General features: G+C 39.3%; 3 protein-coding genes across 5 annotated transcripts in view; 1 reads left to right on the top strand and 2 right to left on the bottom strand.

Annotated features, from left to right (window-relative positions):
• Positions 1–4471: 4471 nt before the first annotated feature.
• On the top strand, positions 4472–66337 carry LOC121390668 (DNA-directed RNA polymerase, mitochondrial-like). Of its 2 annotated transcripts, none has more exons than XM_041522541.1 (32): positions 4472–4612; positions 10463–10606; positions 12333–13393; positions 16022–16138; positions 18290–18448; positions 19518–19586; positions 20377–20484; positions 22986–23135; positions 24628–24721; positions 28981–29054; positions 30218–30349; positions 31051–31167; positions 32451–32492; positions 33884–33960; positions 35477–35543; positions 37389–37524; positions 41002–41135; positions 43195–43295; positions 43990–44110; positions 45480–45564; positions 46689–46800; positions 50397–50475; positions 51603–51725; positions 52556–52678; positions 53981–54058; positions 56199–56387; positions 58029–58186; positions 59777–59875; positions 60411–60483; positions 61473–61567; positions 62622–62704; positions 65279–66337. In XM_041522541.1, the coding sequence occupies exons 1-32, from the start codon at positions 4531–4533 to the stop codon at positions 65326–65328; spliced, it is 4332 nt and encodes a 1443-aa protein (XP_041378475.1). In that variant the 5' UTR covers positions 4472–4530; the 3' UTR covers positions 65329–66337. The 2 variants fall into 2 exon arrangements, with proteins under 2 accessions (XP_041378475.1, XP_041378476.1); XM_041522542.1 differs by lacking the exon at positions 65279–66337 and adding an exon at positions 64881–64938.
• Positions 66338–69549: 3212 nt separating this feature from the next.
• On the bottom strand, positions 69550–88791 carry LOC121389955 (cytochrome P450 4F2-like). Of its 2 annotated transcripts, XM_041521626.1 has the most exons (12): positions 88393–88791; positions 85560–85796; positions 85031–85178; positions 82908–83086; positions 81618–81742; positions 80493–80555; positions 74952–75075; positions 74362–74491; positions 73178–73301; positions 72549–72827; positions 71746–71811; positions 69550–69924 (listed from the first exon to the last, which is right to left on the bottom strand). In XM_041521626.1, exons 2-12 carry the CDS (start codon positions 85776–85778, stop codon positions 69816–69818), a joined length of 1566 nt encoding a protein of 521 aa, XP_041377560.1. In that variant the 5' UTR covers positions 85779–85796; positions 88393–88791; the 3' UTR covers positions 69550–69815. The 2 variants fall into 2 exon arrangements, with proteins under 2 accessions (XP_041377560.1, XP_041377561.1); XM_041521627.1 differs by lacking the exon at positions 88393–88791 and having other exon boundaries at positions 85560–85889.
• Positions 88792–92498: 3707 nt separating this feature from the next.
• Positions 92499–103090, bottom strand: part of LOC121389954 (cytochrome P450 4B1-like) — a 25695-nt gene continuing 15103 nt past the window's right edge. Inside the window, 6 exon segments of the mRNA XM_041521624.1 lie at positions 92499–93977; positions 95695–95760; positions 98652–98930; positions 100125–100248; positions 100463–100622; positions 102269–102392. Of these exon segments, the coding sequence (XP_041377558.1) occupies positions 93869–93977; positions 95695–95760; positions 98652–98930; positions 100125–100248; positions 100463–100622; positions 102269–102392 (862 nt within the window). The 3' untranslated portion in view covers positions 92499–93868.

The raw sequence follows: 103090 nt of genomic DNA, 5'->3' as shown, positions 1-103090 counted from the left end.
AGACGAGCACTGAGCGACACGTGAGCTGTCACCAGAGGTACGCAATACAGTGTGTGTTGTAGAAATTGTGTATCATTGTATCCCGTACATGTTGTGTTGGCCCGAGTGTTGCTGATGTGCCATTGATAACAGACGAGCACTGAGCGACACGTGAGCTGTCACCAGAGGTACGCAATACAGTGTGTGTTGTAGAAAGTGTGTATCATTGTATCCCGTACATGTTGTGTTGGCCCGAGTGTTGCTGATGTGCCATTGATAACAGACGAGCAGTGAGCGACACTTGAGCTGTCACCAGAGGTACGCAATACAGTGTGTGTTGTAGAAAGTGTGTATCATTGTATCCCGTTCATGTTGTGTTCGCCCGAGTGTTGCTGATGTGCCATTGATAACAGACGAGCACTGAGCGACACGTGAGCTGTCACCAGAGGTACGCAATACAGTGTGTGTTGTAGAAATTGTGTATCATTGTATCCCGTACATGTTGTGTTGGCCCGAGTGTTGCTGATGTGCCATTGATAACAGACGAGCACTGAGCGACACGTGAGCTGTTACCAGAGGTACGCAATACAGTGTGTGTTGTACGAAGTGTAACTGTATCCCATATCCGTGGTGTTAGGTCGGGTGTCCTCTAGCGCTAGCCATAACTTAACGGCGCTAGAGGCCACTCGAGCTGACACTACGGGTACGTAATACAGTGCGTGCTTTATAAAATGTGTACAATTTGACTACTACTAATAAAATTATACCTTCTTTAATGTTTTCCGTATGTTGCATTTCTCGTGTCTTGCACTATAATTCCATTTAAAATATAATTTTTTGAAGTAAATTTCGACGGTTCACCAAAAGTAAATAAGATCGGAATATATATTTAAAAAAATTAAATAACAAAATCCTACCTGATGCCAAGTTTGATAAGAAGAAAACCTATTGTCCAGTTTGACAAATGCAATACAAGTTTAGCGCTACATTTTGAAATTCCGATCCAGACCAGTACTCATTGTTCATGACGTCATATTTATGCAAACGTCGATTCGGTCGTTAGGTCTCTACACAGATGTCATCTGCCTTTGAAACCCATGTTAAATTGCTCAACTTCAAACGAACATTGCCAATAGAACGGGTTCTTGTTGGCAGTAACAACATACACCATTGCGAACATACATTATACAAGCATTTATTTTCAGTCCAAAATTGAGAACATTTCTGTCTCAGTTGTTTGCTTTATGACCGTATCTGGCTGTAGTACCCGTGCTTCGTTAACCGATTCACTCCGGTTGTCTCTTGCGCTATACACCAATGTCCCAAAAGGTCGATGCTTAATATCACAAAATGACATGGGCAAAATACAGCCAGAAGGCGTACCATTAAGCATACATATTGTTTTAATTCTTCACCATTTCCTAGAAGTGAATATGTGAACGATAACATGTGTCACAATTAGGAACTATAATGAACCGTGATCAGTGAACTCTAACCTGGAAGTGATCTGTGTAGAGCGAGAGAGAGAGAGAGAGAGCCGAAAAAAAAAGAAAAAAAAACCCCCTGTTACATTGTGTTTTATCGTCCTACAAGCAGTTTAATTTTAGATTGTTTCACCGGTCAACTTATTATTATTATTATTATTATTATTATTATTAATATTTAAACTTATCTTTATTTTATGGGCTATAGCAAAGAGATCAAGTGAATTGAATTGGCTGTAATTGTCAAGAGCGGACCAATAAAAATGTTTCTGACAATCAAGTAAACTGAAGCGGTATATGAAATTGTTGGGATTTTTTGTGTGTGTGTGTTACTTTACATAGTTACTCGGATAGTTGATACGTTTTGTTTTCCTTCCAAATGTCATAAACTTGTGGCAGACATGTGTAATTTCGCTACGGTGGGTGAAAACCCGAATATGTAAGATAGAACGAATGTTTCTTTCTCTGTAAGGCTACATTTCATGTTTTATATTTATTAAAAATAATGTTTTATCTATTTTATATCTTATGTTCAATGGTTTTACAGAAACAGAAAGAGGAGAGTTCGGAAAGTAAACGACTCGGTCATTAAAATGATTGTGCTCCATTCATCACCTGTTGTCCTATTGATTCAGAATTTTTAAAAAAGAAGACATAATACATATAGGTACAACTTTCAAGGCATGAAGTGCATTGCGCCCGAGCAATTAAGGGGTTTCCTGAGGAATACTAACCCGGGCAATTTTGAAATTTAGATGGCCTGAATTGTGATTTCCTGGCACCCTAATAATATAATTAGTCATTTTAAAACAATAAGTTTTCACTTTTTTGTTCTTTTCTAATATATAATAAATAATGTCCATTGGCTGCCGGATAGATGGGGTCTTATATAATAGGCGTACGGGCTGCCATGTGTGTGTGTGTGTGTGTGTGTGTGTGTGTGTGTGTGTGTGTGTGTCTGGGGCGGATGGGGGGGGTCCAAGGTGTCCGGACCCTCCCCACTCAAATTTGAGAAGTGCCCCTTTTATTTAGGATTTTTAGGTTTTTACAAATTTATTTATTCTGTCAATGTATAGAACACTGTAGAATACGTCTGCCAGCGTCCCTGTTGTAGCACTATTATATTATGGTCCATGTGAACCGTGTGTAATTTTTCAATAGTGCCTTTTCATAATGTTATGGTGCCCTTTTTGTCTTGGACTCCCCCTCATCAGAAAAGCTGGATCCGCCCCAGAAGGTAGACACAACCCGGGGCCGTCAAAAATGAAGATGGGCTGCATGAAGACGATTTCTAATCGTCTGACCCGTAACTTGGACACTAGTAGCCTGATGAAGGTTTGCAACAATTTGATTTGCCGTTTGAACTCGATTTCTTAGAGCCTGGTTACGAATGAATTGATCCTGTACTTCTGTCGTTGCCCCGTGACGACCAGAACGGGGTCAGTCGTCAACATTTTGGGTTTGTTGGTACCTGTTCCATAATCTGCTAATCACTGACTTCGAAACATTGAAGGTGTTGGCCACTTCACGCTGACTTCTGCCCGTTTGTAGCATGCCAATAGCCCGTAGACGCTCATCGCGTTGTATACGCCGCATCGCAAATTCAAACCATAATTTAAATGACTAAAAACAAAACAATAACAATTGTATGATCAACAGAATGAAAAAGATTGACAGAAATAATGTTCCACAGTGATTAATCGACCTTCCTTGAAATGGTCAAAATCGAGAATGACACCCCACGCACGTGTACGGGGCAACTGCGTGAAGCACGTGCAAACTATGCAATGTGTTTCGGTGTGTTGATAAACAGACCCAAACGTTCTTTACTAGGGTGTTAGTGGTCAAAAGGTATGTTCAGTCTAATAGTTGATATTAACAATATTTCAGGTTCCCCTACTTTTTTTATGTGTATGTATGTATGTATGTATGTATGTATGTATGTGTGTGTGTAAGTATGTATGTATAGATGTATGAATATCTATATATATATTGTGTGTATGTCGAGGTTAACTGTTACATACATAGATATTAACGCACTGGCGCAGGGGATAATTAAATCCTTTCTGGCCTCACAAATTGTCCCATGCCATTGCTGGGATTTGAACCTATGGCACCGAGTCGCCCGCAAATTTACATACTAACCACGATGCGTTCTGAGCTATCCAAACATCCATATAAAAGGGATGCTGTTTAATTCAACCACATGCATGGGGCCTACAGTCTACGCGGTCGATCCCGCTTACGTGCATGACACAGTGGGCAGACCTGGCAATGGATAGTATGTATTGATGTATGAATATCTATATATAGTGTATGTATGTCGAGGTTGACTGTTACATACATAGATATTAACGCACTGGCGCAGGGGATAATTAAATCCTTTCTGGCCTCGTAAATTGTCCCATGCTGTTGCTGGGACTCTAACCTATGGCAACGAGTCGCCCGCAAATTTGCCAACCACTATTTTCAACCACTTTCCATGTTGTAATGTTTTGGGGGTTTTAAAGAGAGAGAAAAAAGAGGATTAATTTGTTTTGTAATATACTGGTAGATGTATTTTATTGCTAATGATAAACATTTTAAATAAAACAAACGTGTGTGTGCGTGTATGTGTGTATGATTGTGTGTGTGTGTGTGTGTGTGGGGGGGGGGGGGGGGGTAGAAGAATACAAAACAATATTACCGCACAAAGATATGTAGGCCTACATGAATTTGCTAGTGCTCTAGGCTATCGTGTAGAAATGTTTTGTAGGATTAGGAATACGAGGCATTCGTATATTAATCATGGTTTTTATTGAGAAAATGTGACTGCCTTTTGTTATCAACTTTTTGCTTGATATATTTTGTAATATTTGAAATACTACTGTCAACATTTTAACTGGTAATGCTATTAAGTTCATTAGTGGAGTTGATAATAAATATTAATAAGATGCAATGAATCCTCCCTGTGCAAATGTGACCGGAAGTTTATGCAAAGGTCAACGCATGGCCGTCAGTTAAAATAATGTCGCATGTTTTGCGACTGAAAAAGTGTTTTAACCTGTTATCAAGATTTCGTAGACCAATGACAGTCAGTGCATTTGATGTATGTGATACCAAGGTGCTTTCTTCATGCGCTTGCTGTGACATTTTGCGGTTGGCTGCAGGTAAATTAAATAAAGGGAGTTTGCTGCAATTTTTAAAGCCGCACACCCTAGTTCCATCCAGCGAAAATAAATTATAATTTGGTTAATCTACAAACCTGTAACACACTTAGATCACGTTTTTATCAAATGGAGTGAAAAAGCAGGTTTTGGAAAAATATCCGTCCGGTCCCCCCTCCCCTAACCCCAACCCTAACCCCAACCCTAACCCTAACTAAAAATAATAATGGAGGGGACCGGGCGGATATTATACCCTGAAAATGTTCACGAACTGTGAAGAAAAATCTCACAAATGAACAACAACAAATCGGATGTTCATTGCGCGAACCGTGCACGAGAAAACAAACAGAACCAAAATGATAACGGTCACGTGGTATACCAACGTCTGTGACATTGAAATGGAAATATCCCGTCTAAAAATAGATTAGACCTTGTCTGCTCAACGTTTTTTTCTCAAATGTGCGTCCGTTTTTCAGAAATACGAAAAATGCATTTTGTGGTATTACAAACACCAGGATTACCAAAAAACACTTCAGGTGAATGGAAATGTATATATTCTAAATAATAAACGGTAAGTAAAGTGCAATTTTATTTGTGAAAAAATGGGTTTAATAGCGAAAAACAACGCCGTAATGGTTAACAACTAGCCGTAACTAGGGTGTGTCCCTTTAAGATCATGGATCATTGGATGTTATTGGCTAACCGAGACCGGTCTGACTGTTTACCCCAAGACACCCCAAAACACCACCAAGATACCCCAAGACTCCATAAATATTTCAAAAAGTTAATTAAAATGTAATATTTTATAAAATATTTAGTGGAAAATGAAGTAAAAGAATGAATTTTAAGCCTTAATGACAGCTGATTGCTAAGGGAGATAATCGACTATTTACCCCAAGACACCACCTATTTACCTCAAGACACACACGATACCCCCAAAAACATACACGATAACCCATATACCCCCAGGCATTAAAATTTATATAATGTTTTTATTTATAAAAGAGGTACACATTTTCTTGCTGTTGTTGGTTTATACACACACAGAGATATATATTCTCGGAACCTGCGTGATGTCACACGGCCTAGTTACCGATCATCCGGGTCTTTGGGGGTGAAGCAAAGCCTTAGTGATTACTGTTTTACATAGAATAAAGTTATCATATTAACTTTTTGCATGCCTTGCATGTTGTCATTTATTTTCTGTAGCTAACATTTAGTTGCAGCATGTCTTATGAGTATTATAGCAGCTTGGGTTGTCATATAAGAGAAACAAACAACGGGAATATGAATTAGTACAGTCCATATTTATTACCAACATGTTTCCGTATAGCTTATTTTGTCATGGGAACCTGACTAGAGGCAGGTTGGGCAGAACAATTTTTGTTGATGCAATTTTCAGGTAATATTAATTATAAATTTTAACAACTTTGAAATGATAAGATAATTATTAATATTATAATAATTATGATGTGGGCTACAGAATATATAATTTGTATGTATAATAATAAAATTTATATGCATGATTCAAGATAATTATTTTTATGATTTAACATAATTATTTTATTTCCAAATAGAATGTAATAAAAATTTAAACAATTGAAAAGTTGTTACTTTACAACTTTAAATTACAGTATTATTATTGTCATTCTTATTATATACTAGTAGATGTATTGGCAACAGTGAAAATGTTCCAATGAATACATTCTTTTATTCTTTAAAAAAAAAACCCAGTTTCTTGAAATAATGAAATGATTTGGTTTTACAGATTGTGAAATTATTTCATGATGTTGGCCTTCTTTACTGGTTGAATGCAGGCGAAAAGAAAATACCAATAATAAAATATAGCCAACCTCAGACCTTGTCATCTAAGGGGAGTTATATCTCTCTCTAGCTACCCATCACTCCCCTGAGTTTAGTTCAAGGAGAATAATACATAGCTCCCTTTGGCATGTGAATATTAATATTTTAAATTGCTCCCCCCCCCCATAATCTAAGTTAGGGTAGCAATTAATAACTCCCATACCATTTTCATGTCACAGTCTACAACCTACTAAAACATAGTGTTACCTCATCGAATAAACATATAACTGTTTTAATAATAGGGTTTAACATGGTATATTTATTAATAAAACACAAAAACTTACCTGAGTAAATAATGATTAACACACACAGATATATATAAGGAAAATGTATGAATGAGATGGTTAAATGCCATATTATTCTCCATGTGAAACTGTTTTTAGAAAGGAAAACAATTATCAAAATTCAAATATGGCGATGACCATTCATTTTATTGCAGATAATTGCTGAAGCAGATTGTGTGCACACGCACGCCAACATGCACACAAACACACACATATAATCCGAAGAACTGCAGAATACCATAAAACGACATGTAGATGCAAAAAGGCAAGTCCTTTAACTTGAACAGAAGCAAAATCTACAAATGTGCCACAACCACCAAATTACATTGATTCATAACAGAGTAAATTAAAAAAACCCAGAAACCTATACATGTATGTATGTATATATATATATATATATATGTGTATGTATGTATGTGTGTGTGTGTATAGATATGTGTGTGTGTGTGTATATATATATATATATATATATATATATATATATTATACACATGTATGCGTATGTATGTATGTATCCGAGATACAAGTATACCTTTATTGTTTAATACATTATACATTTGGGCTAATAGGCCAAATGTATTATCTGGAGTGGGGTAGGGGGCAACATATTGAGTAGTAGGGACAATCTTGGTTGGGGGAGAAGCCATATTTATATATAAAGTAGTAGAAAACCTATATTTACATACTGCAGGCCTGCTACAGACACATTTGCACACACACAAAAAAAAAAGTTTAAAAAAACAACTTTTATAATAAATTATTATTATTGTGAGTGTGTGTGTAATTTAACTGCACATACTTTTTATTTTAAAAATAAAAATAAATAAATAGATGTAGTAGCCGAAGATGACAAAATAAATACAAGTATAGAGAATGTCTTGATTGAACTAAAATTAGATTAAATGAAAAATGAAGACCACACAAATTTGATGATAAAAAGAGTATACTCTTTATTCAAGAACTGGATGCATCCGGGTTTTTTCTTCTTTTTTTCATGAAAGTATATGGAATTGTGTATTTTATTTACAGTATAATGTGGAAATGTTATCAATGCACATGCTTTAACCATTTTGGTTGCTATTAACGTCGCTTATTGTTGACAAGCAACAACATTAAACTCAACGTAGTCGCATTCTGTGTGGGGAAGCCATGGCATTGCATCAGGTTTGTCACATTTTGGTGCCTCTACCCAGAAGCGGCATCAGGCCTCTTTTTTGAAAAAAATTTAAAACGATATTTTTTTAACATCAAGTTGTGGTTTATGCAGCCAACTGCACAACATGTTTTAGGCATCTTGGCCGTTAACTGATGTAAATGATAGACTGAAATTGACTAAATTCACTATCAAACCATACGTAACCAAGGAGAAGCTTCACCGCGTCATGTGATAAACAATGGCGGATAGGGCTGAAGTACCCGTATGTTCGGTTTTGAGAATACAGACACACAGGTTGGGGTAAATAGTTAATTATCTCCCTTAGCAATTGGCCGTCATTAAGGCTTAAAATTAATTCTTTTACTTCATTTTTCACTAAATATTTAATAAAATAGTATATTTAATTCATTAAAAAAAATATTTATAGAGTCTTGGGGTATCTTGGTGGTGTCTTGTGGTGTTTTGGGGTAAATAGTCTGACCCAACAGAGACTTTCTAATGATTGTAATTAGATATCAAATATATTTTTCTGCATACAATATTAGTGGCTATATATTACACATGTTTCTTATTGTTCTAATATTTGTACTAGGTTAAATTTCATTTTAAGACAAAATCCAGTTTGGGCTTCTTACAAAATTTAAGACGACCAGAAACACTTTGGATATACAGACACTGATATTCTAAACAAGAAAATATATTTAGTATGTAAGTTTAATCAAAGAAGTATTTTATTAGTCAGAAACATCTTACAATACAGCAAACTCAGGAATGTCCCTTTAACATAAAACCATTTTGAAGGACTATCCTTAACACTGTCATCACAGAAACCCCCCCCCCCCCCCCCCCCAACGAACAGCGCTGATGACCATATAGTTAAGTTATATAATAAAGAATCATTAATACTCCAGGTTTATGTTTGAGGGTACCTGTGATTGTAGCCAGAGTACTCTGACTGTAAGAGAGCTAGACGGATATTTGGACATAAACATGCTCTCATTACAGTCAGAGACCAAGCTATGTATTTTTTTGGCAATTGCCGATAACCAAAAAGTTGTCAAAGATTTCCGATCTAATACCACAACAATCCTATGTTTGACGTCAAATACATTTACATCGACCATTTTCGAGTTACTTGATTAAAAAAAAATCAGATATTAATCACTAATACACACATTACAGAAAGAAACCCGACAGCACCCACATTCAGCTAAGCTTCGGCAAACTCTGGACAGCAGAATTCTAAGTTCGCCGACCTATATCGTGACGTTGCGTTACATGATCGTCCACTCAGCCATATTTTTTTTTTTTTGTGTGTAACGACACCACTAGAGCACACTGATTCATTAATCATCGGCTATTGGATGTCAAATATTTGGTAATTTTATCATAGTGTTAGAGAGAAAATCCGCTACATTTTATCATTAGTAGCAAGTGATCTAGCAAGCACATACCACGACCTTTGATATACCACTGGGCTGTGGACAATCACCAAAGCGACAGAGAGTGGTACACACACACACACACACACACATCACACACACACACATCACACACACACACACATACACACACCATCACACACACACACACACACACACACACACCATCACACACACACCATCACACACACACACACCATCACACACAAACACCATCACACGCACACCACACACACACACATATACACACACCATCACACAGACACCACACACAGACACACACGCACAGACACGCACACACACAACACACACAACACATACACACAACACACACCATACACACACACACAACACACATACAACACACACACACATACAGCACACACAACACACACACACAACACACATACACACACAACACCATCGCACGCACACCACACCATCACACACACACCACACACACCACACAGACAAGACACACATATACACACCACACACACACACCACACAGACACACACACACACACACACACACACACACACACACACACACACCATACACCACATACACACACACACACACACACACACACACACACACACACACACACACACACACAACACACACACATACAACACACACAACACACACACACACACACACACATACAACACACACACACACACACACACACACACACACACACAGAAACAATATTACATTCACATTTTCTCAAGGTCAAAAAAGTATTTCATCTACGAGTCGTATGCCTGCTTGGCATGTGTACCACTCTGGCATATCAAAGGCCGTGGTATGTGTGCTATCCTGTCCGTCGGTGGACCCATTGGGCTATTTCTCATTCCAGCCAGTGCACCACGACTGGTAATCAAAGGCTGTGGTATGTACTACCCTGTCTGTGGGATGGTGCATATAAAAGAACCCTTGCTGCTAATCGAACAGAGTAGCCTATGCAGTGTTTACAGCGATTTTCCTCTCAATATCTGTGCGTCGTTAAATAAAACATTTCTTTCTTTTTGGTATTATTTACGAGTTCGCCTCTATGATGACCATCATGGCTACAACTAATACCTTTCTTTTAATTTTCAGCTGGAAAACAATTGCATGTTGTTGCAAGATCATATTCCAGTGAATCTACGAGTCTAAAACGACAGTTTATTCCCTCTCATAAAAGAAAATGGAAAAAGAAGAAATCGCAAAACACTGAAGAAATAAAATCAACTCTTATTCAAGGTAATTTACTATTGGAGCTGGTTTTGATAATTGAAATGAAACATTACTTAGATTTTATTGTTTAGATTATCTGTTTACATCCAAATTGTTTCTGGTCATCCTGGTGTTTCTAATACCATGAAATGCATTTTTTTCATATTTTCACACACGCACGAATAAGTAATGGTTACGGAGCAGAGCTCTAGTCTATTTTTCAAGGACATTTCCCAGTTTCAGTGTCACACAGACTCATCTTTCACTCTACTGTAACTTTATCAAATGTGTTTTGTAGATGAACCAAAATTACTTTACATTATTGCGGATTGAAACTAGGATCTGTGACTTTATTGACCTATTAACCAACCTCGGTGGCATCGTGGTAGGCCATTGGTCTACAGGCTGGTAGGTACTGGGTTCAGATCCCAGTCGAGGCATGGGATTTTTAATCCAGATACCGACTTCAAACCCTGAGTGAGTGCTCCGCAAGGCTCAATGGGTAGGTGTAAACCACTTGCACCGACCAGTGATCCATAACTGGTTCAACAAAGGCCATGGTTTGTGCTATCCTGTCTGTGGGAAGCGCAAATAAAAGATCCCTTGCTGCTAATCGGAAAGAGTAGCCCATGTAGTGGCGACAGCGGGTTTCCTCTCAAAATCTGTGTGGTCCTTAACCATATGTCTGACGCCATATAACCGTAAATAAAATGTGTTGAGTGCATTGTTAAATAAAACATTTCTTTCTTTCTTTCTTTATTGACCTATTAATTTTGAAACTGTTATGGAACTGATCACCTGAGGGTGGCAGGATCGAGGTATCATAGTTATTAGTTTCCTACCGGTCCAACCGGAGGGGACTATAGATTTCGTCTCTATCCGTCTGTCTGTTGTCTGTCCCACATATAATATTCTGATATATTGAGCTGAAATACCATGTGTAACTTTATAATTTGCTGTTACAGATCAGGTTTGACTTCCATGGTGATTTACCCATTTTTCACAGAGTTATGGCCCTTGAACATAGGAGATATAAAAATTTGTTTTCCATACTTTGTTTTGCAATGCTTCAAAATATTAAGCTGAAATTTTGTATATATAGCTTTATAATGTTCTGTACATTACAGATCTTGAGTTTAACGTTAAGTTCATTGCAATTTACCCATTTTTCACAGAGTTATGGCCCTTGGAACTGAGAAGATAAGAAAATCTGTTGGGTTCCGTAGGGGACATTTATTGCTTTAGAAGTACTCTCAGAATGTCTGTTATTTTACAACATCTGTTAATTTTGCTGCCTTTTGTTCTCTCTCTGTGTTTCTTGGTTTAAATAAGGGGCAGGATCTACTGATTTAAATGTACATGCGCGGTTAGTCTAGGATCGATCCCTGTCGGTGGGCACATTGTGCTGTTTTTCGCTCCAGTCAGTGCACCACGATTTGTATATCAAAGACAGTGGTATGTACTATCCTGTGTGTGGTATGGTGCATATAAAAGATCCCTTGCTGCTAATCAAAAAGAATAGCCCATGAAGTGGCAACAGCGGATTTCCTCTCTCAATATATGTGTCCGACGACATATAAATTGTGTTGAGTGCGTCGTTAAATAAAATATTTCCTTCCCTCTTTCTTCTCAATATCTGTGTGGTCCTTAACCATATGTCTGATGCCATATAACCGAAAATAAAATGTGTTGAGTGCATCGTTAAGTAAAACATTTCCTTCCATTATGATATGATATATGTTTCTCTTTCTAGTCATTGATGCACGAGCTAAACAGCTTGCATGTAAAATTGTAAAAGCTAGCACTGAGGACATTTTGCTTCAGCTGGTTCCATCGAACAGAAATGTCAGCAACAACGCTTTTCTCGTCTTGCCGACGTCGGCTAAACCGTTCCTTGACACCTCATCAAAAAATACTCTTCCAGAAGAGCCACAGGTTTTGGAGGGACAGAGTATACATGATGTGGATCAGGTCCGAACTGCTGACATTTCCTTTCTCCATAAAGATGTTGATGCGCCCGTATTTAACATGGTGGGTCACGATGAAGTGGCCAGCTGGAACAGTCACTTGAACTCCTTTAAGTATCAACTGGAGGTTTTACCGGTGGTGTCAGAAAGCAGAGCTGCTGAGCAGATTGTCGAAGACACTGATGGCAAAGTTTTCGCTTTTGAAGATTATTCGCCATATGCCAAGAAATTTATTTGTCACGAAGATCACTTAACACCGACTAAAAGTCTGGCGAACGTTACTGAAGATGTATCTTCCGTGGAGAAATCATTGTCTTCTGAGGAAGAAGTGCTTCGTGTGATTTTCCGAAAGGATCTTGACCGGACGATTAAAAGTATCAAGACTGATACAAAGAGTACATCTAGTCTGAATGACCAGATATCTGTGAATACAAATATACTAGAGAAGAAACCATCGCTGGTGAAGAGACATACGTTTCATTCAAAGGAACGGCTTAGTGGCTTGGTGAATACTGGAACGGAAGTCTGTGATACTCATCCTGAACTCTCAACAGCTGATGCTTTGATAGACTCTGGTGCTGTAGTAGAAGAGGATATTTCTGTAGGTATTGGGGAAAGTGATGCGGTGTCCACTAAAAGTGTTGTTGAGGCCACTAAAAGTGTGGTTGAGACCAAATCGAGCAAGGCAAAGACGAAAACAAAGGTGAACAAAGTGGCGAAAGTCTCAAAAGATGAAGCTCTGCCAGTTTCTGCTAAGCAGACGTTCAGAGGCAACCCGGAAAAACAAAACCGACTCTTCAATCAGGATCTCCTGAGCTTTGTGGAGGCTTGTTGTTTTTCTAATAAAGTAAGTAAAATCTGTACATAATTTTGTTAAAAAGGGACATACGCTAGTTTCAACCCGTGAAAATTAACACTAAGTTTTGTTAATCTACAAACCTGTAATGCATTTGGATAAAGTTACAATTGAGTGAAACATAAGTCTGTGACTTTGAAATGGTGAAATACCCTCTAAAAATAGACTAAAACTTGACTCCATAACTGTTACTTCTCAGAAGCATGAGCATTTTTAACAATATATGAGAAATGCATTTTGTGATATTAAAACACCAGGATGACCAAAAACACTTCGAATTTACAGAAATTGATAATCTAAACAAATAGATCTAAGTAAAGTATGATTTAAGTTATCAAAAACGGTTATAATAGTAAAAGATATGCGTTAGTGTTTAAAAACTAGGGTATGTCCCTTTAAAAAACCCAAAATAATTAAGACATGCTTTCGGGGATTTCTCCTTGGATGTGTTCTGTGGGTCCAAATATACATGTAGACCACGGAACATTTTGCTTTAAAATTTTGAGTAGGTGATCAGTTGAAAATTGACTAGCAACTACTCCTGTACTATAATTATAGTTTTTTGTATTGTGTAGCAAATTGAGATGCAATACTGAACAAAATGTTCCCTGTAGGCCTCCTACCAAAGACACAAAATAAAGTGGAACTGAACATTCCCAAATAATTAATTTGCTATCCGAAGTATGATTTACTCGTGCTAATTTTTATAATCCCATCAGACATGGAGAAACAATCTGGATAAATACCTGGTATTGTTTCAGTATGAACAGTAAATTAAATGTGTTACTTGTGTGCTACATTTTTTTTTTAATATACATTACAGGGCTAGCTTTGGGTTAGCAGAAAATTTTGACAGATTTTCTACTAAACTTCAAAAATGCCAGAAACCCAGTTATTTATATAATATATATATATAATAAAATATATATAATTTATTTAGTTACATTATTTCGCCAAATTAAAATAAAATTCGCCAGGTCAGGTCAGGTAAAGTTTTTCACGTGCATATTTACCACAAAGGTTTCACGCATGCCTGTCACAGGCTTAATCTCTGACTTTCGCCAGTAACTAAGTCCGGGACAGGAGATGGGGGGGGGGGTGGGGTGTTTAAGTTTGAGGTGGGTGGAATTTGGAATAAAAAATTAGTGGTCGGTCAAAAACCTGAGTCCTACGGAGAATAATCTGCTGTATTAAGACTAAGAAATTAAAACCAAAAATATTTTTGAATGCTCAGCCTAAAAGGTTTTATGGTGATTTGAGCACCAAAGTAAAGTGCGTTGGACTATTTACAAAAAAATAAAGATAAGAATTTTGAGCCACGGCCAAAAAAAATTAAAGTCCAACTAAGCCCCAAAAAGGAGGTTACCTGTCCTAGGTAAGGTTGTTACGTCGGTGAGGCTGGAGTATCCTGGAGGTTCGGCAGCAGATGTTGGCACTTTCGCAGGGTACGAACTACCGGACCGTAGTCTGGGCCGCAGACTGCTTGGATCATCTTGTGTAGATTCCGGTTGTCCAACTTGCTGTGAAGTATGGCTTGTCTGTAGGTCTGCTCCCTCTTGTGCGTGACGACTATGGTGTGGTGAGTGCCGAACACCTTGTACAGTTTGTACTGGCTGCCGTCCTCCAGGGTTCTCCAGTCCGCGTTGAGGTAACTGTCCCTAAGCATCTTCGGGTCGGTTGTGTCCCCCTGCTTGCAGATGTTGTCTCAGTCCATTAACTGCAACGGTCCATTTGGATTCCTCGGGGGGGGGGGACTACCGGCGCTGGTGGCTTGGCCTTGGCTGGCTGGACGGTCGGTGTATAGTCAACCAATGCACCTGAATCGGCGCCCGTGGAGTGGAGGTCGGTGGTACCACCCTCAGGGCCTGGCACATCGCGGTGTCCAGGCTTGAGTATGGCTCATCCGGGGATGCGGGTGCCGATGGCAGTCGCGTCCTCTTCGGTGAAGTCGGTGGGGGTGACGACGCAGAAGGGACCGCCGCTGGCAGTTGAGCCGCCAGCTTTGATCTCCCCCTGAGCCGTCCCTGACACACCTTTCTTCTTCCTCCGTCCTCTCCCACTCCCTCCGTAACACTGTTCCTCTTCTTTGGAGGCGGGTCACCGTATACCAAAGACACTGGTCGCCCATGTCCCGGTATTGGTAACCCGGAACTCCAGTAGAGCCCCAAAGCTGGCTATCAGTCCCCCCAGGTGGGGGGGGGGGGGGCAACTCGAGAGTGCACGTAGACACGACTACTCGCATCGCGAATACAGTTGGGAGTGTAAAATTCGCCAATTGTTTTTGAAATTCACAATTGGTGAGTGCCAGAGCTGGCCCTGCATTGTACACAATATCTAGGGAGTTATTAAACTGTACTGTTAATGTTAGTTCAGCTGGTTGAGTTTTTCCTCATTCCAACCAGTGCACCACAACTGGAGAAAGGCAGTGGTATGTGCTTTCCTGTCTGTGGGATGGTGCATTCCTTGCTGCATTAGAAAAATGTAGCGGGTTTCCTCTGATGACTATGAGTCAGAATTACCAAATGTTCGACATTCAGTAGTCAATGATTAATTAATCAATGTGCTCCAGCGGTGTCATTAAACAAAACAAACAAACTGCTTGTTTACTTTTTTTTCCAGCAAGCTCACGCCCACTCGGTTCTGAAGTTCCATCACCTGAACAAGTCGCCAAGTGCAGAACATATCATCAGAGATATCACCATACACAACACACTGATGCACTCATGGGCCAAAATGGTGAGTTGAATATTGTATAGTATAAAATGACCTGTATTATAAGCAGCCACCTATCTTTAATACGCCACTGTTGATACTCATTTGGTGACTGCTTAACATTCTTACTACTGCAGGCAAGATATCTTGCCCAACGTTATGCCAGTCAACATACCATACACTGTATACAGTGCATTCCCCAATTCATATTTCCCGTCATTTTGCACACGACACTCACTGGAATCGATTTATTAACAGGAAACGGAAGACAACTAGGCTGCCTGTGTCTTTAAATTTGGATTTTCACTGTAAAATGCTTTGGAATTTGGAGTTGAAAAGTGGTTTTCGGCAAGTATTTTCGCATGATAACAATGGTGGCACATCCCTATCATTTTCAAGGATCGATAGCTGATTGTGACAGCTAATTTGATAATAAATTTTATTGTTTTACCAACAACGAAAATCACCAAATATTGAGATATGAATCATAGTGCGTTTAAAAAAAAAAATTCTGGTCAGAAAGCCACTGTCATTGAGAATAATAGACATAAATATTGGACAGCTGGCCACAAATGCCCGTAAATAAACACGATTTTTCTGATTTTTTGCCTAATTTTAATCAACATTAATTGATCTAAAATATTATTAAAATTATAAAAATCCACGAAAATAATACTTACCAATTCAAATATCAACTTTATTTTATATATTTATAAAACATTGAAGTGTATACCTGTATATATGTGAGAAAAATTATAAAATTGTACACATGCACTCAACATTGTTTTTGTCAAAAATTAATCCAGTAGTCTAAATTAATGGTTAACACGGACTTGACTGCCATTCATTTTCATTCATTCATTCATTTATTCATTTATTCATTTTCATTAATTTATTCATTTTCATTCATTTATTCATTTTCATTCATTTATTCATTTATTTGGGCGGAATTTAGCTCAGTCGGTTAAGTGTGCTCGCCTGAGGTGCTGGCGTTGCTGGATCGAACCACCTTGGAGGACCAATTCAGCTGATTTTTTTTTTGGTTTCAACCAGTGCACCACAACAGGACAAAGGCTGTGGTATGTGCTTTCCTGTCTGTGGGGAAGTGCATATAAAAGATCCCTTGCTGCATCCAATAGTCAGTGATTAATTAATTAATGTGCTCCATTGGTGTCATTAAACAAAACCAAACTTCTTATTATTAATTTATTTATTCAGTCTATAGATCAGATAATATTAAAAAAAACCCACCTTATTGATATGTAATTTTATTTTATTTATTCAGTCTATAGATACACATATTAAGATACTAATATTAAAACCCCCCACCTTATTGATATGTAATTTTATTTTATTTATTCAGTCTATAGATACACATATTAAGATACTAATATTAAAACCCCCCACCTTATTGATATGTAATTTTATTTGTTAAAAAGGGTATCAGGGCTTTTAGAATTTTTATGAAATCCACTAGCCATGGAATCAGTGATTTAAAAACTTTTCTTGCCACGATTAAAAATTCACTAGCCCTACTTCTCTTTAAGTTGATAAAATTTGACTAAATAATAGTAATAATCAGATACGTCACTTAAGCTGGGAGATACAGCTTAAAAACACTAACATTGGGGGTTGAGGTGGGGGCAGGATATTCATATTTACAAAATAGACGTAACTGCAACATTTTACCAAAATATTTCACTAGCCGTCGGACATGGCAATAGTAGTTATTTACTAGCCCAACATTGAATATCACTAGCCATGGGAGTGGGGCTACCATAATCTAGAAGCCCTGTCGGGCATGGCAATAGTAGTTATTTACTAGCCCAACATTGAATATCACTAGCCATGGGGGTGGGGCTACCATAATCTAGAAGCCCTGTCGTGCATGGCAATAGTAGTTATTTACTAGCCCAACATTGAATATCACTAGCCATGGGAGTGGGGTGACCGTAATCTAGAAGCCCCGTCGGGCATGGCAATAGTAGTTATTTACTAGCCCAACATTGAATATCATTAGCCATGGGAGTGGGGCTACCATAATCTAGAAGCCCTGGGTATATTACAACAAATTAATGTAAATATAGTTGGAAACATTCTACAGTTATAGCAATAAACTCAGGATATTCCCTTTGTTGCCGAGTAATTCACGGTAAATGCTCTCTACTCTTTCAGGGAAAGTTGCAACATATCAAGGAGTTGTTTTTGATGATGAAGCAGGGTGGTCTGAATCCAAGCCTCCAATCGTACGCTGCGTGTCTCGAGTGTCTGGGTCGACAGAGGAACTTCGACGTGGAGATGTGTCAGAGGGTTATACACGACATAACACGAGACGTACGCTCTTAATACTGTATTTCTTTCTAACTTAACCCGACCTCTAGGGTTCTGCACCTTGTAGGTGTCGGTGAGCCCACTGGGCTATTTCTCGTCACAGCCAGTGCATCACGACTGGTAGATCAAAGGCCGTGGTATGTGCTATCCTGTGTGGGATGGTGCATATAAAAGATCCCTTGCTGCTAATCTGAAAGAGTAGCCCATAAAGTGGCGACAGCGGGTTTCCTCTCTCAATATCTGTGTGGTCCTTAACCATATGTCTGATGCCATATAACCGTAATTAAAATGTGTTGAGCGCGTCGTTAAATAAAACATTTTCTTTCTTTCTTTGTAAGAGGTTGGGTTAAGTATCATAAAAAGAGAAAACTTAACTTGAACTCTTACAAAGGGCACAACCCTAGAGGTTAGGGCCCAATTTCACAAAACATTGTAAGCCTGGTTTCGCACGTAAACGGAAATCTACGACTAAACCACAATTCGTATTTCTATTATAGTTCAACAACTATAGTTTAAAGAACACATATTTCATTTTCTTTTGTCCTTAAAATACTCCAGCTTCCGTAATGATGTAATTTTCTATGTGAAATAGACTCCAAACTCTTGTAAACGCACGATCAGTATAACTGCTAGTAGCAGACATAAACTTAAGATGTTTAGTGAAATGGGCCTCTGGTTAACAAAATAACATTTTCTTATTTTTCGTTTCATACCAATAATTCAGTTACATAATGTATAGTGATAAATGATGTTTGCTCGGGGTTTTTTCCCACAAAGTTATAATATGTGAACACTGATGAATCACCTGTGTAATTTGTGAACACCGGTGAATCACCTGTGTAATTTGTGAACACCGGTGAATCACCTGTGTAATTTGTGAACACCGGTGAATCACCTGTGTAATTTGTGAACACCGGTGAATCACCTGTGTAATTTGTGAATCACCTGTGTAATTTGTGAACACCGGTGAATCACCTGTGTAATTTGTGAACACCGGTGAATCACCTGTGTAATTTGTGAACACCGGTGAATCACCTGTGTTTGAGTTTTAAAGGTGTCGTCTATGTTTCAGGGTTTTGATGTGAAGGACATATTCAATGTGTGTATGTTCAGGCGAGATGAACAGCATTTCATTTTGAAGGTAAGTTTTTTTTTAATAAATTCAGTTTGGTTTGATGTAAGTAAAAAAGTAAAAGTATTTTGGAAATAACAAAAAAAACCTCCCAAAACCCCAATTTTTGTGTGCAATTTAAAAATCAATCTGCTCAGAAATAAATAACTTGTAGTAAATTCCATGGGAATGACTATAGGTTTGACGAGTCTGAGGACTCATTACCCTCAAGGGGCGGGAGGTTGCCCAGTAGTAAAGTGCTTGCTCGAGGAGCGGTCGGTCTGGGATCAATCCCCGTCGGTGGGCCCATTGAGCTATTTCAAGACTGGTATATCAACGGCCATGGTACATGTATGTACTACCCTGTCTGTGGGATGGTGCATATAAAAGAACCCTTGCTGCCAATCGAAGAGAGTAGCCAATGAAGTGGCTACAGCAGTTTTCCTCTCAATATCTGCATGGTCCGTAACCATATGTCTGACACCATATAACCGTAAATAAAAAGTGTTGAGTGTGTTGTCAAATAAAACATTTTTCTTTCTTTCTTTCATTGCCCTTAATTTTGTCTCCTAGCTCAAACAGTGCCGTATGGCTGATAAACCAAAGGCTGAAATAGGTGTTGTGTTAGACTGGAAAGTGCATGTAAAAGATTTATTGCTGCTTTTTTTGGATTTAGATAGGATTTGGTGTTTAAAGGGTCGCATTTTAGAATTGACAAAATTTGGGACATAGAAACACGTGGCTAGTTGTGGCAGTATTCCGGTTATTTCAGCATCAGATTTAGAAAGGTTTTACTGTGTATATGTATATTTGATTTCAGGCCCTCAAGCTCGCCAATCCCAACTTTGTGTATCATCCAATTCCAGACCCAGAACCTTACAAGGGAGATCTGTTGGAGAAGCTAAATTCTAGGCTTTCTCAAGACCAGGTAATGTCTGAGCATTGTGCAAGGGTAAAGTGACAGAGAACATACAGCAAGAAAGTAAGGGAAAAGTTACAAATAATATAAGGTGAGAAGTATGGAAAAATTTACAGATAACGTAAGGTGAGAAGTATGGGAACATTTACAGATAACGTAAGGTGAGAAGTACGGGAACATTTACAGATAACGTAAGGTGAGAAGTACGGGAAAAGTTACAGATAACTTAAGCTGAGAAGTACGGGAAAAGTTACAGATAACGTAAGGTGAGAAGTACGGGAAAAGTTACAGATAACGTAAGGTGAGAAGTACGGGAAAATTTACAGATAACGTAAGGTGAGAAGTACGAGAAAAGTTACAGATAACGTAAGGTGAGAAGTACCGGAAAAGTTACAGATAACGTAAGGTGAGAAGTACGGGAAAATTTACAGATAACGTACGGTGAGAAGTACGGGGAAAATTTACAGATAACGTAAGGTGAGAAGTACGGGGAAAAGTTACAGATAACGTAAGGTAAGAAGTACGGGAACATTTACAGATAACGTAAGGTGAGAAGTACGGGAACATTTGCAGATAACGTAAGGTGAGAAGTATGGGAAAAGTTACAGATAACTTACGGTGAGAAGTACGTGAAAAGTTACAGATAATATTTGGTGAGAAGTATGGGAAAAGTTACAGATAATATAAGGTGAGAAGTACGGGAAAATTTACAGATAATATAAGGTGAGAAGTATAGGAAACGTTACAGATAATATACTCTTCAAAAAAAGAAACGCAAAAGGGTACAAATGGGTTATAACTCCGATTTTATGTTTCCTACCGGTTCATGCTTTGTGAATATAAGGTCATTGCATGTCCCAAACACATTCCCACGGTTACATTCGATAAAACGCAGCTACTGTACAATAAAGTTCCAAAATGTGAATATTCGCAAAAACGCAGCCACGTGCAAACCATGTCACCACTGCACGTGCGTTGTCTGCACGTGCAACATGAACACCGACAGTATAAAAGTGCAGGGTGTTCGCTTGCCTGGCCTCTGTATCTGGCCGACAGTTGACAATCCAGGACATGCCACGTCTCAGTGAACCGCAGAGAAACAATGCCATCGGCCGACTAGACGCAGGCGAATCCAGAACGGCCGTTGCCAGGGCATTCCATGTGTCCCCAAGCACCATCTCCAGACTGTGGGACCGTTACCAGCAACATGGATCAACACGTGACCTCCCTAGATCCGGTCGACCACGGGTCACTACCCCCGGGCAGGACCGCTACATCCGGGTACGCCACCTTCGGGAACGATTGACTACTGCCACCTCCACAGCCGCAGCAATACCAGGTTTGCGCAGGATATCCGACCAGACCGTACGGAACCGCCTACGTGAGGTAGGAATTCGTGCAAAACGTCCAGTTCGAGGTGTCATCTTAACACCACAACACCGTCGACTCCGACTGCAGTGGTGCCAGATTCATCGACAATGGCCTCAACTGCGATGGAGACAGGTGTGGTTCAGTGACGAGTCCCGATTTCTGCTCCGACGTCATGATGGAAGATGTCGCGTGTATAGGCGTCGTGGTGAACGTTATGCGGCAAATTGCGTGCAGGAAGTGGACAGATTCGGCGGGGGTAGTGTCATGGTGTGGGCAGCCATATCACACACTGGCAGAACTGACCTGGTCCACGTGCAGGGCAACCTGAATGCACAGGGCTACATTGACCAGATCCTCCGGCCACACATCGTTCCAGTTATGGCCAACGCCAACGCAGTGTTCCAACATGACAACGCCAGGCCTCACACAGCACATCTCACAACGGCTTTCCTACAGAACAACAACATTAATGTCCTTCCTTGGCCATCGATATCACCGGATTTGAACCCAATTGAGCATCTATGGGACGAGTTGGACCGACGCCTCCGACAGCGACAACCACAGTCCCAGACCCTGCCCGAGCTGGCAGCAGCCTTGCAGGCCGAGTGGGCCACCATCCCCCGGGACATCATCTGTACTCTGGTTGCTTCAATGGGCAGGCGGTGCCAGGCAGTTGTCAACACACGCGGAGGCCACACCCGGTATTGACTCCAGATGACCTTGACCTTGGTGGTGTGTCCTATCACTTACTCACAATGGACTAGAGTGAATTGTGAACAATCCTGCAACATTTGGTAATTATCGGACGAACCATTCAATAATTAAATCAATTCTCCAAATGTTACGACAATGTGGTTTTGCGTTTCTTCTTTTGAAGAGTATATAAGGTGAGAAGTACGGGAAAATTTACAGATAATATAAGGTGAGAAGTACGGGAAAATTTACAGATAATATAAGGTGAGAAGTATCGGAAAAGTTACAGATAATATACGGTAAGAAGTATAGAAAAAGAAACATACTTTTGAATCATTTTATTTATCATGGAAATATGCTACATATCTGAAAATAGTTTTTTCACCTGTCATAAATGTATTTCTCCCAAAAAGTCATCCCTTTTTTTTTTTTACAAAACTTTTAAGGTGATTGAAGGGAACCCATATGCTGGAATCGTGAGCACGTCAGATCTGCAGAAGCGTGCTGAATTGCAGAGACAGATGGAACTGAAAGGTTCTGTCACTGTCGAGTCTATCGTCAAGATGTCCGCGAACTGTCAGAAAACAACGGAATACGTGAGTTCTCACATTTATACATGTACAGGGGTGGCGCAGACCATGGCCATACCACTTTTGTATGTGTGTGTGTGGTATATTTGTTGCATCTGTGAAAATGTCCTTACAAGTAAATTTGAAAGGCGAGTCGGGCAACCACGAGCCGTACGACTATTTTTTTAACACAGTGCCTGATGTACCTCATACTTTTTAAAGTGCTTTTCAGTCTTTGCCAGGAAAAACAAAAAAAGAAGTTTATTTTGTTTAACAACTGTACATGTATATAAATAAAAAGTAGAGCGAGATTAACAAAAGAGTAATTACACAGAGAGTTTGGTAGAATAAACTAATAGAAAAAGAGAGTAATTTCAGACTTTAGAGTTTCTTTTACATTTTAACTGTCCAGAAAAGAAGGTACTGGTTATTTTCATTCTAGTGTATTCCCCTTATGACATGTATTACGTTTCTTACAAAAGAGGTTTTTTATTTCATTATAGTATTGTATATTAACGAAATTGGTACATTCTTTTAGACTGTCCAGATTCTTAAATAAAGAAAATTTTGGTTCTTGAATTCACACTCCAATGGTAGGATGTAGCCCAGTGGAAAAGCACTCGCTTGATGTGCAGTCGGTCTGGGATCGATCCCCTTCAGTGGACCCATTGGGCTATTTCTCGTTACAGTCATTGCACCATGACATGTACATGTATATCAAAGGGGCTGTGGTATGTGCTATCTTGCCTATGGGATGGTGCATATAAAAGATCCCTTGCTACTAATGGAAAAATGTAATGGGTTTCTTCTCTAAGCCTATATGTCAAAATTACCAATGTTCAATAGCCATAGTGATTCAGTGGTGCTGTTGCACAAAACAAACTTAACTTTTTCAATTCTCACTTCCAGCATTTTGAGTAGACGGCAACTGAATTAGGTTAACACATAACACAAAATAAATTAATGTGATTTTGAGATTGTGCCGATTTAGACAGAAACCTAGATGACACAGACTCCAGTTTGGATAATGTTCACAAATCATGTAACGTTCACCCTGATGTCGGGTAGAATCGTTTAGTTTGGAAAAACAACCTACAATATTTAGGACGTGAGTAGAATGAACGAAAAGAAGAACGAAAAGATGTAAAGCATGCTGTTTGATTCTTTTCAGAGGCGTGGGATGTAGACCAGTGGTAAAGGGCTCACTTGATGCGTGGTCGGTTTGGGATCAATCCCCGTCTGTGGTCCCATTGGGCTATTTCTCGTTCCAGCCAGTGCTCCACAACTGGTGTAACAAAGGCTGTGGTATTTGCTATCCTGTCTGTGGGATGGTGCATATAAAAGAGCCCTTGCTGCTAATAGAAAAGAGTAGCCCATGAAGTAGCAATGTTCAGCAGATTTCCTCTCTTATATCTGTATGGTCCATAACCATACGTCTGACGCCATATAACCGTAAATAAAAATTAGTTGAGTGTGTCGTTAAATAAAGCATGTCCGTCCTTCCTTCCTTTGTTTTCAGAGGGACAAGGTGGATAGTGTGAAGGAGGAATGGAAAGCAATGTTGGTCAGGGCGTTTGAGAAGATGGTCCATAACGTGACCAGAAGAAGCAAAGGTAAAACATTTTACAGGGCTTCTAGATTATAGTAGCCCCACTCCCATGGCTAGTGATATTCAATGTTGGGCTAGTAAATAACTACTATTGCCATGGCAGACAGGGCTTCTAGATTATGGTAGCCCCACTCCCATGGCTAGTGATATTCAGTGTTGGGCTAGTAAATAACTACTATTGCCATGCCAGACGGGGCTTCTGGATTATGGTAGCCCCACTCCCATGGCTAGTGATATTCAATTTTGGGCTAGTAAATAACTACTATTGCCATGCCAGACAGGGCTTCTAGATTATGGTAGTCCCACTCCCATGGCTAGTGATATTCAATGTTGGGCTAGTAAATAACTACTATTGCCATGCAGATTATGGTAGTCCCACTCCCATGGCTAGTGATATTTGATGTTGGGCTAGTAAATAACTACTATTGCCATGCCAGACGGCGCTTCTAGATTATGGTAGCCCCACTCCCATGGCTAATGATATTCAATTTTGGGCTAGTAAATAACTACTATTGCCATGCCAGACAGGGCTTCTAGATTATGGTAGTCCCACTCCCATGGCTAGTGATATTTGATGTTGGGCTAGTAAATAACTACTATTGCCATGCCAGACGGCGCTTCTAGATTATGGTAGTCCCACTCCCATGGCTAATGATATTCAATTTTGGGCTAGTAAATAACTACTATTGCCATGCCAGACGGGGCTCCTAGATTATGGTAGTCCCACTCCCATGGCTAGTGATATTCAATGTTGGGCTAGTAAATAACTACTATTGCCATGCCAGACGGCGCTTCTAGATTGTGGTAGCCCTACTCCCATGGCTAGTGATATTCAAAGTTGGGGTAGTTAATAACTACTGTTGCCATACCTAATGGCTAGTGAAAAAAAAGTTGTCAAATGTTGCAGTTAGAAGCAAAGGTAAAATGTTTTACAGGGCTTCTAGATTTGTTGGGTTAGTAAATAACTACTATTGCCATGCCCGACAGGGCTTCTATATTATGGTAGCCCCACTCCCATGGATAGTGATATTCAATGTTGGGCTAGTAAATAACTACTATTGCAATGCCAGACGGGGCTTCTAGATTATGGTAGCCCCACTCCCATGACTAGTGATATTCAATGTTGGGCTAGTAAATAACTACTATTGCCATGGCAGACGGGGCTTCTAGATTATGATAGCCCCACTCCCATGGCTAGTGATATTCAGTGTTTGGCTAGTAAATAACTACTATTGCCATGCCAGACGGGGTGTCTAGATTATGATAGCCCCACTCCCATGGCTAGTGATATTCAGTGTTTGGCTAGTAAATAACTACTATTGCCATGCCAGACGGGGCTTCTAGATTATGGTAGCCCCACTCCCATGGCTAGTGATATTCAATGTTGGGCTAGTAAATAACTACTATTGCCATGCCAGACGGGGCTTCTGGATTATGGTAGCCCCACTCCCATGGCTAGTGATATTCAAAGTTGGGCTAGTAAATAACTACTATTGCCATGCCAGATGGGGCTTCTGGATATGATAGCCCCACTCCCATGGCTAGTGATATTCAGTGTTTGGCTAGTAAATAACTACTATTGCCATACCTGATGGCTAGTGAAAAAAAAGTTGTCAAATGTTGCAGTTACGTCCATTTTGTAAATATGAATATCCTGTCAACACCCCAATGTTAGTGCTTTTAGGTTCTATCTCCCCCTTTAGGTGACATACCTGATTATTACTATTATTTAGTAACATTGTGTTAAGTAAAGTTGAACTAGTAAATTTTTAATTGTGGCTAGTACAGTTTTTAAAGCACTGATCCCTTAACTAGTGGATTAAATTTTTTTTCTAGAAGCCCTGCATTTTGTAGGGACATAACCCAGTTCTAATTACACTGAAATATTTACACCCTGTATCATGCCACCTCATGTCATGAATGTTATCAATGTTCGACAGATGTTTGAAAAAGTCACTATAGCTCTCACAGAAGCTTTGGCTATAAGTGCCCTATGTATTATAGTTATACAGTTGATAATTTCCACTAGCCCAGACCAAAATATCACTAGCCAGGACTGGGGGCTGGTGAATTTTTCGAACCCTGATGTTACGTTTCTGTCTGTCTTTTGTTTCGAACTATTTCTTCACATTTCATATTTAAGAGTTGGATGTACATGTAGGTTAGATGTAGAGCTGTCATCTTAGCTGCATTAGGCCGAAGGATCAATCACTCTCGATAGACTTGTCCAAACTAAAGTCTAGTACTTAAAAACATTGGTATGTACTGGCCTATCCATAGAAAAGGATTGAATCACCTCAGCTGAGCTTTTTCTCATTCCAACCAGTGCACCACAACTAGTATATCAAAGGCTGTGGTATGTGCTATCCTGTCTCTGGGAAAATGCATATAAAAGATCCCTTGATCCATTAGGAAAAATGTAGCAGGTTTCCTCTGATGACTACGAGTCAGAATTACCAAATGTTTGACCTCCAATAGCCAATGATTAATTAATCAATGTGCTCTAGTGGTACTGTTAAACAAAACAAACTTTATCTATAGAAAAATGCATGAAGATGTCATGCTGGTTTTTGGAACAAGACTGGTATACTGTGTGACAGTCACTGTAGTTTAAAATATACTACTCAAAAGAATTTAAGCGTCAAAAATTTATAACCAAATAAGTTTCAGAGTGTATTAGATTGATGATGTAAACTACACCAAAAATTTAATTTATTGTTCCATATTTACAAAAAAACACAAATAAACGTCACTGTATACAAGAAAGTCACATGACATGCTGTCAAAGTTGAAGGTTGTCAAACATGGATTTTACACATTAGAAAATTCGTTTAATAGTGTGTTAATCCACCCCTGGCGCGAATACACTCGACACATCGTTGCCTCATGCTGTTGATCAGACGTCTGAAGAACTCTTGGGGAATGGCCTGCCACTCTGCCATAAGAAGTTGACCCAGATCATGAAGGTTGGCCGGAGGGGCATGGTTATCCGGAACTCTCCTGCCTAATTCGTCCCAGGCGTTCTCTATTGGGGCCAAGTCAGGCGAATATGCTGGCCAATCCATCCTGGCGATACCTTGTTGTCTGAGAAAGTCCGTTACCACCCTGGCGCGGTGGGGTCTGTCATTGTCATCCTGCAGAACTGCCCCGCCGCCAATCTGCTGAAGGCCTGGGAGAACCAACGGCCAGATAATCTCATTCAGATAGCGGATTCGATTCAGATTGCCATCCACCACATAGAGGGGGGTCCTGTGGTGGATAGAGATGCGGCCCCACACCATGACGCTGCCAACACCGAACCGGTGACGTTGTCTAACGTTAACGTCAGCGAAGCGCTCCCCAGGACGTCTGTAGACACGAACCCGACCGTCGTTGAACTGGAGACTAAACCTGGACTCGTCAGTGAATATCACTCGACCCCACTGAACATGTTGCCACCGCAGATGAAGGGTGCACCAGTGACGTCTGGCCGTTCTGTGACGTGGTAGGAGTGGTGGTTGAACAGCCTGGCGACGGCAGCGTAGATTATTGGCTCTCAGACGATTGCGTATGGTTTGTCGACACTCGAGTTCCAGTGGCAGTCCGCATATTGTCACGTAATCGGCGTGCAGTGGTTGTGCGTTGACGTAGAGCCATATTGGTGATGTAGCGGTCCTCTCTATTTGTAGTGCTTCGGGGTCTTCCCGAACGTGGACGATTTCGAACAGAAATCATTGCGTTGCCACAGTCGGCCAACGACACTCTGACTGACACCAAGTCTCAGAGCAACATTTCTTTGCGTATTGCCATCCTGAAGCCAAGCAATAGCCCTTCCTCGATCTTCGATAGTCAGTTGAAGTTGTACCATTGTCGAATTTGGAGTGTGCACCGTACACGAACACAAGCTCCAATTATACGGAAATTCAGCATTGGGAACATGGAATACATGTGCAAAGCGTGCAAATGAAGCGCTTTGTGAAAAAGCAAGTTATGGGCACTTAGCAGACCTTTCGCTTTCGCCCTAATTTACGTGCAAATGTAAGCATGTTTTCGCCATTCATTTATGGGTTGCTTAGACCTACTTTCGTCAAAATGGAACAATACCATGCGTGACATTATGGTCTAGCTAATATAATTGACATTCAGAAAATAATGTCGAAAATATCGTCTGACCCTTAAATTCTTTTGAGTAGTATACATGGACTCTAAAATATTGACAAATATTGTCTTCCTTTTATTTCAGATATTAATTCATTTCTTCACATTCCTTTTTTTTAATTCCAGACTTGCACACTCACACTTTGTATCCATATCTAACATTACTACCACCCTTGGACATGATTGAGTGTATCATGCTGGTAAGTTGTTTTTTCTTCTTTTTTTCTAAGGGATGTTCCAGAATTGACCGTGTGTGTGTGCGCATCTTTTAATCTATCACCAATATGCATAAAATAAGAATTACAGTGCCATGCCCATCTGCTAAATTATATAATTTCATAGTACATGTAATTTCAGGGGTGGGATCAATCTCAATTGGTAATTCACTTGCCATTTTAGTATGTTAGTGATATACACATTTTGCCTTTGATAAATATAACTCTCTCCCTTCTACATTAATTTTGTATTTATGCTGTAGTTAAACCGGCCTCGGTGGTGTCGTGGTTAATCTACATGTGTACATGATAGGTACCGGGTTCGTAGCCCGGTACTGGCTCCATCCCAGAGCAAGTTTTAATGACTCAATGGGTAGGTGTAAGGTCACTACACCCTCTTCTCTCTCACTAACCACTAACCACTAGCAACTAACCCACTGGATAGCTGAGGTGTGTGCCCAGGACATCGTGCTTCAACCAACCTTAATTGGATATAAGCACTAAAATAATTTAAAAGAAAGAAAAGAAAGCTGTAGTTAATTTTGTAATTATTGTATTAATGTTGATCATGATATGCACCCTTGTTTGGCACCCATGATGATTGTTGTTTTCTTGTGTCAGTTATTTCATCCATCTGTCCATTCATCCATCCATCCATTCATCCATCCATCTGAAGTTAAGTCTATTTTGTAAATATGAATATCCTGCCCCCGATGTTGATGTTTTTAAGTTCTATCTCCCTCTTCAGGTGACATATCCGATTATTACTATTATTTAGTAAAATTGTATTAACTTAAAAGTTAAGTAGGTCTAGTGAATTTTTTATTGTGGCTAGTAAATTAAAAGAAATCACTGATCCCATGACTAATGGATTTCATCAAAATTCTAGAAGCCGTGGGTGCATATAAAAGATCCCTTGCTGCTAATCGGAAAGACTAGCCCATGAAGTGGCCACAGCAGGTTTCCTCTCTCCATATCTGTGTGGTCCTTAACCATATGTCTGACGCCATATAACCATAAATAAAATGTGTTAAGTGTGTCATTAAATAAACAATTTCCTTCCTTCCTATCCATCCATTCATCTATCTATTCATTGGCCCACCCATCTATCATTTATCAGTTTATTGATGTTTTACAAATTTCTTCAGGAAATAGAGCAGATATCGCTGGCGTCGGACTCGTTCAGTATCTGTATGGATCAGCTGTGTCGCCGCCTGGGAATGAGAGTCCACAGTAAATACATGATGCAGGACAAGGTTCGCAGCAAATACGCAAAGAAGGTAAAGTGACTTTTATTTTCTGCGGTACTACAGTGATAATGGTTGAATATGAAATTATGGTGCAAAATCCACGGCTCCTAACTGAATTTGTATGTTGTGGTAAACCTGTTACATTGGTCAAATAAAAATAAACACTAAAAATTATTCCTTCAATTTTTATCCAGCAGCAAAACTCTGCTATGGCTAGGGTGGTGTGGCTAAAAACATCTGACAAATTGTCTTGAAAAATGCAATCTACAGTTATTTTCCAACAAAATATTAATCATTACACAATTCTGTTCGCCAGATTAAAATAAAATTTGCCAATTATTCTTAAAATTTGAATTTTGTGAATGGCACAGATAGCCCTGCATTGGTAAAGCTCCTGATCTATGGCAATTTGTATCACAACTACGGCAATTGCTGTTGGTGCTGTCGTTAAATTCAAGCTCTGATGAAGTTATGGTGTGGATTACAATCATTGGACAAATGATGAGTTTCCACTTTGTGTTCAGTACTCTAAAACTGAAATATTGTTGTGGTATGCACTGACATTTTTGTGAAAAAGTACAGGTGAGATGTGAGATATTTGAAAGTAAAATACAAGCTTCTTTTTGGTTTGAAGCTGTCGAGGTGTGCCCCTTTTTGTTGTTGATAAGTCTGATAAATAAGTTAGATTCACCTTGTGTCGTTATATTTACTTTTTACATCTTTATGTACAGATGACGAGGCTGTATGAAAAATTTGTGAGTCACTACAATGATGAAGAGTTTCAGTTTATAAACCACCGCGACTGCTGGCAGCGCTTGATGAAACAAGCACCAGAGGGAGCTTCTCTGGTAGGTGTTACACTTCTGATGATCCATCCAATCCATCCATCCATCCAATACATACATTCATCCAGTACATCCATCCATCTATCCATCCATCCAATACATACATTCATCCAGTACATCCATCCATCCATCCATCTATCCATCCATCCAATACATACATTCATCCAGTACATCCATCCATCCATCCATCTATCCATCCATCCAATACATACATTCATCCAGTACATCCATCCATCCATCCATCCACCCAGACACCGATGTATTTAGCTGAGCCCAAGCTCGTTATTCTGTTCTATTTTAATTATATAATGCTCTAAATTACACCTCAGATGACCTAATTTTCCACACACTCACAAACCCTACACTCATCACGTGCTGTCTTATTTCCGGCAGGCCATATGTATTCTTGAGCCCTGATATATATTACTTAGAGAATAACTAACGAGCTACAAGGAGTTAGGAATTATCTGTCCCTCGTGAATGAATGTTGTAAACCCGAGCCTTTGGCGAGGGTTTTACAACATTCATTCACGAGGGACAGATAATTTGTAACTCCTCGTAGCGAGTTGGTTATTCTCTTTATTACCCATTGTCAATTTTAACTGATTTTTAATGTAAAAATTCCTCTGCAGTCTACAACAAAGCCATCAGCCATTACGTCATAAGTAATTTTACGCGCATTACATGATGTAATGTAAGTGACGTCATAGCATAACGGCGTTCTTTTTACAGCCAAATGTTTACAGTACAAAATAATACAACTGTATTTGCATTTGAAAATAATTATTTTTATGTATTACTAAAGCCGCTGCTTATGAAAATATACCATTTCATGTTTACGAAACAAATGAGTCCATTTGTTTTTGTAAATCTTTGTAGATCGTATAACGTAAGTGTAATCTGACTTATGAATGGAAACATTATATGAATGAAAGTGAAGTTCTGGCCATGGCAAGCAACCAACCAAACGTCGTGATTTTTAAGCCAGCCAATCAGTGGCTGTAGAAGCAATCTGCACACTGTGCAGAGATCGAAAAAAATATTACCCCGTATATTTGAGCCCATATGGGTAATAAATGTAGATAGCAAATAGGCATTGTTTGAAAATGTATTAAGTTGTCATTGCTTGCAGTTTAATGAACTTTTGACTTTTTATGATTTTGTAAGCAATGATTCACCATTATACAGTACATACTGTACCATTGAGTAATGTGCTTATGTTTCATGATTGATTTTCTCATTGCATATGAATATTAAATTATTTCTAAGTAATGTTTTCATTCCAGGATGTAGCTGAAAGGCCTTGGTCTGCTCACATAGTGAAAGTGGTATGTATCACATCACAGTGTGTGTGTGTACATGTCTGTGTGTTTGTGTGCATGTGTGTTTTCTGCAACCATTTTTATATGTATTACGGTATGGCATTGTCCGTACGTCCATCCGTCCATAATTTGTGTTTGATTAATTCATATAATATCATCAGGCTTGACTGCCAGCTTATAAAATCTAATAGCCCTCAGTAAAAATTGGTAGCCCCAGAACTTTATGTTTCTTTAAAAAGAGAGAAGAAAGCAAAATAATTTATTTTATTTAAACATTGGTTTAGGGTGGTGGTTTTTAAAGGGACATTCCTGAGTTTGCTACAATTTTTAAGATGTTATCGACTAACAGAGACTTTTTTAACGATTGTAATTACATATCAAATATATTTTCCTGCATAAAATATTAGTGGCTGTATATTATACGTGTTTCTGATCGTTCTGATATTTGTACTAGTTTAAATTAAATTTTATTTCCTAAAATATATTTTTTTGTACGTACGAAGTTATTTGAAGACAAAATCCAGTTTGGGATTCTTACAAATATTAAGACGACAAGAAACACATTGAATATACAGACACTGATATTCTAAACAACAAAATGTTTTTAATATGTAAGTTTGATCGTAGAAATATTTTATTAGTCCGAAACATCTTACAATGCAGCAAACTCGGTAATGTCCCTTTAAAGTCATGAGCAATATACTGTGAAATCTACACCTATGAAAACTATATTACAGCCCTTAATGACTGGGTTGAGACAACTGGTAGTCCAAGTAAGAGAGTGAGAAATCAGCTACCACTAAGGTCGAGCCCTGTATCATCAAACTTTGCAGGCACATACAACTCGGGATGGAAGTGTGTCACATACCATAACTAGGTCACCACGACCTACATTTCACACATTACTGCACATTAAGGGAAATCCTTGTCCAGGCCATATCTTCTGTTATCAGTTCATATATATGTAGGATCATAAAACCTTGCATGCAAGTAGTTGGTGGTATGTGGTGTACTATAAGTTATAACTAGGTCACTGTGACCTACTTTTGACAAGCATATCATGTACATGTACTTCACCGGTACTCTTGTTAAATAATTTTTGAGAAAATACTGAAAAACGAAACAAAGCAATACAAATTTTATTGTTTAACCATATGAATTTGAAACTAGATATTTAATTAATAGTTTTACATGACTCATTTTTGTTGTTTGAAGTTAGAATACCAAGAAACATAACAAGAAATTTTACAGGCTGGTACATAAGGTATTAATTATAAACCACATTATGTGCATTTAAAACATATCTTCAGTATATATAAACTTGAATGAATACTGTACATAATCTCTGTCGGTTTTTGCCTATTGATTAATTGTATTTATATTTATTTTAATTTCAGCTGGGCAAAAAGTTGTATGATATAATCTTAAACGATGTCAAGATTGACTCCAACATGTTGAAGAAGAAAGAGAAACGGTAAGTAGTATTAAAACTGTTTATTGTCCAACATGTTGAAGAAGAAAGAGAAACGGTAAGTAGTATTAAAACTGTTTATTGTCCAACATGTTGAAGAAGAAAGAGAAACGGTAAGTAGTATTAAAACTGTTCATTGTCCAACATGTTGAAGAAGAAAGAGAAACGGTAAGTAGTATTAAAACTGTTCATTGTCCAACATGTTGAAGAAGAAAGAGAAACGGTAAGTAGTATTAAAACTGTTTATTGTCTCAGGTTTATGTAACAGACCCCACCCCATAAATAAATAAATAGGCGGGACGTAGCCCAGTAGTAAGGCATTCGCTTGATGCGTGGTCGGTCTAGGATTGATCCCCGTCGGTGGGCCCATTGGTCTATTTCTCCTTCTTGATGAAACCACAACTGGTATATCAAAAGACGTGGTATGTGTTATCCTGTTTGTGGGATGGTGCATATAAAAGTTCACTTGCTGCTAATCAAAAAGAGTAGCCCATAAAGTGGTGACAACAGGTTTCCTCTCTCAATATCTGTGTGGTCCTTAACCATATGTCCGACGCCATATAACTAAATAAAATGTGTTGAGTGCGTCGTTAAATAAAACATTTCCTTCCTTCTTCCACCCCATAAAAAATGAAAAAGAAAAAGGTCCAAGTCCAGAACCAAAAATCTCTTGGTTCATATAATGTAATATACATTGATTACTACATGTATGTACAGGCACTAAATAATTTGCTAAAAAGTCAGGGTAAAATATAAACACATTATTCTAATACATTTAACCTAACCTCACACATTTGTGCATTATTCCCACCCCAATCTGGTTTTTCATTATTATTTTATTTTTTACGTTTTATTTATATATATATTTGTTTATAATTTAAGATACATCTCCCATCCCAATCTGTTGACTGGACTGAACATATATCCCAATTTCCCAGCAAATGATTATGAACTGCCATTTACTTTCTTTGTTCTTGTTTACATCCATTATTTCTTTTCTTTCGCCTTTGATGTCTCGGTCTTGACTCTGACACTGGATGATTTAAAGGCACAGAGCCTAGTTTCAGCCCATGAAAATGCACACTAAGTTTAGTTAATCTACAAACCTGTAACACATTTGGATAAAGTGACAATTGAATGAAACATGAGTCTGTCACTGTGAAATGGTGAAATACTCTCTAAAAATAGACTAAAACTCGACTCTATAACTGTTACTTCTCATACGCATGTGCATTTTTAAAAATATGATAAATGTCTTTTGGGATAATAAAATCACCAGTATGACCAAACACACTCTGAATGTGCGGAAATGGATAATCTAAACAATAAAATCTAAGTAGAGTATGATTTCAGTTATCAAAAACTGCTATAATAGTCAAAACTATGCCTTAGTATTTAAAAACTAGGGTATATCCCTTTAACAAGTTGTTTGACTAAAGACTCAGTTACTGAATGTATTTGTTAAACAACTATTACTGTCATTTAAAATTGTCCTAACGAATCTGTCGCTGTGTTGCAGGAGAATGGTACCTGCATTTTACACCATCTATCGCAACTACGGACACCGTGTGTATCAAGAAATCAAGGTAATTATTATTAGATTTATTTGTTTGTTTAAAAATGTTCTGTCCATTTCCTCGTATACATGTACAAACAATGTATGTGTGGAAGTTAGACTGTTTGAAAACCATCATCATCATGAAAATACATACCCCTTCAGTGTTTCTGCCAGAAATAAATGTTTTGGTATGGTGCTATGTAATGGAATTCAACCTCGGTCAACAGTGGGTATGGGGAGCCTCCCCAAGAAAGAAAATGGGTTAAATTTAGGTTTAGTGTTAAACAAATCATACAGTGATGATAAGAGCAATTAATTTTGTCAAAAAGTTAACTGAAAAAAATTAAATCTGCAAAAACATTCGGATATGGCGCCATACCAATTTTACCCTCTGGCAGAAACCCTGCCCTTGAGGACAAAATATGTAATATATCTTAGGAAAATATACACACCAAAATCATATTAATATTGTGACACATGAAATATTTGACACTTTTTTATCGTTAAACATCAATTGATTCAGAGATTGACTCTTTTTATTCATTCATTCTCTTCATTCATTTGTTCATTCATGTAATAAAAAATGTGTTCGTTCATTCTTTCATTCTTTCATTCATTCATTCATTTGTTCTTTCATTCGTCAGTGGGCCAGGGGCGAGACGTAGCCCAGTGGTAACGTGCTCACTTGATGCGCGGTTGGTTTGGGATCGATCTCCGTCGGTGGGCCCATTGGGCTATTTCTCGCTCCAGCCAGTGCACTTGCTGCTAATCGAAAAGAGTAGCCCATGAAATGGTGACAGCGGGTTTCCTCTTTCAATATCTATGTGGTCCTTAACCATATGTTCGACGACATATAACCATAAATAAAATGTGTTGAGTGCGTCGTTAAAGGGACATACCCTAGTTTTTTAACACTAAGGCATATTTTTGACTATTATAGCTGTTTTTGACAACTGAAATCATAATTTACTTAGATTTCTTGTTTAGATTATCCATTTCCGTACATTCAAAGTGTTTTTGGTCATCCTGGTGTTTTTAATATCACAAAATCCATTTCTCATATTTTTAAAAACGCACGTTCGTCTGAGAAGTAACAGTTAGTGAGTCGTGTTTTAGTCTATATTTAGAGGGTATTTCACCATTTCAAAGTCACAGACTCATGTTTCACTCAATTGTAACTTTATCCAAATGCGTTACAGGTTTGTAGATTAACTAAACTTAGTGTTAGTTTTCATGCGTTGAAACTAGGCTCTGTCCCATTAAATAAACCATTTCCTTCCTTCCTTCCTTCCTTCCTTCCTTCCTTCCTTCCTTCCTTCATTCATTCATTCATTCACATTCATTCATTCATTCATTGTATCCATTCATTCTTCACCAGTGACAAATACTTATCAGAAAGAAAGAAAATCTTTGTTTAATTATTTGGTCACTTAACAGGTTGCAACATGTGTTTGTATTTTTTGCCTTTCCTCTAGCTTCTGTTAGAAGAAATCATTCATCTCTTGACAATTTGACATCCATTAGCCGATGATTAAGAAATCAATGTGCTTTAGTGGTGTCGTTAAACAAAACAAACTTTTTACTCTTCTCAGACAGATGTTTGTTATTCTTCACTGACCTCGGTGGCACAGTAGTTAAGCCATCGGACTACATGCTAGTGGGTACAGGGTTCACAGCCCAGCAGCGGCTCCAACCAATGGGTAGATGTAAAGCCACTACACCCTCTTCTCTCTCACTAACCAATAATAACTAACCCACTGTCCTGGACAGACAGCCCAGATAGCTGAGGTGTGTGCCTAGGCCAGCGTGCTTGAACCTTAATTGGATATAAGCACGAACACGAACTTAAAATGAAATGTTATTCTTCTTACAGCCTCATCCAGTGATAGTGAAGTTGTTTCGCATCGCTGACGTCGCCGAGTTGACCTTTGACACGACCGACCTGCCCATGATCGTGCCTCCTGTTCCGTGGATCTCGAAGAACCACGGAGGGTTTCTTCTCGGGTCAGGTACGGTAGCACTAATGTGCCAGTCAAACATGCTTCCATAGGGTTAGGGTTAGGGTTAGGGTTAGGGTTTCTTCTCGGGTCAGGTACGGTAGCACTAATGTGCCAGTCAAACATGCTTCCATAGGGTTAGGGTTAGGGTTAGGGTTTCTTCTCGGGTCAGGTACGGTAGCACTAATGTGCCAGTCAAACATGCTTCCATAGGGTTAGGGTTAGGGTTTGGGTTTCTTCTCGGGTCAGGTACGGTAGCACTAATGTGCCAGTCAAACATGCTTCCATAGGGTTAGGGTTAGGGTTTCTTCTCGGGTCAGGTACGGTAGCACTAATGTGCCAGTCAAACATGCTTCCATAGGGTTAGGGTTAGGGTTAGGGTTTCTTCTCGGGTCAGGTACGGTAGCACTAATGTGCCAGTCAAACATGCTTCCATAGGGTTAGGGTTAGGGTTTCTTCTCGGGTCAGGTACGGTAGCACTAATGTGCCAGTCAAACATGCTTCCATAGGGTTAGGGTTAGGGTTTCTTCTCGGGTCAGGTACGGTAGCACTAACGTGCCAGTCAAACATGCTTCCATAGGGTTAGGGTTAGGGTTAGGGTTTCTTCTCGGGTCAGGTACGGTAGCACTAATGTGCCAGTCAAACATGCTTCCATAGGGTTAGGGTTAGGGTTAGGGTTTCTTCTCGGGTCAGGTACGGTAGCACTAATGTGCCAGTCAAACATGCTTCCATAGGGTTAGGGTTAGGGTTTCTTCTCGGGTCAGGTACGGTAGCACTAATGTGCCAGTCAAACATGCTTCCATAGGGTTAGGGTTAGGGTTTCTTCTCGGGTCAGGTACGGTAGCACTAATGTGCCAGTCAAACATGCTTCCATAGGGTTAGGGTTTCTTCTCGGGTCAGGTACGGTAGCACTAATGTGCCAGTCAAACATGCTTCCATAGGGTTAGGGTTAGGGTTAGGGTTAGGGTTTCTTCTCGGGTCAGGTACGGTAGCACTAATGTGCCAGTCAAACATGCTTCCATAGGGTTAGGGTTAGGGTTTCTTCTCGGGTCAGGTACGGTAGCACTAAGGGTTAGGGTTAGGGTTTCTTCTCGGGTCAGGTACGGTAGCACTAATGTGCCAGTCAAACATGCTTCCATAGGGTTAGGGTTAGGGTTTCTTCTCGGGTCAGGTACGGTAGCACTAATGTGCCAGTCAAACATGCTTCCATAGGGTTAGGGTTAGGGTTAGGGTTTCTTCTCGGGTCAGGTACGGTAGCACTAATGTGCCAGTCAAACATGCTTCCATAGGGTTAGGGTTAGGGTTTCTTCTCGGGTCAGGTACGGTAGCACTAATGTGCCAGTCAAACATGCTTCCATAGGGTTAGGGTTAGGGTTTGGGTTTCTTCTCGGGTCAGGTACGGTAGCACTAATGTGCCAGTCAAACATGCTTCCATAGGGTTAGGGTTAGGGTTAGGGTTTCTTCTCGGGTCAGGTACGGTAGCACTAATGTGCCAGTCAAACATGCTTCCATAGGGTTAGGGTTAGGGTTTCTTCTCGGGTCAGGTACGGTAGCACTAATGTGCCAGTCAAACATGCTTCCATAGGGTTAGGGTTAGGGTTTGGGTTTCTTCTCGGGTCAGGTACGGTAGCACTAATGTGCCAGTCAAACATGCTTCCATAGGGTTAGGGTTAGGGTTTCTTCTCGGGTCAGGTACGGTAGCACTAATGTGCCAGTCAAACATGCTTCCATAGGGTTAGGGTTAGGGTTAGGGTTTCTTCTCGGGTCAGGTACGGTAGCACTAATGTGCCAGTCAAACATGCTTCCATAGGGTTAGGGTTAGGGTTTCTTCTCGGGTCAGGTACGGTAGCACTAATGTGCCAGTCAAACATGCTTCCATAGGGTTAGGGTTAGGGTTAGGGTTTCTTCTCGGGTCAGGTACGGTAGCACTAATGTGCCAGTCAAACATGCTTCCATAGGGTTAGGGTTAGGGTTTGGGTTTCTTCTCGGGTCAGGTACGGTAGCACTAATGTGCCAGTCAAACATGCTTCCATAGGGTTAGGGTTAGGGTTAGGGTTTCTTCTCGGGTCAGGTACGCTAGCAGTAATGACATTAATATAGCTACTTGTGCCAGTCGAACATGCTTCCATAAAGACCTTTCGAAAGTCTGCATTTTCTTAAAGTTTAAATCTTACCTTTTCATATCATCATTGATTAAAGAGACATACCCTAGTTTCAACCCGTGAAAATTAACACTACGTTTACTTAATCTAGAAACCTGTAACACATTTGGGTAAAGTTACAACTGAGTGAAACATGAGTCTGTGACTTTGAAAAGGTGAAATACCCACTAAAAACTGGACTCCATAACTGTTACTTCTCAGACGCACGTGCATTTTTAAAAATATAAGAAATACATTTTGTGATATTAAAAACACCAGGGTGACCAAAAACACTTCGGATGTATGGAAATTGATAATCTAAACAATAAAATCTAAGTACATGTAAAGTATGATTTAAGTGATCAAAAACGGTTAAAAGAATCAAAAATATGCGTTCGTGTTTAAAAACTAGGGTATGTTCCTTTAATGAGACTTGAGAGCCAAAGTTTGTAGTCATTTGACAATGTAACTCTTTCCATCCCATTCTCGAATGAAGCAGGGGATAGGAATTCTCCTCGGATCAGCTGTTTTCCTATCATGGAATATTGCATTTCCTCTCATTTTAATCATCCTTTCCTCCAAAATGTGTCAGATTTTAACCTAGGATTTCAAGAATTTCTGGAACCCCTCTAGATTTCCTCTTTTTTTTACAGTTGATTCTGTGAACACTAGAACACACATGTAGTGGAATAACAATCAAACACGTTCAGTGCATTTAAAACTGATTTTCGTTTTTATTTGTTATCACAATATCGAAATAAAAACAAAAAATGGTCTATAATTTATGAAAAACGTTATTGAAGATGTAACATGCACACGGGTTCGCTTTCTTGCTGTTTGTAATATATTTCTTTTAAAACATATTGGAAATTATTATTTAATGAAATTTAAAAAAATTTCAAAGGATATATTCGCCAACAATAAATGTTGATATGGATTTTGAAGAATATGATTGTTGGGATTACTCTTCATCTAGTGAAAGTGAAAATACACTTACATGTACATGAATGTTGATAACCAAGTTTCAGCATCAAATAAAATATTTATGTCAACAAGAAATAATATCCCCCCATCCCCCTGATGCCCCCAAAAATCTGAAAATCGGGAATTCCGTTTCAGTTGTTGAATTCTGTGATTCCGTCCCATTTGTTTTTGTGTTCCTTAAAATCATTCCCTCTAAGTAACCCATATGGCAGCAGCAGGTTTCCTCTCTTTCTTTTTATCGAGAAAATGTCGGAATGAAATTATAGTCACCAAATAGCCGTAGTTTAAAATGTAGCAATGCGGAGGTGTCGTTACACAAAAATTTCTTTCCTTTCTTGATTAGGGAGACATTTGTTTTTTTCAGCCCAGTTGATTCGTCTTCCACTGCAGGCTCAAAGCCAGACGGACCAGCTGGACAGGACCCCTCCATCTCAGATCTACTCCGTTCTAGATTCACTGAACACTCTCGGAGCATGTGCCTGGGTCATCAATAAACCGGTAAGAGCCCTGGTTTGATGTATGATATATACATGTACATTACTTACACACCCGTTGTACATGTGTTAACAATTTTAAGACATACGACTGGCTGCTCCTAGGTGATGACCAGGTCATCAATATCATACGTCAAATGAAGAAAAAAGAATAAAAAAGAAAACGGAGCGGGACATAGCCCAGTGGTACAGCGCTCACTTGATGTGCGGTCGATGTGAGATCGATCCCCATTGGTGGCCCCATTGCGCTATTTCTTGTTCCAGCCAGTGCACTATAACTGGTATATCAAAGGCCATGATATGTACTACCCTGTCTGTGGGATGGTACATATAAAAGATCCCTTGCTGCTAATCGAAAAGAGTAGCCCATGAAGTGGTGATAGCAGGTGTCCTCTCTCCATATCTGTATGGTCCTTAACCATATGTCTGATGCCATATAACCGTAAATAAAATGTGTTGAGTGCGTTGTTGAATAAAACATTTCTTTCTTTCTTTCCAATGAAAACACAGCACAATCAAAATAGATTACACTATGACGTATAGTTAACCTGACAATCATTTGTCTGTGATGCATAAGTGCAAGGGCTGTAAATAACTTCTAGTCGAAAAAGATGTTAAAATTTGCTTAAAACCTGGTTTTTGAGGATATGTAAGAAATATAATAATACATTCGTGTCCGTTAGATACCACTTATCTCACAACTCGTTGTTTAAAAACGTATCAAAACTCTTTCGCTTGTTAAATACATTTTAAAATAAATGATATCTAATGGTCACTCTTGTATTATTGTCTATGTATCATGGGATTGATTTTCCTCAGTGGACTGCTGTTTGTTATTTGCAAGATGGCAGCTTCAAGATATAATAGTTATTGATTTCATATTTACCCCACCCTACCCCCCCCCACCCCCCACACACACTTAGTGATAGAGTCCTGGTTTGATGTGTGATACATGTATGTCATGTGATAGATTTTCCTTGGTGGACTCACTTTGTTATTCTCAAGATGGCATCTTCAACAGTGATAGATTTTCCTTGGTGGACTCACTTTGTTATTCTCAAGATGGCAGCTTCAACAGTGATAGATTTTCCTCGGTGGACTCACTTTGTTATTCTCAAGATGGCAGCTTCAACAGTGATAGATTTTCCTCGGTGGACTCACTTTGTTATTCTCAAGATGGCAGCTTCAACAGTGATAGATTTTCCTTGGTGGACTCACTTTGTTATTCTCAAGATGGCAGCTTCAACAGTGATAGATTTTCCTTGGTGGACTCACTTTGTTATTCTCAAGATGGCAGCTTCAACAGTGATCGATTTTCCTTGGTGGACTCACTTTGTTATTCTCAAGATGGCAGCTTCAACAGTGATCGATTTTCCTTGGTGGACTCACTTTGTTATTCTCAAGATGGCAGCTTCAACAGTGATCGATTTTCCTTGGTGGACTCACTTTGTTATTCTCAAGATGGCAGCTTCAACAGTGATAGATTTTCCTTGGTGGACTCACTTTGTTATTCTCAAGATGGCAGCTTCAACAGTGATAGATTTTCCTTGGTGGACTCACTTTGTTATTCTCAAGATGGCAGCTTCAACAGTGATCGATTTTCCTTGGTGGACTCACTTTGTTATTCTCAAGATGGCAGCTTCAACAGTGATCGATTTTCCTTGGTGGACTCACTTTGTTATTCTCAAGATGGCAGCTTCAACAGTGATCGATTTTCCTTGGTGGACTCACTTTGTTATTCTCAAGATGGCAGCTTCAACAGTGATAGATTTTCCTTGGTGGACTCACTTTGTTATTCTCAAGATGGCAGCTTCAACAGTGATAGATTTTCCTCGGTGGACTCACTTTGTTATTCTCAAGATGGCAGCTTCAACAGTGATAGATTTACTCACTTTGTTACTCTCAAGATGGCAGCTTCAACAGTGATAGATTTTCCTTGGTGGACTCACTTTGTTATTCTCAAGATGGCAGCTTCAACAGTGATAGATTTTCCTTGGTGGACTCACTTTGTTATTCTCAAGATGGCATCTTCAACAGTGATCGATTTTGTATTTTCTTTTCAGATGTTGGACCTGATCATTGACGTCTTCAATAACAAAGGAATGAAAGAGCTTGATATTCCGCCACCTGTATCAGAGTGCCCTCCCATGCCGAAGATATCTCAGTGAGTTCTGTGAGGATCAAGCAAATCTACAGAAAATAGACATAGCTTTATTGTAATATGGTAGACTAGATAAAAAGGAGCATGTGTAGCAACAGTGGGTTTTTTTGATGGGTTTTTTATTTTTTAAATTTAGTTATGGTTGTGTGGGTTTTTTTGGGAGGGTTAAGTATTTTAAACTGGATGGATTACAAATAGTATGTTAGAGGTGTAATGTTTTCGGTTATCACTGAATAAACGAAGATATGTTTGGGAATATTTGTACCAACATTTAGAGATAAAAATCTCAAAGTTTTTGCAGAATCCCGAATTTTAATACATTCCCAATTCCTTGTTGTTTAATGGATATAGATGTTTCTTAATACTCATTCACTCACTCCCTTACTCACTCACTCGCTCACTCTGATTCACTTATAATGGTGGGAGCAGGTTTCCTCTCTATGAACCAAATGTTAAAATAACATTTGTTTTGTTTAACAACACCACTAGAGCACATTGATTTACTAATCATTGGCTGTTGGAGGTCAAACATTTGGTAGTTTTGACATATAGTCTAAAAAAGGAAACCCACTACATTTTTTTCATTAGTGCACCAGACAGGATAGCACATACCACGACCTTTGATATACAAGTCATGGTGCACTGGCTGGAATGAGAAATAGCCCATCTTTGATAAGAGACATTTTACTGGTTTCAGAAACATGACCACTCAAGAGAAGTCGAAAGTTTTCCGAGAGCGCTTGCGACTGCGACAACAAAAGTCCGAGATGTACAGTCTGTGGTGTCAAGAGCTGTATCGTCTGTCCATCGCAAACAAGGTCAGTATGATGAAAAACCAACCCCAAATTGCAGCCAGAAAACGCTTTGCCAGGGGTCGAATTGTGTTTTTTTACCACTATCCCAAAGGAATAGTGAATTTCAAAAAACACTATTCCATCTAAAAATGTACTATCCCTTCAATTATTAATGTACCACTAGATTTCCTGACTGCTACGTCGCCCTGTACAACATTGCGTAACGAAGAATTGTTTATATATCAGTCTATGCATTACTGCATACTAGCTGGAATTACAAACGAACTCACTCGATCAAAAAGACATTTATTTTGTACCGGTAAGTGCATGAGAAAGGTCTTAGTAGCGTGATGATTTGTTCTGCAGAAAAATGTAGCTGAAGAAAAAGCGTAAGCGGAATAGTCGCAGGCGATTTTCGGTATTCCGTGCTTTATTTTCACTTTTATGACGGAATATTGGAAGAATTGTTTTACTATTCTGTTTCGAAATATACTGTTTGCGGAATAGCGTAAAATTCGACCGCTGTTTGCTAATTTTTGTTAAATATTTTATTTGTTCCTGATATGGCCATTTAGTGTACCATGAAGCACATAAACCAGTCTAGCGGATGTTTTTCTGCCCAGTCCAGGTGTAACTGCTAACAAAAAATACATCAATCAACAACATTAAATATATTTGCATCTTACGATTAAATATATACTGATGTCTCAAAAAAACCTTTACATACATAAAATTTTAATAATTTGATAAATATTATTGCTAATCGAAAAGAATGCATTTAGAAACCACCTTTCAAACACTTTGCATGTATCACAAAATGTATTGTCACATTTAGATGTTGAACATCATGCTACTTTCATATCCCACCATATACCGTTTGTTGGTTTTCTATAATACAATTGTACGGCTTGTAAAGTTTCTTTTGGATGTCATTATAGTTCCATAATTTTATTTATTTAATTATTTTTTGGCCGTTTTGTGTCCTGTAGTTTACAAGTTAATTATAACTTTAGAAAATTTGGAGTTATGTCCCTTGTACTAAAATGCTGATATATTGAAGTAATTTAGACAAATGTAAGCAGTATGTAATACCGGCCTTGGTGGTGTCGTGGATAAGCCATCGGACTACAGGCTGGTAGGTACAGGGTTCACAGCCCAGTATCAGCTCCAACCCAGAGCAAGTTCTTATGGGCTAAATGTGTGCTTGAATCTTAATTGGATATAAGCACAAAACAAAAGTTGAAACTAAATGAAAGTATGTAATATGCTGTGATTAGAACTTGGATCATTTTAGCCATGTATCCTTTATGACCGTCACATTTTGAGATCTTACTTGTTAAACATCCATTCATTCAAATTAAAAAAAAAAAATATCTTTATTTTGTATTTTCAGTTTCGTGATGAAATTTTCTGGTTTCCACACAACCTTGATTTCCGAGGAAGGACGTATCCCTACCCGCCACACTTTAATCATCTTGGTAATGTCATTGTTCAGTTTTAACTCCAGTCATGAAAACCTCTGTAACTAACACATTTTAACAGCGTTGTTACTGTGTTCACAGTGAAATCAGAAGAGAGTGTTCTTTTTTAACATTGAAATAGACAAATATTTTTATTGGCTGATTTTTTAGTATCATCCATATGAAAGCAAGGAAATATTTCATTTATAACGTACTCAACACATTTTATTTACAGTTATATGGTATCAGACATATGGTTAAGGACCACTTCATGGGCTACACTCTTCGATTAGCAGCAAGGGATCTTTTATATGCATCATCCCACAGACATGGTAGTACATATCACGGCCTTTGATATACCAGTTGTGGTGCACTGGCTGGAATGAGAAATAGCCCAATGGATCCACTGATGGGGATCGAACCCAGACCAACTGCACATTGATCGGGCGCTTTACCACTGGGCAACATCCCTCACCTCCATATGAAAGATAATCTGTATAAAGGGAGGCTTCCATACAAGGATTTACATGTATGGTGTTACAGTTTAAACTGAAAATAAAACTAGATGACATTTAAAAAAAACAAAAAAACAAACAAAAAAATTGCTTGACGGACTGATGATTATATTTCATAACTCATCCATCAGACGTTTTACTCACATGGAGCAGGACGTGGCCCAGTGGTAAAACACTAATTTGATGCACGCTCAGTCTTATTTTGATCCCCGTCGGTGAGCCCATTGGGCTATTTCTCATTCCAGTCAGTGGTATATCAAAGGCTGTGGTATACACTATCCTGTCTGTGGGATGGTGCATATAAAAGATCACTCGCTACTAATGGAAAAATGTAGCGGGTTCCCGCTCTAAGAATATATGTCAGAATAACCAAATGTTTGACGTCTAATAACCGATGATTAATATCTTTGCCATATAAACCGTAAATAAAATGTGTTGAGTACGTCGTTAAATAAAACTTTCTTTTCCATGATTAATAAATCAATGTGCTCTAGTGGTGTTGTAAAACAAAACAAACTTTTCTGGGTTTTTTTTTTTTTTTTTACTCCTGTTTGACTAGCAAACTGGTACTTTCTGCAGCTTTCTTTAAAAATATTTCATTTTTTAATATTTTGTTTTGGCATGCAGGTAGCGATGTTGCACGAAGCATTTTAGTGTTCGCAAAGGGAAAGCCACTCGGTGAGAAAGGCCTGGACTGGTTGAAAATACATCTCATTAATTTAACCGGCTTTAAGAAGAGGTAATATTTACAATTTTTTTTATATATTTGTTTAATAATCTGTACATATAAATTGCTGCTACATTGATATTTAAATTACATCTCATTAATCTAACTGGCTTTAAAAAGAGGTAATATTTACATACATTGATGTTTTTTTGTTGTTTTTTTAATAATCTATACATATAAATTGCTGCTATATTGATATTTAAATTACATCTCATTAATCTAACTGGCTTTAAAAAGAGGTAATATTTACAAACATTGTTTTGTTTTTTGTTTTTTTAATAATCTGTACATATAAATTTCTGCTATATTGATATTTAAATTACATCTCATTAATCTAACTAGCTTTAAAAAGAGGGTTTTGGTGTTTTTTTTAATAATCTACAGGGGACAATATTTCAAAATCTTAGCTAACTAGAAGTCAGTTCACATGAGTTTTACTTAGGTACATGTAACCGATTGTTCGGTTATGTGAATATAGTTCTCGTAACCGATGAGTTTGGTCTGCCTAATCCTAAAACACTTGAACTATGATTCTGTGCTACATTGGTGTTTCAAAAGCAAACTGATTTTCACTTTCATTACTGATACAGTCAAACTTCGATCACTCCATCTTCAATCTCTCGAAAACTTCGATCTCTCGATCTGAAGCGACAGTCCCGGCCAAGTTGCTATATAAACTAGTAATAATGACCTTCGAAAAGTCGATAACCTCGATCTCTCGACCTAATTCTTTGGTCCCGCCATAAAGATTTAATAAAGTATGCACCTCTAAAACTCGACGCGTGTAGATTGATCAAACTGTCATTGCCGATAGTATTTTAATATGTATTGTCAATCATGTCAAACAAGCGAAGTGCGGCTGTCTCGGGTGGTCTTGGCTGTCGAGGATTAGGGTGATAATTACATAATAATAGATCGCCGACTAAGCGGAACGAAATGATTCTGTGTTTGGTAGTCGGTGTTTGTCCATGGTGGGGAGCTTCGCTACGTAATACTTAATTACAGACACAGTCTGGTTAACTTCAAAGAGCATTTGTAATAATTGTTAGCCCTGTTTGTTTTTGCTCTCAAAGACGTGAATCATGTCAAACTTTAGCTTTTCTATTTATGTATCAGTTAATGTTTATCAATTACCAGTCATATAGTTATGTTAAAAATTGATACATCACAAATCAAGCAATCTGGGGAAGGACCCGGTAATATGGGGTTTGCCAAATCGGTTTTAAAAAGTTCTGCTTTCTTGTCATCCAAGCAATCTTGCGTAGGGCCCAGAAATGGAGGGTGGGTGGCCAAATTGAGAAAGAAAGTAGAGGTGCCTTGTTTTTAAAAAATATTTTGGTCAATAAATACATATACAAATGTAGCCTATATGCCCAAGCATATATACTCTTCAAAAGAAGAAACGCAAAACCACATTGTCGTAACATTTGGAGAATTGATTTAATTATTGAATGGTGAGTCCGATAATTACCAAATGTTGCAGGATTGTTCACAATTCACTCTAGTCCATTGTGAGTAAGTGATAGGACACACCACCAAGGTCAAGGTCATCTGGAGTCAATACCGGGTGTGGCCTCCACGTGTGTTGACAACTGCCTGGCACCGCCTGCCCATTGAAGCAACCAGAGTACGGATGACGTCCCGGGGGATGGTGGCCCACTCGGCCTGCAAGGCTGCTGCCAGCTCGGGCAGGGTCTGGGGCTGTGGTTGTCGCTGTCGGAGGCGTCGGTCCAACCCGTCCCATAGATGCTCAATTGGGTTCAAATCCGGTGATATCGATGGCCAAGGAAGGACATTAATGTTGTTGTTCTGTAGGAAAGCCGTTGTGAGACGTGCTGTGTGAGGCCTGGCGTTGTCATGTTGGAACACTGCGTTGGCGTTGGCCATAACTGGAACGATGTGTGGCCGGAGGATCTGGTCAATGTAGCCCTGTGCATTCAGGTTGCCCTGCACGTGGACCAGGTCAGTTCTGCCAGTGTGTGAGATGGCTGCCCACACCATGACACTACCCCCGCCGAATCTGTCCACTTCCTGCACGCAGTTTGCCGCATAACATTCACCACGACGCCTATACACGCGACATCTTCCATCATGACGTCGGAGCAGAAATCGGGACTCGTCACTGAACCACACCTGTCTCCATCGCAGTTGAGGCCATTGTCGATGAATCTGGCACCACTGCAGTCGGAGTCGACGGTGTTGTGGTGTTAAGATGACACCTCGAACTGGATGTCTGGCACGAATTCCTACCTCACGTAGGCGGTTCCGTACGGTCTGGATATCCTGCGCAAACCTGGTATTGCTGCGGCTGTGGAGGTGGCAGTAGTCAATCGTTCCCGAAGGTGGCGTACCCGGATGTAGCGGTCCTGCCCGGGGGTAGTGACCCGTGGTCGACCGAATCTAGGGAGGTCACGTGTTGATCCATGTTGCTGGTAACGGTCCCACAGTCTGGAGATAGTGCTTGGGGACACATGGAATGCCCTGGCAACGGCTGTTCTGGATTCGCCTGCGTCTAGTCGGCCGATGGCATTGTTTCTCTGCGGTTCACTGAGACGTGGCATGTCCTGGATTGTCAACTGTCGGCCAGATACAGAGGCCAGGCAAGCGAACACCCTGCACTTTTATACTGTCAGTGTTCATGTTGCACGTGCAGACAACGCACGTGCAGTGGTGACATGGTTTGCACGTGGCTGCGTTTTTGCGAATATTCACATTTTGGAACTTTATTGTACAGTAGCTGCGTTTTATTGAATGTAACCGTGGGAATGTGTTTGGGACATGCAATGACCTTATATTCACAAAGCATGAACCGGTAGGAAACATAAAATCGGAGTTATAACCCATTTGTACCCTTTTGCGTTTCTTTTTTTTGAAGAGTATATTTCAAATTCATCTGGGTGATCCTTTTTGTTGTATTTAGTTACTTTTACAATATACGCAAAATGAATGTATGACAGGCGTCGAAGATACCAACAGCTGGGGTGGGGTGGGATGAGATTGGGTGGCGTGGGGTGAGGTGACTGATATATTAATTCGCCTTTCAACTGGGGATGCATAGTTTTTAGAGTTCAGAGGTAGGCAGCGAAGTGCACGCTTCTTATAATATTAAGCGAAATTTAACCGGCTGGAATGCTGCAACCAGCTGCAATGCAGTTTCAAATTTGAACTCTTATATATTAATTTCGAACACTCTAACTCTCTGAAACTCGAACTATTTCCTCGTCCCCTTCAAGATCGAGTTATCGAAGTTTGACTGTATATGGTACTTTTAATTTTAGAATGTAATTATTCACCACATAACCGATTGGCGGTTCTCATGATTTTAATTTTGCATAACCGACACGTGAACAGAACAACTGTTCTTGTGAAATATTGTGCCCTGAATCTGTACATATAAATTGCTGCTACAATTGATATTTAAATTACATTTGTTTATTATTTATTATTATTGTTGTTGTTGTTTGTATGGGTGAATTTTGTTGATTAGTTGAAATTATAATTTTTTTAAATTATTATTATTGTTGTTGTTGTTGTTATTATTTGTAAGGGTGAATTTTGTTGATTAGCAGATATTAAAAAAAAAAACCATTTGTTTTGTTTTATCTTAGATCATCCAATGCAGACAGACTGAAATACGCCAATGAGATGATGTCAGACATTTTGGATTCAGCTGACAATCCACTGAATGTGAGTTCTTAAACTAATACTACAGTCTAAACAACTTCTGTGGACATCTTTGTTAATTGCCTCCCTTTCATTCAACATGTTTTACTGATGTTACATACGTACCAAGTTTAATAACTATTTTTGTCTTGTCTTGATGTTACAAGATCAGCATCATCAAATTTTGTATTTAGGTCTGTGTTAAATTTGTGTATTTCTAAATATGTATGTTATGTATGTTGTAAATCAATGAAATGTGGTCATAGATGCATTTACATGTAGATATGTGGATGTTTATCTTCGTGCATTTAAAAAAAAAAAAATTAATTTTTAATTATTTATTATTTTAATTGATTTTAAAAATCAGACCTTTCAAATTAAACTATTCATTCTACCCCAACCCCATACCTTTTCTTTAAAACAAAAATTAAATTTAACTATTTCAGGATCATATCACTATTTAAGCCATGCGCAGCGAATACTGTTCCATTGAAAAGAGTGTCCCTATTCTTTGTTTAATTTTGCTGGATTCAGAACTGCATGTACCTGTAGGTTATGTCATGTTGGATTGGGGGGGTGAGGGGTGGGGGGTGTCCAACTCCCAAAATCATGGTGTGAAAACAGGGTTGATTCCTGCATGCCATATTATGTAGTGGCTTGCCCATTTCCCCTGAGGCTTAATGAGAGTTGCTTCCCTTTTTGGACCTCTTAAAGTAAAGAGTGGTAGTATTTCAAATGCCATTTGGCGAACTTGTTATGTTTTTTAAGGTAGAAAGATAAACATTGTTTTCCACGTTTAATTGCTACATAGGCTAATATTTAGTTCTTATTTCACCAATGGCCTCAGATCAGTTTTATTTACTTACACTATTTCACAACTGGTACATCAAAGGCCATGGTATATGCAATCCTGTCTGGGATGGCACATATAAAAGACCCCTTGCTACTAATGGAAAAATGTAGCAGGTAAGGTTTCCTCTCAAAAACTACATGTATACGTCAAAATTACCAAATGTTTGACAAAACAAACTTTGTCTTTTCTTAAAAGACCCCTTGCTACTAATGGAAAATGTAGTGGATTTCTTCTCTAGGAGTATACATCACAATTACCAAATGTTTGACAAAACAAACTTTATCTTTTTTACATGCAGGGTAAAAAATGGTGGCAGTCGTCCGATGAACCGTGGCAGACACTGGCATGCTGTAAGGAGATCGCAAACGCAGTACGCTCCACTGATGTCGAACAATACGTGTCGCACTTTCCAGTACATCAGGTACGTGTGACAGATACAGAGAATACTACACAAGTGGCCATTAGATACCATTTATCTTTTAATGAGTTGTTTCAAAAATGTATCTAATGAGTGAGAGCGAGTTGGATACATTTTTAAACAACAAGTTTTAAGATAATGGACATGAATGTAGTATTCTATTTCTTCCTCAAAAATCAGATTCAAAATAAATTTAAACATCTTTTCAAACTAAAACATATTTATGGGATTCACAGAACAGTTAACTTATGTGTCACACAGTAATCAGTTTAAAGATAACTTACATGAATACAGCAACATTTTGTTGTCAGAATCCTTTTTAGCGATATTTCTAGTCAATTGAAAATTGATTAGCAACTACTATTTAATGTTTTAAAATTGTGTAGCGATCTTTGTAACTTGCATAGCGAATCGCAACGCGATACCGAATTTTTTTTATTGCTTGCATGTCAAGAACAATTAGTTTCAGTTGTGCTTATTTTATTGGATTATATGGCTGTGGTGACTGAATCATCATTGTAGAGCAACCAGTCAAAGTGTCAAAATGTTATCTACAAATATATTGGAGATGATAATGATATACAACGGAACTTTCCTTACATGGGTGTGTAAGAAAAATTAATCTTCCAGTTTCTTCTCATTTTCATACATACCGGTATATTCAATGATCATAGATCATAGAGATCATATATTCAATGAAAGTCCAGGCAGTGTTATCACAGATTATGTGAAAAGCAGTATTACGAGAATTTTTACGAGATAATTAGTATTATCATAATTGTTTATGGCGTAAGCTGTTTATATACCACAGTAATTTTGTTTGTGGTTGTCAGGATGGGTCGTGCAATGGTTTACAGCACTACGCAGCTCTGGGTCGTGACCAGTCCGGAGCCGAATCTGTCAACCTGCATCCGTTCAACAAACCGCAAGATGTGTACAGTGACATTGCAGAACTGGTAGGAAGTTTTAAAGTTACAGACTCTTGTTTTTAAAAACTACTGTAACAGCATATTTTTCACTATTAGAGCTCTGTTTGATAATTGAAATCATGCATTACTTAGATTTTATTGTTTTAATTATCCATTTCCGTGCATACAAAGTATTTTCTGGTCATCCTAGTATGTCTAATACCACGAAATGTATTTTTCATATATTTTTTTTAAATGCACTTACTTCTGAGAAGTAATGGCTATGGAGTTCTACTCTATTTTTAAGGGTATTTCTCCATTTCAAAGTCACAAACTCATGTTTCACTCAATTGTAACTTTATTCAAGTGTGTTACAGGTTTGCAGATTAACCAAACTTAGTGTCCATTTTCACAAATTGAAATTAGGATGGTCTGCAACTTTAAAATTCCTATTTCATAAAGAAAACTGTCAAAGGACTCTGTTGTTTTTTTACCATTCCACCCAGTTCCCTATGTCCATGGTATGTACTGTCCTGTCTATGGGATGTGTACAACCAAGTGTTATATATTAGACACCAAGTACAGGTAGCTGTAGTTTAAAATGTACTGATGTGTCATTAAAGAAACATTCCTTTTGCCTTTTTCGCTTTGCTACAAAAAGATACTCCCTTTAGCCCATTAAAGCTTTGTTTTAGCTCCGACCTCAATGAAACTTGGTTTATAGTTGCACCGAAGATGTTCATCACAATGCAAGTGAAAAATTTACAAAATTAAAAAATTAAAATTTTTAATTTTAATTTATTAAAAAAATAAAATAATAATAATAATTTTTATTATTATTATTATTATTATTATAGATTTTTAATATTATTTTTCATATTTATTGATTCATTCATTTATTGATTCATTTCATTTACTATTATTTTCATATTATTTTTCATGTATTGAGAGCAACAACTATACATGTAGATGCAAGTGTCGGCGACATCTCATTAAGTTTATTGTAGGCATGATATTTAATTCTGTGGAATTGTCATTAATTGTTTAATTGTGTTATTTGAGGTTGAGAAGGCCAGGGTACAGGATGAAGAAGATGGAGTTGAAATTATTAATGTTTTAATTCTGTTATTTGAGGTTGAGAAGGCCAGGGTACAGAATGAAGAAGATGGAGTTGAAATTATTAATGTTTTAATTCTGTTATTTGAGGTTGAGAAGGCCAGGGTACAGAATGAAGAAGATGGAGTTGAAATTATTAATGTTTTAATTCTGTTATTTGAGGTTGAGAAGGCCAGGGTACAGAATGAAGAAGATGGAGTTGAAATTATTAATGTTTTAATTCTGTTATTTGAGGTTGAGAAGGCCAGGGTTCAGGATGAAGAAAATGGAGTTGAAATTGCCACGGTTCTCAAAGGCTTTGTCAGAAGAAAGGTGAGTCAAACAGGCTTCGAAATATTTTAAAATATATTATGGTGGAAACAATAAGGGATCACACGAACACTAATGGCAGAAAGTGATTTGAACCAAAAACCTTTTTCTTAGTTACAGGAAGTTAGCCATGTTACAGAAAGTCAAATCTTACCATACTAACATTCAATCCCACATTCTAATTCAACACATTTGTAAGAACAAATCTGATTGGATCTCTACTAAAAATTTCAGGTGGTAAAATCACCGTTATACTGGTCGCAAATTTTCTGGCAGAAATACATCATAGTTTAAGCAAAGAACAGGGTTGTTTTGTAATGACGTCATTAAGACAATTTCTATAGCCGTCATTAAGTCGTTTAATACTGAGACGTTTTTATGTCAGAAATGAACATATTATTCTTTATTAGTCATTATCTAATCACGAGAACTGATTAAATATGTCAAATTACACATCTTTGTTCGAGCCTCTAACTGTCCGACCACCCATCATCTGTTAATCGGCTGTCTAATGATGTCACCAGCTGGTGATGTTTATAGACTTATTCCTATTTAAAATCAACCAACAAACCGTTTAATTAGAATAGGGATAACCCTACTGTGTTTTACAGTCGCAAATTTACCGTTTTATTGGCTCTGCTATGTCGCCAATAAAATTAAATTTGTGACAGTAAAACCACCGATACACGTCCATAAATCGGAAAACACAGTAGGGTTATCCCCTAATTACGGACATTTTGTTTTACCTTTGTAGTAGACAATAGTATTCCCTTATTTTTTCACTTTCTTTTTCTTGATCAAGGATAAAAATAAACATAATGTTAAACCTAAAATAGCCATAGTTTAGTTTGTGCTGAGGTGTGGTTAAACAAACATTCCTTTCCTTTTTGGTTGATTAAAAATGTGTTTGAGTGTCAATAAACATTCCTCCTTTTCCTATTTTTTTTTTTTCCATGTTCCATCCAATGTCTCATGAAAGGTATATCAAAGTCTGTGGTATGGGCTGTCCTGTCAGAAAAAGTGCTACTAATGGAAGAATTGTTTTATGTGAATACTAAATTCAGAATTACCAAATGTTTGACATCCAATAGTCCGTGATTCATTAACCAATGTGCTCTAGTAGTTTCATTAATAAAACCTTTTTGTCTCTCTATACATTTACATCTTCATAAATCAAGGCTAATATTCGTTCCTCGTATTCAGCCGTGATACATGTAGTCAAGATTACTGATATCCACTAATAGCGCCCTCTATTAGAAGAAAATTTGTAACACTGATTATGTCCCTTACACGATGACATCGCTGACCAATCACAGCATCGGTAACGTGACAATCTTGAAAGCAATATCAAAAATTAACTGCCGAAACCTTATTTTTAACATATCATGACAAACACGACACGTTTCCACGGATGCTGACGCTGCCATCTTTGTTTACAATAACAAGGGAATCTATAAGGAGCGTTGCGATTCGTTACAATCAGATCTCATCGCATCCAATGAAATTTAAGTGGCACGATTTCTTGACGACATATATCAAGGCTGAATACGAGGAACGAATATTAACCTTGATTTATGAAGATGTACATTTAAGGCGGGACATAGCCCAGTGGTAAAGCACTTGCTCGATGGGATTGAACCCCATCGGTGAGCCCAATGGGCTATTTCTCATTCCAGCCAGTACACCACGACTGGCATATCAACGGCTGTGGTATGTACTACCTTGTCTGTGGGATGGTGCATATAAAAGATCCCTTGCTGCTAATCGAAAAAGAATAGCCCATGAAGTGGCGACAGCAAGTTTCCTCCCTCAATATCTGCGTGGTCCTTAACCATATGTTCGACGCCATATAACCGTCAATAAAATGTGTTGAGTGTGTTGTTAAATAAAACATATCCTTCCTTCCTTCCCTCAATATCTGCGTGGTCCTTAACCATATGTCAGACGCCATATAACCGTCAATAAAATGTGTTGAGTGTGTTGTTAAATAAAACATATCCTTCCTTCCTTCCCTTAATATCTGTGTGGTCCTTAACCATATGTCAGACGCCATATAACCGTCAATAAAATGTGTTAAGTGCGACCTTAAATAAACCATTTCCATCTACATTTAATGAGTTACTGCTGTTGCCTCTCCTGACAGGTGATAAAGCAGACAGTGATGACCACTGTGTACGGTGTGACTAAATACGGCGCCAAACTCCAGATCTTACGACAGCTGAAAGACATCCCTGAGTTTCCACAGAAACACGTGTGGGCCGCGAGCGTCTACCTCACCCACCAGACCTTCCAGTGTCTCATGGAGATGTTCTCTGCGACTAAAGAAATTCAGGTAGTCATTGTAATATTAAAATTTTATTTTATTCTGCAACCACCGTTTCTGTTGACAGAATATGATGACGAAAGCAAAGTCATATCCTGCTTCTAGCAGGATATACTGTAACTACATTACAAAATCGCTCATTTGACTTCTAGGTCATCATACGTGGCTGAAATAATAGAAATAATAGCTTTTCCCTCTTAATTTTTATGGTCTGTAAGATAAAGATAATAACTAGTTAATGACGTTGGATATCTGCTTTATCCTGTTCAGGCCGAATGAGAAATTCCACTTGGCTGAACCTCGTGGAATTTCTCATTCTTACCTTCACAGGATAAAGCAGATATCTGACTTCATTAACTACATGTAGTTATTCTCAATTTATACATGTACAGGGTAGCAGGATTTACCGAAAGATTAGTCTTAATGTGGTTGTTGCGTCCCAGGTCAGCTCACTGGCCATGCCAGAGACCGGTCCTGTAACGGAGTTTCATAACGATCATCACATCAGTGGAAACAAACCGATCAACTTTTACAATTTATTACACTTGATCGTCAGAACATCACTACTATTTGACATGTTAAATATAGAGTAAAAGCAGTGTGGCCAGCTTGGTCACAAAAATGACCTGTTCTATACACAAGAGAGAATCTCGCATCAAATTTAGCAGATACAAGGTGTATTGACCTTTAGACTACTGGATTAATTTTTAACAAAAACCACGTTGAGTGGGTTACAAGTTTATGATTTTTACTGATATATTTTCACTTAAATGTTTTATAAATACATGAAATAAAGTTCATATATGAATCGGTAAGTATTATTTTCATGGGTTTTTGTAATTTTTATGATTTTTAGGTCAGTTAATGGTGATTAAAATTTGGCAAAAAAATTCACGTTTATTTACGGACTTTTATGGCCAGCTGTCCAGTATTTATATCCATTATTCCCGATAACAGTGGTTTTCTGACCAGAATTTTTTTTAAACCCGAACTACGATTCATATTGCAATATTTGGTGATTTTCATTGTTGGTAAAAAGATAAAATTTATTACAAATTAGCTGTCACAAATCAGCTATTGATCCCTGAAAATTACTGCGACGTGCTGCCATTGTTGTCAAATGAAAATACTTGCCGAAAACCAAGGTATTTTCAGTTGAAGAAATCAAAATAAAAGCAACCATTTTGAAAAGAAATCTTTTTTTTAAATTATATTTCCGTCTCCGGTGAGTGCCGTGTGCAAAATTGCGGGAAATATGAATTTGGGAATGCACTGTATGCAGTATACAGTATGTCGACTGATGTGACATCAGGCGAGATATCTCGCCTGCAGTAGTCAGAAGGTTAAATTAATCCTGGGTTAGTCTAATATTTTCCTTTTAATATTATTTTGGTACAAATAACAAATAAACTTTTGATTTGATTATGTATGTATACCTTTGATTGTTATAAATCAAGTTTCCACATTATGTCTTCAGTTATTATTTATATTGATTTAATCCTTGGTTTTAATTGTTTCTGTTAACCTCTAGGTAAGTTAACAACGTTTGGACAACCGATCCCAGCTTTTCAAGACCTGGGTTTTCCAGGAATTTTTATCCAGTATCATTTTCTCAGATACATGTATTTCTCGTTTTTGTTCCATTTCAAGGACTGGCTGACGACGTGTGCTCACCTGATATCGACAGTGTGTCACAAGCCGGTGGAGTGGGTTACCCCCCTTGGATTGCCAGTCATCCAGCCGTATCATCGCGCAGTTCATTTCAACAAATACGGAATCCAGCTGTTTGATGCCTGGAGTCAGTTTGAGTACGTAGAACTATTACACATGTGTGTCCAAGATCAACCTTAAATCAGATCATCAGGATATCTCTTTATTTCAATTACTTCCAGCTTCTCTGTTAACCCCATGCATCTATGTTCATTATTACTGTTCGATTAATGTGCTATATACATTTATCCAGCAATCACTATATGTATTGGGGCAGGATATGATGACTAGATAAATTTCTATATTTTTGGTCACTGACCAAAAATATAGGTCACGTGACATGCTCAACTCGATTCGATACTTTACACTATGTTTTTTGAGTTACATACCAAATATATCGTTAGTTTTCAATACAGTATCAATAAATATCCTTTTGTGTCCCAGTAAGGAATCAACATTTATAGATTTATTTATTACTCAAGAGTTTAGAGATGCCTTTTGGAACCGACAAAATGTATAAACTTAGTAAGTAGCGTCTTAAAAAAAAATGATGTCATCTGCCATGTCTGACGTCATACTGCAAATGCTGTGCTAGAATAATGATTCACAATTTGGCATACAAAACTGGAATTTTTATGATTTTTCGACTTGTTAGATTGCAGGATAAATAAAATAACTGGTTACTGCCTTAAGATATAGAATTTATCCTGCTCAGGTCGAATGGCGAATGCAGCTCGGCAGAGCCTCGCAGTATTAGCCATTCTAACCTTTGCAGGATAAATCCTATACATGTATCTTAAGGCAGTAACCAGTTATTCTCTGTGTATATAATCAGTACTATTCACTTATGTACAATGTTTAACCTATTAACTGACTACAGTAGCAATACCAGGGCTCCAACCATGGCACTACTATAATTGTTTTCTGTTGTCAATAAACTTTATAAAAAAAAGAGATAAAAAAGAGAAAATCATCAGGATATTAGTATATTAACACTTACAAATCAGATGACCAAGATATTATTATTAGTATTCAGATATATCATAAATTGTATATGCAGACCTAGGAGAATTGAAAATGTGTGTATAAGCATGAACCATTTATGGATTATTCAATAGCAGATTCTTTTGTATGTGACCAGTTATGACATGTGTATGATGTTTTAAATGTATTATGTAAATAGGGGTTTGCAAATGGGATGTATCCCAGTGGGAAAATGGTTGCTTGATGCGTGATCAATTGGTGGTCCCATTGAGCTATTTTTCTTTCCAGCCAATGCTGCACAATAGGTGTGATAAAGGTCATGGTATGTACTATCCTGTCTGGGCTTATGCATATCAAAGATCCCTTAATGCTAATTAAAAAGAATAACTCATAAGATTAACTGTTATCCTTAACCATTGTCTGAGCCCGTGCTTAAGTCTAGACTTTAATAACGTTGCCATGACGTTAAAGTCTGGACTTTATTAAAGTCTGGACTTTAAGGTTTATAAGCATGGGGCCTGATGTTGTATAACCATTAATAAACAATATGTTGATAAGTGATTAAATAAAACAATAAAAAACATTTCCTTATTGAATGAGTTACACATAATAAGACTATAAATGTTCAGTATAGCATAGACACTTTTGTATAACTTCCCAGTAGCCCGTGTTTTGAAACATAACATTTTGATATATTTCTGTAGGAAACCGAATTCCATGAAGCAGAAGAACGCATTTCCGCCAAACTTCATCCACTCCCTCGACTCAACGCACATGATGCTGACGTCACTCTACTGCTTGCAGTAAGAAACATTCACATAATATTCGTCTGTTTGTGATACCACTATTTTTTTTGGAAGGGTTTTTGGTTCATAAACTGAAAATATCACACATACATGTAATTACATGATCATTTCATGTTGGGGCGGGATTTATCCCTGTCGGTGGGCCCATTGGGCTATTTCTCTTTCCAACCATTTCACCTTGACTGGTATATCAAAAGCTGTGGTATGTGCTATCCTGTGTGGTATGGTGCATATAAAAGATGCCTTGCTGCTAATGGTTTTCTCTCTAAAATGCTTGACATCCAATAGCTAATGAGTAATAAATCAATGTGCTCTAGTGGTGTCATTAAACAAAACAAACTTTTTGACTTTTGACGCGTTACTTTATCAATTTTTATATTCATCTTTTAAAACTTGACTCATATATTTTGTGTGCCTGTGTGAAAATTTAATTAATTTTAACATGTAAATGATGTGATCTGATCAACTGCCGATTATTGTTAAGAAAACATTCCTTTCCTTTATTTTTAGTTTTCCATTGTTTTCATTACAGAGCTGGTATTACATTTGTATCTGTACATGATTGCTACTGGACGCATGGCTGCGACGTTCCTGTGATGAACAGGGTATGTTAATGAATATTCATAAGTTTCTCATTACCAGTCTTAACCTTACTTACTTAATTAATATTATGTAATGTCTGTTTGCTATGTACATGTATTACGTAAGGCAATGAATTTGGGGTCTAAACCCTGACATTACCATAACACATTCCTGAAGCAATAGACTACTTTAACCCTTCCCCCGAGAAAAAATCACAAACTAAACAACCCACCCCAGAAACAACAACAACCCAACAACAAAAATGTATTGAGTAAAAAAAAAAAGAAGAAAAAAGTCTTAGTTTAGGCAGGGATGCAGAAAGTACTCGCCCGCTCGCCAAATGTGAGTAAAAATTCGAAAGGATGAGTTAACAAATGAAACTACCAGCCCGACGGTCTACCTGTCTTTTTTATTTCGTTTGCCACGTGATGTTGATCACTTACCAAGTGTTATTAATAATGTTTTGTCAATACATTTATATATTATCATTTGAAGTGAAGACACTGTATGTTATAATATTGTTAATAATATATTGTTCTATAGACTGGTGGACTAGTAGAAATTCTGGCAGGCTAGTAAATTTTAGTTGATTTTGGTCCGGCGGGCTAGTGAAATATTTTCCATTTCTGCACCCCTGTTTAGGCAATGAAAATGTGAGCTGACCTTTCTCCACTTCAGTCAAAAACTCCCCTGCACCCGCTGTTTCTCAATGTTGTCTAGGAATGAGAGCATCCTTATTAAGTGTTATAAACATTCATTCATTGTTTGTAATACACAAAAAAGTGATTCGTGAGACCAGCTATCAAAACTGCATCATTTTAGTTGTAGGGTAAGAAATATTGCATACCTCATTTGAAATAACTTTCGCTTCATTATCTGTTATTCTCAAACTGCGGCCAACTGTGATTTTTTTCCACTATTTTTTCATAAACAAATGTCTTCAGTACCCTTCTTGATTATCCATTATTTGTCTTAATACATGTAGTTTTATTTTTTATTCCTCTGTCACCAGATCTGTCGTGAGCAGTTTGTTTCTCTTCACAAGCAGCCAATCATTGAAGATCTTTCGGATTTCCTTGTTGAAAAGTTTGCAAATGATGTCCCGAGGTTCGTTATTGTTTGTATTTACTTTCCAGTAGAGCACTCGCCTGACGTGCTACCATTGTAGAATCAAACCCACTTGGTTGACCCATTCTCTGCCCTTTTCCCCTGTCCCAACAACTGCTCCACGACTGTTATATCAGAGGTTGTGGTATATGCTGTCCTGCATACCATTGTAGGATCAAACCCACTTGGTTGACTCATTCTCTGCCCTTTTCTCCCGTCCCAACAACTGCTCCACGACTGTTATATCAGAGGCTGTGGTATATGCTGTCCTGTCTGTGTAAAAATACATAATATATAAAATAATAGAATAGAATAATAGAAAATGTTGCAGATTACCTTTAAGACTACAAGTAACTAGAGGATAATAAACGAGTTACCAGTTATTATCAAATTTATGTCACGAGTGAAACAATTTTCACTTGTCGTGAGCTTTAGTGATAATAACTGGTACCGAGTTTGTTATTCTATTTATTACCTCAGCTATTTTTTTTCTCTCTAAACACCTTTATTTCCACATATATGCACGTACATGCATAGAAATGATGTAAACCACTTTACGCACTGTTCTAAGTATTGCTATGATTTTGTAATTTAATCACGTTCATAAATAATTTTCAGTAACAAAAGTTCTCTTTATTCTACTACAAAATCTATAATGAATTGCATTAAAATTACATTTTTGTTATAAATTTAACACCCAAAACAAGAGAGCCGTAAACGCAAACTCTTTAAGCTACATGACGTCATTTTGTGTCTGTGCCAAATCATGATGACGTCCCAATAGTATTGTTCGTTAGACCAATGCAGAATATTTCTCACTGAGAAAATATGGAAAATATTTTCCGTTATGAGTGACCGCTGGGGTAATAATGACCAAATATTTAACATCCATTAGCCAGTGATAATTAATCAGTTGATAAATAATATTGGTGAAAGTATATGAAATTGCTTAGACGGAAACTTTCTTTTCTTCTAGAAACATCCCAAAAATTAAGAGTGGAATTTACAAATCATTTACAGACATGTAGTTAATTTAATGACCAATTGTGTTTAGTTTCAGCAAAGCGCAAGAGAAGATTGACAAAGAGAAGAGTCAAACTCTTCTCAATTCTGTTCTCAGGAAAGTCCCAGAAAAAGGTATAATTACATACATATATTATTAGTAGTACAGTGAAACCCCTCTAAACCAGACATTCTCGGGACCAAGTAAAATGTCCAGTTTTAAGAGGTATCCGGTTTAAAGAGGTTATTTTCTATACTGATTTTTAAAAAAGGACCGTGGAAAATGTCCAGTTTTGGAGAAATTCCGGTTTTGAGAGGTTTCGCTGTAGTAGTATTTTATGGTGTTTTTTTTTTTACAGACTATTTGAAAGGAAATAATTTTTTTGCATGCTCAAATTGATGATTTCGAGGAAAATTAATTCCTTTTGGCACCGACAGAGAAAACAGAAATCTGGGGTTTCCTCAGAGGCATATGGTGTAGGGGTCCACTACGCCTTAGGTGTGTAAGTAAGCACTTTGGAATTGTGTTAGTGCCTGAAATCAATTGCCTCGACGCTTTAATTGGCTATACATGTATGTGACAATCAACTGTTGGTTGTAACAACTTTTAAAACTGTACAGTACACAGGTATTCACACTTTTAAAACTGTACAGTACACAGTTATTCACACTTCTAACAGGTGAAACATGTCGTGCATACCTAATTAGATGCAGAGTCCTCAGCACCATTTTGTTTTAACAACAGTCAATTACTAATGTTCATAGACTACACAGCTGGCACTTGTGTTTGCATTAAAACTGATAGTAAAAATGTAAGCGCCTTAAAAATATCCTTGGGAAAGTTCTGGAAATACAAACTTTGATAGGATATTCATACATCGGTTATAACACAGTCTGCACAGTACAAGTAAATACATAAGTAAAAAACAGCCACCATATTCAGCAGGTACATGTAGATGAGACTCTCATTGAGAAATCGGTCTACGGGTCAGTGACTTGTGGGTTAGTTTTTCAAGTGTCAGTTCTAGAAAATAGCTTCCTGACCACTGCGTCACGCAAGCTGACACACTGTATATCGCATAAAGTACATTCACTCATTCGTATTTCCCGCTGTTTTGCACACGACGCTGACCAAAATAATAATAGAACAACACTGATGAAGACTAATCTTGATAATGGCCAGTTTAGTTTTTTGTTTTTGTGTGAGAAATACTGATTTTATTTTCACTTTCTCATCAAAACATGCCCCCATTTGAACTTATTGAACTCTTATTAGCCATCAATCAAACATGGAAGTTTGGTTTGCTATATAATGTTTTTAGTTCATGTAAATAAAATAAAACTATTTATTGCCATGAGTGCCAATTACATTTGTATCTGTGGTAAAATTAAAATTCAACCAAATTTGGGACATTTCGGCATAATATGATTATTCATATTTATCACATTGAGTGTTTCCGACTGTTGCATATTTTCGAACTTTCATAAAATATTGGTAAATAATTTCGGAAAGTATCCCTTCACACAATCAAAACTATAACTTTTGTTGCAATTAATAATTTTAACTGAGAATTTGAAGCCTATTTACAGGACAATTTAAGTAAAATTTAATGTAGTTTTATTTTGCTGCATCAGCAACACTTGGCTCCTTGCCAACTGTTCATCAAATTTGTAATTTCACGTGTATTTGACTGAGTCATTGAGAGCCCTGGGTATGCAAGTATCCAGGAACAAAACTTATCCTATAACTTAACCACGATATCCGTGTCATAAACCCATGTGATAATTTAGTGTATTAACTCTGTTAATAATGGTATGCAAATTTGAAATTATATGCAAATTTTCAAGGTCTCTCGGTAATAAGATGTTACTGTGCATGGGTCATTTATTTAACAAGCCATCAAGACCTGTATACCTGAGCGTAACGTGTTCATAAGATTTAGTTAGTGCGTGATACATCATATAACCGATGGAGGCAACTTTAGTACTGTACTTTACTAAATATCGAATGAAAATGATATTTTAGAAATGCTATAGGATAAATAGAATTTGCTACTCGTGACTTTTAAATGCAAAATATCAACCTCATCTAATTAATTGGTATGTATCTTGGCAGAGCCTCGATTAACAGACTCTGTTGATATTTTCCATATTAAAAACACTCGTGACGAATCCTTTATGTACCAATATTTGCCCAATTACTAAGTGATATTGTGCAAAATGTAAATATTGTTGAACTGTGGAAGTAATTGTATGGTGGTGTGTTTAATGTCACCCCTCTTGTATCATCTACAATTTACATTAATTTCAGTGCTGACCAGTTGACCAGACCTTATTTCCAGCAATTGACCGTTAACCCATGAGAATGATAGTAATAGGAAAAATGAGCATTATGTAATCTTTGTCTCGTCTCCAATACACTAAATATAAAATGTTTGATAATAAAATGTGTATAAAAATGATCAAATGTTTGACTGGACATTGATAGCAAATCAATAACAAGTTTGTTAAAACAAAAAAAGGATTTTTTTTTTTTTAACAACACCACTAGAGCACATTGATTAATTAATCATCAGCTATTGGATGTCAAACATTATGGTAAGTTTGACTCATAGTCGTTAGAGGAAACCCGCTACATTTTTGCTAATGCAGCAAGGGATTTAAACAAAACAGAACGTTTAACACTGTTGTTTTTGACTGTTTTTGCAGGAACCTTCAACCTGGAGAATGTGTTAGAGTCTACCTATTTCTTCAGCTAGTGGATCACTGTGGAAGAAAAAAACTAGAACACCGAGTTACTCATGGTTTTGTTTTCTGTGATATTCAACTGTGCTGGAAATGTGTGTGTGCTGAGCTTGTGATATTTTTAATAGTAGCTAAATGACAAGAGAACAGCAGTATGACAAAAGTGCTTTATATATATATATATACAGTATCCCTATTACAAATGTAAAAGTGGTCAAAATTAGCCGAAATTCCTGCCAGACATTCGGTCCGCGGTAAGTTAAGAATTCTATTTGACCAAACATTATAATGTATGAACACAAAATAATTGATTGTCTGATGGGATGGCAGGCTAAAATATCTCCCGGCCCGTGGTTTTGTTGACCTAGCAAAAACCAGTCTGGAAATCAGTATTTCGACCCCTCATACACATATTAGATATATGTATTGGTTGTTCCTTTTGTATGGGAAAACATTTATGTGCACTAAAAAAACTGCAAAATAGTCTGAAACCAACAGCAAAGTTTGAAAATTGATGAAATCTGATAAAAATTATGACACACCATAATTGTGAAAATGATGTCGTGTTTACGAAGAACCAAAAACATTTTTTTTCTTCATTACTGGGGATGGGGCGTAATCCAGTGTTAAATAGCTTGCCTGATGCACAGTCAGTCTAGGATCAAACCTCGTTGGTGGGCCCATTGGACTATTTCTGTCTGGGATGGTGCTTATAAAAGATCCCTTGCTACTAATGGAAAAATGCAGTGGTTTTTTTTTGCTAAGACTGTTAAAATTACCAAATGTTTGACATCCAATAGCCGGTGATTAATGAATCAATGTGCTCTAGTGGTGTCGTTAAACAAAACAAGTTTCTTTCCTTCATTGTCGTTAATCATATACCTGAGACGTGTACAAAAAAGAAGTGTATTATTATTATTTTTTTAATGACACCATTAGAGCACATTGATTTATTAATCATCGGCCATTTTGACTCAGTCATAGAGAGGAAACCCGCTAAAGTTTTGCTAATGCAGCAAGGGATCTTTTATATACATTTTCCCACAGACAGGATAGCACATACCACGGCCATTGATATACCAGTCTTGGTGCACTGGCTGAAATGAGAAATAGCCCAATGGGCCCACTGATGGGGATCGATCCAAAACTAACCACACATCAAACCAGCGCTTTAACACTGGGCTAAGTCTTGCCACTAGACTTATACAATACATGCACAGGAACTTTTTTCCCCTGTCAGTATGTATTAAAAACTGATTTACAGGTGTTCATAGAACACTATGTTGTGATTACCAGAGAACACTGGTTACAAAATATTGGTGATATTTTTAATTCTGGTTACTAGTTTCCAGATGACAGTGATTGCATATGTCCATGAATACTCTGTTTTAGGTTACACATGTTCAAAGAATCATTTGACTGGTTACAAGTTGCCTGTTAACTTGATGACTTGCAACAAGCAACGAGCCTCGGTGGCGCAGTGGTTGAGCCATCGGACTACAGGCTTGTAGGTACAGAGTTCGCAGCCCAGTACTGGCTCCAACCCAGAGCGAAGTTCTTAAGGGCTCAGTGGGTAGGTGTAAGGCTACTACACCCTCTTCTCTCTCAGTAACCAACTAACAACTAACCCACTGTCCTGGACAGACAGCCCAGATAAATGAGGTGTGTGCCCAGGACAGCGTGCTTGAACCTTAATTGGATATAAGCACGAAAATAAGTTGAACTGAAATGCAACAAGCCACCACAATAGGCTATGTTGTGGAGTTTGGTGTGATGTTTTCAAATTACCGCAACAGTTACATGTATTTTGCTTTTGAACCATCAATTTTCTTTGCCACTTTTCTTAATTATTTATTTTTTATTTTTGACAAATTAAAAAGTCCTTTCTTGCCCATTAACCACAAAAAATGTTTTGTAGACTTATTTTTTTCCAACAGCATATTGTTTGCAGTGGCCACTTTCTTCATTGCCAAAATTGGACTTCCACTTATTAGAGAATGTAACTGGTTACAAGTAGACAAGTATCTTGACTGGTTATGGTAGGTCATTAAACTAACTGGTTATAAGTAGAGACAGAATATCTTGACTGGTTATAGTCGGTCATTAAACTAACTGGTTACAAGCTGTCAACACATGTTGCCTAGCTGTATACAGATAATATTACAGAATTTGGGAATGTCAAGACATTATTTGTATGGTTGATATATTCTTAGAAATAAATTTCACAAGATTAGGTATGAAAAAATACATGTAGTTGTTCATATTTATATGACACAAAAATTCAATGTCGAAAAAGTTGACCATGGTATGTGCTGTCCTGTCTGAGAAAGAATATATATAAAAGATCTCATGCTACTAAAAGGAAAATGTAGCAGGTTTCCTCTTAAGACTACATGTCAGAAGTTTGTTTTGTTTAACGACACAACTAGAGCACATTGATTAATTAATCATCGGCTATTGGAGGTCAAACATTTGGTAATTCTGACTCGTGCTCATTAGAGGAAACCTGCTACATTTTTTTTCTAATATACACATGTAGCAAGGGATCTTTTATATGCACTAATATACACATGTAGCAAGGGATCTTTTATATGCACTTCCCCACAGACAGGAAAGCACATACCACAGCCTTTGTCCAGTTGTGGTACACTGGTTGGAATGAGTAAAAAACCCAATCAGTTGAATGGATCCACCGAGGTGGTTTGATCCTGCGCCGCAAGCACCTCAAACGAGCACTCAACTGACTGAGCTAAATCCCGCCCCACTACACGTCAGAATTACTATTTGTTTGTAAACTCGATGTGTTACTACATTATCATATACTTACATGTAAACTCAGTGTTTTACCACATGGGCAATACTCAATGTGTACTACATGGACAGTTTGTGTGTAAAATCTAATGTCTTAAAGGGACAGACCCTAGTTTTTTAAACACTACGGCATATTTTTCACTATTAGAGCCATTTTTGATCACTGAAAATAAAACATTGCTTATATTTTATTGTTTTGATTATCCATTTCCATACATCCGAAGTGTTTCTGGTTATCCTGGTGTTTCTAATACCACAAAATGCATGTTTCATATTTTTAAAAACGCACATGCGTTTGATAAATAAGTTATGGAGTCGAATTTTAGTCTGTGCTTAACAATATTCACAGTTTTAACGTCAGACTCTTGTGTCACACTCTAGTAATGTTATCCAAATGTGTTACAGGTTTGTAACTTGACCATACTTATAGTGTCCCATTTTTACTGGCTGAAGCAGGATATTAAAGTCTCTAGTTTTTAGGAAAGTGTAAAACATTTCCTTTTATTCATTTTTTTGGGTGTTTTTTTTTAACCCATAACAAACAATTAATACTGTTTAATGTTTTGCTTAAATGATCAGTTTTAGCTTGTCCAATGTGTTTCTTATGATTGTGGTGTTTGTAGAACACAAATTAATTTATGTGAAACAAAGTTATAGATCTCGGAAATTATGCTCAGTAGTTTTGACTGATTGAGTGACTGATGTGTTATGTTAAACGGTTTATCCGTGTGTATTAGTGTGTTTACAGATATGGTGAAATACCAATAGTAAAACATCTGTGTTGTGTTCATTTTTAATATGATTATATAGCCATGATTTGGCTGGGGTATAAAACTACACTGTGATAGTTAAAAAGTTTGTTTTGTTTAACCACACCAGCAGCAACAAAAAACATCAGGATATGTCTTATCTGACAGTAGTTGCCAGGTGGTTCTGATTAACCTGATTACATCATGTTATAGTCGCAGGAACAAATTACCTCTCCATGGCCTTGTACATGACATTAACACAATAATGTCATCAACGTTTTGAGTCATTACTCTTGAACACTTGGTACATTAGACCTTAGTTTAGCCAGAAGTTGGTCCCTCATTGCTTCTACACTGGTTTTTACACTACACGCACACTGGAAGCAAGTAGATATTGCGGGTGCTGTTTGAAATCACATGCGCCAAGCAAAGTTTATAGTGGTTTCGGTTATATGCTTCATCATAAAATGTTTAAAGCTAGATTTCCTGAAATGCAATTTCCTGCATTCTACAAGTAAGATGCATTTCTGCATTAAGAAAAATGAAGCGGGTTTCCTCAGATGACTACGAGTCATAATTACCATGTTTGACATCCAATAGCCGATGATTAATTAATCAAGTTGCTCTACTGGTGTCGTTAAATAAAACAAACAAACAAAAAATCTACAAGTAAAATTCACCTCTGCCTTTAGATTTACTACCAATAATATTTTTGATAAAGAAATATTTAGGGGAGGGAGACTGCAGTCCCCCTGCTCTGCCGTGTCTGCACTACACATTAAACCAAATGACCACTTCGGTAACCACTTCGAGAATAGTTCACAAACGTTTAGTGAAAAACGGCTGGTTGAACACGGGCCACATGTAGGCCAGAAGTGTTCTGAGGACATCACAATTATTTCATCATGATCTTTGTACCATGATCTGTATATTGTCGGTGATCAGTGTCTGTGTCTGGGAGTGGCCTTCACCCACAGACCGGTCTGAGCCTTCATGATGCCCATGGCTGATCGTTTAACTTCATGGGTAGGGTCAACTTCCAGATGATATCTAGAAAAGAGAATTCATTTGTTAATTCTGGTAGTGACTACATGTACCCCCAAAATGGCAACCATGGGTAATGTATTGTTAAATATATAACATAAAAAAAGAATCATCTTATATATTTAAGCATAGCCTTACCCCCAGGATTGTTGTTTGGGGGCACCTGTGGTAGTGACCTGATCATTTGGTGAACACCGAGTCAGCAGTACATACAAAATAACTAATGAATACGTCATCCGAAGCTGTTTTCCTGTCTGTGGGATGGTGCATATATAAAAGATCCCTTGCTGCTAATCAAAAAGAGTAGCCCATGAAGTGGCGACAGCAGGTTTCCTCTCTCAATATCTGTGTGGTCCTTAACCATATTTCCTTCCTTCCGAAGCTAGGGGTTTTTGGGGTGTTTTTTTTGGTCTGTTCCAATTTAGTTTGATCTTCAAAAAAATATTAAAATGAGATAGTGTTTTGGAAAAAACAAAAACCAGTCCTGATTCCTGCTCCCCTCTACACCCTCCTGGAAAGATTTAGAAGAGTGGCAAATTGATCACCTTTTAATGAATTTTATTTGAATCTTCATGTTATTGATTGCATACACATTGTACATGTATCACGATTTCCTGAGAGTGATATACAGGTTGTCTTGGTTTTGCTCATGCTGAAAACTATTATATTTGTATGTACAATTTGTTAAAATATTGGTCAAGATATACTGATGGAAAGAAATAATTAAAAGAACTCAGGAATGGCGGAGACTGTACGCATGTAAAATTCTCATCCATATTGTCAGGAAATTAACTGTGTTACTGACATTCACTACGACATACATGTTTGAATGGTGTACTGTCTCGTACTAAAAGGTGTTTTTTTTAGCGACACCATTAGTAAAGTTTGTTTTATTTAATGACGCCACTAGAACACATTGATTTTTTATCTTATCATCGGCTATTGGACGTCAAACATGGTCATTCTGACACTGTTTTTTTTTAGAGGAAACTCGCTGTCGCCACTACATGGGCTACTCTTTCCGATTAGCAGCAAGGGATCGTTTATTTGCACTTACTACAGGCAGGATAGCACAAACCATGGCCTTTGTTGAACCAGTTATGGATCACTAGTCGGTGCAAGTGGTTTACACCTACCCATTGAGCCTTGCGGAGCACTCACTTAGGGTTTGGAGTCTGTATCTGGATTAAAAATTCCATGCCTCGACTGGGATCCAAACCCAGTACCTACCAGCCTGTAGACCGATGGCCTAACCATGACGCCACCGAGGCTGGTCCGACACCATTTAGAGCACATTGGATGTCAAACATTTGATAATTTTGACTTGGTCTTAGAGAGGAAACCCTCTTCATGTTTCCATTAGTAGCAAGGGATATTTTATATGCACCATCTCACAGACAGGATAACACATAACATGGCCTTTGATATATCAGTCGTGGTGCACTGGCTGGAATGAGTAATAGCCCAATGGGCCCACCGACGGGGATCGATCCCAGACCGACCGCGCATCTAGCGAGCGCTTTACCACTGAGCTACATCCCGTCCCTATATTCCACGAAGTAAAAACATATTTTTCAATTGTTTTATCAATTAACCTGTGTATTTTATTAATGCTTTGTAATTCGTGTAGGTTGTGTGTAAATATGTATGATAAAACAACTGAGGAAATATAAATTTCAGTTCAAATTTTGACCGAACTTCAAACAAATATTAACTTACGGTAACCATGCTTAAATTAAATAAAATATGTGAATACATCACAAAATATTTCCAACATACATAATAGGAAAAAACAGAAGAGGATTACAGTCACAAAATAACAGTTACCGTTTCAGAACTCGTGCGACCACCACTTTATCCTCATTCATTGCAAAATGCTGACCAATACAATTCCTGTAAGTAAACACATAATGTGAATCAGGTTTTTAATTCATTTGGTTTCCTACATTCCATCTATTCACCATGCAACAAAGTTTGAAAGCACTATTTTTATGCTGGCAGACAGTGGCCCTTCTATCCATACCGGTATATAACAAAATACAGACATTAATAAACACTGATCTAAATCTTGAATAATTACAATCTCCAGGGCTGCATCTCGCTTAAAATAGTTTTAAAAAAAAATAAAAAATAAAAATAAATAAACAAGCAATACCTGTCCAGTTTTTCATGGTTAGTTGATTAGTGGTTATTGAGAGAAAGGAGGTAGTGGCTTTATACCTACCCATTGAACCCTTAATAACTTGCTCTGGGTTGAAGCCGGTACCGGGCTGCGAACCCTGTACCCACCAGCCTGTAGTCCGGTGGCTTAACCACTGTGCCACCGAGGCTGGTACCTGTCCCCTACCAGGCCCCCAAGTTCAAGGACCATAACTGTCAAACATGGATAAATTCCATACCGGTATTTGACAGAGTTATGACTCCTTAATCAATTCCTGCCAGAAATAATCCAATGGGCAGGGATTTATGGTAGAATGAAAAGTTAATATTTTGGTTTAAATATGGGGCAACATACCACCTCCCCAATCCCCCCTCCCCACCATACCTACGAGCTAAAACTGACACTTTTAAAGGTACACACTTCAGTACATATGTGGTTGACTAAGCACATCTCTGCAACTCCAACTTACCTAGGTCCGGCAACAAATGGCAGAAAGGCATACTGGTCCATCTTGGAAATATTGTCTGGTAAAAACCGGTCCGGGTCAAAGACCTCTGGCTCGGACCAGACATGTGGGTTGTTATGAAGACCATATACGCTGATGATGATGACGGTGCCCACTGGAAACGAAACCCCGTCAAAGACCACCTCTCGGGCCAGTCTGCGAGACAAGAACGGAACTGGGGAGTGGTATCTCAGACTCTCCTTCACACAGAGGGTCAAGTAATTCAGCTCAGACAGGTCCTCCCTGAAGAAAAGACATTTTTTATTTAACGACGCAACTCGACACATTTTATTTACGGTTATATGGCGTCGGACGCTGAAGAGAGAGAAAAACGGTTTGTGTTGAAAAGGAACCAATGAATAGGCTTGTAACACACGCACGCACACGGACACTATCTCCCCCTTGGTGTTAGTTTACAAATATTTTTGTATGTTCTGTGATATATCGAATTCTCTCTCTCTCTCCCTCACAATAAATAATAATGAAATTAACATAAAATCCATTTGAGAAAGACGGAGGCAGAGAGTACACTTTAAACGGTTTATTCTAAATCGTTAAGATGAAGAAGCAGAAAATTGATTGAATATGATTACCAGCGGACTTCCGTATTATCTCCGATAACAGAGTCCAGCTCTTCCTGAATTTGGGTCTGGAATTCCTGGTGTTCCGCCATCGAATACAGCGTCCAGGAAATGGCGCTGGCAGTTGTGTCGTGACCTACAATGTATTGGTTCAAAACGTAACTCGCAAAACAACATTTGTTGAAACATTACGTCATGTTTTAAATTCATTTTTGTGCTTGAGCCTATATCCAATAATAAGTTCAAGTATGTTATCCTGGTCACACAATTCAGCTATAGATCAGGGATGTCGGTGTTTAGAGAAATGTCTGTGTGGTGGTCAGACAGCTCCCTATTGAGCCGTTAAGTCTCATATTCAAGGTCGGACATCCAATAGCCGATGATTATTTAATCAATGTGCTCTAGTGGTGTCCTTAAACAAAACAAACGTTAAACTTTAATTCAAGGTCGGGGCCAATTTCAGCAGACCCGTAGAAACAATCTGGAGTGCAGGGGATAGTAGAGGGGGCAATAATCTTTAAAGGTTGGGGTACATGATCTAATGGCGAATGGGGTGGGGCAGAAGCCACATTTATAACTTTATGGAGTTAGAAAAAATACCCCCGTAGTTGTCGTCGTCAAGAAGAGGGAGGCACACTTCCTGAGCCTGATCAGTATGCGAACCCAGTACTAGGGCCTCCACGAGTCCAATATATTGGACTCGAGTACTCGAGGGTCAAACTCGACCCGGACCCGAGTATCTGATGCTTAGATTGATGATAATGAGATTAAGGAATAAAGTAAAACAGCATTATGCATCTAATTCCAACGCTGAACATGGATATCAAATCATGCTATTGTATTGCATTTAGAAACCGGTTGATATGTTCAGTGTTGTGAAGGGCGGACGGCCAGTTTAAAAAGAGAAACTAGCGCATGATCATAATTATTGTGTAACTTATATGCTGAAATTATTGTCCTACATTGTCCATTGTATTATAGTTGATCATTGTATTCCACCTTGTACGGGTACTCGAGTCCTGTGAACGGACTCAAGTCTTGCTAGACTCGACCCTTGCCCGAGTACTCGCGTACTCGTGGAGACCCTACCCAGTACCTAACAGCCTCAGTTCCGATGACTTTATCACTACAGAACCGCATGGACAATATGTAGGGTCTATGATGTATGTTACTTTACAGGAGCCTGGTTTGTGTACCTTCGAAAAGGAAAGTGTCCACTTCGTTTCTGATTTCCAGTTTGGTCAGTCCAACTCCGTTTTCATCTTTAGCGGTCAGTAGTATGTCGAGAAAATCAAGGTGCTGCTTCTGTGACAATCCACCCGTTTCCTGTCCATTGAATAAAAACAAAAAATATTTAATAATAAAATAAACACGCATTCGTATCTCCTGAGTTCAAAAGTCATTAACTGTCAACAATGGGTAAGTCGCTATTAAAGTCAAATTTCGATCCGTGTCAATACATGATAAAGTTGTACACAAAATGTCAGCTCAGTATCATGAGGAATTGCGGAGGAGGGGGGGGGGGGGGGGGGGGGGGGGGGGGTCATTCCCGAAAACTATATAAGACAGACGGACAGAAGGATCGAGACAGTAGGTGACTAAGAAGAAAGAAAACAATATATAGCCGTTTCTGTCCATGAAATATACGAGAATATTTCTAATATTTTGATGAAACGTTATAGCTAGTGCACTATGCCAAATCACATTCAAATCAGTCCAGTAAAATAATAGAAAGAAATAGTCGGTCAAAGAACGGCAAAGGCAAAACAAACTAATGTAAACATACCAGTGTTTTCCTACGTGTTTCTATGATGTTTTCGGCAATCCCGTGCACATACTTGCAGTTCTGTAAGAATTTCTTCGCGTGAGACGAGCGATAGAAAATGAAGTTTGGATTTAATATAGGGTTCCTGCAAGAAGCAAAGTCGATATTAAAATAACAGTTGAAACTTAAATCACCTAACATAATAAAAGTAGATTATATTTAAGTTAAATGAACCATATTTTGAAGACTAGTACAGCCAAGCATTCTGGGAGTACTGCTAAAGCAATACATGTCCCCTATCGGGCCCAAAACATTTCAAGTTCAAAGGCCATAACTGCTAGATAAAGTGTAAATCGCCATGAAAATCAAACTTGATTTGTAAAAGTACCTGATAAATATATATACAAAATTTCATCTCAATATCTAGAAACATTGCAAAAAAAAAAATTTTTTTACATATCTCCTAAATTCAAGGGCCACATATCTCTATAAAAATAAGTAAATCATGAAAGTCAAACTTGACGATAACAGTACATGATAAAGCTATACACCTAACTTCAGTTCAATATCTTGAGGCATTGGAAAGGGGGGGGGGGGGGGGGGGGGGGTGCGAAAATAAAATTTCGTGATTAATTCCATGATCCGCTATCAGGTGCTCGTACTTCATCGCACCGCCACTCCCCTAGGAGATCCGTAACAGGAAGTTCCATCCCTCGTGCATAATCTAATTAAAATTAGCTCCACTGGTTAATTACTATTACCTGTGGATCTAGCATCACCCCATTGGAGCTCATTCGGGTGAATTACGAAGTATGCCGGAAACTAATTCCAATATAAAAGTTTATATAAAATTCGTTTCAAGACGAAAAAACCCAAACTGTGATGGTATATCCATAAAATCTGTTTATACCAGTATACAATCCAGAGTTTATTACTGCACTTTTCCGAAAGTTTTTTAATGTTGAAATAGACCAACAACTTCGCCTATTGCATAAATAGTATCGCCCGATATTGTTAGAATTTGTATGCTCCCAAATAACGCTATAAAAGGCTAAGTTTAATTGGTCGATATTTAAATTGTTGTTTATAAAGAAAGAAAGAAAGAAATGTTTTATTTAACGACGCACTCAACACATTTTATTTACGGTTATATGGCGTCAGACATATGATTAAGGACCACACAGATTTTGAGAGGAAACCCGCTGTCGCCGTTTCATGGGCTACTCTTTCCGATTAGCAGCAAGGGATCTTTTATTTGCGATACCCACAGGCAGGATAGCACAAACCATGGCCTTTGTTGAACCAGTTATGGATCACTGGTCGGTGCAAGTGTTACACCTACCCATTGAGCCTTGCGGAGCACTCACTCAGGGTTTGGAGTCGGTATCTGGATTAAAAATCCCATGCCTCGACTGGGATCCGAACCCAGTACCTTCGAGCCTCTAGACCGATGGCTTAAGCACGACGCCACCGAGGCCGGTTGTTGTTTATAAATGAAATGTCACCTGGACATGGGAGTCCACGCAATGCTGTTAGATCTACTGGTAGACCAGTAGAGCTAATTTTAATCAGATTGCCTCATGCAACGCCCGTAGGAGGACTGCCACTCCCTAGGAGACTGCCACTCCCCATGGATGTCCGTAACAGGATGTTCCATCCCTCGTGCACCGCACGTTGGAGGACTGCCACTCACCCAGGAGATCCGTAACAGGATCTTCCATCCCTCGTGCACCGCCCGTTGGAGGAATGCCACTCCCCTAGGAGATCCGTAACAGGATGTTCCATCCCTCCTGCACCGCCCGTTGGAGGACTGCCACTCCCCTAGGAGATCCGTAACAGGATGTTCCATCCCTCGTGCACCGCCCGTTAGAGGAATGCCACTCCCCTAGGAGATCCGTAACAGGATGTTCCATCCCTCCTGCACCGCCCGTTGGAGGACTGCCACTCCCCTAGGAGATCCGTAACAGGATGTTTCATCGCTCCTGCACCGCCCGTTGGAGGAATGCCACTCCCCTAGGAGATCCGTAACAGGATGTTCCATCCCTCGTGCACCGCCCGTTGGAGGAATGCCACTCCCCTAGGAGATCCGTAACAGGATCTTCCATCCCTCGTGCACCGCCCGTTGGAGGAATGCCACTCCCCTAGGAGATCCGTAACAGGATGTTTCATCGCTCCTGCACCGCCCGTTGGAGGAATGCCACTCCCCTAGGAGATCCGTAACAGGATGTTCCATCCCTCGTGCACCGCCCGTTGGAGGAATGCCACTCCCCTAGGAGATCCGTAACAGGATGATCCATCCCTCGTGCACCGCCCGTTGGAGGAATGCCACTCTCCTAGGAGATCCGTAACAGGATGATCCATCCCTCGTGCACCGCCCGTTGGAGGAATGCCACTCTCCTAGGAGATCCGTAACAGGATGTTTCATCGCTAGTGCACCGCCCCTTGGAGGAATGCCACTGCCATGACTAGCTTCGAAAACCCAGACTTTCACAGGACAGAAGTAATCGGAATGACTGTCAACACAGTGATAATATCAGGGACAAAATCGACACACCAAAACACATTCCATAGTTTGCACGTGCATCACGCATTTGCCCCGTACACGTGCGTGGGATGTCATTCTCGATTTTGACAATTTCCAGGAAGGTCGATTAATCACTGTGAAACATTATTTCTATCAATCTTTTTCATTCTGTTGATCATAAAGTTATTGTTTTGTTTTTAGTCATTTTTATTGTTTGAATTTGCGATTTACTGATAAAACACGTCAACTTTCAAATTTCACTTCTGACCCCAATCGTCCTTCAAGATCTTTGGTTGTCATAAAACATATTGTAAAACTGAACTACCGGTTGTAATGTTTGCCCAATTAATTCACTATTATCATATAACCATTCCCCACAGCTAATATAACTTAGAATTTTGGCAATTGTAAATTCTTACTAGAGTTCCCCTACTTTTTTTGAAGAGTTTACAATTCACATAACCGAACAATCGGTTACCTAAATAAAACTCACGTGAACCGATTTGTGGTTATAGGGCCACATAGGTGTGCGAGTAGAAACCCGCTGTCGCCACTTCATAGGCTACTCTTTTCAATTAGCAGTAAGGGAGCAGGGGTTGGGGACAGTGGAAATGTCATGGCAGATACCAAATAGTGGTAGTCTTAACACTGGCTAAGCTAGATACGGGCTAAGCTAGATACGGGCTAAGCTAGATACGGGCTAAGCTAGATACGGGCTAAGCTAGATACGGGCAAATCCTGCCCCTCCCAATCACACTTTCTCCCACCACATTTTATATTTTCCTGTCACCCCATAACACGATTCACAGACAGTTTGTTTTGTTTAACGACACCACTAGAGAACATTGATTTATTCATCATCGGCTACTGGATGTCGAACACATGGTCATTTTGACAGTCATAGAGAGGAAACCCGCTATATTTATTTCATTAGTAGCAAGGGATCTTTTATATGCACCATCCCACAGTCAGGATAGCACATACCACGGCGTTTCATATACCAGTCGTGGTGCACTGGCTGAGACGAGAAATAGCTCAGTGGGCCCACCGACGGGGGGTCGATCCTAGACCAACCGCGCATCAAGCGAGCGCTTTACCACTAGGCTACTTCCCGCCCCTCACCGACAATGTTTGATCCCACCCCACCCCTCCAGCCCAACATAAAACCCTAACTAAACCAATGGGTTTCAAAAGTGTGTCGATGTATGTTGGACAAACATTATTTTCCTTTAAAACTAATCTTGTATATTCCGCGTGGGTAGTTTGTATTAAGTTTGGTCACGACCACATGGAGTGAAGTCAGGGTCACAAGCGCGGTCAGAGCATGACATCTTACTCGATTTATTCGTCTAAGCCAGCATGACCACAGACACAATAACATTTACGTACACGAGATCAGTTTACGTACAATATGCAAAGAAGAAGAAGAAATGTTTTATTTAACGACGCACTCAGCACAGTTTATTTACGGTTATATGGCATCAGACATATGGTTAAGGACCACACAAATATTGAGAGGAAACCTTTTGTCGCCACTTCATGGGCTACTCTTATTGATTAGCAGCAAGGGATTTTTTATATGCACCATCCCGCAGACACAATAGCACACACCACGGCGTTTGATATACCAGTCGTGGTACACTGGCTGGAACGAGAAATAGCCCACTAGGCCCACCGAAGGGGATCGATCCCAAACCGACCGCGCATCAAGCGAGCGTTTTACCACTGGACAACGTTCCGTCCCTTTGGTGTTTATAACCCGAGTGATCACCAGTGAGAAATACTGGCCACGGCGGTGTCCTAATTACGCAACGGATGGTAGGTACAGGGTTCGCAACCCGGTACCGACTCCCATTCAGAGCGAGTTTTAACGACTCAATGGGTAGGTGTACGACCACTACAACGACTTCTCGCTCACTAACCACTAAACAACTATCCTGATCAAACAGTCAGCATGGCTGAGGTGTGTGCCCATGGCAGCGTGTTTGAAAAAAACATAGAACTGAGTGAATGAAATTGGGAATTGGGAAATTGTTTAACGTGCACATTCAGAGCAAGCAGTTGTAGCGCACGCCTGTCCTGGGCACAGGCACTGGCCTCAGCCGGTTCCTCCGTCCAGAACAGGAAAGGATTGGGGTGGGTGAAGGAGGGACCGCCTGCACTGGCAGGTGGAGTGAATGAAAAATGAGAAGAGGTCTATATAGACCCTTCCCATAAAAATGGGGGCCATGATCCGTGTCATCATTGTGGAGTAAGGGGGAGAGGCAGGGGGAGAGGCAGGCGGCGGGGAGAACCTCCGAATCAACAACAGCAAGAGAGTTGTAGCTTGTCTTTCAAAGGCAACAATCAAATGACGGAAAATATTCGTGTCTCCATGTTCGTGGTTAAGCTATACTTTCAATAATAGGCCTACGTTTGTGTTCAACGAGGGCAAGCAATACCGAACGAAAATTTGACTGGTTTACATCTTTTCCTATCCTGTCGCATATATTTAACGTCTGGTTAGGTTATTGCAAAGAACCAGTCATGCGAGCGACCACCATCGCTCGACTTTCTGAACATGTTTCAGAATTTCAGCGTTTAAAAATAGTAATAATGAAATAGGTCGTCTAACATATGGCACTTGGATTTGCGAATTAATACCCCCCCCCCCCCCCCCCCCCCACCCACCCCCCCCCCCCCCCCCCCCCCCACCCCCCCCCCACCCCCCCCCCCCCCCACCCCCCCCCCCCCCCCCCCCCCCCCCCCCCCCACCCCACACACACCAAGTTGCTGACATCTTCCGACTCGGGGCAATGAAAATACGTTGGATTTTTAATCGAATACTTAACCCTTACACTACCACTACTAAACTTAGCACTTATTGCTGCTGAAATGGTCTCCTGGGGGCCTGAGTACAAGAAATACCATACCTTTATTACCACCACCCGTTTTGGACACATCCGCTAGGAAATGTCTAAGACAGGCGTGCTTGAACGTTCAGTGGATGTAAGCACGCATGAAATGGTTGACTGATTGACTGACTGACTGAAACTCACAGTATCCTTAAAGTAGATATTGCTAGCATCTCTTTTACTGCTTGAAGATATGGATGTGCGTCACTAAAAAAAAAAATCGTAATAAATAATAATAGTTAATAACAACAGCAGCAGCAACAACAAAAATGTGAGAAGAAGAAGAAAGAATGTACATTAATGTAACCAGATTGTAAACAAATGAAAGAGATTTTTAACTGGCTTTTTTTTTTTGTATTAATTAAAAGGACAGAAATAATTAAATTATAAGCTCCTAACAGAGAGAGAGAGAGAGAGAGAGAGAGAGAGAGAGAGAGAGAGAGAGAGAGAGAGAGAGAGAGAGAGAGAGAGAGAGAGAGAGAGAGAGAGAGAGAGAGAGAGAGAGAGAGAGAGAGAGAGAGAGAGAGAGAGCGAGAGAGAGAGAGACATTCGTGTTCGTTAGATACCATTTATCTCACAACTATATCTAACTGTATGTATCTAACGAGCGAAAGCGAGTTTGATACGTTTTGAAACAGTGGACCCAGTACACAACGACTGGCACATCAAAGGCCGTGGTATGTGTAATCCTTTCTATGGGATGGTGCATATAAAAGATCCCTTGCTGCTAATCGAAAAAAGAAGAAGAAGGAAGTGTTTTATTTAACGACGCACTCAACACATTTTATTTACGGTTATATGGCATCAGACATATGGTTAAGGACCACAAAGATATTGAGAGAGAAAACCCGCTGTGGGCACTTTATGGACTACTCTTTTCGATTAGCAGCAAGGGATCTTTTATATGCACCATCCCACAGACAGGGTAGTACATACCACGGCATTTGATATACCAGTCGTGGTGCACTGGCCGGAACGAGAAATAACCTAATATACCCATGGACGGTTCTGCACATAAAATGGACATTTATCAGAAGCTTTAAAATTTAGGCAAGGTGATCCGTTATCCCCATCAATACAAAAAAACAACAACAACAACAACAACAAAAAACCAGAAAGGAAAACGTGTCTATGTTGGTTTAAAGGTGCATTTTTGGCGTAGCTAGAGAATATCCAATATTACCCTGTCCTAGCTCTTTTCGTACTCCCACCCACCCCAACCCCCACCCAGTTGTTTTAGCCTAGGTAAGATCCTGCGAAACAACTCACCCACAGTTTTGTACGTCGCTGTCGTAGGACATCGCACACCTAAGAATGATGTCCAGGGTACAGTGAGTGATCAGGTTGTAGATGTCGAAACTCTCCCCAGACTCGGCGAATATGTCGATCTTCTCCTTTCAAAGAAACAAAACAAAATTTTGTATGTGTAACAACAGTACCAGAACACACTGGTTAAAGGGACAGATCCTAGTTTCAACCCGTGAAAATTAACACTTAAGTTAATCTACAAACCTGTAACACAGTTGGATAAAGTTACAACTGAGTGAAACCCTAGTTTCAACCCGTGAAAATTAACACTTAAGTTAATCTACAAACCTGTAACACATTTGGATAATGTTACAATTGAGTGAAACATGAGTGTGTCTTTGAAATAGTGAAATACCATCTAAAAATAGACCAAAACTCGACTCCATAACTGTTACTTCTCAGACACACGTGCGTTTTTTTTTTTAATATGAGAAATGTATTTTGTGATATTAAAAATACCAGGATGACCAAAACACTTCGAATGTGCGGAAATGGATAATCTAAACCGTGTAATCTAAGAAAAGTATTATTATCAAAAAACAGCCCTAAAGGTAAAAAATATGGCTTAGTGTTTAAAAACTAGGGTATGTCCCTTTAATTAATCATCGGCTGTTGGATCTAAAACCTTAAATTTCATGACTCTGACATGATTCTGGCTTCAGAGGAAACCAACTTTTCGACAAAGAGGGGGAAAAAACCTAACTGATCCTCCGAGAGGGTTCGATCCTACAACCAAACACCTCAGGCAAGTGTCCTACCGACGTAGCTACATTCTGCCACCTCCCCCCCCCCCTCCTCCACCACATTAAAATATGAAAACGAAGAAGAAAGGTCCGTTTGACAAACATTTTAAACACATTGGGCCTAGTGTTATTAAAGTTAAAAGTTTGTTTTGTTTATGCCACTACTAGTGCACACTGATTTACTATTGGATATAATTTTGATATACAATGATTCGTAGAGAGGAAACCCGTTATATTTTCCATTAGTAGCAAGGGATCTTTTATATGTATTTTCACACAGACAGGACAACACATACCACGGTCTTTGATACACCATAGCGGTGCACTGGCTAGAACGAGAAATAGCCCAATTGGCCCAGCAACGGGGATCGATCCCAGACCGACAACCGACCGCGCATCAAGCGAGTGCCGTACCACTGAGCTACGTACCGCTACTCCCTCAATCTTTAATAACTTACGGCCCATGCAGTCACTAATCTACACGGGAAAGACGATGTTGAAATCTTACCAGCAGTTTGTCGCAGCACTGGTTGTAGATGGCGACGTATGGTTTGAGAATGTCGAAGTGGAAAGCTGGGGTCAGCAGTCTTCTTGACCTGGCCCACCTCGCCCCGTCGGCTATCAACAGCCCCTCCCCCAGCCAGGGCCGGAGATGTTTATATCCACCAGAATGCTTGTTCTTCGGTTCTGAGAAAGATGGTGTATATTATATAGTTAACAAAACAAAGAATTCAAACAAGAATAAGCTTAGGTGGATTTCCCACAGACAGGAAAGCACATACCACGGCCTTTGACCAGTTGTAGTGGACTGGTTGGAACGAGAAAACAAATTGTTGAATGGATCCATCGAGATCGTTCGATCCTGCGACGCAAGCATCTCAGGCGAGAGCTTAAGTTAACTGAGATAAATCCCCACTCCCATTAGTAGAACGGGATCTTTTTAATTATATGCACTATCCCACAGACTGGATAGAACATAGCACGGCCTCTGATATACCAGTCGTGGTGCACTGGCTGGAACGAGAAATAGCCTAACTGTGCCCACCGACGGGGATCGATCCTAGACTGACCGCGCATCAGGCGAGCCCTTTACTACAGGGCCACGTCCAGCCCCTAACCAGCAATGAAGTCTTCTAGACAAAGTTGGCTCGGTGTTCTTTCGTCTGTTTCTTAGATTTCCTGTATGGGTGTTATGACCAGCGTAAAATAATACAACTAGTTGGATATAGTAATGTTAGATTCAGACTGCCAACTCACTGGCACGTAAAACTGTTGCCCGACGGTTGCGTTGTAATTTCCCCAACTGCCAACTTACAAGCGGGTGCGCTCAGATTAACAACTAATCGTAGCCGTAGGAGTTGTATACGATGATAATCGGGTTGTAAGAGCGCTCAGACTAGAAACTAGAGAATCGTAGAAGTCGTGAGAGCAGATAGTTGGCCAGATTTGTCGTGGCAGTTGGTAGTCTAAATCTAGCATAACAATTTTGGTTATTTCCAGTTGCTGAGTGCTTCTGATCTTCATAGTGTTTTGTGATAACCCAAACTTCATTTTATTTCCCAGTGTCATTTTTTGTTAGCAAAAATATATGAAGGTAAAATCCACTTTAGGTCGACTAAAAGCAAATTAATTATTGAAAAATATCCGCCAAATTCAAACTGCAAATCAACAAACTAAGGACATTCCATTTATAAGTTAGATGTAAACCGTGGGTCGGGCATGGTGGCCTTACACTGGACAAAAGTACGACCGCCGATTATATAAGCAGATCTCATTTGTCGAGGCTATTACACGACCGCTGTGTATAAAGCCACTTCTATGCTAAGTGATAAAGATGGCGACTGCCACTGCCGTTGTATTTATGAAACACATCTTCGTATGCAATATTTGGCTTAATGTGTGTACTGTAGGTAACTGGACCTGAGCAAAAAAAGAAAAGAAAAAAGAAAAAGAAAAAGAAAAAAAAGCGCCTTCCGAAGCGCGACAAGTGATAAGGAAGGGAAGGAAGGAATGTTTTTATTTAACGACGGACTCAACACATTTTATTTACGGTTATATGGCGTCAGACATATAATTAAGGACCACACAGATATTGAGAGATGAAATCCGCTGTCGCCACTTCATGGGCTGCTCTTTTCGATTAGCAGCAAGGGATCTTTTATATGCACCATCCCACAGACAGTGTAGTACATACAACAGCCTTTAATATACCAGTCGTGGTGCACTGGATGGAACGAGAAAAAGCCCAATGAGTCCACCGACGGGAATCGATCCCAGACCGACTGCGCATCGAGCGAGCGCTTTACCACTGGGCTATGTCTCGCCCCCCGACAAGTGATAAGTATCAAGAAGGCGGTCAAACCTCATTAGCCAAGATGTTTTGCACGGCCTCCGTGTATATAGATACTTCTATGTTAAGTGTCAAAGATAGCAGTTTCCATTGCTGTTGTATTTATTGAATTCATCTTCGTACGCAATATTTAGCTCCATATGTGTACTATAGTGCACTGGACCTGAGGGCAAAAAGAGACTTGCAAAGTGCGGTATCAATTAAATAAGACTTTATGCAGTGCAAATCAAAAGCGAAGAAGCAGTCGGAACGATCGAAATCTGAACAAAAATAGATCTCACCTAGACTCTTTAGAATGACCTTCATTGTTTCTGGATGATGGACCTTCAGCATGGGGATCATGGGTCCGAACCACATGACGTAGCACTTTGGAAATTGCTTTACCATCCTAATTTCGTAGTCGAGTCGTCCTTCGGGGTCTTTTGGCACCTAAAACGAAATAAGTTACAGAAAAAATGTCACGAAAGAGGAGGAAGAAGAAAAAATATGCAAATCGTGTAAAGTTAAAGATTGTTTGTTTTTAAACATCATCCACTGAGCACATTGATTAATTAATCATAGTCTTAGAGGATACACGCTATATTTTCATAATTAGTAGCAATGGATCTTTTATATGCATTTTAACACAGGCATGACAGCCTTTGAAATACCAGTCGTGGTTCACTGGTTAGGACGGGGGAAAAAAGTAAAAATCGGGGAATGGTTCCACTGATGTGATTCGATCCTACAACACAAGCACCTCAGACGAGCACTCAACCGACTGAGCTAAACCCCACCCCGCATCACACACACAAGATTGTGAATACTTACCCCAACCATAGACCCACTGATCCAGGAGAAGCCTGGTGCCGTGGGACATGCCTCCAGTCTCTTGTAAAGCCGCCTGACCCCCAGCAGCCTCCGCACGACGTCGACAACCACTGCACAGGCCGCTGCGGCGGAGAGAGCCTTCAGCAGTTTGGGGTACAAGTCCGCTTGGTCAGCGAACAGGTTCGAAACCCACTCGCTTCCAGTCTTCACAGCTAACATTTTGTAGGCTCACAATATCTGCAAAACCAGATATATATGCTATTGTTAACAGCAGGTGGCAGGTGGAAGAGGGCTGAGAACAGGAAGTATAGGGCTGAGGACAGGAAGTATAAGGCAAGTAGAGGGCTAAGCACAGGACGTAGAGGGTTGAGGACAGGAAGTATAGGGCTGAGGACAGGAAGTATAGGGCAAGTAGAGGGCTAAGCATAGGACGTAGAGGGCCGAGGACAGGAAGTAGAGGGCTGAGAACAGGAAGTAGAGGGCTGAGGACAGAAAGAGGGCTGAGGACAGGAAGTAGAGAGCTGTGGACAGGAAGTAGAGGGTTGTGGACAGGAAGTAGAGGGCTGTGGACAGGAAGTAGAGGGCTGTTGACAGAAAGTAGAGGGCTGAGGACAGAAAGAGGGCTGAGGACAGGAAGTAGAGAGCTGTGGACAGGAAGTAGAGGGTTGTGGACAGGAAGTAGAGAGCTGAGGACAGGAAGTAGAGGGTTGTGGACAGGAAGTAGAGAGCTGAGGACAGGAAGTAGAGGGCTGAGGACAGGAAGTAGAGGGCTGAGGACAGGAAGTAGAGGGCTGTGGACAGGAAGTAGAGGGCTGTGGACAGAAAGTAGAGGGCTGAGGACAGGAAGTAGAGGGCTGTGGACAGAAAGTAGAGGGCTGAGGACAGGAAGTAGAGGGCTGTGGACAGGAAGTAGAGGGCTGTGGACAGAAAGTAGAGGGCTGAGGACAGGAAGTAGAGGGCTGTGGACAGGAAGTAGAGGGCTGTGGACAGAAAGTAGAGGGCTGAGGACAGGAAGTAGAGGGCTGAGGACAGGAAGTAGAGGGCTGTGGACAGGAAGTAGAGGGCTGTGGACAGAAAGTAGAGGGCTGAGGACAGGAAGTAGAGGGTTGTGGACAGGAAGTAGAGGGCTGAGGACAGGAAGTAGAGGGCTGAGGACAGGAAGCAGAGGGCTGTGGACAGAAAGTAGAGGGTTGTGGACAGGAAGCAGAGGGCTGAGGACAGGAAGTAGAGGGTTGTGGACAGGAAGTAGAGGGCTGTGGACAGAAAGTAGAGGGCTGAGGACCCAGTACCTACCAGCCTGTAGACCGATGGCCTAACCACGACGCCACCGAGGCCGGTACGCGTGTTCAGAGTCTGCAGTGGGTGAACACAACATGTTTGATGGTGGTTCAGTACATGTGAGTGGCGGAATAACAGCAATTAGACATACTCGCCACTATGCTGTGGACGGACAGTTAACTGCTGAACGCTATAGAGATGAGATATTGGCCCCAATCGTCATTCCTTTCATGCGAGGTGTTCCCGAATATTGGGATGTTAATTCTTCCAAGATAACAATGCAGGACCACATACATGTAGAGGGCACTTTGTCAATGCGTTTAGGACAACAGGACAGCGAAGGAATCAACTAGCCTGCCTCTTCACCAGGATCTGAACCCTAATGAACACGTGTGGTACAAGCTAAGCCAAGGAGTGCATACGACACACCCAGTCCCTCGGGATCTTCCAACCCTCCGCAAAGTGTTAATTTTGGAGTGACAACCCATACCTCAGGCATTTTTAATAAATACTGTTAGGAGCATGATGTCCCGCTGTCATTCTGTGCTAAACTATGATGCCACACTAGGGCCAGTGCTTATAAACCATTTATAATGAATGAAAGAATGAATGAATGAATGAATGAATGAATGAATGAATGAATAAATGAATGAATGTTTAACGACATCCCATCATATAAATACACATCGACTATTGGATGTCACTTGGTAAGAATATGAAAATATTACTTATATAATTATGTAAAACCAGTGTTAAAGAGTCCAGATTCAATCTCTAATGACGTCACACACATATAATTTGTATGGCGCATAATATGGGTGCTTGATTATATCATTTAATTTCAACTTCATTTTCGTGCTTATGTCCAATTAAAGTTCAAGTACGCTTTCCTGGCCACACATCTCAGCTAACTGGGCTGTCAGTCTAGGACAGTGGGTTAGTTGTTAGTGAGAGAGAAGAGGGTGTAGTGGTCGTACACCTACCCATTAAGTCGTTAAAACTCGCTATGGGTGGGAGCAGGTACCAGAATGCGAATTCAGTGCCTACCAGCCTGTAGTCCGATGGCTCGTCACAGCCAGTGCACCACGACTGGTAAATCAAAGGCCGTGGTATGTGCTATCCTGTCTGTGGGATGGTGCATATAAAAGATCCCTTGCTGCTAATCGGAAAGAGTAGCCCATAAAGTGGCGACAGCGGGAACAAAAAAGAAAAAAGAAAAAAAGAAGAAGAAAGTTTAGCGAGCGAACGCAATCACTTACCCTCCTGAAAATGTTCCAGTTACAAAGAAACCATTTCATCACGCAACGCTGTCTATATTTTCACGCAAAGCTGTTTATTTCACGCAAAACACTAACGCAGAGGTAGGACTTTCCTTTGGCACTGTCACGTATAAAGAATATTATAAATACAATACTATACTAATACTATAAGTTAGGGTTAGGGTTAAGGTTAAGGTTAGTGACAGTGTCAAAGGAAAGTCCTTCTGACGCAGAAAGATACATAATTTGAAGCTGGAGTTAGTGACTCTGAACTTAGATCAATCCTTAAATCTTACCTGCAAAACGCGAGTTTCACACGAGTTGTTTTCAGCAGTAACGAACAGAACATACCACCGAACAATAAGACACTCAGGACGGCGTACTACAAAAGAGTGCACGGATTCGACACGGGTCAAAATTATGCAACGCAGGTTTACGCTCCGCTCGAGGTCAAACAACAGGTGGGCTCAGTCAGGGTTGGAAAGACTACGCTAAGAAAATGTTTCGATTATGACACCCGAACATTTTAAAGTGTGGTTATTTAGGTTTCAGGGAATGAGCTGACATACGCGTACGGGCTCCTATTTTTTTTTAGAAGGGGCGATATGTAGCCCAGTGGTAAAGCGCTTGCTTAATGCGCAGTCGGTTTGGGATTAATCCCTGTCAGTGGTGGGCCCATCGGGCTATTTCTCGCTCCAGCCAGTGCACCACGACTGGTACATCAAAGGATGTGATATGTGTTATCCTGTCTATGGGATGGTGCATATAATGAGATCCCTTGCTGCTAATCGAAAACAGTAGCCCATGAAGTGGCGACAGCGGGTTTCCTTCCTCAATATCTGTGTGGCCTTAACCTAAGTTCTACGCAATATAGCCGAAAATGAAATTTTACGGGTGGTCGGCCTCTACGGGGACGGTCCCTGACCTGGTTGTTTTGTTGATATCGTTGCCATAAGTGTCATATGGTGTTTCTGTGGATGTTGAACTGACGTGCGACGTCACGCTGCGAGGTCCCAGATTCAAGCATTCCTATGATTCGCCATCTGTCATTTTCACCGAGGCGTAGCATGACGAAATTGCATCAAACTAATGGTGTTTTTCTGAATTCTGAAGGCTGCACAGAGTGGCAATGATTTGCAACTGAATGTCTGGCCTTTTATGGTGAACACTGAACAGCATTTCTCCCGATTATTCCATGTTTCTTGCACAAAGCATGCAATCGCTGCAACATCTGCTTGGTTGCATTTCTTTGAGCTGTTTGGTGCACATTTCCTCTGGTTTACATCCATAAATCCGTTCACAAATTATTACTCCATGTCACAATAACTTTTGCCTTTGAGTATACAATCGTGTCCGTTAGATACCATTTATCTCACACACACATTATACACACTCACTCTCTCACTCTCTCTCTCTCTCTCTCTCTCTCTCTCTCTCTCTCTCTCTCTCTCTCTCTCTCTCTCTCTCTCTCTCTACCGGACTCGGTGGCGTCGTGGTTAGGCCATCGATCTACAGGCTGGTAGGTACTGGGTTCGAATCCCAGTCGAGGCATGGGATTTTTAATCCAGATACCGACTCCAAACCCTGAGCGAGTGCTCCGCAAGGCTCAATGGGTACGTGTAAACCACATGCACCGACCAGTGATCCATAACTGTTTCAACAAAGGCCATGGTTTGTGCTATCCTGCCTATGGGAAGTGCAAATAAAAGATCCCTTACTGCCTGTCATAAATAGAGTAGCCTATGTGGCGACAGCGGGTTTCCTCTAAAAAAACCCAGTGTCAGAATGACCATATGTGTGACGTCCAATAGTCGATGATAAGATAAAAAATCAATGTGCTCTAGTGGCGTCGTTAAATAAAACAAACTTTACTCTCTCTCTCTCTCTCTCTCTCTCTCTCTCTCTCTCTCTCTCTCTCTCTCTCTCTCTCTCTCTCTCTCTCACTCACCACACTCACACACACACAAAACCAAAAAACCCAAAAAAAAACCCACACACGCTGGCAGACTAGTAGACATTCTGGCGAGTTGGTAGATTTTAGTTGGTTCTGGTCCTTTACTTGATACCACATAAAAACTGGTTTCAAATAGTCACATAATATTTTGACTGGTAACAGTCGGTCATTAAACTTAACTGATTACAAGCTGTCAAACATGTCTAGCTGTATACAGATAAGATTTCAATAGTAGGTTGTTGTCGAGACATTATTGGTACAGTTGATATATTCTTAGAAATAAATAAAAGCAAGAACCGTAATTAGAGTTATATTATATGGCTTTGCATCATTCATACTGTATACAGGGGGCGGGAGTTAGCGTAGTCGGTTGGGTGTTTGCTCAAGGTGCTTGTGTCGCAGGATCGAACCACCTCTGTGATTCCATTCATCCGATTGTTGTTTTTTTGTTCCAACCAGATGCACTACAACTGGTGTTATGGCCGTGTTATGTGCTTTCCTGTCTTTGGGAAAGTGCATATAAAACGCTTGGAATACAGGATATTAAAGTTGCCAACTAGTGTAAAACATTTCCTTTTTTTACAGGTTTATTTTACCCACAAATTAAACAAAATCTAAATAATATTTTGCTTAAATGATTAGTTTTAGCGTGTCCAATGTGTTATGTGCTTTCCTGTCTTTGGGAAAGTGCACATAAAAGATCCCTTGCTGCATTAGAAAAAAAATGTAACAAAACAAACTTTAACTTTTATTGCATACATGCATATGCCCCCCTTCTCATAAAACAAAGCAAAGAAAAGCAACACGAAATAGTGGAAAGCCGAGAACTAAAAGGGAGGACATAACCAGTTGTTGTCGGTCTTCAATGTGTACCCCACCCTCCTAAACAAACAACAACATTATGCAATGTATAACTGACGTGATGTATATTTTAAATTGCAATTGCAATTTCCATTTTTTTCAGTTAATGTCATGATATATTATTGATACTGTTTAAGCTGACAAAGTTGGCTGTGGAATAGCCTCAGATTACAGTTATCTTCCCATTTAGTTGTCCGGAAATTAGTCCGCACAAGTAGTCTGCTGTTTGACTGTGATTATTTCATGGCAGACAGCTATGAAGTAGAAACTATTTGACTGAAGTTGACAGGGTAAAGCATGTAGTTTGTAAACATGTGTAACTTGTTGGCATTGAAGACTTGTTTGTGGTAATTCCAGGCCCATGTAAAAGTAGTGCTTTTTGTGTAAAATGGGTGTACTCCGGCCAGGTTTAGTGGGTGTGTTTGTTTAAACCAATATCCTGGGAGAAAGAGCTGGACAACAGGGGTTGTCCTTTTCACGGTATGTTTCCCTCAGGCAGGCACAGGTACATAATAAATCCACGGGCCTGCTGATATTAATAAAAATGTTATATCCACTAAGGCTATGTAGAAACATATAGCGTAATTAATTCTTGTCTGTGGTATGTTCCTGTCCTGTCTGTGAGCAAGTTGTATGGAAGATCCCTTGCTATTAACGGGGAGGAAAATGTAGCAGGATTTGTCTGAACACTAAATGTAAGAATAACAGAGTTTTAATATGTGAACTATTTGTGTAGACTCAATGTTTTCCCCTGTGAACCGATTTGTGTGTAAACACAATGTTTTACGACATTGTTTTAAAAGGAATGCTTGGAAAGAAAGAAAGAATGAAATGTTTTATTTAACGACGCACTCAACACATTTTATTTACGGTTATATGGCGTCAGACATATGGTTAAGGACCACACAGATTCTAAGAGGAAACCCGCTGTCGCCACTACATTGGCTACTCTTCCGATTAGCAGCAAGGGATCTTTTATTTGCGCTTCCCACAGGCAGGATAGCACAAACCATGACCTTTGTTGAACCAGTTATGGATCACTGGTCGGTGCAAGTGGTTTACACCTACCCATTGAGCCTTGCGGAGCACTCACTCAGGGTTTGGAGTCGGTATCTGGATTAAAAATCCCATGCCTCGACTGGGATCCGAACCCAGTACCTACCAGCCTGTAGACTGATGGCCTGCGACGACGCCACAGAGGCCGGTAGGACTGCTTGGAAGACAGGGTATTACAGTTGCCAACTAATGGAAAACATTTTCTTTTATTACACGTTCTTTTTTTAACCCATAACTTAAACAAAAACTAAATAATGTTTTGTTTAAATTATCAGTTTTATCGTGTCCAATGTGTTTCTGCTGACTGTGGTGTTTGTAGAATATCAAAATTAATGTATGCAAAACAAAAGTATGTACCTCGTAAATAAAGATCAGTAGCTTTGACTGACCGATCGACTGACCGACTGATTGACTGATGTGTATGTTAAAACAGTTTATACTTGTGTATTATATGTGTTTACAGATATGGTAAATAGGGTCTCCACGAGTACCCGTGCAAGGAAGATCACTCTCATTTATTATATATACTTATTTTTATATCGTTTTGCCATATACCTACCGCCAGTTATTATAGGGCTATAAGACCTGCAGGAAAAACAAAAGTCCAATATTATGTGGAATGCAATAAAATGGCACGATTTGGCATCATGTTCAGCTCTGGAAAAAAGATACATAATGTTATTATACTTTATTCCTTAGTACCATCATCAGCTAGTTTAAGTGTCGTGTTTGTGTTGTGTTCATTTTTAACATGATCTTCGACTTTAATATGGCTGAGGGTACAACTCTGTGATAAAGCACTTGTCTGGGATGCGATATCTTGCAGTATCGATCGCCCTCAGAGCTCTATGGATTTGGGGTTTCCTGTTCTGTCTCAACCAATAACCCACGACTGGTACATCAAGGGATGGAATGAGAAATAGCCCATGGTGCTAGCAAACATGGATTCATCCTAGACCGTCCGCGTATAGGAAGCGCAAATAAAATATCCCTTGCTGCCAATCGGAAGAGTAGCCCATGTAGTGGCGACAGCGGGTTTCCTCTCAAAATCTGTGTGGTCCTGAACCATATGTCTGACGCCACATAACCGTAAATAAAATGTGTTGAGTGCGTCGTTAAATAAAACACTTCTTTCTTTCCGTCCGCGTATCAGGCGAATGCTTTACCACTGGGCTATGTCTCGCTCCAATCTTGTCCGTGAGGGGAAAATGCTTAGTACTCGCAGATTTAGTTAACTGGTACCATCGTCTTCTATCATACAGCATTCATCTGACTTTAGGCACAAAACACCAGTCTAATAAATGATCTCCTGACCATACCTCAAGCCTAAGTTCAGTCAGCCGTTTGTCGCCAACGCTTTCTACACTCATTTCCATACTGCACAATAAAGCAAATTACCACTTCGGGAATCAGTCAGAATAATTCATAAACGTTCAGCGAAAAACGGCTGGTTGAACGCACAAGTGCATGTAGGCCAGACGTGTTCTGAAGTCACCACAATTATCTCATCATGATCTCTGTACAATAATCTGTATATTGTCGGTGATCATCAGTGGGGGGGGGGGGGGGGGGGGGGGGCTATGGCACAGTTGGCGTAGGCAGGATTTTGTATTGGGGAGGGGCACCTGTGTAGTGGTATATGACACAGGAACCTTTTTAATGTTATTAATAAGTGAAAAGGTAAAAATTTCCCGGGATTGGGTTGGGGGCATGGCGCCCTGCCCTCCCACCCCCTGGCTACGCCACTGCAATGACATCAGGCAGAATGCCAATGGAACTTTGGGGGAGGTTTGGAAAGGATCGTAAAAAAAATCAAAATGAATATATAATAAAATTATAACTGTCGCAAAAATGTAGGAGGGGGGCCCCGGGCCCCTGCCCCCCTCTAGATCCGCCTCCGATCAGTGTCTGTGTCTGGGAGTGGCCTTCACCCACAGACCGGTCTGAGCCTTCATGATACCCATGGGTGCTCGTTTAACTTCATGGGTAGGGTCAACTTCCATGTGGTATCTAGAAAAGAAAAACACATTAATGCTGGTAGTGACTGCAGGAACCTGTAAGTGGCCAGCATGGGGGTAATGCTCTGGTTACATATATGATAAGACTATTTTTGAGTCCTTTATTATACATGTTATTTCTCGTTCCAGCCAGTGCACCACAACTGGTATATCGAAGACCGTGGTATGTGCTATCCTATCTGTGGGATGGTGCATATAAAATATCACTTGCTGCATTAGCAAAAATGTAGCGGGTTTCCTCTCTATGACTGTCAAAATGACAATATATTTGACATTCAATAACCGATGATTAATAAATCAATGTGCTTTAGTGGTGTCGTTAAACAAAACAAACTAACTTTATTATACATGTAAACATGGCATTACCCCCCACCCCTATCCCCCACTCCAAGGTTTGGCCATACATACCGTAAAATAACTACATTATACCCGTATCAATTTTTTTGGTCTATTTTTATTATTTTATTTTATTTTAATTTTTTTTTTTTTTTTTAATTTGACATTTACAAAATAAACAAACATAAAACCGTAAATTATTTTGGTAACGAGCATTCTGAGAGTACTGCAAAAGCAATTAATGTTCGCTACCGGGCCCAACACATTTTCATGCTCGTAATAAATGGGTAAATTGCCATAGAAGTCAAACTTGATCTGTACAGAACATGACAAAGCTATACCCAAAAGTGTAGCTCAATAACTTAACGCATTGCGAAAAAATAATAATTGGAAAACACATTTCGTATCTTCTAAGCTCAAGGGCCATAACTCTATCAAACATGGGTAAATCGCCACAAAAGTCAATAAATAACATGTAACAGAACACAATAAAGCTACATACACAATTTCACCTCCATATATTAAGGCAATGTGAAAAATAAAACCATCAGAAAAAGTTAAGTTTATTTTGTTTAATGACACCACTAGAGCACATTGGTTTATTAATCATCGGCTACTGGATGTCAAACATTTGGTCATTTTGACATATAGTCTCAGAGAGGAAACCCGCTACATTTTTTCATTAGTAGCAAGGGATCTTTTATATGGACCATCCCACAGACAGGACAGCACATACCACAACCTTTAATATACCAATCGTGGTGCATTGACCGGAACAAGAAATAGCCCAATGGGCCGACCGACAGGGATTGATCCCCAATCGACCGTGCATCAAGCGAGCACTCTACCACTGGGCTACGTTCAGCTCCCATATCAGAAAAAAACGATATGTGGGTCGCACAGCCAGACAAGACAGATATGTAACGTATAGTCCAACCCCCCGGTTGGGCCGGTAAGGGACTAATACTAAATAGTCTTTATTAAATATTTAAGTACAGAATTATTCACCAGGGTTGCGGTTGGGTTTACCTGCGGTGTTGAAATGATCATTTGAGAACTTTGACTTGGCCATCTATACCCCATGCCAGCCGCCAACTAAATTTGTTTTTGGTCAGTTTGAAAAATCACAAAAATAAACCCAAAACCAGCAAAAAAATAATAAATTGAAACTAACACAAGCCACCCACCCCCCCAAACCTAAACAAACAACCGATCTATTGTTAATGTGCAATTTGTAAAAGTATTGGTCAACATATTATTCTGATACACACAGTAACCCATCTTAACCATGCTTAAACAAAATCAAATTATATGTAAGAATCACAAAATATTCCCAGAAACCCCCCCAGTGAATATAATAAAATAACAGTTACCGTTTCAGAACTCTTGCTACAACCACTTTATCCTCATTCATTGCAAAATGCTGGCCAATACAATTCCTGCAAATAAACACGGAATGTCATTGATGTTTTTTAAAAAAAAAAATCATAAAAAAAATCAAAAATCATTTAGTGTCCTAAATTCTATACTCACCATGTAACAAAGTTTTAAACCACTATTTTGTTATCTGGCAATCTAATGCCAGCAGTCAATGTCCCTTCCTATCCATACTTTCTAAATAGTGTAAATTTTAAGTTGATCTAAATCTATGACACATGTTTTTCCGACTACCAACTATCATGACAAAGTTGGCCAACTCGACGGTCGCGTTTTCCCCAACTTACGACGGGTGCACTGAAATTAACAACTAATCGGTCGTAGGAGTTGTATATGACGAGAATCGAGTTGTAAGAACGCTCAGACTAGCAACTGGACAGTCGGAGAAGTCGGAGATCGACGAGTTGGCCAACTCTGCTGTGACAGTTGGTAGTCTGAACTTAGCACAGCGAGTAACATCACCACGGCCGTGTAACATCAGCATTACAAGGACATTAGCCTTTTAAAGTTATTGTCGTGAAAACAGTGATTATTTGGTAATCTAACGCCAGCAGGTAATATCCCTTCTATACAGTATAAATTTTAAGTTGATGTAAAATCTAAATTGTATGTTTTTGGGGGTGTTTTCCCTAACAAGCCAAAATATAGCTCGAGTGTCCTCTAGCCATGCCTGTTTATATGCTGGCACTAGCAGCTAGAGGACACACTCTCTCTCTCTCTCTCTCTCTCTCTCTCTCTCTCTCTCTCTCTCTCTCTCTCTCTCTCTCTCTCTCACACACACACACAAACACACACGCGAAATACTGATTTTTTTTTGTGAACTTGTATCCAAATCTCAGTTATCTAATTATAGACTTCAGAGCTGTATCTAGGAGGGGGTGGGGGGGGAAAAGAACCCGCCCACAAATAGATAAGCATTTTGAGAGTACTCCAAAGCAATATATGATACAAATATTATGGGTAGGAAATCTTAAGACACAGATGAATTATATTTGTAGAATGCACGAAATTGCATTTCAGGACATCTAGTTTTCCAAAATTTTAATGGGTGAGCATACCCCCGAACCCCCTTGAAACTTTGCTTTACGCCCTCGATCTCAATCAGCCCCTCCAATCTCAACCAGCCCCCTCAGTGTGTACTTGCTTCCGCCATGCCTGAGACTCTTGTCAAACATGGATAAATTTGACAAGAGTTATGGTCCTTGAATAAGTTCCCATGAAAGTCAAATTGTGGGATAAAAAACACACGGAAAACCCCCAAACAACAAAACATTTAGCTCAACAGAATTATTTTTAAAAATAGCAATAAACATACAAATGGCACATGGTTTTGTTAATTAGCTTTGTGGTGAATTGGTAATAAATAACATATATTAACCAAATTCAACTTTATATTGCATTTCGCGATTTGGCAAACAACAGCATAAACCCTGGACCTTACTGAAAATGCCTTCTTCAGTTAAACAGAATAGGATGCTTTTTTTACCACCCCCATCTCCCCGAAAAACATCCCAATAAACAAACTGAACTAAACTGTCCCCTCTCAACATCTGTACCTGGCCAGAAATAACGAAGAAAGTGGGTTGGGCAGCCAGAAGAAACATAATTATGGCAATCAATGTACATGAATATATAGGGTTCAACTCCAGCTAGACATAAAGCAGACCTGTAAGAATGGTACGGTATGATAAAGGAGGGGACAGAGGTGAGGAGAGGGTACAAGAATATGTTTTGGCTTATATATAATTATGATAAAATAGAATAGAATAGAATAGAATAGAATAGAATAGATATTTAACAACACCCCAGAACGAAAAATACATCGGCTATTGGGTGTCAAACTATGGTAAATGCAAAATGTAAGTGATGATCAACATCAAAATTATGATAGAATGAAAAAGGTTAATGTTTTAGGTATACGTGTAGCGGAAATATGCTACCCTACCATTCCTACAATGCCAGAAATAAAGTATATTTTCACGGCACTATCCAGAGTTTGCTGTCATTGTAAGACGCTTTCTACAAATACATTGTTTAATGACTAAACGTATATACTAAATATATTGTAATGATCAGAATATCAGTGTCTATATACTAGATATAGATATTGCTATAATTTAGTATATCCAAAAGAAAAATATATACAATTAGGAAACAAAACGAAGTCTGACCGAGTACAAACACATTTAAAGGGACATTCCTGAGTTTGCTGCAATTTTAAAGATGTTATCGACTAACGGAGACTTTTTGATGACTGTAATTACATATCAAATATATTTTTCTGCATACAATATTAGTGGCTGTATATTAAACGTGTTTCTGGTCGTTCTAATATTTGTACCAGGTTAAATTTCATTTTATTTCCTAAAAACTATTTTTTCGTACGTACGAAATTATTTGAAGACAAAATCCTGTTTGGGCTTCTTACAAATATTAAGACGACCAGAAACACATTGAATATACAGACACTGATATTCTGAACAAGAAAATATATTTAATAGGTAAGTTTAATCGTAGAAATGTGTTATTAGTCGGAAACATCTTACAAAGCAGCAAACTCGGGAATGTCCCTTTAATATACCTCCACTGATGTTTAGGCATAGGCCTAAATGTTTTTTTTTAATATTTTTTTTTATGTCATTGAAACGTCTATTGTAGTTGACAACATCTTAGCAATGGCAACAAACTCATGACAGTCCATTTAAACTACAGTTATACATTCCAATACTTTTGTGGTTGGCTATGAACAATCTGGGACCTAATTCACTAACCTCTCGCAACTTTGCGATCTCGCACTGCAATGCTAAAAGACTTACAAAGAGGATGCTGTGTTGTCTATCAGAGCCTAAGAAACCTTTGTGAATTAGGCCCCTAGCCTTCGATTATATCTTACCTTGGGCCAGCAACAAATGGCAGAAAGGCATACTGGTCCATCTTGGAAATATTGTCTGGTAAAAACCGGTCCGGGTCAAAGACCTCTGGCTCGGACCAGACATGTGGGTTGTTATGAAGACCATATACGCTGATGATGATGACGGTGCCCACTGGAAACGAAACCCCGTCAAAGACCATCTCTTGAGCCAGTCTGCGAGACACAAACGGAACTGGGGAGTGGTATCTCAGACTCTCCTTCACACAGCGGGTCAGGTAATTCAGCTCAGAGAGGTCCTCCCTGAAGAAAACAAATGGTGTCAACAGGGAAGGGAGCTGGTGAATTAGCGTGTAACTCTTTCTGTGTATAATACATAATACTATAATTAACATAAAATCATTTGAGAGAGAGAGAGAGAGAGAGAGAGAGAGAGAGAGAGAGAGAGAGAGAGAGAGAGAGAGAGAGAGAGAGAGAGAGAGAGAGAGACACACACACACACACACACACACACACAGAGAGAGAGATAGAGAAAAAGAGAGTGTGTGTGAGAGAGAGAGAGAGATGGAGAGGGGAGAGAGAGAGAGAGAGAGAGAGAGAGAGAGAGAGAGAGGGAGATGAGAGAGAGAGGGTAGAGATGGAGAGAGGGGAAGCAAGCGGGAGAGGAGAGAAAGCAAGCGGGAGAGAGATAGAGAGAGACACAGAGGACAGAGGAGGAGAGAAAGGAGAGGACAGGAGAGAGAGAGAGGGAGAAGAAAGAAAGAAAGAGAGTGACAGAGAGAGAGAGAGAGAGAGAGAGAGAGAGGAGAGAGAGAGAGAGAGAGAGAGAGAGAGAGAGAGAGAGAGAGAGACACACACACACACACACACACACACAGAGAGAGATAGAGAAACAGAGAGTGTGTGAGAGAGAGAGAGAGAGAGAGAGAGAGAGAGAGAGAGAGAGAGAGAGAGAGAGAGAGAGAGAGAGAGAGAGAGTTAGAGATGGAGAGAAAGCAAGCGGGAGAGGGAGAGAAAGCAAGCGGGAGAGAGATAGAGAGAGACACAGAGACAGAGAGAGAGACAGACACAGAGACAGAGAGAGAAAAAGAAAGAAAGAGAGTGACAGAGAGAGAGAGAGAGAGAGAGAGAGAGAGAGAGAGAGAGAGAGAGATGTGTTGTGTTTGTTTTCCTAAACACTTATCGTATCACTAAAAGACTATTCATTACGCTTTATGTTCCTAATGCAACTGTGTTATTATTTTAACCATCATGAGGCTGATACAACGCATGATGTGTCGAACCGAATTAACCACCTAAAGTAGATTTTGTCTTATTTACTTAGACGTAATAAGCAATAATAATTGAACACCAACCCATTTTAACTAATACCAATCACTTAAAATATAAAAAGATAAGAAAACACAAATCAGTGTAAATATAATACTTTAAGGTATTATGTCGATGGTTTGTTCTAAATTGTTAACAAGAAGAATCAAATACACTGAAACTGTTTACCAGCGGACTACCGGGTTATCTCCGATAACAGAGTCCAGCTCTTCCTGAATTTGGGTCTGAAATTCCTGGTGTTCCGCCATCGAATACAGCGTCCACGAAATGGCGCTGGCAGTAGTGTCGTGACCTACAATGTATTGGTTCCAAACTGAATTCATTAAGCAACATGACATTGTATTGTAACATTACGTCCTATTTCAACTTAATTTTCGTGCTAAGGCCTACATCCAATTAAAGTTCAAGTATGGTAGACTGGCCGCACAACTCACCTACACCCCCATATCCACAACCACCCATACATATACCCACACCCACCGATACCCACCGCCTAGTTTGTGTACCTTCGAAAAGGAAAGTATCCACTTCGTTTCTGATTTCTAGTTTGGTGAGTCCTACTCCGTTTTCATCTTTAGCAATCCACCCGTTTTTGCCTGTCAGCAATCAAAACCGTATATCGAGAAAATCAAGGTGCTGCTGCTTCTGTGACAATCCACCCGTTTCCTGTCCATTGAATCAAAACCGAAAAATAAATTACTACTATTATTACTACTACTACTACTACTACTACTACTACTACTACTACTACTACTACTACTACTGCTGCTACTGCTGCTGCTGCTGCTGGTACTGCTGCTGCTGGTACTACTATACTACTACTACTACTAACTACTACTGCTTACTGCTGCTGCTGCTGCTGCTGCTGCTGCTGCTGCTGCTGCTGCTGCTGCTGCTGCTACTGCTGCTGCTGCTGCTGCTGCTGCTGCTGCTGCTGCTGCTGCTCCTACTACTACTACTACTACTACTACTACTACTACTACTACTACTACTACTACTACTACTACTACTACTACTACTACTACTACTACTACTACTCTACTACTACTACTACTACTACTACTACAATTAACAAGCATTCTGAGAATAGTACTAAAGCAACACATGTCCCCTACCGAGCCCAACTATTTTTTGTATCTCCTATGTTTCATGGGCCATAACTCTGCTGAAAATAGCAAATTGCAATGAAAGTCAAACTCGATCTGCAACAGTACATGATAAAAGTATACACAATATTTCAGCTCAATATTTTGAGTTATTGCAAAAAACAACAACCCCAAAACAACAAATGCCTAACATATCCGGAATGTTTTTGTTTTTTCATATCTCCTGATTTCATGGGCCATAACTGCCATGAAGGAAATGGTTTATTCAACGACGCACTCAACACATTTTATTTACGGTTATATGGCGTCTAACTCCTATGAATGTCAAACTCGACCTGTGGCAGAACATGATAAAGAGAAGCACCAAATGTCAGCTCAGTATCTGAGCAGCAATAAAAGACAATGAGAAAAATAAGTCAGGAAAACTAATTTTTATATCTCCTAAATTCAAAGGCCATAACTGTCGCCACGAAAGTCAAACTTGATATGTAACGGTACTTAGTAAAGCTAAATACAAGATTTCAGCTGAATATCTCGAGGCACTGTGTAAAAAAACAAAAACCCATCGTAAAACTATATGTGGGACAGAAGGTGGACGGACATACATACAGACGGGCGGACAGACAGACAGACAGACAGACAGACAGAGAGACACAAGGACGGACATGAAATCTATAGTTCCATCCGGTTGGACTAGTAGGGGGCTAGTAGTCTAGTAATAACATTAAAAAGAAAAAAGAAGAAAAGAATATCCAAAATATAGCGGTTTTCCGTCTATGAAATATAAAATATGTTTAACATTTTGCTGACACTTTATGACAGATCATATCAATACAATACAAAAAAAACAACAAACAATCAATCAAGCCACAGACAAATAAATAGACAGTCAACAGGGCTCGAACTTAACGACGGCACCGACGTCAATTGTCGTCGCTGAGATATAAATTGCCGTAGGTAGAGATCATCACAGACGGCACAAAACTACTGTCGGTAAAGCTCCTCAACAATGGCAAAATGTATACACCTAGTGTATAATATCTGCCCGTATTCAACATTTATGCATTTGAAATAAGTGTACACAGAACACAATAACCTTTCGGTCATGTTTAGTTTCACCCACGGCAATTCTTTACAAAATTGCCGTGGGAGACAAATGTTTAAGTTCGAGCCTTGAATTAAGCATACAAAATAATGCAAACATACCAGTGCTTTCCTACGAGTTTCTATGATGTTTTCGGCAATCTCGTGCACATACTTGCAGTTCTGTAAGAATTTTGTCGCGTGCGATGTGAGATAGAAGATGAAGTTTGGATTTAATAAAGGGTTCCTGCAAGAAGCAAACTCAGTATTAATCCAACAGGTGAAACGCCCAAACATAGATTCCAATCTTAATATTAAAAATGCCCAAAACAACAACAGCAACAACAACAAAACAAAGCAACAAACATACACACACACCAAGCAAACAAGAACTTAACACCATAAGACCACATTCTATTGATCCATATGCGTATAATAATATACACGTATTATGAAGACCAAAACAGATAATGCACAACAATGGAAAGTCTTCGACTGATGAACAACCAGTGGCGGATCCAGAAAATCCATTTGGAGGGGGGTGGGGGGTGGGGGGTGGGGGGTGGGGGGTGGGGTGGTGGCTCAATGACATGTGGACGGAGGCTACATACGTTCCCGAAAGGATTCTTGAGGTTGTCTAACGTAAAATAAAAATGAAAAAAATAAAATATAACTGTCCCAAAATTTAGGGTAGGGGCCCTGGAGCCCATTTAAATCCGCCACTGACAACAATATCAACATTGTGTGTGAGAACCCTCGTGTTGCTCAATCAGACTTGTATCTGTCAGAGATAATGTCTTGCCTTAAGTCGAGGTCAGAAGCCGGGTCAAGGCATGACATCTTACTCGGTTTATTCGTCTAAGCCAGCATGACCACAGACACAACAACATTTACGTACACGAGATCCACAGAACAATATACAAAGAAACCAGACTATGACCTTTG

The sequence above is a fragment of the Gigantopelta aegis genome, chromosome 15, assembly GCF_016097555.1.
Source record: "Gigantopelta aegis isolate Gae_Host chromosome 15, Gae_host_genome, whole genome shotgun sequence".
In the NCBI taxonomy this organism is placed as follows: domain Eukaryota; kingdom Metazoa; phylum Mollusca; class Gastropoda; order Neomphalida; family Peltospiridae; genus Gigantopelta; species Gigantopelta aegis.
Note: the sequence above shows the minus strand (reverse complement) of the source record. Positions and strands in the feature narration are given on the sequence as shown.

Excerpts from the sequence above, each read along its gene's own strand:
- LOC121390668 (XM_041522541.1), top strand. The coding sequence starts at position 4,531 with ATGACAGTCAGTGCATTTGATGTATGTGATACCAAGGTGCTTTCTTCA. Across the intron at positions 13,394-16,021 it reads CTTGTTGTTTTTCTAATAAA|CAAGCTCACGCCCACTCGGT; the intron begins GTAAGTAAAATC and ends TTTTTTTTCCAG. Across the intron at positions 62,705-65,278 it reads CAGGAAAGTCCCAGAAAAAG|GAACCTTCAACCTGGAGAAT; the intron begins GTATAATTACAT and ends CTGTTTTTGCAG.
- LOC121389955 (XM_041521626.1), bottom strand. The coding sequence starts at position 85,778 with ATGTTAGCTGTGAAGACTGGAAGCGAGTGGGTTTCGAACCTGTTCGCT. Across the intron at positions 75,076-80,492 it reads ATATCTACTTTAAGGATACT|GAACCCTATATTAAATCCAA; the intron begins GTGAGTTTCAGT and ends TGCTTCTTGCAG. Across the intron at positions 71,812-72,548 it reads CCATTTGTTGCCGGACCTAG|GAATTGTATTGGTCAGCATT; the intron begins GTAAGTTGGAGT and ends GTTTACTTACAG.